The sequence below is a fragment of the Hoplias malabaricus genome, chromosome 2, assembly GCF_029633855.1.
Source record: "Hoplias malabaricus isolate fHopMal1 chromosome 2, fHopMal1.hap1, whole genome shotgun sequence".
Classification (NCBI taxonomy): Eukaryota; Metazoa; Chordata; class Actinopteri; order Characiformes; family Erythrinidae; genus Hoplias; species Hoplias malabaricus.
The window spans coordinates 66,641,610-66,744,109 of NC_089801.1; the positions used below are offsets into that span (position 1 = coordinate 66,641,610).

The 102,500-nt window shown below is 41.0% G+C and overlaps 4 protein-coding genes across 9 annotated transcripts in view; 1 reads left to right on the top strand and 3 right to left on the bottom strand.

Annotated features, from left to right (window-relative positions):
* Nucleotides 1-6,574, bottom strand: part of vps8 (VPS8 subunit of CORVET complex) — a 93,628-nt gene extending 87,054 nt beyond the window's left edge. Inside the window, exons 1-7 of the mRNA XM_066661001.1 lie at nucleotides 6,333-6,574; nucleotides 5,673-5,741; nucleotides 4,917-5,047; nucleotides 4,167-4,263; nucleotides 2,910-2,942; nucleotides 2,756-2,810; nucleotides 193-317 (exon numbers count right to left, since the gene is read on the bottom strand). Coding sequence (XP_066517098.1) covers nucleotides 193-317; nucleotides 2,756-2,810; nucleotides 2,910-2,942; nucleotides 4,167-4,263; nucleotides 4,917-5,047; nucleotides 5,673-5,741; nucleotides 6,333-6,404 — 582 coding nt within the window. The 5' untranslated portion in view covers nucleotides 6,405-6,574. The remainder of the gene's footprint in view (nucleotides 1-192; nucleotides 318-2,755; nucleotides 2,811-2,909; nucleotides 2,943-4,166; nucleotides 4,264-4,916; nucleotides 5,048-5,672; nucleotides 5,742-6,332) is intronic.
* Nucleotides 6,575-32,616: 26,042 nt separating this feature from the next.
* Nucleotides 32,617-58,706, top strand: marchf4a (membrane-associated ring finger (C3HC4) 4a). 2 transcript variants are annotated; one of them, XM_066661014.1, is made up of 5 exons: nucleotides 32,617-34,415; nucleotides 49,042-49,197; nucleotides 49,508-49,700; nucleotides 53,427-53,579; nucleotides 57,448-58,706. In XM_066661014.1, exons 1-5 carry the CDS (start codon nucleotides 34,029-34,031, stop codon nucleotides 57,930-57,932), a joined length of 1,374 nt encoding a protein of 457 aa, XP_066517111.1. In that variant the 5' UTR covers nucleotides 32,617-34,028; the 3' UTR covers nucleotides 57,933-58,706. The 2 variants fall into 2 exon arrangements, with proteins under 2 accessions (XP_066517111.1, XP_066517112.1); XM_066661015.1 differs by lacking the exon at nucleotides 53,427-53,579 and having other exon boundaries at nucleotides 32,632-34,415; nucleotides 57,448-58,705.
* On the bottom strand, nucleotides 50,105-95,133 carry pcca (propionyl-CoA carboxylase subunit alpha). 4 transcript variants are annotated; one of them, XR_010800392.1, is made up of 25 exons: nucleotides 95,038-95,133; nucleotides 93,556-93,633; nucleotides 90,539-90,586; nucleotides 89,937-90,005; nucleotides 86,997-87,110; nucleotides 86,259-86,312; nucleotides 78,598-78,729; nucleotides 76,667-76,703; nucleotides 76,083-76,161; nucleotides 74,688-74,790; nucleotides 74,392-74,486; nucleotides 73,945-74,095; nucleotides 73,190-73,333; nucleotides 72,911-72,985; nucleotides 70,853-70,921; nucleotides 70,664-70,739; nucleotides 69,966-70,179; nucleotides 68,491-68,593; nucleotides 67,007-67,105; nucleotides 65,845-65,898; nucleotides 63,044-63,184; nucleotides 61,552-61,629; nucleotides 61,207-61,285; nucleotides 56,232-56,390; nucleotides 50,105-50,171 (listed from the first exon to the last, which is right to left on the bottom strand). XR_010800392.1 is itself a non-coding variant. In XM_066661013.1 (24 exons), the coding sequence occupies exons 1-23, from the start codon at nucleotides 95,089-95,091 to the stop codon at nucleotides 61,217-61,219; spliced, it is 2,136 nt and encodes a 711-aa protein (XP_066517110.1). In that variant the 5' UTR covers nucleotides 95,092-95,133; the 3' UTR covers nucleotides 56,212-56,390; nucleotides 61,207-61,216. The 4 variants fall into 4 exon arrangements, 3 of the variants coding, with proteins under 3 accessions (XP_066517110.1, XP_066517109.1, XP_066517108.1); XM_066661013.1 differs by lacking the exon at nucleotides 50,105-50,171 and having other exon boundaries at nucleotides 56,212-56,390; XM_066661012.1 differs by lacking the exons at nucleotides 50,105-50,171; nucleotides 56,232-56,390 and adding an exon at nucleotides 59,518-59,862.
* Nucleotides 95,134-98,265: 3,132 nt separating this feature from the next.
* Nucleotides 98,266-101,919, bottom strand: zic2b (zic family member 2 (odd-paired homolog, Drosophila) b). Of its 2 annotated transcripts, none has more exons than XM_066661244.1 (4): nucleotides 101,771-101,919; nucleotides 100,061-100,887; nucleotides 99,243-99,406; nucleotides 98,266-98,954 (listed from the first exon to the last, which is right to left on the bottom strand). In XM_066661244.1, the coding sequence occupies exons 2-4, from the start codon at nucleotides 100,839-100,841 to the stop codon at nucleotides 98,805-98,807; spliced, it is 1,095 nt and encodes a 364-aa protein (XP_066517341.1). In that variant the 5' UTR covers nucleotides 100,842-100,887; nucleotides 101,771-101,919; the 3' UTR covers nucleotides 98,266-98,804. The 2 variants fall into 2 exon arrangements, with proteins under 2 accessions (XP_066517341.1, XP_066517342.1); XM_066661245.1 differs by lacking the exon at nucleotides 101,771-101,919 and adding an exon at nucleotides 101,078-101,187.
* Between the last annotated feature and the right edge of the window lie 581 nt (nucleotides 101,920-102,500).

Below are 102,500 nucleotides of genomic sequence, written 5' to 3' on the forward strand. Positions count from 1 at the left end.
TCACATTTATAAATGAAGAGACAGTGATGTAATGATATAGGTTGTAATACAGGATATTATATTATTAACATGGATGTATGTAAGCTCATGTAATAGAAATAGAAGGTAGCGTTTTCCAAATTGTGTATGGGTTTGCATTTAAATCAGTTTCAAAAATGTATTTAAAAAATAAATAAATAAAAGTTTGCACACCTGTCCTTTAGCGAAGCCACAAAGCAGTCGTGTGCAGTCATGGTTGATACTGAGCGCTGACACAGCTCCATACTCCGCCCCCGTCGCCGTGGTACCAAGACACAGCCTCAGCGCCTGGTTCTGATCTGAAATGACCATTCAGTCATTCATTCATTATCTGTAACCGCTTATCCAGTTCAGGGTCACGGTGTGAAATGGCCATTTTATCTATAAATGGCTAGGCGCAAGGTTTTCAAAGATTCTCTAGCAAAAATAATTTCACGGGTGACAGTCGCAATGTGTCATCCAAGCACGGAAAGATATGTGACACTTTTTTTCTTTCTTTCTTTTCATACAATAATCATACATCACAGTCAGCCAAGGGAGGTGGAGAAAAAAATATTTAACTGCACCTTCAAGGCCACCTGCTGATCACAGGGAATATCAAAAAGGCCGTAACATGCTCAGCCATAAAGAAATCTATACGTTTAGTTCAACAAAAACAGTCAAATTTACAGTTTCCCCTTGTCTTCAAACATCAGCCAAGACCTGTTAGGTGTCTACAAGGCTAATGTAGCTGAAAGCTAACTGCCAATGCCGACGACTGCGCTGAGGGGTTAGGTAACTTCAAACAGACTTGCTTATATAGATATGTACATTGCATTGCTAAAAACAGTAGCACAATCTACATCTGTACTTTCGTATTAATTTTAAAGATGACCATGTGCTATGACCAAGAGCTAACAGATGTTTGTCATTTGAGAGTTGCCCAATTCTTCTGAAATCACAGTTGTTATTTGGAAATTTGTCCTCGCCTTTACAGAAGTGGTGGCCTCTGTTCTTCTGAGAAGGCTTTAGAGTAGATATTGGAGCATATGCTGTGGGAAGTTGTTGACATTCGGCCTCAAACGTTAGTGCGGCGAGGTCATGATGTTAGATGGCACATAAAATGCATTGGAGGACACATTGCCACTCCAAAAACGATTAAAATAAATGCGTAATCAGGCCAATTCTGACTCAAGTTGCTAAAGTGTTTTATACAGGCTATTATTTTATATGGCATTTAGCAGATACTCATATCCAGATAGACATACTAACGCACTGTGTGTTCAGCGAGAGTCTGTATTCTAGCTAGCACAAATAGGTAAAAGTCTAAAACACCATTGAGCCCTTGAGGGCCAGTGCTGACACAGCGTTGTTCGATATTGGACTTATGCTGTTTTTAATTCACAATTTATTTATTTTTTTTTTTTTGCTGTGTGTTTGCACAAGCTTTTTTTCCCCTTATCTTTAAACACGGCACATTTAAGGTATAGCAATTCCGTTCTTTCCTTTACACTCAAGACTTCCCTTAGTTTTTCTAAAGCCTGCAGCTAAACCTCTCTGTAAGTTAGATACATTAGCCTCGTAGCTCCAGCTAACTTCAGCAAACAAATATGACTTGGCTGACCTTTTGTATTTGGGGAAACTTCCGCAAATTAACTTTTTTTTCTTTGAACTATTTTGTAAAGTGGGAACACATTGGGGTGACAAAAACAAAACATCAGCGCACACAAGCTTAGCAGCCAAAAGACAAGCAGTGACCATGCTACAAATGAAGAAATCCTCTCCACTGCAAAACCATTCTCCTGCAACCTATCACAAGCTCCACAGCCATGCTGCCGCATGCTGCCAGTTCACAGCCCTTTAAAAGGTAATGGAGAAGGTTACTGCGGCTTGTACATTTTAACAACAATGTAACTTTACCTTTTCCTGATTGTTCCACCCAAGACAAGACAGAAAGACAGTCCAACGGCATTTAAAACACAATAGAAAAGTGGAATAAAAAGTTGCAATAACACAGAAATATTGTACATAAATATACTAAAAGGCAGATAGATAAATCAATGAAAAATGGACATAATAGATATTATACAGAAACTGATGTTTAAAACTAAGAACAGCATCAAACAACAGTGACATCAACATCAATTAGTGTTCAGGGTATTTAAGCTAAACAGGAGGGGAGATGATAGAGTGCAGATATAAACACTACAACGTTTCAAGCTAATCTTGTATACCTTAATATTACAATATCGCTTGATCATCTTTAAGTGGACCACACTAACTTTCCACTGTTGAAGAGGTAGAATCAGGTTCATTTTCCATAATTTACAGCTAAAATTTCATGTCTGTGACCAACTTTTCATAATATTTTAACACTGTGTACCTCAATGTTTTGTTTTTCTAAAGTTGTACAATCCACTCTTTGTATTGAAACTCAGCATTGCTGTACAATTAAAACATCTCCATTTTGTGGATTTTTAGTTTAAAGTTTATGATGAATGGACCAATAGATATGCTCCAAAATAACATCGAATAAAATCTTTTTACATTGACTTCCTTGAAAGTTAAGAAGGTTTTTTTTCCTCCTGTAAATTTATTTCATTTTTTGGGAGATACATGTTTTTCATTGGACAGCGACTATGGAAGTGTTCTGTGTTTTACATCATCCATGACACCCTCTGAATATCATGATGTAATTAATTATAAACTCCACAAATAACAAGAAAAGGAAATATTGAATATATTTCAAGACACTTACCAAACACAAGGGCCAAGCCATGAGACGTTCCTACGGCAATGACATTAGACACAGTCTACAAACACAACCAGCATATTCATACACTTTAGTAGACTTTAGCAGATAAATATAACTTAATAACTATATTGTAATTGAACCCAACACAAATTCTTACAATGGCTGTGGGTAAACCTGCATCCACTTTGTCCTAGAAAGAGAAGAAAATCAAGGACATTCCGATGAACACACACACACTGTATTAGATATAAATAAAAAAATAAATAAATAAATATCTGACTGAATATTTAGACACAGACCTAAAAGAATAAACAACACATAGTGATCCCTCACCTATCCGCGAAAAATCCACAAAGTAGGGATGCTATATTTATTTTATTATTTACACGTTATTTTAGTAGTTGTACACTATAAAGTACACTATTTTAAAAGCAGAGAGGGGTAGCTGAGTGCGGACTGGGGTACAGAGCAGCATTCTCTGGTTGGTCGCTTTCCATTAGTCAACCAATCGTGTGTTGTTTACAATATCACATCGGCAAGTAGCGCTTCAAGCGATCCTATATTAATTATATATTAATTATATACATTAATATTTATTGAAAACCCGTGAAACAGCGAATCCACGAAAAGTGAACCGCGAAGTAGCGAGGGACCACTGTAAACAGGTACTGGAAACAGCAGTCTGCAAATTCTTCCTTAAGGGAAATATAATAATAATAAAATGATTGACAGCTTCATTTATTTCCATAAACTGCCCACTGACTTCCGTTATTGCTGTGTTTTTTTTACATAAACATTCATTCATTCATTCATTATCTGTAACCGCTTATCTAATTCAGGGTCATGGTGGGTCCAGAGCCTACCTGGAATCATTGGGCGCAAGGCGGGAAATACACCCTGGAGGGGGCGCCAGTCCTTCACAGGGCAACACAGACACACACACATTCACTCACACACTCACACCTACGGACACTTTTTTGAGTCGCCAATCCACCTACCAACGTGTGTTTTTGGACTGCGGGAGGAAACCGGAGCACCCGGAGGAAACCCACGCGGACACAGGGAGAACACACAAACTCCTCACAGACAGTCACCCGGAGTGGGAGTCGATCCCACAACATCCATGTCCCTGGAGCTGTGTGACTGCGACACTACCTGCTGCGCCACCGTGCCGCCCTTTTACATAAACAGGTTTTTCCATTTTTTCTGAAGCATTTAGAAATGTGCTAATATTACTGCCATTATTATTATTATTATTATTATTATTATTATTATTTCTCTGTATGGGTTCTCTTTAGGGTTATTCAGGCTGACTAAGCACCTGATGTAGATTTGAGTGAAATATTCTACGACAGCATGAACTTAGAGTGCAGTGTGAGAGTGCAACTCAGTACAAGAAAAGAATGATACTCACTGCAGCCGAAACGATCTGAGCCGAGATGCCTTTCAGCACACTGTGTCTTAAAACTGATCCGTGGACTGTAGCATTAGTCTCCACAGCTTTCCTCCTTCTACAGAACCACACACACACACACACACACACACATTCTATATTTGCTTTGCATTTCCACCCATGTTTTCAACAACTGACATCAAAACAAATTTAAAATGTGACACAAGATCATCTCTAACTCTAATAGCTTTATCTTTAATCTAATATGTATCATCATTCTAAACCTAATTTTGGATTGTTATCATGCCTACTGGCCTCTGACGGTGTTAAAGTAGTTGTTAAAGAGCGATTTGCTGGATTAAAGACTCCCCTTGACCTAACTACTACAGACAAAGGCTTGGGAATGAAGACGCGGCAGAGAGATTTAATATTTGAATACTGCATTAAAGAACAAAACACACATTAAAGCTTGTTTTAGGCTGAACGGCCCCGGAGAGCCCTACAACTCTAAACGTCAGTAACACAGGGCTCTTGCTGTAGCATAATGTTACTTAGTAACAAATACTTGGTGCTGCCCTCGGTTTCAGACACAGCAGCTATGCTCCACATGGGCTTGATTCCCAGCTCAGGCAGCAACACCATGATATACAAACAACGCTGCATTAGTCTACCACTGTATCATGGTTATAGCATTAAACTTACTCTGGATAAGGGTGTTGCAAAAGTGTAAATTCAAGATAGAAACTGATGTGCGCATGTGTGTGTGGTCACCTTTTCAGGTGTGCTCGGTCTCCACTGTCAGAGCTGGCGAGAGAGGAGGTTTCGCAGGAATGAGCATCAATGTTTTCTGTGTTCAGCAGACAGGTGTCCTCCAGGATGAAGGGCTCTTCCTCATCCTCAGGCTACACAAACAAACAATAAATAAATAAACAAACAAACAGCAACTCTGAGTGAAGAAACAACAGCAATGAGGAACAAAAACCCGTAACACACATGTTCTTCAATCCCAGTTCTTCATTCCTTGCCACGCTAGAGCCCAACTGAATTTACTCCAACTTGAGTCTACCTTAAAATAACCTGCTTTTCATAAAGATTCGAGTCCGTGTGTGTGTGTGTGTGTGTCTGATGAGGGTAAAGTGACAGAGTTAGCCACTCTTAACCTTGCATTCCCTCTTCATCTAAAAGTAGCCAGTCAACCAACACACGTTTAGGGTCTAAAGGCTTTGGTTCTTTAGTCTACTGCAACCAGAAGGTTACTAAAGCTGACATGACATGGAAGCTTACGTACACTAAAACTCAAAGACTGTGGTATAATTCAGCCATGTCTTAATGCAATGCCAAACTGCGGTGTCTAAGTTGTTAGTTACATTAGCCTTGTAACACCAGTGTAAAACCGAATAGTCAAATATGTCTTAGTTGTCTGTCAACATTTGGAAAGTTCATTCAATAGATTCAGTGCAATAAATCTGAATCCAGTTCAAGCTATTAACAGTTAGCTAGCTACTAGCAGCAGAGGCACAAACTCACCTCATTCAGAATGCTCTCTAGGGTTGGGGGCGTGTCCACTTGAGGGATGTCAAACTCCTTGTCATCAATCTGTGATAAAAACAAAAATAATAATAATAACAAAAAAATAAAAAGACTTACATTACCACCCATAATGGAAATGTGGCTTTAGTCTTTCCTATGTTCTGTTCACAAAACAGCTTAGATAAACATACCCAGCACACAACACAAAGAAACAGCAGCACACACCAGCCCTCAAACATCTACATCTACTACCAGAATCACATCTTCTACCTGTGGCATAGGCATGAATAAATACAGAGATGATATAAAGTTTTACAGACACTGTGGGATATTTTGGGGAAAGAAATGTGTCTGTTGAATCTCTGAGAAAAAGAGACAAAGCTGAAGCTCTGAGAAAACCACAAAGAAATGACTGCCAATGTTTTCAATGTTCTTAGATACCAAAAGAGTTTAAATGCTCCATCCATCATTTAAGGCATATTTAAGGTGGAAAGGGTAATTAGGACTAGGACAGAGGAAGAAAAAACTGTTTATGTTCTGCTAAACGAGCTGTTGCCCCTGATACGGATAAACAACGTCCCCAGAATCTGTCTGAACAAACTGACAACACGAATAAATATGAATTAACACGAAGAACACAAATAAAGCAGCACTCACCGCTTCTATTTCCATTAAATTGACCTGCGAGGACGCAGACACCAGACTGCGTGTGTCCGGAGACTCGGACATTATTAAACACAGCCGCAGCCGCTCTGACGACGAATAAAACTACATTAAAACCATACACAACGACAAAGTAAGAGCTAACTGCAAAACAACAAACAGCAAAACGACAACAGCGTCCCCTCGGCGCCGCGGAGGCTCTGCGTTAACAGGAAGAGGCGGAGCCTGTCGCCCGACATCACTACAGCACTTCCTCTGAGAAACCTGCTCACAGACATTTAAAGTCCCCTCCGGCCACTGACTTCAGCCTTTAAAACTCGCCTTATCAGTATCACAGAGCTGGGAGTTAATTCCGAGGAACCGAATCTCTACATGCCTTAAAGTATCTTTAATATAATTCTACACTTTTGCAGTTCACACACCTGTCTCCACACACCTCCACTGTTCCCCTGCAGCTGGAAAGCCCTGCCCTGTAAATTGTGACAGGGATTGGTTGTTTATGATTATGACATCAGAAACCCTGGTTGTCTAAATCTGTCTATTTGATACAGTCTTTCCAACACTGCAGCTTTAAAGCGGAAATGCACACCCATGATATAGACTGCTTTCATTGAAGCTATATCTTCTGGGTTATACAACACACAGACATGTTAACAAGGTTAAAGTCTTGATATTCAGTGGAGTGGTCTTAAATATAAAACTTGTCTTTAGTATAGAAGAATAAATCAATAAAAATGAAACAATTTAATCAAAAAAATGTAATTTAAAACACAAATATGTATTTAATATATAATAACAAATTAAAAAATCACAAACTATTATAGAACAATTATGCAAAATGTAGCACAATAATAAGCTAATGTGGACCATTTAAAATATAGCAATATAATAATAATAACAATAATAATAATTGTAGAATACATTACAATTAAATACTATATATTATCATGTATATTATTATATATATAATAATTAGCTTATAATATATATACAAATACAAATATAAAAGATGTGATGCAATTATATAAACCATTTAATACAGAAGAATTTAAATGAAATAAAATAAAAATAAAATGATGTAGAATGATGTAGAAATCACAATATATTGCAGTTTAGCCGTCTAATGACAAATATCAAAATGTTATAAATGCATGTTGGAAAAAACACCTACTGACACATAAAGGGAAATTTCAAAATAGCCATTAATCAAAATGTATAGCCTTAGGGTGAAAAATGAAACAAAAAATAGAACATAGGGTATGATGCTAAAAATGTACTGAATATTGCCAACAACATGTTCTGAGTGTTTCATGAGAAATGTTATCAGTGCAATGCCTTTAATAGGGATGAAAATAATTGCTCTTGGGCAATGGGAAATGTGCAGAGATTTGCTGCCCCCACGTGTGTAGTATAAGAACTAAATCAGTGAACTAAGTGTTTACCAGTAGCGTTTTCATTCAGAAAAAAATACAGATGTATGACTCATTGCACTTGGGGATGTATTCAGAGGGCAGTTTACATGCAGTACATGCACAGTAATGACAATGCACTTAACTCATCATTGAGAAAAGAAAATAACAAAACCTGAGGTCATGAAGGAGAGCTCTGTATCATTTCAGTCACACATACAAGAAGAGTATAAAAATATAATGCAGTCCCTATAAATGAAGCAAAATGGCATTAATGAGTGCGCTCCAATTTCACACTGATTTTCAGGGTTATGGTGAAAAGGGAGATATCTGATTTTATTTTAAATGACCATTAAACACATTGCCCTGCCTTGCCTTGCTTCTCCCTGATCCATGCGCTTTCGCTTTGTTTGGATCTACTCCTCCCTTGCCCCACCCATGTCATGCATTGCACCTGTGAGTGTGCAGTTGTCTTAGTATCTGGATGTTCCTGGGGTACCTAGTTCTTCTGTTTGTATTTTTATACCCTCTGTGTTTGCCTTGTCTTTTGCCCCTTAATAATATGATAATAACTTTTCCAGTTTGTGTTCCTGCTCCTTTGTTCTTTTTGTTAGAATACAAACATACCCATTACAAAAAAAAAAAAAAAAAAAATCAAAATAGAATATAATTCATGCAAAAGTTATAAGAAGCGCTTCAGTATGGTTTGTGTTTTGGATGTGCCATGGCTAATTAAAACAAGTCATTTGCATATTATCACTCAAACTGAGGTAAATGAGATTGGGAATTTGAATTATTACCTTTTTGATAAACTGTAAACATTTATTCAGTTCAGGGTCACGGTGGGTCCGGAGCCTACCCGGAATCACAGGGCGCAAGGCGGGAACACACCCTGGAGGGAACACACTCACATATTCACTCACACACTTACACTTATGGACACTTTTGAGTCACCAATCCACTTACCAACATGTGTTTTTGGACCATGGGAGGAAACCGGAGCACCCGGAGGAAACCCACTCAGACACAGGGAGAACACACCAAACCATATATATATATATCCAGTTAGAGCTACATGTTAATCAACTGAAAGAAAATAACTGTTGCTTAATATATTTTATTCATTTGGAAATGATGTACTATACATTGGAATTAAGTCAGTTCTAGTCACTTTAGAATACGCACATTGCTGCCATTTCCCATTTACTTTGACTAGAGCATTTGTAGCTTTTCATTAGAAAGCCTTTTACACCCACAGCTTTTGTCAATGTTTGTTTTATTCCATGACTCAAAAAGCAGATGTTCAATCATAATAACATCAAGCATCTCCAAGGTCCAGGATCTGCCACAGCATTTAAAATCAAACACATTTTAAAGAAACACTGTCTCTGAACAGAAAGCAGAGCATGGAGCCTAATGAGGAATCGTGGACCCTGGCGTGTCATTATGAGGATGCTCTCTCAGCTCAACATTTTATTAGCATCTAACAAAACCTGGAAAAGGCTCTCAGTGATGATTAGTGTAAAAGGATGTCGACTACCATAGGTCTCTTTTAACCTATTCATGTCCAAATAATGTTATTATTTTGGATATCAAGGACAGACCAGCTACAAGCTAAATCCACATCCACTGATAGCCTAGCATTCTCCATTCTCTCAGCTCCACTGACCAAATACCTGGACTTTATGGTGCTACAATTACAGACTGTAGTCCATCTGTTGCTCTGTGTACATTGTTAGCTTATTTCGCACTGTTCTTCAATAGTCAGGACCCTTCAATGGTCAAGACCACCACAGAGCAGGTAGGTATGATTTGGCTGGTGGACCTTTCTGCAGTGACTCTGACATGGTGGTGGGTTGTTAGCGTGTGTGTTGCAATGTTAGGAGTGGATCAGATACAGCAGTGGTGCTGGAGTTTTTAAACACTCTTTAAACAATGTTTGTAAGATATGCTGGTCAGGGAAGCTGAGATCTTGTGGTAGAGTGGTTCTTCTAATTCTCAGCTCTTAGTGCTAACCAGTGTAAGCCTGTGCTAACTACCATTAAAGAGCCGTGAATTTAGTTTTCTACTCCACGTATATTGAGCTTTCAAACAATATTTTGTTAGCAGCAGTTGAAAAGAATCATTTGGATTCACATATCTCAGGGGAAGCAAGTGCTAGCATTTACCCTCTTAGCCTAGAAACCAAATTTAACTGAAGAGAACTAGCATATGAGAACTGGGGAGACCTCACAATGGCTAATAAATTGGCAGAATATTTGAGGTAAAAACATTGGTACAATAAAACAATAAACTCTTTAAAATACATGAGGTCAGTCATGGTGATGCATTGTGTGTCTGCCATGGCAGAATTGCAGTGGCCCCAGCCGTTGTTTAATGAGCTGACCTTGTCGCTAACTTCTTGAGGAGAAATGTGGCAGAGCTAGCAGCTAAATGTCACCCTTGTCATCGGGGTGTTGTGAAAGAAAAGAGCATTTGCAGCAGTTGCTGTGTTGATACAGTGCTTGCATGGCTGCCATTTTACCTTGACTCCCTTTGTGCACTTGGCCGTGGGTGTATGAAAAACGCCTGTCAAACAGATGTCGCGCCGCTTCCTGACAAGGCACTTGGGCTGCCATTTTACCTTGACTGCATAGAGTTTTTCTTGTAGTTGAGGAAGGAGGGACACATCAAATAGAAAATAATAAAGGAGACATGAGCAAGACTAAATGGTCTTCTATATGAGTCATTTACTATGAACTTGAGGCACCTCTGCGTATTCATCATTGTAATGCATTATTTCCCTCCTCTTGTCTGAAACAAGGACAGCTTGCTGCTTTGTGGCAGAAGTGGCCAGGATGTGGAATAGACTTCACAGCTTCGGAGATGGACGTGCTTCTGCTAGCAGATGGATGCTCAGACACAGCCCGACCACTTGGCTTTAGAGGAGAATGGAGAATGGCCAAAGACAGCATGGCATTTTCAGCTCAGGACTGGAAGATGCCCCCTGACACTGATCTAGAACCAGCCTGCTCCTGCCAGAATCCTGTAGTCATGGAGCAGCATCTGTTGACATTGTGGGGTTAGTATAACGGCTGGAGTTCTAGGTCAGGGGCTATTTGTTTTTTTTAGGTGCATACACATCAGCAAGGGCATCAAGTATAAAAATCATTGAAACTTTATCCCAGAATTTGGTTTCCACTGCACAGACACCTCTGAGATTGGTTTGGGATGATTAGAGAAGCACGGCAGTTGGAATTAAATCCTGGAGTGAAGGTTTAATTATATGTTTTCACTTTTACCACCTCTGGGCACCTCCCTGAATTTCTGGTTGCTGAAAGTATGTATATACTGTATGACCTCATTCTATATGTGCCATCATGCCCATATGATCTGGGCGTAACCAAATTTTATATGGGAACAGTTAATACATTTTTCCAGTTTTGATGCTTTAAAGTCTGTCGTCAAAAAAAATATTTCAGCCACCTGTCAACGACTCTCTGAATTATGAGGTTATTAAGCAGTTGAAATATGAATGTTGTGACATGCAAGTTAAGACTAGGTTATGTGAGGTCAAATGTGATTCAAAGAATTCGAAGATTAGAATTCGAGCCAGAGAAGCTGATCTGTGATCAGCATGAGGCAATTTCTACCTGCCGCCAGCTGGCAGCCTACAAAACAGCACACCATGTGGCAATAAAGACCCATTTATCCACAAAGCACCCAATGAGACAAGCATGTAGATGTGTTAACACTACAGATTACTGCACACAATATGGATTCCGTTTAATCACAGTTGAACATTAGGTGCAACCATCCAGGAATGCGCTGGGGTATGTTGTGTCTGCTGACCACAGTTTGCTGAAGATGAGAGTAGATGTGGAAAAAATGTGTATGTGTCATTCCAAAGGTTGCAGTCTGACCACAGTTTGAAAGTGATAATTGATTATAAAAAAATAGAATAATGTTTACACTCAATTCAGGTTATTTTCATTGTCATTCATTGTCTGTAAGCGCTTATCCAGTTCAGGGTTGTGGTGGGTCGGGAGCCTATTCGGAATCACTGGGCGCAAGGCAGGAACACACCCTGGAGGGGGCGCCAGTCCTTCACAGGGCAACACACACTCACACCTATGGACATTTTTGAGTTGCCAATCCACCTAAACAATGTGTGTTTTTGGGCCATGGGAGGAAACCCATATGGACACAGGGAGAACACACTAAACTCTTCACTGACAGTCACCCAGAGCGGGACTTGAACCCCCAAATCCCTGGAGCTGTGTGACTGCGACACTACCTGCTGCGCCACTGTGACACACTAGGCTATTTTCAGTTGTACATATTTTATAGCTAATATTTCACTACTGTTAAAACAGCTTCTTAAATCACAGACAAAGATTTGGTGTATTTGTTTTTAATAATTCAGAGATGTGCCAAAACATTCCAACTATAGCCTAGTGACAATTTGCAATCAAACACTGCAGTGTTCACAAGTAAAGGACCTCCTCTTCTTCCGTCTCCCTGTAGACTGAAGGGTGGCTCATGACGGCTACCTTGGTTGAGTGGACAGGATGTATGAAGCACCATTCGTTGGACCAGCTGACCCAAGGTACTAGTGTCAGTGTGAGGATAATGGTCCACAAGACAAAGATGACCAAGAAGCTCAACATGTTGTGGATGACTTCGTCTGACAGTTTGTAGAGGAGTCGTTCGTATAGGTAGGACAGGTCTTAGAGAGGAATGACAGTGCTGCCAGGTCTGCCAGCAGGCTTGGATCACCAAATTGATTTTGTAATGGTCAGTATAGTTCTAAACATTGTACGCCAACAGTATTTCTGTAGGCTACTCTGATGAAAAATAACAATAAATCTGGCTTTTGGTGCAGGCTAATGATATCACCACTGTATTAATTGTGGATATTATAAACAAGCATTTGAACAATGCTAAAATATGTGATTGTATTTACTGGATTTAAATAAATAGCCAAATAAATCCATGATGTATTAAAAATCCTATTCTCCTCCTGATTATGACTCCCTCATCATCTGACTTTATGGGAATTGACTGTTCTGAAGCTGCCACGTTTTTATCCCCACCCAGCTTTTGTCCAAGCCAAAGATACAGAATTTGAACCAGTGTGAGAAGTATCATTTTTTTTTAAATGTGACGCTGCTCATTTTTTTCTTATCTAATATTTGAAACTTCAGAAGAAAACAAAACGCTGTGTGCTCCATGAAAAGATTTTAAAATACAAACACTTCCCATTTTTTGTCATATTTCCCACCCTTACTGTGATCGTAAACACATAAAAAGAAGTTGAAAACCTCTTTAAATTCTTGAAGCCCATATGTGAGACAACATTTCAGTTTCCTCACTGTTATAACTCTCATAACTCCACTACAGCTTCATTTGCTGAAATAATATATTTTTATTTATTATTATTTTCATTTTTTAATGCATTTTCTTTGACCACTTAATTCTGATCAGGTGTCTGTCACCGAATCACTCACCCAGTCACTCACCCAGTCACTCACAACTGTCGGCAGTCTCACACACTCACCCAGTCACTCACACCTGTGGGAAGTCTCACACATTCACACCTGTGGGCAGTCTCACACACTCACCCAGTCACTTAGACCTGTCTGCAATCTTACACACTCACCCAGTGACTCACACCTGTGGGCAGTCTCACACACTCACACCTGTAGACAATCTCACACACTCACACCTGTGGGCAATCCTACACACTCACACCTGTAGACAATCTCACACACTCACACCTGTGGGCAATCCTACACACTCACACCTGTAGACAATCTCACACACTCACACCTGTGGGCAATCCTACACACTCACCCAGTCATTCACACCTGTGGGCAGTCTCACACATTCACACCTGTGGGCAGTCTCACACATTCACACCTGTGGGCAATCTCACACACTCACACCTGTGGGCAATCTTACACACTCACCCAGTCACACACACCTGTGGGCAGTCTCACACACTCACACCTGTAGACAATCTCACACTCTCACACCTGTGGGCAATCCTACACACTCACCCAGTCATTCACACCTGTGGGCAGTCTCACACACTCACCCAGTCACACACACCTGTGGGCAGTCTCACACACTCACCCAGTCACACACACCTGTGGGCAGTCTCACACACTCACCCAGTCACTCACACCTGTGGGCAATATCACACACTCACACAGTCACTCACACCTGTGGGCGGTCTCACACACTCACCCAGTCACTCACACCTGTGGGGAATATCACACACTCACCCAGTCACTCACACCTGTGGGCAATATCACACACTCACCCAGTCACTCACACCTGTGGGCAATCTCACACACTCACCCAGTCACTCACACCTGTGGGCAATATCACACACTCACCCAGTCACACACACCTGTGGGCGGTCTCACACACTCACCCAGTCACTCACACCTGTGGGCAATATCACACACTCACCCAGTCACTCACACCTGTGGGCGGTCTCACACACTCACCCAGTCACACACACCTGTGGACAGTCTCACACACTCACACCTGTGGGCGGTCTCACACACTCACCCAGTCACTTAGACCTGTGGGCAATCTCACACACTCACACCTGTGGGCAATCCTACACACTCACCCAGTCACTCACACCTGTGGGCGGTCTCACACACTCACCCAGTCACTCACACCTGTGGGCAGTCTCACACACTCACCCAGTCACACACACACACATGGTAGGTTTATAACTGCAATGTCTATTTCAAACCCAGGCACTCATCCATCTCCATCCAACACGAGCTGTAGCAACTGCCTCACAGGTCAGTCATCTGTGGCAAGGTACACTATATGGTCAATAGTTAGTGGACAACTCCTCCAATATTTACATTTACATTTATTTACATTTATGCATTTGGCAGACGCTTTTATCCAAAGCGACTTACAAATTATACAAAATACCTTACATTGAGTGCAATAAGCCAGGAAGTAATAAGTCTATTAAAGAAAGACATTCAGTGCAAAAGACACTCTCGGAATAGCTGGGTTTTCAATGATTTCTTGAATGCAGAGAGGGTTTCTGTTGCTCTGATAGTGCTTGGAAGCTCGTTCCACCAGCGTGGTACCAGAGATGAGAATAGCCTCGACTGACCTGTACGGGGGGTTGGTCGTGTTAGTAGGCGCTCCTTTGAGAAACGGAGAGGGCGGGCGCTAACGTATGGTTTTAAGAGTCTATTGAGGTAGATAGGAGCAGAACCAGTGAATACTCTGAAGGCCATCATTAGTGATTTAAATTTGATGCGAGCAGCTAAGGGTAGCCAATGCAGCTCAACTAATAGGGGCGTGACATGTGCTCTTTTTGGTTGGATCATCTGTAGCGGTCTCACAGCACAGGCCGGAAGACCTGTCAGGAGATCTATTTCTTCTGAATAAACCAGTTTGTCACCCCTTTGCTGCAGTAATGGCTTTTACATTTCTAAGGACGTTTAATACCAGATGCTGGACATTTTCTATGAGCATTTGATTGTATTCAGCAAGAAGAAATTAAGTGAGGTCAATTCATGATCAGAGCAGGGGAGTGCATTAAATGCTGAGGAATAAAGCGAACCAACACTAAACAAATCAAGACTCAACTCTTCTTGAGTATACTGCTGTTCCTCAGTGTTGATATCACTCACTATTTTTATGCACAGTCACTAAAATGTGAGGAAAAAGGTCATGTGACTGAGATTGATAGGAACAAAGCTACAGCTTTTTGCACGTATGTCTCGCTGTGGCCTGTTGGAAGGCAGAGTTAGATATCCCACAGGCCTTGCCCTCCCGTACATTCACCCATGAGCAGGTTAATCATGTGTGGCACTTGACATACCCATACAATATTGTTCAGGTGGAGAGCCTCAGAACAGCAAGGGTCTCATAAGAACATATAAACCAAGATTTTAGTTCCTCTGCAAGCTTAAACACCTACAGCCATTTGTATTCAAATGTATTAGTACAGTAATCTGTTCCCATGGTTACCTGGAGGCATTCTGTGCCAGACACTGGTAAAACAGTATTTTAGATTTTAAAAGTTTATTTTTTTCAAAAGAACTCTTGTGGGACTTGAACCCACAACCTATGAATCCCAAATAAAATCCCAAATATTTTGTAAATTAATTTCCAGACAAGGCGGTATGGTGGCACAGCATGTAGTGTCGCAGTCACACAGCTCCAGGGACCTGGAGATTGTGGGATCAAGTCCCGCTCCGGGTGACTGTCTGTGAGGAGTGTGGTGTGTTCTCCCTGTGTCTGCGTAGGTTTCCTCCGGGTGACTGTCTGTGAGGTGTGTGGTGTGTTCTCCCTGTGTCTGCGTGGGTTTCCTCCGGGTGACTGTCTGTGAGGAGTGTGGTGTGTTCTCCCCGTGTCTGCGTGGGTTTCCTCCGGGTGACTGTCTGTGAGGAGTGTGGTGTGTTCTCCCCGTGTCTGCGTGGGTTTCGTCCGGGTGACTGTCTGTGAGGAGTGTGGTGTGTTCTCCCCGTGTCTGTGTGGGTTTCCTCCGTGTGACTGTCTGTGAGGAGTGTGGTGTGTTCTCCCTGTGTCTGCGTGGGTTTCCTCCGTGTGACTGTCTGTGAGGAGTGTGGTGTGTTCTCCCTGCGTCTGCGCGGGTTTCCTCCGGGTGACTGTCTGTGAGAAGTGTGGTGTGTTCTCCCTGTGTCTGCGTGGGTTTCCTCCGGGTGACTGTCTGTGAGGAGTGTGGTGTGTTCTCCCTGTGTCTGCGTGGGTTTCCTCCGGGTGACTGTCTGTGAGGAGTATGGTGTGTTCTCTCCGTGTCTGCGTGGGTTTCCTCCGGGTGACTGTCTGTGAGGAGTGTGGTGTGTTCTCCCCGTGTCTGCGTGGGTTTCCTCCGGGTGACTGTCTGTGAGGAGTGTGGTGTGTTCTCCCTGTGTCTGCGTGGGTTTCCTCTGGGTGACTGTCTGTGAGGAGTGTGGTGTGTTCTCCCTGTGTCTGCTTGGGTTTCCTCCGGGTGACTGTCTGTGAGAAGTTTGGTGTGTTCTCCCTGTGTCCGCATGGGTTTCCTCCGGGTGCTTCGGTTTCCTCCCACAGTCCAAAAACACATGTTGGTAGGTGGATTGGTGACTCAAAAGTGTCCATAGATGTGAATGTGTGTGAGTGAATGTGTGTGTGTCAGTGTGTGTTGCCCTGTGAAGGACTGGCACCCCCTTCAGGGTGTGTTCCCACCTCGTGCCCAGTGATTCCCCCAATGACCGACAGCGACCCTGAACTGAATAAGCGCTTTCAGACTGAATAATTTCCAGAGAAAAAGATCTGTGGAGTAGAACTTTGTTCACTAGAGTCACAGAGAAAATAATGAATAAATGGCATCAGATCCTCACAGAAATGTTCCAACGTTTAGTCTAAAGATTCCCCAGAGGAGTAGAGGCTGATATGAATAAAGAGCAGAGAACTGACAGAGGGGGGAGAGATAGAGAGACACAGAGAATGACAGGGGCATTAAATTAGCTGTGCTGATTGGACGGACAGGCGGCTATAAATACAGATTTGAACAGACGTTGGGCGTGGGAGAGCCACTGGCTGTGAATGAGAAAAGGCCAAACACAGCGCTCCTCCAGACTCCCAGACAACAGCAAAGACAGACACAATGCGCTTAATCGGCTCGGCATCATCATCTCATCATTCCGTCACTCGTGTTTTTAAATGAAGGCAATTAATGATCATTTAAGGAATGTCTTCATTTTATGGGGTTGTAAAATAGACAGATGGAGGTACGGATGGATGGATAGATATTGTTCTCAACAGCAGACACAAGCCCACAGTTCCCTAGAATGTCAATGTATGCTTTCTGGCGTTAAACAATCCAGTCCAAACCGTGAAAAACAGCCTCAGCCCATTATTCCACCTCCACCAAAAACTTAGCAGTTGGCAGGCAGGGCTTTCCTGCCATCTGCCAAACTTAGATTCATCTGTCAGAATGCCATATGTATGTATGAGTGTGTGTGTGTGTGTGTGTGTGTGTGTGTGTGTGTGTGTGTGTGTGTGTTTAAAAGTAAAAACAACCTGCTCTTAATTACAGCAACAAAGACATTTATTAACACACTTGGTCTGAGAAGAAATTTGGAATATATAATGAATGTGGAAAACGCTACAGTAATTTTAGAGGTATGCAGAGAGATGTTTCATTTAGAAAACGTGTGTGTTTTATATCACATTATGAATACAAATACATAAATGCCATGTAGATGAGAGAAAATGAAAAAGAATAATCACCTGCTGAAGTGAAGGAAGGAAAGAAAGGAAATGTACCATTCGCGCAATCTCTTGCAAAACTGATAATTAATCACAGGGTGAAATAAAACAGGGATGAACATGCTTGTGCCGCTAATTGGCATGTCTCTGGAGAGGCAGAGAGAGCGAGAGAGAGCGAGAGAGAGATGGGGGCGGGAGGAGGATGAAGAGGATCATAATTATTCCAGTCTTCATGCCAAATGTCTTTTGTGATTTCTCTTTCTCACTAGGGACATTTTCAGTGGTGAAACACATCTGCCTCAGTCTCTGTCAGCTCTGATAATTGACTGCAAACTCTTAAACAATCATTTGTACGTACAGGCTTTACACTAGATTCTGGAAGTTGAAGTATTAATAATGGAAGGTTAATGCAGGGGTCACAAGCACCACTCCAACTCATCCCAAAGGTAAAGGATAGAGCTCCGTCGCTCCAGAGAACACAGGATTTATGCTGCTCTAGCTGTCACTTGATATTGGGCATGGTGACCTTAAGTGTAGCTACTCCAGACAATCCCTTTCTTTTATTAATGCTTTTCTGTGGAGCTGGGATTGTTCAAGCTGGGTATGAGCAAATGGCAAACTATGTAAAATATGTATTCCAAATTAAAAAATGAAAATATCACTCATAAAGAAGTGCTACGATTGTTTTTAAAACAAGATTTTCTGGTCTAAAACTAAGCAATCGCCCTTCTATTAATGCAACTTGAAAGTGGACTTATATAAATATAAATAAGTGCACTGTATAATTTCTCACTTGTTGGCTAATTCTTAAAATGATATTTTCCTTTACAAAAAGCTAATCCCTGATGCTACCTAGCATCACATATTCATTAGCCTCTAGATCCAGGGGTAAGTAATCAGGATTTGTTCAGTGTCATAGACTTTCCTAATGTTTGTGTGATTTGCAGTCCTGTAGTGGGAGAACACTGATAAGCAAATACACAAAAACAATACTGAAGGGGATGCTATGCTTCACTGCAATATTGCTAACAGGACAAACACGCTAGGTGCACTGTATAATTTCTCACTTATTGGCTAATTCTTAAAATGATATTTTCCTTTACAAAAAAGCTAATCCCTGATGCTACCTAGCATCACATATTCATTAGCCTCTAGATCCAGGGGTAAGTAATCAGGATTTGTTCAGTGTCATAGACTTTCCTAATGTTTGTGTGATTTGCAGTCCTGTAGTGGGAGAACACAGAGAAACAAATACACAAAAACAACATTGAAGGGGATGCTATGCTACATTACATTATTATTGCTAACAGGACAAACACGCTAGGTTTAGAACAGAATGCTTCTTTAAAGTAACTACATTTACTAAATATCACGATACAGTGCTGTAGTCGGACCATTTATTATTCAAGGAGAAGTGCTAAAAGACATGTTTACATTTCTTCGTTTAGCAGATGCTCTACTCCATAGCGACTAAAGCATGAAGAAAACAGATGGCACAATGATACAAACACACCCAGGAGAACCACACCTCAAATACAACAGCTTTTACAAGAATCCAAATGTAACTTATGCTTTAAATAAAGAACCAAAACCACGTATAATGACAGCATACACTGGAAAGGTATAATCACTTTCTTATGGGACAATATCCAGATATTCGTCATAAAATCAATATGTTCCATTTTTTACATTTCATTTTTTCAAATATTTCAAATATTAAAATTATTTTACATTGGTAGCATCTCTGGGAGCATTCAGAAATCATCTGCCAGTGTGGAGGGATAAGTTCAGAAACTTTTTTACATTTTTAAAAAAATGTAATAAAAAATCAAATCAGGGATTGATTCATTCTCTTGAACCTTTCTTTAACTGATCAAACCACAAAGAAAATGTTCCAGTTTCACTCACAAACTTGAATTGAAATTGACATTCAATTCAATTGGCAGTAAATTTACAGCAAATGCAATGTTTTTTTTTAAAGATTAAAATGTTATTTATGAAAAATATTATGCTGCACTGCATATAAATATGTATAACTGTAATACAGGATAAAAATCTTTAGTTATCCTTATTTAAAAACCTAAAGTGACCACCTGAAACTGTCTGAAACCATCTGTTTACAACACGTAGGTGTGATGCTGGTTGTGCTGTAAATATGTTAAAATCATTTACTCTCACTCAATGTTTGCAGCCCTGCGGGTGTTTAAATGTGATCTGGGAGAGACCCTCACTTCTGCTGCTACAGATCAAACATTTGACACACTCCTCCTCGGGGAAGGTGTGAAGTGCAAACTTCGTTGCCTAAGCCCTTCCTATACTTTAAGTGTTAGTATATCATAACTTTCTATTCTGTAATTGGTTGTTCATTTGTGATGTTTTTATTATTTTAAGAATAAGAAACAATCATAATCTGATTGGCTGTACAAAGAATATACGTGTGTTTGTTTTTGTGACATAGCGGGTTCCACGTGGCCTGTTTCGCAAACTTATTTTTATTTAAATTGATAATCTTGGTCCTAAAATCTGATTGGATGAGCTGGGTTCAAAGCCATTGTTTAAAAAATAAATAGATTAATTTAAAAAACATGATTTGCGCACACCTATGACTCACCACATCTGAATTCCATTTAAAATAAAGTTAAGCCAATTCTACTTCCTGCAATTATTCCTTTAAAGTCAGAGTCCCTTCAGAAAAAGAAAAATTCTATAATTTTCTACTCAACTAAGAAATACAAAACATACTTTGTTTCATGGAATGGCTATGCCACATTAATATAGGTAAACCTTTGCCCACATGTTGCCTAGCAACAGTGCTCACTGTTAATGGACTACATTGTGTGGTGGAAGAATAGTTTACTTTGTAGGTATTTTGTAAACAAATACATCTATGAGTTGAATATTGGTGTGTTTTATAATACTTTATAATGACCCGTTTTATTAAAACAATAAGCCAAGAGAGGATAAGCATGACAATTTCATCATGGGGAGTTTGTGTCAAAAGCTCTGCAAAAGCAAAATAAACCTGTAAGCAATATTCTTAGAATTACAAAAAGAATGTATATGTTGTAAATGCAAAACAGAAAAGAAAATAACAAAAGCATATTTTTAAAAGATACTTCACTACCTTATTACTCTTTGCAGTTATCTGATACTTATTTTCGTTTATATTTTTCATTTTTGCATTTTTCAACAAAGGGAGAAATTCCATCCTTGTGATAAAATCATTGGACCACATGGCCTCGCATGGCTTATCTCTTTAATTTATGAGCTGTATAGACTTGGGGAGGACTGTAAGATTTAAAAATTGTAACGTTGTTTTCATGCTGCATCAAGAAAATTATTTTTTTTATGTTGTTCCTTCAAACAGTAAGGAGCCCATAGGGCTATGTTCCATGTGCATACAGCCACATAAACTTTAGGCCAAGGCATGATGATGGATAAATATTCTGGATCACACATGTCACTCCAGATGATCTTTAATGGATGCCGCTCCATCACTGCAGAGAACTAGAGAGAACACTGTTCCACAGCACAGTTCTCACTCTAATCCACCTAGTCACACTTGGCATTGGGCATGGTGAGAGTTTTCTCATATTCAGCTGTTCCAGAGCATAATAGTCTATTAAGCAATGCTTAAACGAGGGCACAAAATAGAATCCCTGTCTCAGCAGCGTGGTTCTCATGTTAAATACAGGGTGGGCCATTTATATGGATACACCTTCATAAAATGGGAATGGTTGGTGATATTAACTTCCTGTTTGTGGCACATTAGTATATGGGAGGGGGAGATTTTTCAAGGTGGGTGGTGACCATGGTGGCCATTTTGAAGTTGGCCATCAAACTTATTGGGAATTTCACAAGGAAAACAATGGTTTTAACGTAACTTTATTCTTTCATGAGTTATTTTCAAGTTTCTGACCACTTATAAAATGTGTTCAAACTGTCCATTGTGTTGGATTGTCAATGCAACCCTCTTCTCCCACTCTTCACACAGTGATAACAACAAAATGGATCCAAAATGGCCGACTTCAAAATGGCCACCATGGTCACCACCCATCTTGAAAAATACTAATGTGCCACAAACAGGAAGTTAATATTATCAACCATTCCCATTTTATTAAGGTGTATCCATATAAATCAGACAATTGCTCCAAAAACACACTTTGGTAGCTGGATCGTCGACTCAAAAGTATCCTTAGGTGTGAGTGAATGTGTGAGTGTGTGTGTTGCCCTGTGAAGGACTGGCGCCCCCTCCAGGGTGTATTCCTGCTTTGCGCCCAATGATTCCAGGTAGGCTCTGGACCCATCGCTACCCTGAACTGGATAAGCGCTTACAGATAGTGAATGAATGAATATCAGACAATTACACTGCATAGTGCTATTCTTAAAGGCATTCTCCTGCCAAAATGAACAACATCTGATAATAAATAATAATATGGGTATTCACCTCTCACAGCTGTGATGCTGTAGACTCCAAAGTGTAATGTCCTAAGTTAAATATTAGGAAATGATATTTAGATTGCCAAAATGTTTACATTCTTAAAACAAAATCTTTTTTTCCACTTTCATTGCTGTTTTTTTAATCTTAATATGACTGCCATAAAATGGCTGCTGCTCTGTACATTGTGTCCCAAAATCTTACTCATACCAAAACTATTTATACTTCATAATAGTGTGTATAATTTAAAGTAGTTACTGAAACTAATTCCTAAGATGAGTCACTGCATAATAAGGCTGTGGTTTAAAGGGTTTTATTATAGCGCATGTTTTAGAAGAGTTTTTAAAAGGCTTATTTTATGTCCCTCTCCTCTCTTGCAGTGTATTTCAGTGCTATTGAATGTGGTATTAGTGAGGTTAGATCAGACATGCATATTAGATCAGACGTCCTGCTGGGAGCCACTGGGTTCTTTGGAGCAAGGATAAAGCAGACTCTGACATTTCTCCACTGCTGTCCGCAAGCAGTGGCTTCATCTTCATCTTTATCTTAATCGTAATCTCCAGCAGCAAGAGCTGAGCTTCTCTCTCACTCACTCTGTATACTGTTTATTCTGAGCCATTCTCTGCAGCTCTGCTACAGAGTTACTGCGTAAATGACCCTCTTTCTGACTTCGGTGTTATTCAGTAAGGAAGGGATATTAAGTCCAAATCAAAGATGAATGAGTGGGTGACCATTTTCATAGACGGCTCTGCTCCATAGGTTCTACACAGCAAAATGAAATGGGTTCCACTATCGTTAACGAGTCCAAGAACTGTTTATTGATAATTGACTTTATTGATATTGATATTTTAATGAATGAATGTTTGAACGGATCTGATTCACAAGTGTAGAATACATTAATATTAATAGGCACCCCTTCCAATACTTACACATATTGAAACCTCTGGGTGCCCTGGTTTCCTCCCACAGCACAAACAAACGCTGGTAGGTTAATTGCTGTTGTGGTTGTGAAATGGACTGCAGATTGGTCCAGGTTGGTTCTACCTTTTGCCAGTGATCACTGCATTTGGGACACAGTAACTCTGACCTGAATTAAGTGGTTATGGAGAATGAATAACATTTTTTATGTCAAGTAATACTTTCCAAACTCTTTATATATTACTTCCCTTCTGTGTCTTTAAAGCGGGAGAAGTCATTCCACTGGAAATTTTATTTTCTGTAAGGGATTATCCTTCTTTCCCCTATATAGGTCTACTGCTGCTATAAATCCATGTACAGAGCTATGCATTAGAGCATACACACACACACACACACACACACACACACACACACACACACACACGCAGAGAGAGAGAGAGAGTCTGGCCAGATCCAAATCTGGTTCTCTAGCCTGCCTATTATTATATCTATGTGAAAGAGTTATTGTGCTCATTACTATATTCCCCTGAGTCTCAGCAACAGATCTAACACTTCATCACTGAATTTACACTCAGTTACACACATTAAAGACTATTCCGGATACTGTTCTCACAGCAAAACAAACTCCCCCATTTTTATTAATTTCGAAGCTCAGCATCTTTTAAGGTGGAAGAGAATGTTTGAATCAGAAACTGACTGTAGCTTATTCGTGATGGAATTTTAATTTCTTTGTAAATTTGTCTGAATTATCACAGAAACCCATTTGTAATAAAAGATGTTTAGTTTTGTAGCATTTTGGTCTGTCTTCTCACAGCCAAAATAAGTCTACTAAAATAAGTTACGTTGGGACTGACAAAGAAAAACCTTCAGCTATTATGGATAAAGACCCTTAGTTTTTTCCCCTATTTACTGAGCCAGGGCTGCATTCAAACACTGGATCTTTTTCCAGCAGGCAAACAAACGATTCTAAGGGCCTGGCACTGACAGGGTGCCCTTTGAGGCCTATTTTAATAGCATTATTTTAATAGTATTGTCTTGCGTAGGTTTTTGAAATAAAACATATCATTTCATCTGTTAAAATAAGCAAATAAAACATGGTCATGATTTGCTATAACATTATCTCATTATTTATTATATTGTCATTTCACACCTCTCTCTTTTTACTGAATGGTACAGTCTGAGCCCAGCAGAGCGGGAAACGTGAATGTGTATGCTCCGGGAATGCTCAGTTTAGCTGTACCGCTACACAGGTACACACTTGTGCCATCACTAAGCAGGACTGATATTGGTGGTGAGGTGACGTCGAGTCATCAAAATTTGATACGTAAATTTCATATTAACCTGGTTGGATTATCAAGGTTAACAATTTACAATAAGCAGAGTGTCATTTTATTTAAATACTCCTCCTTTACTCCACAGGAGATCAGATGAATGTTATGTAGAAGTTCTGAACAGAACTCTGTGCGATAAACTACAAGGCTAATAACTAGCCTACATGATGCTAGCGCTAATAACATAATAACATGACACAGTGATGCATGCAAGTTCTCTTTTATGTTAACATTTTAAGGTCTTTTCAGTCTAATTCAGACAAACTCAAATAAATATTGCTAGGTAGTTGATCACATACAGCATACCTTATAGTAAATTAACATATGCTGCATGTAAGTAAGTGGCATCCAGATATAAAATCGATAGTAGTGTTCAGAGTCAGTATATCCAATATCCAACTGACTCCAGACGCTGTTTCTTGGTCGTGGCTGAGAGAAAGTGAAAGCCTGAACCAATCTGAACCAAGACCCATACTTACTTTGTGTCCTTATTTACTGAGCCAGGACTGCGTACAACGTCTGACCTTTTTCCTAGTGTGAAAACAGACTAGAGAGCTAGCAAACAGTGGAGAATCATTCTCTGAACTTTGTAAACAATGTATTGGATTAAAATCTGCATCGACTTTAATGAGGAATATTTAATTTGAAATTATTTACTATCTTATGCCAAAGAGAAAGTTAGCAGACAGCTATAAGCAGGATTACAGTTTTGTTTTTGTCAAAGGCTGGGTTATGAGTGTGTATGTCTAGACTGCAGTTGTGAGAGAATCCACGTTGCCATGAAAATGAACCTCCAGTTTGTTCTACACTGCGCCTGACAGTAAACGTGAACTGCTGACGCAACGTTCTGCTGCTGGTGACAGAAATATCCACTTCTGCTACATTGAAAGAAATGGAAAATTGTCGTCATCTGTCAGTCTGAATGAGATTTCTGTCACTGCACTGTAAAGCTCAGCAACAGTAGCAGGGAAAGAAGGCAACTGGTTGGATCACAGATTCGAGCAATGCTAGCATGCTAGGTGAATAAACACGGAAGCGCAAGGTGAGGTTTTCTTGCCCAGTGACAGTTTGAAGTGTGCCAGCGGCGGCTGACTGTGACGATGACTATTCCACACTGTCCCTTTCTGCTTGGACGCCTTTCAGAGACTCGTCTCCATCTCGGTGTGTCTCGTTATTTCTGCTTCACTCTCTTGCGTCTCTCTGTGGCTTAGATTCGCTGGAATAGGAATGAAGCCTCCGCCGCCTCTCAGAACATATGTGAAATCGCTCATTAGCATAGGGTTATTGGTCATGGTGAGGAAATCCTGTAAAATGGTGTGGCTTATGTGTGTCTGCGCCACAGAGAGAGGAAGAGATTAAATGATTTAAGAGGATTTCTCGGGGAAATCGCGATTCTCCTCGCAGAACATGCTACGTAGCAACACCATTAATGAACTTGTGGAAAAGTTCGAAGGGCAAATTGAGAAGGAGGTAACAGTTTAGCGCAGGATGATAGTAAACTAAACATAGCTTGTTGTCTACATCATTAATGAATACTACAGTTTTCCTCGAGCTAATCTCTGTCCCCTGCAAACATTGCAAAATATTTGGAGCTCACCAGCAGCTTCTTTATTTGATATTCTTTTGTGCATTTTCTATAAAGTTGTGTGACAGCTTTACATTTCTTCAGACCCATAGTGAAGTTGCGTTCTTGCCGTGAGGGATGGACACAACAGCTGGAGAGACTGGGTTATACTTTTATGGTCTGAGATGAGAAAGGAGCTTGATTTTCTCCTGTTTCCCAAACAAATTAATCCAATTTCTCTTTCTCTTTCTCTCTCTCTCTCTCTCTCTCTTTCTCTCTCTCTCTCTCTCTCTCTCTCTCTCTAATAAAATGGGAATGGTTGGTGATATTAACTTCCTGTTTGTGGCACATTAGTATATGGGAGGAGGGAAACTTTTCAAGATGGGTGGTGATCATGGCGGCCATTTTGAAGTCGGCCATTTTGGATCCAACTTTAGTTTTTTCAATTGGAAGAGGGTCATGTGACACATCAAACTTATTGGGAATTTCACAAGAAAAACAATGGTGTGCTTGGTTTTAACGTAACTTTATTCTTTCATGAGTTATTTACAAGTTTCTGACCTCTTATAAAATGTGTTCAAAGTGCTGCCCATTGTGTTGGATTGTCAATGCAACCCTCTTCTCCCACTCTTCACACACTGATAGCAACACAGCAGGAGAAATGCTAGCACAGGCTTCCAGTATCTGTAGTTTCAGGTGCGGCACATCACATATCTTCACAGCATAGACAATTGCCTTCAGATGACCCCAAAAATAAAAGTCTATGGGGGTGAGATCTATATATATATATTTACTTGTTTTATATTTAGCCTTTTCTTGTGCAATATTTCAAAAATATTTCCATGTAATAAACACTCAGTTTTACTGGAAAATGCACAGATAAACTGTGGTTCCTGGCTGTAGCTAAGGACTACCACACAGCTCCAGGTTCCTGGGTTCGTGGGTTCAAAACCTGCCTCATGCCACTGTTTTTGAGGAGTTTGGTGTGTTCTCTCTGTGTCTGTATGGTTATTCTCTGCATTGGTTTTCTACAGTTTCCTCTCACAGATGAGGGTAAGTGTATTGGCTGTGTGAAAGTGTCCGCAGGTGTGTTTGTGTGTGTGTGTGTCTGGGTGAATGTTTAAAATTGTCCACAGGTGTGAGTGTATGAGTGACTGGGTGTAGGATGCCGTACGATGGACTTTTGCCCTGTCCAGGGCTTTGCACACTGAGTCCATGTAGAGTATGGATATCTGCATCACACTGACCAGGATTTCAGATTACAGAAGATAAATAAACATATATCTAGAAAAGAAAAGTACATAAGTATCAGAATGAGAAGGGAATCTAAAACCCAAACTCAAAAATATACTGAGAAACATTACAGCATACGTTCACTGGTTTTCAATTTGCAGCTGAAACCGGAAGATCGACAAACCTGTGCAATTTGCTTTAATAAATCTCCTACCCTCCTCCAAATGTTACATAGTGTCGTTTCTACAGTGCAGAGCCCAGACTAGCAACAACAGAGACTCTATTCTCCTGATTACAGGTCTGTGAAGCATCACAGTTATTTTAAAGCTGGAATTTCAAAGTAAAAATATTACAGGGTGTTCCTTTAAACCTTTTCAAGTGACACTGAATCTTTCACGTAGTATGTTTGTAAAACCCCAAAACTCTGTGAGAGTTGTTTTCCTGGCCTGGGTTCTCATGTTAAGGAGAAAAAGGCGAAGTGGCCGAGCTGAATTTTCTCTCTCACGTCATTGACTGGAGTGACTCACAGCCACTGAAAGATAGAGGCCAGTCTGTCAGGCAGCGTTAGCGTTAGCGTCCAGGGCAGACACACGTCTCCTCCACTTCCTGTGTGCTCTGCTCTTCCCCAGCAGCGCTTCTGTACGATTACTGCGGTCAGTGTGGCTTTGCTCGATGAGAGCGAGACATCACAGCCCTGATTCTGAAACTTTAACACTAACCTCACCTCAGCATGAGTTTCACAGATCTGCTATGATTGCCCTGTCACCTCACCACACACTGACCAGCACCAAGAAAAGCTTCCTGCTTCAAAACTGACAGTCAACACTTCAATCACTGACCCGATTCCCCAGAACCTGTATAACACACCTCTCCTCTGGTCTGAAAATGGTGTGGTGTGGTGGGGGGGAATGAATAAATAGAAATGAATGTTTGACAGAGCTGAAAAAGATATATAAAGGTGACACAGCTCCAGGGACCTGGAGGTTGTGGGTTCGAGTCCCGCTCCGGGTGACTGTCTGTGAGGAGTTTGGTGTGTTCTCTCCGTGTCCGCGTGGGTTTCCTCCTGTGGTCCAAAAACACACGTTGGTAGATGAACTGGCGACTCAAAAGTGTCCCTAGGTGTGAGTGAATGTTTGAGTGTGTATCACCCTGCGAAGGACTGGCGCCCCCTCCAGGGTGTGTTTCAGGCTCCAGACACACCATGACCCTGAACTGGATAAGGGTTACAGACAACGAATGAATGAATAATTGACAAAGGGTTTGGGAATCCTGTAGCTAGACCATGATCCGGAAATGAAAGAAAGGTTGAAATGGAAGACCATGGAAAAATAGCCGAAAGTGGAAGAAAGAATGAAAGCAGGCCAAGATCAACAGATGTTAGAACAAGGCCTCCTACACCCCACCTAATGGAGCAGAGGGTGATGAGACAATGAGCCGAAGACTAAAGCAAAGACACATGAGGTGAAGAAGGTCAATGTTTTGTCATGGCCTTCACAGTCTTCAGAGGTGAATATAATAGAACATCTGTGACATGACAAACAATCCTAGTGTCCAGATCAATGGACAGATGGATAGATAGATGGACAGACAGTCTCATACACCACAGGTGCTACTATGCCACAATGTCGGTATCAGTACTGTCCTCCGAATGGCGACAGCAGCTCAGCAGTGGTGCGGCGAGGGTCAGTTTTCCTGATGGACGGTAGGTGTAGATGAAGCTGATAAATCCTTCAGAAACAGACAGGACATGGTGAGTGTAATGTAAACCTACACAGTGCACCCACTGTTGGGAGGTCTTTCTGGTCAAAAGGGCTCTTATTGTTGTCAGTGTTTGGAAATGAATGTGGATTAGTTCTGGGTCTATGGGGCTCTTCCTGTTCAAAGCGAGGGGAGCTTAGTCTGGTTAAAGTGGAAATAACTGCCTGGAAGCTGCTCTAAAAGCTCACAGAAACAGACTTTCCTTAAGGACGATGACTGGACTCAGTCCTGGAACATTTTAACAAGTGGATGTTTACTTTTACACAAGCGAAGCCCCTTGCCTGGACATAGCTGAATTCACAGAACAGAAGGGGTGTCTACATACTTTTGGACATGTAGTGTATGGAACTAGAACACACACATACATGTCCCACAGGAGTCTGGGAACAACGATGGTGATGGAAGGGAACTCCTCGCTCTCTATTTTTAGGTGGATTTGTTCCTGGGTTCAGTGGGTTTAAGAGAGAGAGAGAGAGAGAGAGAGAGAGAGAGAGAGAGAGAGTGTGCGTGTGGTGTTCAAGGCCATATAGCTGCATTGATTAATTATTGAATGAGGAAAGTACAACATTTATGTGAACATGGATGGGAGGATGAAGCCTATCCAAGAATACCAGAGCAACATGAATAAAATCTAACATATAAATAAATATAATAACACTCTTCATATTGTTTTTTGTAGCTAATGTACATTTATAAAGTGCATCAGTCTGTAAATGTGAGAAAAGTGCCCTTTTAGTTACAACCTCGAAATGTCAGCGAGAATATTAGTGACTGAGTGAGTGAGTGGCTGAGTGAGTGACTTAGTGAGTGAGTGACTGAGTGACTGAGTGAGTGAGTGAGTGAGTGAGTGAGTGAGTGACTTAGTGATTGAGTGAGTGAGTGACTGAGTGACTGAGTGAGTGACTTAGTGAGTGAGTGAGTGACTGACTGACTGACTGAGTGATTGAGTGAGTGACTTAGTGATTGAGTGACTGAGTGAGTGACTGAGTGATTGAGTGAGTGAGTGAGTGACTGAGTGAGTGAGTGAGTGATTGAGTGACTTAGTGATTGAGTGAGTGAGTGACTGAGTGAGTGACTTAGTGAGTGAGTGAGTGAGTGACTGAGTGACTGACTGAGTGAGTGAGTGATTGAGTGAGTGACTTAGTGATTGAGTGACTGAGTGAGTGACTGAGTGATTGAGTGAGTGAGTGACTTAGTGATTGAGTGAGTGAGTTAGTGACTGAGTGAGTGACTGACTGAGTGAGTGATTGAGTGAGTGAGTGAGTGAGTGAGAGACTTAGTGAGTGAGTGAGTGAGTGAGTGACTGACTGAGTGATTGAGTGAGTGAGTGACTTAGTGATTGAGTGACTGAGTGAGTGAATGATTTAGTGAGGGAGTGAGTGAGTGGCTTAGTGAGTGAGTGACTTAGTGATTGAGTGAGTGAGTGACTGAGTGAGTGACTTAGTGAGTGAGTGAGTGAGTGAGTGACTTAGTGATTGAGTGACTGAGTGATTGAGTGAGTGACTTAGTGATTGAGTGAGTGAGTTAGTGATTGAGTGAGTGACTTAGTGAGTGAGTGACTGACTGACTGAGTGAGTGATTGAGTGAGTGAGTGAGTGAGAGACTTAGTGAGTGAGTGAGTGACTTAGTGATTGAGTGACTGAGTGAGTGAATGATTTAGTGAGGGAGTGAGGGAGTGACTTAGTGAGTGAGTGACTGACTGACTGAGTGAGTGACTTAGTGATTGAGTGACTTAGTGAGTGAGTGAGTGAGTGACTTAGTGATTGAGGGAGTGAGTGACTGAGTGAGTGAGTGAGTGAGTGAGTGTGTGGCTTAGTGATTGAGTGAGTGAGTGACTTAGTGATTGAGTGATTGTGTGAGTGAGTGAGTGACTGAGTGAGTGAGTGAGTATTAATATTGGTAAGAGAGAGAAAGAACTGGGTGAGTGAATGATTTAGTGAGGGAGTGAGTGAGTGGCTTAGTGAGTGAGTGACTTAGTGATTGAGTGAGTGAGTGACTGAGTGAGTGACTTAGTGAGTGAGTGAGTGAGTGAGTGACTTAGTGATTGAGTGACTGAGTGATTGAGTGAGTGACTTAGTGATTGAGTGAGTGAGTTAGTGATTGAGTGAGTGACTTAGTGAGTGAGTGACTGACTGACTGAGTGAGTGATTGAGTGAGTGAGTGAGTGAGAGACTTAGTGAGTGAGTGAGTGACTTAGTGATTGAGTGACTGAGTGAGTGAATGATTTAGTGAGGGAGTGAGGGAGTGACTTAGTGAGTGAGTGACTGACTGACTGAGTGAGTGACTTAGTGATTGAGTGACTTAGTGAGTGAGTGAGTGAGTGACTTAGTGATTGAGGGAGTGAGTGACTGAGTGAGTGAGTGAGTGAGTGAGTGTGTGGCTTAGTGATTGAGTGAGTGAGTGACTTAGTGATTGAGTGATTGTGTGAGTGAGTGAGTGACTGAGTGAGTGAGTGAGTATTAATATTGGTAAGAGAGAGAAAGAACTGGGTGAGTAAATGTGAGGAAAATAGAGAGAGAGAGAGAGAGAGAGAGAGAGAGAGAATAGAGACACAGATGTAGATAAACTAATACACACACAGAGAGAGAGACAGAGAAAGAGAGAGAGAGAGAGAGAGAGAGAGAGAGAGAGAGAATAGAGACACAGATGTAGATAAACTAATACACACACAGAGAGAGAGACAGAGAAAGAGAGAGAGAGAGAGAGAGAGAGAGAGAGAGAGAGAATATAGACACAGAGGTAGATAAACTAATAAAGAGAGAGAAAGAAAGATAGAGAGAGAGAATATAGACACAGAGGTAGATAAACTAATAAAGAGAGAGAGAGAGAGAGAGAGAGGGAGAGAGAGAGAGAGAGAATACAGACACAGTGGTAGATTAATAAAGAGAGAGAGAGAGAGAGAATACAGACACAGAGGTAGATAAACTAATACACAGAGCGAGAGAATGAACAGAGAGATATACTAATACAGTTTGTTTGGGGAGAGTGAGAGAGAGAGAGAGAGAGAAAGAGAGAGAGAGAGGAGCTGTCCCGGGTTTGGTGCTGAAACCGCAGTCGCTCTGATCGTTTCCCGGATGTTTTTTTCTTGGCGAATGGCAGGTCCACCGTGAAAAAAAAAAAAACGAAAAACGACGGGCAACGCGTGGCGGACAGCGGTTCTTTTCTCCTCCTCCTCTTCTCCTCTTCTTTTTCGGCTCACAGTCGTTTCGCCGTATTTCACACCGATAATCCCGCTGAAGAAGGGCAGGGCTCTTGGATTGGAACAGGATTTTTTTCCCTTGAGCGCGTGCATGGCACGATTTTGGGAGTGATGCTCGCTATGCTACGATGGGCGCGCGTGTTATAGCTTACAGGACGTAAAGGAGAACAGGATCCTTGGACATCATCAACAAAACATCTTCCATCTCTCGTGAGCCTTCGACACCCTGTACACCGCGGCTGGGAATGGACGGAGCTGGTGCAGGCTGCCCCTTACAGCTTCTACAAAATCTACTCTTCATTTTCTTGTTGAGCGTAATTTAAAGGCATCATTTCCAGGGAGGTCGGGTTGGGGTGGGGGGGCTACAATCTTCAGAATAGTTATAACTGGACCATGCATCCCCTCGAGTAATCCGGATAATGATTAACCTGTAGGCACTGGATTTCTGGGGTGGTCCTGTTTCTGTTATTTTCCCCCAGAAGCTATGCTAAAGGTTTGCCTGTTTCTTTCCTCTGGATGCATGCCATCGGATCCCCCTCAGAGAAGGTCCTGTTCCAGCCCCCCAATATTCAAGCCAAAGTTACGCCCTTGCTGTTGAGGAATCTGATGTACAGTTTAGCTCGGCGATCTCCATTGCACAATGCTCCCCACTGGATCTCAGAATGGATCACCAGACAAAGCAGCAGATCTCTACGATTCTACCTTTCTACCGTGGACACTGTAGGATTGATAAGCAATGAAGTGGATGTAGCGTTATTAACGGGGGGCAATTAGTGTAACACACACACACACACACATACACACACACAAAAACACACACCCGGCTTGAACGAAAACGTGTAAACGTAGTTATTCAGAGCCCAGGCTCTCGTCCAATAGCAGCGCTGGAATGGTGCCACGCGCCGTCAGAGCCATTTGAAAGTAAACGACCTTTCCATTTTAAAACTAATGTTTTTGTAACGGTCGCAGCAAGCGTATCTCTGCCAGTGTCCTCAGTGGAGACGTGTTTCAGCTTTTCTCCTTCTCCACCTCGACCTACAACTTTTAGCACAAACCCTTTATGTTCCTGAACGTTTCTAAACGTATTTTTAAAAACGTTTTTCGTTTCTACGTTCTTCAAAAGACAGACCCGGCCGTTTTTAAGGCTTCGTCTGATGCGCGAATATGCCATAACCGTGACTTCAGTTCTTAGGTTTGTCTAAACGTTATTGATGTTTATTTAACATTTTCTTAATGTATTTGAAATGTTCGTCAACCCTACAAAGTTTGATGCTGACGTTTAGGCTTCTTCTGGTCCTCCAAGACCCACACTTCTTCCATTTTAGTTGAAAGGTTTAATACCTGTATTAACGTTCACTGAACGCTACTAAGTCTTAGAAAGGTTTTATAGGCCTCTTCTGATTAATCAAGACCCACATTCCTTCAGTTTAAATCTTACTTCCTGTAAAACATTAATCTAACTTTAACGAAATCCTAAGTTAGTGGGCCCTTTTTCACCCCTCCAATCACCCACCTCCATCACCTATGAGTCCAGTTAGTGCCCAGCAATCCAGGTCTTAGCAGGGGCTATTTTGCTCTTGTCGTCCACTCCGTTGGTCAGTAAAAGTGGGCACATGTTGCTGGCCGTCGGCGTCACTGCTGTGCGCTGCTGGGCATTGCTGAGTGGGACACCGATGCTGCGCCGCCAGGGCAAGCAGAAGGGCCGCCGTTGCGTCTTGCTCAGTGAACTGAAGGCTCTGTTGCTCAGGCCTCCGCCGCCCTCAGCCATGAACGATCAGCAGGGGGCAGCAAGCGGTGAGGGCAGCACAGAGTGGAGCCAGACCACCGGGGCAACGGAAGAGACAGCAGGGGAAGCAGCAGGGGAGACAGGGGGCAGCTCTACAGAGGAATGCTCCAGCGAGAAACTGGACAAACTGGGAGAGAGAGTGTCCCTCAGCAGCTGCACCGACAGTGGAGCCAGGACTCCCCTCTGCAGGATCTGCTTCCAGGGACCTGAGCAGGTAAGGACCCAATGGTGAGGGGCTAATGATGTTTTTTCAGAAGGTGAGATGAAGTACAGTTGCAGATATTATCTGTGGGACATATTTGACAATTGCATTCAGCTGTATGCACAAAAACAGTAGGACATATGAAAAACATAGCCCACAAAGTTTGGTGAATTGGACTTTTTGGATATTATCAGCAAACAAGGTCCGATCTAGGGCAAGTGTTATTTGCTAATATCATTTACATTAGAACTTAATAGGCCTAAGTAAAGTGAAATACTGTTGGCAAATTTTATAAATCACTTCTGGAAAATATTAGGCAATAGGCAAAGAGGAACACTTTCTGAGAGTTAGTTAGTATTTACAAAACCAAATAAAGTTTTTATTTACCAAATAAAGTCAGAAGTCACAAGACATCCAATATGGCGGCTTTCAAGATGGCTGCAATGTACCAGATATTGCCTAAAAGTTAGACCCCTCACCCATTACTTGCTGGAGTATTCAGGGTCTAACTTTTAGGCAATATCTGGTACATTGCAGCCATCTTGAAAGCCGCCATGTTGGATCAAGGGCATGTTTTTCCAATGTGAAGCATATTAAAGAAATAAAATGGTGTCCTGCGACTTTTGGCTTGCCCTGTATAAAGTAAATTGGGCTAATTTTTGGCAAGCAATAGTAGCAAAAGAAGTCTAAAACTCTTTGTTTATTGTTAGCTTATAGACTAATATCAAGTACAGTAAGAGTGTTTTGGGAAATTACATATTTCATAAAATAATCTGAGGTAAATTGGGACAAGTGTTAGCTAATATGCAACTGGCACTCCAGGCACTGGGGTGGCTGCCCCCGTCTCTGGGTGTGTGTTTGCCCACTGACCCTAGTGTTTTAGAGGGAGATTGAAAAGTAGGGTGTGGGTGTTACTTTTATTCCAAGTAAGTAACAACTGGTCCATTCATCATGAAGTTTTTACACAATGTGTCACTCAATTGTTGTAGTAAAATAAAAATCAACATTTTTTGGTCATATTTAGCAGCTGTAGTGAGACCCAAATGCTGTTTACCAGAAAGAAGGCCAACCAGGTCATGCTTGGTGTATTTTGTCAACAGGGTAATGTATATGAAATGGGATACAAATATCATCTTTTTAGAATATCTAGCAAGATTAGATTAAGTGGACCACATTTTGGAGAATAAAGCAGGACAAATTTTGGCTAAGAACCTGTAACAACTATAGATCATCTCAAAGATATTAGCTCTTGAGAACTCTCACAGCCTAGTGTTGTGGAGGATAGTTTATTGGGCACGGTGATCTCAGACTGAGGTGTAGGTACTCCCGAGTTTCCTATTCTGTGGATATCGATTGTTTGGTTCAGTAAAACCACTCCCCACAACTGGAGTGACTGGCTATTGACTGTGCATCTTAAAAGTGGAAGCAGCTTTCCTCATTTTCTCTCTCAAACTACTCCCTCCAGCTCAAATCTGCCCGTAAGGGGGGAGGACGAGGAGGAGGATGAGATCCTCTTTGAGCAGATGCAGCACTCTGTGGGAAAAACAACATATTTCAGCATAGAAATGAGCTGGAAATGTGCATGGGAGGCACCCGTTTAAATGAAACTAATAGCACTTGATCTGGTTTTGATGGACCATTCAGACGTTTGCCAAAGTGTTCCACTCCACCTTACTCATTAATCTTCAGCAATAATACATGAGAAGGAGTGCTACACCATGAGATATTGGCAGAAGCATGCTGCGGTCATAGGCACAAGGCAGAAGGCAGGTTTTAAGGTCAGTCAGAACTGGCACACTGCCACTTAGCTGTTGGCTGCTTCATTGATTGCAATGGGAACGTTCTGGTTTTGTCTATCACTTGCTGTTTTGTGGACTAAATCTTGTGGCTGTTTGTTTTAAAAGATTGCTTTTGCTACACAAGACGCCATTCTCTCCAATTATTCCATTACATCTTATGAAAGACACATTACACTGACACCTGGTGGTTGGCTGTATCAGATTCTGTATTAAACCAGTTTTAAAAATGGCCACCCCCATGTCAGGAACCCACTCTATGAGCGTAAACTGATTTATTCAGGGACTACAAAGCAGTTTGATTCCTCATCTCACGTGAGATGCACTTTGTGAATACAGTGTGATACTTCTTTTACCTTTTTGGAAAAAATGAATGGTTTCTCCTTTAACGAGACGTACAGAGAGCCATTATGGAGAGGTACTGGCACTGACACTGCGAGATTAGAAGCATCGGTATTATAATATCCATGATGGCACGTAGACCTGCTATTCTCCTTCTCACTTACAAAGGGTTCAAATGTATACATCACTTTCACATAAAAATACATCTAGAAAAATGTCTTATTTACTCATGCCTTTCAGTTTTTTTTTTTGACACAACCATTTTTATTCATGTGGACAAGATGAACATGATTGAGTCCCTTCAGTGTACTATGTGATGGACTATCTCTTTCTCTCTTTCTCTCTCTCTCTCTCTCTCTCTCTCTCTCTCTCTCTGTGCCCCCTTTGCTCCTGATGTGAATTACTCTGCCTCAGTGATTTTATGAGAATGATATTTGTCCATAAGCAGAGCAGGCTAGCTGATCCCATTACTTAAAGGTTAACTCAGTGGCCTTCCAGGTGTGTGTGTGTGTGTAATGATAGCACCTTTAACTATCACACTACCAGAGAAAGCTCTGCCTCAGTGCTTATATATGATTGATACGCTGGTTAGGGCAATACATAGTAGCATATGTGTGCCTATGTGTGTGTGTGTGTTATGTTACTGATCAATTGCTCTCCTCGTATTATATAAGGCTTGCAGTCTAAACCAAGCAGTTACAGCAAGTAAACTACTGCATGTTGATAGCTAAATAGTCTAAATGACATTAATAGTTTGTGTAGAAAATGCAGTGTCATTTGCTTTCCAGTTAAAATGGCCATTTTGCTCATATTTCAGCATCAATAAACAGCAGAAAACAGGTATTTAATCATATTTAATCTTGGATGTTTATTACAGCAGCCTTTTTAAGAGAGAAGCTTGCTTTCATTTTCCATAGAATTCTGCGGGTATATTATTTTCACACCTCAATGTTTACGTTATCTACACTCACTGAAGGGGGTTGTGATTAGGGTCACACTGCTTCAAATATCTGATAAGTGAAATAAAACCTCTCATAACTACAGAGTCTGGACCCTCAGTTTCTCATGCTGAGGTCAGGGCCTTGCCCCTTTACAAGGGAATACACTTTCATTACTTGGAGCATCTGCCTGCCTCTCTCTCTCTCTCTCTCTCTCTCTCTGAGTGTGTGAAGTGTTGTGGTGTGGCTGGCTGGCAGCTGATGGATGGCTCTCTGTCTGTAATGAGAGCTGTGCAGGAAGCAGATGGGGCTGTGAGGAGACTCTCTGGCTGAGGTGTGTGTGTGTTGTGTTGAGCTTTGAGTCACTGTGTTTTCTGTATCTGTATCTGCATCTCTCTCTCTCTCTCTCTCTCTCTCGCTCTTTTTTCTCCCCCCACTCCCATGAAAAGGCATCAATCAGTGCCAAATATTTCAAACAGGGCCAGTTTTATAAACTGCTCACCAGCCCCTAAACTCAAATAAAAACATGGAATGTCACACTTGTGTCTTGTGCGCGAAGAACGCAGGACATATTACAAGCCTGAGAAAATAATAAATGGTTTTTACTTTCCCTCACCCTTCCTCACTCACCTCTCACCCTCAGGACCATAAAGAAGAAAAATATACTGCAGACCAGATCCGGTCTTGATTTAATCAGAGAAAAAAAATGAGTGGGGGAGTAGTTAGAGCGAGAGAGAGAGAGAGAGAGAGAATGAAAGAGAAGCCTGAAATGTTCTGAACATTTTTTTAAAACCCTTGCATGTAGAATCCAATCACGTTTGAGTAATTTCAATCCCACCCTGTTGATTAATTAGCCCACCATGCCACTGAACATAATACACACCCTCTGACAGAACATGCCTAGCACAAGTTATTAGCCCTAGAGCTAACACCATGAAACAGAATTTTAAACCTTATCATCTGGTACAGACTCACAGCAGAGACACTGGACAAAGGGAAGGAAAGAACACTAATGAACTGAAGCTAGTTCAAAGGTCATTTAGAATGACTCTGTGCTGCATGATGCTAATCAACCACCTTCTACTAGCTTTAATTCACATATTAGCAATTTTAGCATTTCTAGTTGTTGATTGTTTTCATGTTTTTAAGTGTTGTAAATGCGCCTAATTTTTAAAGCAAATACTTGAGGGTATACTATATAACCTTTGGAGGAGGGCAGGAATTTTTAAGTAGAACAGATTGGCCGGAAGCTAAATTTAAATTAGACTAGCTTGAAGCTAGCTTGTAAAGCTAAATGAAGCTAGCTTAAAGAAGTAAGCTAGGTTTTAGAACATTTTAACCCACAGTGAAGCTAAATGATATATGAGGCTATGTTTTCTTTATGTGAAGTGATTTAACCTGCAGCTAGGTTAAAACTGAACTGTTTAATCTGTAATTTGGTGGAATTAGATTCAGCTAAATCCAGGCAGAATTAACCAGATTTCTTAAAATCTAAAGCTTTAGGTTTAAATGCAGCTGTCTAAGCTCCAGCGAGTTTAAGTAAGCAGTGCTATACCAATCTGAAAGAGGCGTTGTATAAGTGTTGATTTTTCAAGCATTTTTATTACAATTTACAGGCAACAGAGTCATATTCCCTCAGGAGAAGAAGAAAGAGTATTTCAAACCCTGATCTCTTGTCTTGTTTGAGTGAATCATAGCTATGCACTCATGACTCAAACTTCCTCGATGGGTATTAGAGCTGTTAGTATTTGACTTTACATTAAGCAGCTGCAGGAACAGTCTCCCTGGAGAAGCCTGGGGTTAAGTGCATTGCTCAAGGGGCAGTATTATCTGTGGGGGTAGGGATCCAAGTCATAATCTCCTGAGTCATGGGCAGGTTTTCTGACAGATAAAACTGATATGTCATCGCCACACTTCCAGCATGACTGTTTATATTTACACAATATTTATCATGGATAATTTGGGTATAGGGGCAGCACGGTGGCGCAGCAGGTAGTGTCGCAGTCACACAGCTCCAGAGACCTGGAGGTTGTGGGTTTGATTCCTGCTCCTTTGGTTCTCCCTGTGTCTGCATGGGTTTCCTCTGGGTGACTGTCTGTGAGGAGTGTGGTGTGTTCTCCCTGTGTCTGCGTGGGTTTCCTCCGGGTGACTGTCTGTGAGGAGTGTGGTGTGTTCTCCCTGTGTCTGCGTGGGTTTCCTCCGGGTGACTGTCTGTGAGGAGTGTGGTGTGTTCTCCCTGTGTCTGCGTGGGTTTCCTCCAGGTGACTGTCTGTGAGGAGTGTGGTGTGTTCTCCCTGTGTCCGCATGGGTTTCCTCCGGGTGATTGTCTGTGAGGAGTGTGGTGTGTTCTCCCTGTGTCCGCGTGGGTTTCCTCAGAGTGACTGTCTGTGAGGAGTTGATGTGTTCTCCCTGTGTCTGCGTGGGTTTCCTCCGGGTGACTGTCTGTGAGGAGTTGGTGTGTTCTCCCTGTGTCTGCGTGGGTTTCCTCCAGGTGCTCCGGTTTCCACCCACAGTCTAAAAACACACGTTGGTAGGTGGATTGGCGACTCAAAAGTGTCCATAGGTGTGAATGAATGTGTGAGTGTTGCCCTGTGAAGGACTGGCGCCCCCTCCAGGGTGTATTCCCGCCTTGCGCCCAATGATTCCAGGTAGACTCTGGACCCACCGTGACACTGAACTGGATAAACGCTTACAGATAATGAATGAATAATCTGAGTATAGGAGCTGCCTGAAAGAAACTGTCCAATCGTAAATTTACACCATTTTCCTCCTGATCCTAAACTTTAAAGGAAACTTATACTCTGTGCTACCTGCAGTCACTCGCTTCAGAATGCATTAAATTTGAAAGTAACTGTTAATGTAGTTGCTCATGGAGAGTGTGATCATTCTACGTTTTTTTTATCTTTATAAAAGGACAAAATAGGCTAAATACTGGCGTTACGATGACTACTGTTACATTATTTGTGTCCATAGTAAATATGACTTACAGTGTAAGAAACCAGAGAATATGTTTATAAGAGATTACTAAACAACTTGGGGCAAGTTGGTTATGATTTACGTCTGTAAGCATTTAACACAGTGATGAAGAAAAAAAAAACTGCCTTGACCAATAGACATCTATTGGATGAAGTAGAAAATTGCAAATCTGAGCCTCATTGAAAGCCATAAAGGACGGGAAAAAAACCTAATATGTACAGCATATGCTTTATATCATTATTCTCTCTCTGTCTCTGTTGCAAAGCAGCATTTTTCCATTCTCTTCCCGCCATAGTCAATGCCTCGCTCACTCTCCTTCACTTTTTCTTTTCTGTCACTCTCTTTTGCTCAGCCAGGACAGGAAGGCCACTCTTACTTTAGAGGAGTGTATCTCGCTTGCACTGGAGCATGAAAGGTCTTCGTCGCCTCCCTCTCCCTTTCCCTAACTCTTTCACTCTTGCTCTGAATCCCAATTCAGCTTGCGGCTGTGCTCTGACTCTCCAGGTCGAGCCAGAGTCCTGTCACTTAATCTCCCTCGCTCTCTCCCTCTCTCTCTCTCTCTCTCTATGGCTGGATATATATTTAATGTCAGATTGTCCACAGCCCTGAATGCTAAAGGTGCCTCCAGCCACTGTCGACTGGCCAGTGTAGGACACGCAGCTAAAGGCCAACGCAAAGTTAGAGAAGGACACTGATGCTCTCAGACACTGTCACAAAGCCTCCAAGCCAACTTTATTTATTTATTTATATTTAAATGTAAGAACAACTGAGAATCAATTTCACTGTAAAGCAGATGGAGCTTTTCAATAAGGGAATTTGAATGTTGCAATTAAAAAAGTTGGTTAATTGATTTATCTATTGTATTATAAACAATATACCACGGGAGTCCAGGTTTCACTGTGATTCATTCATTCATTCATTCATTCATTGCCTGTAAGCGCTTATCCAATTCAGGGTCGCGGTGGGTCCAGAGCCTACCTGGAATCATTGGGCGCAAGGTGGGAATACACCCTGGAGGGGGCGCCAGTCCTTCACAGGACAACACACACACTCACACATTCACTCAGACACTCACACCTACGGACACTTTTGAGTCGCTAATCCACCTACCAACGTGTGTTTTGCACCACCGTGCCACCCCACTGTGATTCAGCTGAGTTTATTTCTATGATAAACTTTCACAACATAGTAATGCTCCACTGACCTGTGATAGAAAGAATAGATCCTCTGTCTTTGCTACTCCAGGCTCGACAGAAACTGCATGACGGCCCATCCATGTGTCTGTTGTCATGAACACATTGCCCTTCATGTTGTTATTTTATAGTCACTACATGTGGCACAGACAGCTGGTGTTTTCTCCGTAGTAAAATACAGCCAGCCCAATGAGCCAATGAATGTTGGTTAAACGTTGGTATAAGGCACCGTCATACAACCCTGAGACAGGTCAGAATGCTGCTAATCGCCCAACGCCAGAACCCGACTTCACTAACGCTGTTGTGGCTCAGTGACGTCAAGGTCTCACAACAACTTTAAAGCATCTAGTGAACAGTCTTCAGAGTCCTCAGAACGATGCCTTTGTCTAAAAGGTGCCTTCGATAGCTATGAATTGTACAAATCCAGTCTTCCGGTGACTTATGGTTTATGGATGAAGTTTGGAATTTCATAACGCGCTAAAGAAAGATCAAAGCAGAATATAACGTAATATATCGCAGACAGTTGCAGACTCTGCTGAGAGGTTTACAGTGTGTTCTCACTGCAGAGAAACAGTCTGTTATGTTGTTGTATTGCATTGGCTGTGTTTTTAAAGACTGATATATGGAGACTAATGAGTGCTTTCATGTGCTGTTGTGCTGGTGTGAATGCTTTCGGTCTGTCCTTGCTGTGTGTGTGTGTGTTTCCTTGCAGTCAATCACTGGTTACACACTGCACTAAAAGCCTCTCATTCAGCCTTTATACACACTAACTGCATCACTGCTGCTGCTGCTGTTCAGTGTGTGTGTGTTTGCTTTAATGGCATAGGACATGGCTGACCTGCATTAATTATGACGTTTCTTATGAGGTTTTATGATTCATAGACTCTATGTTTCTCTCTTTCAACTCCCTCTGGACTTTCTTTCCCTTTAGATTTTGATACTTTTTCATTTTTCCTCCATTTCCTTTCTCTCTAGTCTCTTCATTTTTCTCTATATCCGGCCTGTTGTGCCGGTCCTGGCTGCAGAGAAGCAAAAAGATCCATATGTCTGAAATGATTGGCTGAACTGTGTTTTAAAGACCTGATTATTCTTGCCCAGGACTCATCACAGTGCAGCAAATAAGCAGATGATTCCTTTACAGTAGCTTTAAAGGCACAATGTAAAAAAAACAACAACAAAAAAAACCCACCCTGTTAAATTCTAAAGGGCTAAAGAGAGGGTAGTAAGTGGACAAATAAAAATGGATTATGGCTGTCTATGGAAAATAAAGCCACACAAACATTGTAAGTGGAGCTGAGGGAATGCAGGCAGAATGTTAAATCTGGGCTCTTTATTGTCGTGTGCCGGACAGCACACTGCTGGGCTGATAGACTTTGCTGATTCACTCAGTTCACTCAATTAGATGAAGTGGCCTCATCTCCTGCTCAAATGAGGCGCTTAGCTGTGTCATCTGCTCCATCAAACAGAGTGTGATGAGCTTTACAAGTTTTTGTAAGTTTTACAAGTGCTCACATCATGATTACATCTCTTACATTAGTGATTATGGGTGAATCAGATGCATCTAATTACTACAGTAAATCAAGTAAATCTCAAGCAATGCAATTACTCAGCTTTGATGATGTGATTCAGATTCAGTTCAATAATTTAGCCTTATTTTTCCCAAATGTGTCATGCTGTATATACTACTACTACTACTAATAATAATACCAATAGGTAGTGTCACAGTCACACAGCTCCAGGGACCTGGGGGTTGTGGGTTCGACTCCAGCTCCAGGTGACTGTCTGTGAGGAGTATGGTGTGTTCTCTCTGTGTCCGCGTGGGTCTCCTCTGGGTGACTGTCTGTGAGGAGTGTGGTGTGTTCTCCCTGTGTCTGCGTGGGTCTCCTCTGGGTGACTGTCTGTGAGGAGTGTGGTGTGTTCTCTCTGTGTCTGCGTGGGTCTCCTCCAGGTGACTGTCTGTGAGGAGTGTGGTGTGTTCTCCCCGTGTCCGCGTGGGTTTCCTCCGGGTGACTGTCTGTGAGGAGTGTGGTGTGTTCTCCCCGTGTCCGCGTGGGTTTCCTCCGGGTGACTGTCTGTGAGGAGTGTGGTGTGTTCTCCCCGTGTCCGCGTGGGTTTCCTCTGGGTGACTGTCTGTGAGGAGTGTGGTGTGTTCTCCCTGTGTCCGCGTGGGTCTCCTCTGGGTGACTGTCTGTGAGGAATGTTGTGTGTTCTCCCTGTGTCTGTGTGGGTTTCCTCCAGGTGACTGTCTGTGAGGAGTGTGGTGTGTTCTCCCTGTGCCCGCGTGGGTCTCCTCTGGGTGCTCCGGTTTCCTCCCACGCTCCAAAAGCACACGTTGGTAGGTAGATTGGGGACTCAAAAGTGTCCATATGTGTGAGTGAATGTGTGTTGCCCTGTGGAGGACTTGCGCCCCCTCCAGGTTGTGTTCCTGCTTTGCACCCAATGAGTCAGCGTAGGCTCCGGACCCACCGTATAAACGCTTACAGATAATGAAGACCAATAGTAATAATGTAGTTTAACTACTTAATAAGTGGGAAAACATCTGCCCATTCATTTAGGAGTGCGGCACAATATAGAGCAGAGTAATGTTTTAAAGGCACATTAGTGCATTTTTATTTTTAAATGAGGAAAATAGCAAATAGAAGAAATACAGGCATGTTCCCTGTAATATTGTCAATGTAATTAAAATTACTGAAGGAAATCACATTCACTCAATGTGATCAGTTCAGAGGGTTCTTTATAAAGCAGCAGTGGGAGAAAGGGGAGATTTCACAAAATCAAATGTAATCTGTACAGAGCAAGGTCTAGTTTCAGATTAAAGCCTTCATGCTGTAATCCTATTAAAGGAAGAATGTTCCTGGAAGATCTGCGGCCTCTATCACATGTGGAAACACACACACACACACAAATACTAAAGTGCGCTCTCTCTCTCTCTCTCTCTCACATACACAAACACACACACACACACTAAAGTGCTTTCTCTCTCTCACACACACACACACTGTGTTCCATTGAAGGGTGTAATACTGTACCTGAGAAATCATTTTCCTAAATTTAAACATAACTTTAGCCACTAAAAGGTGACATTCGGGCCATTTCAGTTTTGAATGGTGTTCAGAACGCCATCCTTTAGATTTAGCTCGGTGTAATTTGGTTATAACACTGTAGAGATCATTTTAAAGAGAAGTAGAAAAGAAAAAATACTATATTAAACATAAACTCAATTAAAAACTCTACCTCCAAAATCATCTTAAAGTAAAAATGTGCTCATGTATTTTTAAGAGCATAGATACAACTCCACTGCTGGTAAATAGCATGTTATTTATGCTAGGAACAGCAAAATATTCTTGTTTTACTGTCACAATGAGGACATAGGTCATCACAAAGTGATAAATACAGGAAGACACACACACACACAGAGAGGCAGAGATTCCCTTAGACATTGTGTGTCTGTCAACCTAGAGCCTCATAAAAAGCTCTAATCCTCTCAAAGAGAGATGAGTTGGCAGTACTCTCACACACACACACACACAATGCCTATGTGGTCATTGGGGTCTGTGTGTGTCATCTCTATTCCGCAGCACCATACACTCATCACCACCCTGTTACAGCTTGATAAAAATGTAATCTACAGAGAAAACATTTCCCAAAAAATCCTGACATATTCACAAAATCTGAGACAATTGCTACTGCTGACGTTGCTGTTTTAATATTTAAAGATCAGCGGTGACCTTATGACCTCATTTGGACCTCAATGCTAAAATGAAAAATGACAGGATTTTCATGAGTGGTACTGTAGAAGATTATAGAGGGGAAATAGAAACATTAATTCTAGATTAAATCTAGATTTTATTCAGTACTGAACATGCTATACAAGAACGCATTTGTGGGCGGGGCATGATTAATTTTTTCGGTACTATTTTACTTTTAGGCAAATTTGTATGAATCTGACGTATTCAAGGTGCAGCAGGTAGTGTCACAGTCACACAGCTCCAGGGTCCTGCAGGTTGTGGGTTCGAGTCTCACTCCGGGTGACTGTCTGAGGAGTTTGGTGTGTTCTCCCTGTGTCTGCATGGGTTTCCTCCGTGTGCTCTGGTTTCCTCCCACGGTCCAAAAACACGTTGGTAGGTGGATTGGCGACTCAAAAAAAAGTATCCATAGGTGTGTGTCGCCCTGTGAAGGACTGGCGCCCCCTCCAGGGTGTATTCCCACCTCGCGCCCAGTGATTCCGGGTAGGCTCCGACCCCACCGCGACCCTGAACTGGATAAGGGTTACAGACAATGAATGAATGGATGAGGAAAGATTCATAGATAACTGTCTAATGTAATATATAATTCTAATGTAGAGCTAAAAACCCTAAAAAATCTAGAAGATATCAAAAAATAAATGTATGTTTTTATTTTTTATGAGTTGTATCACTGTATCATGTTTTCCCGCCTTATGCCCAGTGCTTCCGAGGAGGCTCCAGACCTACAACAAACCTGAACTGGATGGGGGGGGGGGTTAGACAGTGAATTAATGGATAAATTAATGAATTTACGTAATTGCTTTGATTTAAAATTGTATATGAATATGAAATCCTGTGTGAATGTTTGTTTTGAAGAAGAACGCCCAGATCAGCATATATTCCAGGTATGGAAAAAAAGCCTGTGTAACACTAATAAAAAATAGATATGCTCCACTGAACATTGCCATCTTTTGTATAAAGCTCTCTTTAAGTTCAGTTTAGTTCAAGTAAAGCCAGGGTGCGCAGCTGCTGTCCATCAAGGCCTGATCTCCAAAACCAACCGGCCTTGAGAAGTCTAGACCTGGAGAGTCTAGACACTACTGTAACTGTATAATAGAGGTAGTTTTATTTTACTTTAAAGAAAATGTAGTGGCAGACGCCCTTTTTTAATCTAAGGTCAGTTTCCTAGCTCTATTACAATAGCGAAGGCCTATTTTGTCCTGCATAGTTTGGCCAAAAACCAAAGAAAAGTAATGGTTCAAGTATACCAAAAATGTCATTGCATTTTTCACCAGGGTTAGTGTGGGTGTTAGGTTAAAATTCCAAACTTCTGAGCAGTGGTGTATGGTCAGACATGTCTGAATGGATGGAAATTCAAAGGATTGTTCAAAAAAATGAACTCCGTTTATCACTTAGCAGGTAGTGTCGCAGTCACACAGCTCCAGGGACCTCGAGGTTGTGGGTTCGAGTCACACTCTGGGTGACTGTCTGTGAGGTGTATTTTCCCTGTGTCCGCATGGGTTTCCTCCCACGGTCCAAAAGACACGTTGGTAGGTGGGACTGGTGACCCAAAAGTGTCCGTAGGTGTGAGTGTGTGAGTGAGGGTGTCTCCCTGTGAAGGACTGGCACCCCCTCCAGGGTGTGTTCCCGCCTTGAGCCCAGTGATTCCAGGTAGGCTCCGGATCCAGCGCGACCCTGAACTGGATAAGGGTTACAGACAATGAATGAACGAACTTACTGCAGATATAGTCATTCAGCCATGTGTTTTGTGTTCAAATGTTGCTTCATTAGTTACCGCTGAGGCTAATGTGGCTAATTAACAAATACTCGTCCTTTCGTGCAGTTGTCCTTTCGTGAAAGATATCTTTGTAGTGAAGGGCGTGGAAAAATAACAACGGCTGACTATAAATATAAACACTTCACAGTGTAGCTGAACCATGAGGGCAGCCATTTTAGACGTGTTCATTTTTATTGTTCACTGTTAATGACTGTTCCACAATCCACAAGGACATGGCAAGGTGTGACTTTGATGAAACCTGTGCTTCGTGCAGGTTGAGAGGTGATTATGGGATGTATTTGTGGAAAAGTAAGAGGTTCTTCATAGCTCTAGTGCTAAAGGACAAAAAGAAATCTTGATATGATTTGGGTGATAATCTCCCATTGGAAAAAGTGGAAAATCTGAAGAAAAATGTAGTAAATGTAATATTTTGTAGGACTATGATAGAGAACAATGAAGAATGCTATGAAACTGGTCTGAGATCAGTGTAAAAACAGGCTGTCACTCAGGCTCTACTCTGGTAAGTACACAACCAGCTACCAGACTGCCAAAGCATGACAGATGGTATTGTCTGATCATTATACTGCGATTGTGTGTGTAGATGAAGGCGGCGTTGGACCAAATGAGTGCGCCGCTGCCATTGTCTCTGGTTACTATTCAATAAGGAATGTGTTTAATTAGAAGCAAGGCTTTGCCATAACGAGAGATGGTGTTCTCATTATGAAGGCAGTGGCAGACGGATGTACAGTCATTCAGCAAATTGGCTAAAAAGGCTACGTGTAAACATGTGCATTCTTTCGAAAGAGTGTTTTATATTTGAGTGTGTGTGTATATATGTGTATGTGCCACCCACACAGAGTTGACTAAGGGTACTTTCAAGCTGTGCAGTATTGTATTAAAGCCCGGAATATGACTAGCTGGGAATAGCAGAGATTTTTGTAGGTCTTTAAATGCTGCTTTATGTTGCATGGGGAGAACTCATTCAGAACACTGAGGGTTTATTTGACAATATAGTTCTCAATATAGTCAAATTTTTTACTGCTATATATATATATATATATATATATATATATATAAATAAAATATACAATTGCTTATATGCCTACCTTAGATCTATGGGATGGTCATTCCCCACACGTGTAAACTATATTTTCTGACCTCTTTCTTGACTGCAAATATTCATCCATTGAAGAGCTCCTGCTGGTGTGAGTTGAAGGGGAAAGGACCACCATACGATCACCACAGACCTGATATAAATATATCCATTCAACAAATAGGCCTGCATTCAAAAACTGATCACAGAAATAAGGTTAGATGATGAGCCCCATTGTAGCTCCATTTCAACAATGTATTGGGTTCATGGTGGAATGCGGTTGTGTGCAGAAAAAGAAACTGTAAACAAATATCCATCTGAATGCTGCAATGTTTCTGACAAAATGGCCAATAAGTATAAATACATGGCAGGTATCATAAACTCACAGATTATTGTACTGACATATCCTATACACTACATTTGCCTTGCATTGGAAGATTCTCTCTCACCTCCCACAGATAGTGTTGCACTGTTCTTGAAATGGAATCATAGTCTAGCACCTGCTTCACTGGCTGCTGCTGTTATAACTGCATGCCTGGGCCTCAGTTGTAAATCACTTTGGAAGAGCTAAGCTATATTATCCATGCTGCACAAAATGAAATAAAATGTAAAAATATAAATAAACTATGTAGAATTACTTGGAAAACAATTATTCTTAGAAGGAAATGATGCTTTCTCCAGTAAAGTTACTATTTTTTAGGTTCTGTTCTGAAGATTTAGGAGTAAATATACCTTTAAGAGTCATCATTCAACTCACTGATAGCAGTATGTGTATTTTTCTTGTGCTGGGTCCTGCAGGGGGAGCTGCTGAGTCCATGTCGCTGCAGTGGTTCGGTACGCTGCACTCATGAGCCCTGTCTTATTAAGTGGATCAGTGAAAGAGGCTCTTGGAGCTGCGAACTGTGCTACTACAAGTACCAGGTCATCGCTATCAGCACCAAAAACCCACTTCAGGTGGGTGTTTACAATTCTTGTCATACTGACTCAACTTACTGCTGTCTCTTCAATTTCAATCTCTTCAGATTTATAAGGAGTGTTTACATACTTTTGGTGACTTATCCACGACACCTAAAGAGACGTATTTTTTACATTTCTTTTAGCTTTGAATAAAATTATAGCACATGAATCATACATAGCGCCTGAGATATTTCTTTAAGTAGACTGATGTTTGCAGCAGTGGCCATATTCTCTCTCAACTCTGTTTGTTTGTTTATGGCTATTGTTGCCTGTGTGTGTTCTGTGTTTTTTTCTCCCCACCATGCAGTGGCAGGCCATCTCATTGACGGTGATTGAGAAGGTGCAGATAGCAGCAGCAGTCCTTGGCTCCCTCTTCCTCATCGCCAGCATCTCGTGGCTGGTGTGGTCTTCGCTGAGTCCTTCAGCCAAGTGGCAGCGGCAGGATCTGCTCTTCCAAATCTGCTATGCCATGTATGGCTTCATGGACCTGGTGTGCATCGGTAAGACAAAGAGGGGGTTCAGTCTAACAGGAGGCCATCTTGTTTGCTTTCTTTATGTTTTTCTGATTGTTGTCCTCTTGAAACATGTTTTTAAATCCAGTGAATATTTCTCATACACCGGTTGTATTGCAATACAAGCGTAGAAGAAGCAGTGTTCCCCACATTGTGTTGAACTGTCTGTGAAAGCTAGTGGAAAGGTCCACAGCAAAAAAAAAATTATCTAGCACAGATATGTTTCTTATACCTAGTTCTTCCCTGTGATCTACTAAAAGCAAAACCCTCTCTGGTGCGAATATGGAGGTGAACCTGTGAGAGAAGTCAGATGTCAGGTGGAAGCTAGTTCCTGCTAAGAACTATGGGAGCCTGTCTATGAAATACAAATGGCTACATACCAGAGAGTTAGCAGACTAGCCCCTCTTCTGGTGTACTGAGAGTTTTTCTATTTCTGGAGCAGCCCATGATGTATGAGACCTGCAGGGAAGAAGGAGGAGATACAGACTAAGCACAGGAACAGTGATGGTCACGTTAAGCTAAGACACAGCAGCAGAGAAACAGCACACATGCTGCTAATGCTAATCCAAGGCTGTGTCTGAGAGGACGAGACTGTGGGCGTTATTGAAAGGATTAATTCTTGGCTCCAGTAACAACAGTATATTTATTTATACAAGCTGGCAGACGCACTCACATAGGCATTTTAGGGCACAACATGAGCTAACTAGTCTAGACATTCTGTCATGATAAAATATAAGGTAACTAGCGAGCAATATTTATGAAAGTGATTGTTTTATATTTTAAGTTTTTGTAAAAATCTAATTGCTTTGAAGTCCCTGAATTAATCAGTTTGAGCTCCATAGAGCGAATCCCCCACATGGGAGCAGTCGTGTTTAAAATTGGTTTAGTACAGAAATTATGACTTTTCCAGGCCGCTAAGAGACAGTTTAATTGCTGTTTTATAACATGAAGAAAAATAATTAAAGAAAATTAGCGATTTCTTCTTTTAAAGTTTACAGAAATATTCAGCCTTCTGGAGGTGTCGTGGGCTTAATTCAGTGAAACACTGATGAGGGGAGGTGCCTACCTAATGACCACTGGAAAGAGCTAGTGATGCAGTGGGTGGTTGGAGTACTCATGGGTTGGGCTCAATCAGCAGCCTTAGGGTGTAGCGGTAGGATTGGAACAATAGAAATTATGTGGCTGCTGGTAGGAAGATTGTGGGGTGGGCCCTATGTATAGCTCTAACGGATTGGCATAGGATATTTTACATCTTATCTTGTGAATGATTCTAATTCTGCTGGTAGATATTGTATTAGCAATTGTAGATAGTGTTAACAAGTGAATGTTAATAAAGTTGGAGTGTAACTTGTCAAATTTATTTTTACCTTAGGAGCAGTTAGATAAAGTAACGACGGATGGGTACTTTCCAGCCAAATACTTTCACTTCTACTCAGGTGTGTTAGTGAGTAAAGGAAACTACATTCTCAGTTCCTTAGGGGACTCGAGTCATTTTTCAATTTTGGCATTGTATTATCCATCAGCACATTGACGTGAGTATGGATTTAGGTGAAATGTGTAGAACTCCTCAGTTCCAGCCCTGTTCATTTTGTACGTGCAGAGGGTTTTCATATTTGAAGTTAACGTTATTAAAAACAAGAGATAGATTATTGCTGGCATATACACAGATGAGATGCTAAGTCTTATAAAAGCTGCCTTTTCTTTGATGTATTTAAATCTTAGAGTAACCGTGTTTATCTGAGTCTTGTTCAACTAATTTAGTGGCGTTACTTAAGGCAAAAACTGATCTGAGAAGAACTGAGAGAGAGAGAGCATGAGAGAAAGGGCATAAGAGAGAGCATGGGAGAGAGAGCACGAGAGAGAGAGAGAGAATATGACAGACAGACTGGGGGTAAGCTGGTCTTCTTATGATGTTGGTCTAATCATAATCTGCCCAGTGAGTCTCCATGAAACCACACAGCCTTCCAAAATCTGAGTGTAATTGAGGCCACACACACACACACACAAGAACAACAAATGTAATTTTCTCTCTCATTCATCCTTCCTCTGTATCACTCTCTCAAGCTTTACCTCTAATTAAATGATATAACTGTGCATCATTTAAGTTGGAGCTGATAAGTGTGGATCTGTTTCTCTGCATGTTGTGTGTGAGAGAGAAAGAGAATAATGTGAAAGAAGAAAATCAAAAGGAAAAAAGGGGGTAAGAGAATACACAATAGAAAAATACAGAAAGACAGTCGTGAGATGCGTGAGACAGATTCAAATAAAGGAGGAAACAAAGATGAGCACTGCACAGATTGAGTGAGTGGGAGGGAAATGAGGAGACAGAGGAAACTAAGGAAAGAAACAGAACAACAGTAAGCCACAGAGATAGTGACAGAAAAGCAAGAGGGATACAGAATGACATTAAAAAGAGAAGGAGAGAGAGAGAGAGACGAGTTGATTGTGAATATGGAGATTTGTCTAGTAATCAGTGTGATATAAAGCTGGTAGAAAAGGTGAAGTGCAGCCTGTATGTCTTTGGAGCTTTTCATCTGACAGCTGTGGAAAATATGAGCTTTTGACTCGAGCCTTATTCTGTGTCATTGTCTCACAGCTGGCCTCTAAAAACAGACAAGAAATATGACGAGCTTTGGGAGGCTGTCACACACACACACACAGAGGGGAACTCTGCCTCCATTACAGTGACAGACAGGTTCAAATAGAGAATGGAGGAGCTATTGGGTTTAAAGTGGAGTCTGTTAGACCCTCCTTTGCCAGATTACAGGGAATAATGAGAGTGCGTGTCCTGTGAAAGTGGCAGTGTGCTGAGGGTGTTAGAGAGGGAACGGCTGGCTGAACAATAGCAGTGTCTGGATTGTTTCAGTGGCTAATCTTGCAGAAGCGTTTCTGTGTGTGTGTGTGTGTATACTAGCGTGTGCATGCAAGATCAATGGCCAAGTCTTTGAGCCTTTCTTGGTGTATATATATATTACTGAGACTTGATGAATAGGGGAGGAAGAGAGAGAGAGAGAGAGAGAGAGAGAGAGAGAGAGAGAGAGAGAGAGAGAGAGAGAGAGAGAGAGAGAGAGAGAGATTAAGCTAGAGCAGGTGTTCCTCCTTTTTCAAAGTGCAATCCTTTTTGGGGTTAAAAATATTTCACGCTCCCTTGAGCTAGAGGATGAAAGAGGTAGAGAGAGAGAGAGAGAGAGAGAGAGAGAGAGAGAAAAGCACAAAACCTCTTAATTTCTGAATAAGGATTCTGTATTCTAAAGAAATAAATCTGTCAAATTTTCACCTTTTCCCCTCAAAGTTGTTGATCATTCTGCAGTTAGTTTTGCTTCTGGCACCAGAACTAAAAGGTTAATGTAGTAAAGAAGTCAGTAACTGTAGCAACTAACATTTGACTACTTCAAGTGTTGATATAACTCTCCCCTGAGAGCGTTCGGAACATTATTCTTTGTCCTTGTGGTTGACTACTGGCTTTTGATATTCAGCTTTTTATTTTAACCAAAAGTATTCAAAAAGAATAGGGAAGAATTATACAAAACTTCAGTTCCAACACAAAAATGGTTCCACTGAAAGTTCCCTGCTTCTATCAAGGTTGTTTTTATAGCTATAATGGTACTTCTATTAGATTCTTTAAAGGAACTCTAAGTAGGATGTTGTCTATTTATAGGTAGGATTTGTCTATATATCCTGGGCTCCACCTATAGTTGCAATTCATTTTTACAGCCCTGATCATACATCAAGGGGGATCCTGTGGAAGTTACATAGTGCAGTCGCAAGTCATTAAGAACATGTCCTTATTTACCATGTCAGCCAAGCAGGCAGCAGTGAGCAGTGAGCCTGGAGTAGTAACGACGCATTATATTCTCCATAATACAGGTCAGTGGAGCATCACAATGATTTTGGAGAGGACATTTTAGGTAAAAATACTACCTAGTGTTCCTTTAAGTGACAGTAGTGACAGAATATTTACTGGAGTATGTGTTTAGGCTACTAATGGGTTGCGAAATATCTGCAAACTTGTTTGAGCTGTGGCAACTTATGTGGTGTCTGAATATATGGCACTTGTCTAAACAGACGACAAAAATTCAAAATGGCTGCCACTGCTATGTTTAGGTGGGCATTGTTCTTTTCAACATTTTCACAGACATGTTTGTGCTGTATTAACCTCATATGACTTTAAATGTTTTGAGAGAGTTTAAGGCCATTTGAGGCCGTCCAATAACAGCTATACTGGCCTCGATCTGTGTGGGTACCCCCGTCACATAGCAACATGCTAACCAACACAGACCTCTGCTAGACATAACAGTGTTGGGCAGTCAGCAGTCCCTCCGGGAGAGTTTAGCTCCAATAATTACAGCAGCTGAAAAGAAAAGTTACTTAAGTGATCGGAACTGACAGTGACCAAAAATTTTGAGAAATATTTGAAAAATGTCATTAGCTTCTAATAATTATTGGTGTAATTCAGGAATGGCGTTTGTGAATGTCGATGTTCATTTAAAAACAGGCAGAAAAGGAAGCTACCTCAGGTAAGCTTTAAAATCTGCTGAGACTGCACACTGCTAAATATAGAGAGATTTTCATATTCTGGGCCTAATTATGGCCTAAAATTATCATTTTAATGTCATTAGCGATGAGCCCAATTCATGTGGGTGACTGGGGTTCAGAGTAAGAAGTTGTGTAGCGTCTGCAGAGGAGTGAGAAATGACCCACTGATCAAAATTCAAGCAAAGCCTTCAGAGCTTCTTCCAGTCAGCCCCATTTTCCCAGCTCTAGGGGAAGAAATGTGTTTAAATCAATACACAGCTCACATTCTACAGCAGTAATGAGAAGATCTGCAGTCTGAGAGAGAGAAACAAAAAGGAAAGCGGGAAAAGAGAGCTAGCGAGAAGGAGATTAACTGATGAGGAGGCTTTTCTGTGGTGTGTTTAGAGCGAGTGCAAAAGGCAGAAAAGGAGAAAGCTGGAGGGAATGAGAGAAAGCTAGATACAATTTTTGGGTAGAAAGCTACCCCTGTAGTGTTAGAGGGAGAAATAAATGAGGTTAGCTAACCTTCCCTGCTCAGATCACATCAGGATTAGCATTAGCAGTACAATGTCTGCGATGTTTGCCACTGTCTCCAGTGTTTAGCGTTGATTTACAGCACTGACTGAAATCCAGTCTAGAAATAGGCTTGGTTTTTTACCATTTCAACTGAAGCTAGCAATTTTCACACTCCACTGCAAGCAAAAATAGCACACAGCATGAGTTAGAATCAAGAGGAGTATAAGGGAATAGAGTCAGGGGCTGTGGGAAAAGGGACTAGGATAGACGGATGAAATCAATAGAGGAGTGCGGAGGAGACAGTGGCAGAATGCAGTGTGTGTGTGTGTGTGTGTAGGCCTGCTGTGAAATACAAGGAGAGTAAACTGGGAAATTAAGTCTGTGTGTGTGTGTGTGTGTGTGTGTGTGTGTGTGTGTGGATGCAAAGCTAACCAGCGTTTCAGTCGAGGAATCCTTTATGAGAGAAAAAAAAGCTGCCATTTTTTTCCCCCAAGGAGAGACTACCTTTTAGTTTTTCTAAGGATTCTGCAGGGATATTTATACTACTGTTAGGTCAAAAGCACTGGTTGTATTTTCTTCTTCTCACAATCCAAGTTAATCTGAATGCATACACTGTTCTGTTTGTGAATAGGGAAGAATGGTCTAGATCTCACTGGAGATCAGTGAGTATCTTCGAGAAAACGGTGAAATGGGAGAATAATGTACAGAAATGTTCTGTTACAGTACACCAACCAGACGTTTGGGTTTGTTGGTATTTGTCGGACAAATCCGTGTCAGTGGTAACAAATGCATGTCCAGAAAGCATAATTTTATTCTATCTTAAGTAGATTTTTAGGGGAGGCACGGTGGCGCAGCAGGTAGTGTCGCAGTCACAGCTCCAGGGACCTGGGGGTTGTGAGTACAATCTCCGCTCCGGGTGACTGTCTGTGAGGATTGTGGTGTGTTCTCCCTGTGTCTGTGTGGGTTTCCTCTGGGTGACCGTCTGTGAGGAGTTAGTGTGTTCTCCCTGTGTCTGTGTGGGTTTCCTCCGGGTGCTCCGGTTTCCTCCCACAATCCAAAAAACACATGTTGGTAGGTGGATTGGCAACTCAAAAGTGTCCTTAGGTGTGAGTGTTTCCCTGTGAAGGACTGGCACCCCCTCCAGTGTCTGTTATCGCCTTGCGCCCAATGATTCCAGGTAGACTCTGGACCCACCTCGACCCTGAACTGGATAAGCGCTTACAGATCATGTATGAAAGAATGAAGTAGATTTTTAAATTGCCCTTTTTCATCTTCAGGACTTATTTTGTTCTACACAGTCCTGCAATGATAGATTACAAATATTCATCTCTCCTGGAGAATCACTGTTGTATCTATAAATGTAAATTTATATTGTTTGTAGCTTTAGTGATCAATAATGTACCTCTACAGTGCCTGAGAGTATAGAGCACACACAGAGACTTCCACAGACTGTGTGAATGCAGTATCAGTGTACTGAGCAAAACTTACCTCCTCAAAAACTTTCAAGGTCTAGCAAAGAGCTCCAGGATTTTCTAGCTCCTCAGCGGTTTTCAAGATGTCAGAGTTCAGAGACACAGCTTAGCTCTGAGCACTCAAACACCCAGAGGGCACAGCGGGCACCGTTGGCCTTCAGCTTATCTCATAAAACTATAAAGAAGAACAAGGCTTGTTTAAAGCAGAAGTATGTATGTGTGTGTGTGTGTGTGTGTATGTGCGTGGAGTTTTTTTTTACCCCACAAGTGCGGTAAAACCTTTAAACTAAACTAGACTTGTCAGGTTATTTTGCTGGTACAATTTAACATAGAATTTGTAAACTGCGTCACCGATTATATCACATGCCTTACTGCTCAGTTCTGATATTTTTGCTCAGATATTTCAGATTTAAACTATACACGTCTCTAGTGTGAATACTCCAAACACACGGATGATCTTGGTGAATCATAAGCAAAACAACAGGAACTTATCTCAAAGAATGTTTGTTTTAAATAGCTCTTTGCTGGGGAAAAACAGCAAATGTCCTTCTGCAACTTCAAGTTAGTCACTGCATCTTTGCTGTATACACAGTGAAAACCTGCAGTACAGGGTGGGCCATTTATGTGGATACACCTTAATAAAATGAAAATGGTTGGTGAAATTAACTTCCTGTTTTCAGGCACATTACCGGCCGCATTCATGGCCGACTTCAAAATGGCCGCCATGGTCACCACCCATCTTGAAAAGTTTTCCCCCTCCCATATACTAATGTTCCACAAACATCACCAACCATTCCCATTGTATTAAGGTGCATCCAAATAAATGACCCACCCTGTATATTCCAGTCTGGCTGTTCACATAAAGGCTGTATGACTACAAATAAAACATGTAACAAATTTAGGACAATAAAAAGGATTCCATGTTTGGTCTAAAAGGATTGGATGTGTGTCCACACAGCTCTGAAATCATCAGATCCATGTCACTTTGAGGAAAACATTTCATTTCAGTTCATCTTGGCAATCTGAACACAGTCAGTGTAGCTAGTGTTTACATATTGTGTTCATATACTTGACATGCCCTTATTGGATACAATACATTATGGATTAATTTGATCTCATAGTAAAATATTCACCATACACTGATTTTGATTGCCTTTGACATGAATCAGAGGAAAAAAACTCATAAGGGCAGCAAGCAAAGATGTTTGACGTCCCTCTCTTTGTCCCCACAGCTCTGATTGTGCACGAGGGTCCGTCCGTGTTCCGCATCTTCAACCGCTGGCAGGCGGTCAACCAGCAGTGGAAGGTGCTAAACTACGACAAGCTGAAGGACACCGAGGACCCTCAGAAGGGTGGAGCCAGCAGCACCCTGCGCTCATTGGCCCTTCCCCTGAATCACAGAGTTGGGAACTCGCCGCCCAACGGCTCTGGCCCTTCCCCGTCCACCTCATCCCTCATGGCAGTAACCACAGCCACCGCGACCCCCGGCACCGCCATCCCGCTGGCACTGGTCACCACGGAAACCGAGGAGTCGTCGGAGGCAGAGAACGGGCCGGTGAGCCTGGCCGAACATCACTGTGCATACAACCTGCTCCAGCTGCTCAGTCAACACCTGCGTCCACAGGAGCCCCGCCCCCCAGCTCCCACTGCCACAGGACAAGCCGCCCAGGCTGGAAATAATAACCGCGAGCTGGTCATGAGGGTCACGACTGTCTGAGGATCACCCACAGCCTGTTTAAATACGGAGTGCTATTGCTAGCAGAGATATTTTCTAGCAGAAATCGATGGTTCCGTAGGCAGCGAAGTTCAACATGGGTTCCTTTCATTTTACTCGGCATTTACCAAAAGATGTTGAAAATAAAAGAAGTAGTAGATTTTTCGCAAGTGGATGACAGAGTGGGAGTGACAGTGGTTTAATTGAGTTTTTGGTAGATGTAAAAATGCAGAACTCAAGGCTGTGCATTTTGTACCTAAACTGAACGAAGCAAGGGGGTCATTGGGTCAAGTTTAGATTAAGCACTTGCATGTGTGTGGGCAGTTCATTAGGGCTGGAGTTAGTACAAGGCCACTCAAGTGAAGAGCTGTTAAGCACAAAACTAATAATGCAAGTAGAAGCAGTTCACATGTACACAGCATTACATTGAATACCAGGTCGACAACAGTCAAGGTTTGATATGAAAAGACCATGAAGTACGTACACAGAACTGAACTGAAAGTCTAAACCTAAGTTTACATCACAACTTACCGGGCTGCTTTCAGACGAATCAGTAACACTGTAATGGCCACCTGGCCCTAAGCACAGACTCGTTTACTGACCAACCGACCAGGGATCTCACCCTGGGAAGGACCTGTAGCCATTTTAACCCAGTGAAGCTACCCAACCAACGTGGCCCAATCCGAGCGGTCTTGTTTAACAGACGACTTTTGTTTACATTTGTTAAAATATGTGAAAAAAAAATAACACATTGCTGCATTAAAAAAAAGAAAAAAAGTGCAATGTAAAGATTGAAACTCTCGTTTCTCTTGGGGACTGTGGGGAGGGAATGATGGATGGAGGGCAGGCAAAGTGGTGACATCATTTCCAGTGGAGGACTGGATGGTCTGCTACTGTAGATCAATCCAAAGCAATCAATCACTTACATGCATTCCACTTTCAGCGATTGGTTATTGAGAGCACATGCAGGCACTCCGCCAATACGTCTGTCTCGGACTCATACACAATTCAAAGAAAGTGCTTTAAACAACAGCTCAAACTAAAAACTAATTCATGCAGTGGGGTTGGGCCCTACTAATTGTTTTAAAAGACAACCTTAGTGTCTTTCAGCTTAGCCTCGGTTCTCCTCCACAAGTCTGGATTCTGGGTTAACGTCCGCTGGTGTAATGTGGATCATGAACCGGTACCTCCAGACGCTGTGAGACACTGGGCTGGTTTTGTAGGTTTTTAGTCGTACTTGATGTCAGAGCACAGGACTTAAACACCCAGCTTTTGCACTTTCATAGGGGTCTTATTCTTCTATATGAGATTATGCCATAAATGAACAACAAACTGGAAATTCAGCCACTAATACATTTTGTCATTAAAATGCGTCTGTATTTTCTAGCAAATTGTTATCTAGAAAATAAAGTCTGAAACATAAACATCAGATAAACGAGGCCAGGTGTCAAAGTGCCTCACGGCTATGCTGAAAAACCCAAAAAGTTTCATTCAGATGCCACGCACGTCTTGGCAGATAAACTACATTTGGGCAAAAGGCTAATTTGGTTTTCTTGGACAAACTGTTCCTTCGGTTCTGAGAAACATCAGAGAAAACTTTCAGCTCTTTCCCAGGTGTTGTTTATTATTTATTACAAAATGATTTTTTAAAACATTTACAATCAGAACAGGGCTTCACAGTACATGGTGTAGTTCTGTGATTACGGCAAGAGAAAGAAGTTCAGTATCTGAGGTTTGATCCTCGGGTCCAGACTTCACCCAAAATCATCTTCATTCACATTTTTGAAGAAAACACACTGGAGTTCTGGAAATTTCTTGGACACGTCTTTTTCAACTTGAGATCATCCAAGCTTTGAGATCATAAGGTTACAATACTTTTGTGTACATGAGTTTATAGATCTCCACGTTTCTGCGACATCAAACTGTCTCAACCCTTTAAGAAATCATAAAAATGATCCTGTGATTAAATGAAATCATCGGTGATCAGCAGACGAAGTGAACCAGGTTCATTTCTTATAAAAATGTAAATCCTTTTACGAACAGTTAGTGAAGATCTGATGTGTAACATGAATACTTCCTACTGATTTTACCTTCTGCAAGTGACCACTGCAAACCAAGTTATAAGCTAGGCGTGGGCGTGGACACAGATGGACATCGGTCATTTTGGATGGAGTCACTACTTGTATCTTGTCATTTCAAACATAGTCTGACATTGCTGTAGAAAGCTGTAACAGTTCTAATGAAATGAGACGTCCACAACTCTGCAATGATAGGCCAACAGAAGGATAACAGACAAGTGCTTTTACGCTATGGGTAATTGAAAAAACTTTTTACAAGCCCCACCCACACACGCCGGGCAGTTACTGGGTGAGACTAGCTTTTACTGATTGTTGATAATATCTCATTCACCTCAAGGAAAAACTGTCCTTCACTTTTTGTCCCAATGCCTACATTCAGAGAGTGCTAAGTTAGCATTAGCATTGGGGCAGTTACTGATGTCTCCAGCCTGCTTCACTTGATGAGCTTTGTCACTGAGCTTTTTCAACTGGACAAAGGAATTATTGTAGATTTGTGGTTCTACAACATTCAGTTCAATGTGAACACCAAACAAAGTATAGTTTCTCATAAAAAAAAAACCCTGTTCAACTATGAAGCGGTTTGTGGGTGGAGTATGGATAAGTAAATTATGGAGAAGAACCTGCTGTAGTTGTGCATTTCCTAATGATAAGCCTTAATTCTCACTTTTCATTTGTGGTGTAAGTAGTCCTCATTCAAAGATCCAATAACAAAGAAAGAAATAATAGTTGCTGTTGTGACAAAGCATCATATCTCCGTTAAAAAAAACGTTATAGAGGAAAAAAAAGTTAACGGAACGTGTTTTAATCTCAAGTAACCTTTGAACACAAACTAGGTCTCCAATCATGATGAACTCATTATATATTGTAAAGAGCAGCGAGTGGTTTCAAAATTTATGAAGAAAAATACGATAAAAATGGAGACGCAAGGTTTTTTTCCTGATAGAAACGTAATGCTGGACTGGTCAGTTCTGTCTTTCCTCGACTAAACCATCCCCAGCAAAGGCACAGAAGTGACCTTCCTTTTAAATTTTCTTTGTTGATTCAGAAAGCCCCTGAAGATGCTTAACTTGACCTTCACCAGGAAGAAGAAAGACTGAAACACTGAAGAAAGGAAAGAAAAGTGATGGGGAGTGCTGGCTTCTAGTGTGTTTTTCTGCAAGTTAAATACCAGGGTAGACAGAATACAGTACTGCTCTCACTCTCTCTCCATTATTCCAACTCCACCAGAAGATCTCCCTCTCCCACCGTCTCACCGGGTTTACAGTGTACACTTTTAACCTGAGGAGAACACACACACACAGATGGGATACATTTTAGATTTAACAAAAAAAACATTGATGTGATAGATTACATTAGGAGAATCACACTGGAGGAACACAGTAAGGTCTGGGGAAGAAAACTCTATTTTGTTGTTTCTTTCCCTCAAATTCCTGCTTCCCTCTCCCTCTGAAGTGCTTCATGTTTTTTATGCCACAGTGATTAATTGAGAGAAGTGGAAGTGAGGAAGATGATGTAACAAATAATGTGTGTGTGAGAGATATCACCTTGGCGGTTTTTACAGCGGCCATACTGTTCTGCATCTTCATGGCCTCAATCACACAAATCTCCTGCCCCTCTGCCACCTACAACACATCATTAAACATCAAATAAACACACATCCTGTCACACACGGTTTGCTCTTTGACACAAAACCACCAAAAAGGCACCAATATCGGAATAATTACAAACAACAATAATATAATAAGCAATGGTTTCATGTTCGCATTCCTTCTCCAAATCTCTCTTCAAGGAGAGACCCAACATCAGTTTTAGAGTTCGTCCAGTGCCATGTTTGGCTCAAATCAGCACTAAATCAAGTTCATTTCGTCACTGTACTGTACTGTGTATAAAAACACATCTAGTTTGACTGGTGTGACTGAATATGGAATGTATGGGTGGGAGGATGGATGGAGTGTGTGTGTGTGTGAGAGAGGGTGGGGGGTTGTGTGTGTGTAGTGAGTGCAGCTTTGATGATTTTTGATGATTACTCTCCAGCAGAGAACTCCACAGGCCACACTCAATCAAATAAAGGCCAGCATTACATTTACCTCATCAATCAAGTTTCTACTGGCTGTGGATTAACAGAACTCTACTGTTCAGAGACTGGAAATATACACAGTGTGTGTGTGTGTGTGTATTTTACTTATGTATTAAATGGCTGTCACAATACAGTGCATCATGCTGAGCCAAGGCTCTAGAGTTGATGAGCACTAACAAAGTAAACAAGACCTATCATTGTACAGACTTAAATATATATATATATATATCAATGTAATTATTAATAAATTAAAAAAGAGGAGTAGGTGTTTCCATATCTACTGAGAACGTTGCATAAAATAATATCCATAAATATTCAACGCAAAACTGAAGAGATGAGAAAATGAAGTCTCCAATAAACTAAAATATTAAATACAACATGTAAAATGCCTTTTAATCTTGTGTGTGTGTGTATCTATGTGTGTGTGGGGGGGGGTGGATCAGCAAGAAACCTCTTAGCACATGTGCTGGCTGCCTTCGAGAGAGAGCAGTATTACTGGAAGAGCGCACACGCTGGCTGTAATACTGTAATGTTTTAAGTGGAGCCAGTGAGTCTGAGTCTAACGTGTGTATATACGACATATTTCCTCTCTGAATCAGCAATTTTTCAATCTACTTTGACTGACACACACACACACACACACACACACACACACACACACACACACACACACACACACACACAGAGAGAGAGAGAACATACATTATGAATACAAACAGCAAACACACACAACCATTACGTCAGAGGGAACCACTGCGAGTTAAACATCATTACGCTGATGGTGCACTTCACTGGAGAGCAGTAGAGATCATGGAGCTTAAGCTTTCACGTTCTATTAGTGGTGCTGTTCTAAAAGCTTCTGTGTCCAAACACATCCAGACTCCTCCTCTAATGGGTGAGTGATTCCTGTGCTGCAGAATGTATTGAGTGAACAGGTGTGATTTTGTGCTGTTTCTCACCATATCTCCAGCTTTGATGGACACAGCCACCACTGTCCCGGGCATCGGAGACCTCAGGATGCTGCTGGTGTCTTCAGGAATCTTCTCTGGCATGTGTTTACTGAGAGACGCTGCCAGTTCTGTCAGCACACGCACCTTAAACTGAACATAAAAAAAATAAAATATTATGTTACAAGACACAATGCATATTTTTTGTTATGAAACAGTCATTACAGTGACACCTAGAGGCCTGGGTGTGTAATAGATTCTGTACTAAATCTGTTCTAAGGATGGGGACCTTATGGAAAGATATGAGAATGAATGTGAGAGAGAGAGAGAGAGAGAGAGAGAGAGAGAGAGAGAGAGAGAGAGAGAAATATTTTGCCTGTGTATTTTTCTTCTCTGCCTCCAGAGGGCAGTGTGGCTCCCACCATAATAACACAAACATACACACCTCCTACTTATTTCCTCTTTCAGCCCATCTGAGAGATGAGACCCTTTTAACAAAGCTCAGTCTAATTCAATTAGTCCAGGCCTGGTCCTTCCCACAGAGAGAGAAAGTGGTTGAATGAAAAGCAGTCTCTCAGTCCCTCTCTCGGCCCACAGTTCTGAGTACAGCTGTTAATGGAGAAGCTTTAACTTATAACAGGCTGCACATGGCATTAACCCTAACCCTATCTACACTAACGACATAAGAGAGAGAGAGAGAGAGAGAGAGAGAGAGGGGGGGGGGGGGGCGGGAGAGAGAGAGGGGGGGGGGGGCGGGAGGGAGAGAGGCTGACAATGAAAGAACAGAGGTGAAAAAAATCAGAGAAACGATAATGAATAATAAATCAAAAAAAGCATGGCACTAACAGAACTGAGCTGACAGATGGAAGACAGAGACAAAAAGATAGACAGGAATAGACAGTGACGGATAGAGCCTGAGGTCCTAGCTCAAGAACAACAGTTAAAGGAACACTGGGTAAGGGTTGGCCTTTCTGCTCCTGCTCTCTCTCTGTTGTTGTAGAGTGTAATTCTCTTACTGAATACTCTCTAGTGTTGCTTTAAACCTCACACTTCTTTGAGAGTTGTCACAGCTTTTGAAGATTCAAGTGTTAATGGATGCCACTCAGTTGTGTGGGATTTAATAACCTTCTACATAATGTCATTCCCACAAATCTGTGGTCAATATGTAGCTGAGAGTCGGTGGTCAGAGGTCACAAAATGAACTTTCCCATTAATCACATCTCCTGGGAAGGATCTGAACAGTGGAAATGCCCACTTTCCAGGAATTTAGTTAAGGAAAACCTCACATTGTCCTGAACTACAGGTAGCAGGAGGTCCCAGGGCTCTAATGACCCCCCAATGACCACTTTGTCACAGTAACTGGAGCACAGCCCTCAGACAGAAGCTGTTTTCCGAACATACACTTGATCCCACATCTTTAACCTCGCCCTACACTGTCAGATGATTTGTCACAGTGGGTGTATCTTTTGCTGTCATTGTGGTACCCTCATGGGTACATAATTGTACCTTAATTTATTATAATTGTAGATTTTAAAATTGTGTTGGTTTCAGCTCCAGGACTTTTATTATGTCATTTTATATGACACTATTCTATAATGAAATATTACAAACATTTCTCTCTTCTTCTGGAGAAGATAATGTAATGTACCTTTAAGGAACAAAACTGGACTTTTAAACACTGTTGCACCTTTAAAAGTACATTTAAACAGTTTGTACCTTTAGTGATCAATAAATGTACCTCTACCATACCTTTATTTCCTAAGTGTGCGCTGCACTGCTCAGTGGGAAAAGGATATTCATCAACCATGAACTTGTGATGTATCAGAAAATACCCTCTCTTTATCTTGTTTTGTCTCTAATCAGTGGATAAGCATCCATAAATTCATACAATGGTCAGAGTGGGCCCCGTGGGGGGAAATGGGTGAAACCCCAAAAACCATTAAGGACTCAGCAGGCTCCCTCCGTCTCACAGGGGCTAGCAGCCTCAGCTCTAGTGACCTGAAGCACAGAATAGCCGGAAACCACTCCTGAGGCAGCCCTAAGCACGTCGACTCGAGAGCCACTAATAGCTATCAGCGTGTTTGAAGCGTGGGCATCATGCTGAGACGCGCGTGGATCCTCCATCCTCTTCCTGTGCAGTGTTTTTAGCACTGCTTGTTTGCTTGTGCTTTAGGTGGGTTCAAATGTTGTGGGTGAGAACGAGGCCACATGGGTAACCAGAAAGTGATTTGTGGAGGTAAAACGGTCATCTGGACTGTGTGAAAACATGCCGTTCTTGAGTGAATGAGGGATATGTTTTCTCATGTACCCCATGCAGAGTGCACCATTGGTATTGTTTTACTCACCGGGGCATGTATCCTGCCCTCATAAACACAGACAGACTGTAGGTGTCCATGAGTGAAAACTCAGAGTCAAGTCTCATGTCCAAGGATATAGTTCAAGTCAAGTCCTAAGTCTCTGAGGCACTAGGCTGAGTGAAGTCTTAAAAAGCCAAAGATATTCTTAATGCGTCAGTCTGCCCAGAGACGTCCAGGACAATACATCATTTCAAACAGTAAACACTCAGGGCAGCCACAGGAGAAACCAAGCTGCTGCTGATAGAAAACTTAATCAAACCCACACAGTCTGACAGGTCTTTGTCTCCTGAGTTATTATTTATGAACAGCAGACTCCTGAAGGACCTCTGAAGGACAAGGAGTAGTATGAATAGCCCTCAGTTTATATTTGATATTCCCATACTTGGGCTGAAGCAGTAAGGCAGATTTGGGGTGAATCAAGGTCAGGTTATGGTTAAATGATGAGGCTGAACTTACCGAAGTGCCCAGATACTGCAGAGTGATTTCCCCAGAAGAGTTACGGGACAGACACTGAGACATAAGAAGAACAAGCAGCTAGTTACAAAACTGTGATTTTAAATTATTGTACTGCAGGTGCTGGCAATATGGCATTATTTATATTACTAGGATTAGGCTGCAGCAAAATGTTCTGAGCATAGCATGAACATTGCCAGTACTTCAAGGTGAGGTTCATGATTCAAAATACACTTTTTAATGAAATTCAGAGGATATATTTCTTCACCATTTGCTAGCTGGACCCCAGTATATACCCGGTCTATAGGTGGGTACTATTGACTAATTAATGCCATTTCAGATTACTTAAGGTGGAACTGACTACATTCGGGAGATCACTAACAGCATTAAAGTAAACATAGACCGTAAGTGCTACAAATCAAAACAACTCTATTTACAAATTAGTTTCTGTGGTAATTCACACAAACAACTTAATATACGCTGGGCTTCTGAATGTAAACAAACCAGAGAGAACAGCAGTTGCCCAGAGTCAGTTTATAGCACAGACAAGAGGTTTAAGAGATCATGTTCACTTTAATCAAACAGGCACTGGATGTTAAAAGGGTAGTTTCCACATGTAAAGAAAAGACGTTTCGTGCGACTCTAGCTGCCCCTTCTAACACTGGAAAAACTCATCAGCAACCCCGTTGCCTATTATCAAGCCTGGGCAAGAATTTCCACACTCCTCCACTGCTAACATTGCTCACATTTTAATGTTCAGGACACGAGCACGGTTAAATCAACAAACTGTGGCTTTGTGTTTTGAATAAAGACGCTTTTCCACAGCACAATGGGTTTCATGATAGTCAAATTAACCTGACTTTTGGGGTCAAACATGCTCAGGAATGGTACAAACTACAGCCCAAAATACTGGATTCAGACGAGTATAAAATGCCCACAGCATTTAAGTATAAAGATTCTGATTCAATTTCAGCCACTACTGCTCTTACTACAGGTGAGAGCATGCTTATCTGGGTTGTCTTGTTTACAGCTGTAATAGATGGCTGTGGTTGCCTGAGAATTATGTTAAATATTATTTCCCAAAAGGTTAATTATAGTGTGCGCTACCTGTCCTTATCTTGCAGCCCTTTTATACCTTGAATCGTGAGAGTGCATGCTCGCTCACCTGCAGAACTCTGTGGTTTCCGTTAATGGTGAGGGGCAAAAGTGCAGAAGCTAGGTTCCACTCTCCAGACACCACCACCTTCTCCCCATCAATCTCCACCTAAATAAATACAAACAGAAACACACAGGGAGAAAGGGGTCAGCACATGACAGAAAAATGAAATTCAGTATCAATCTGTCATCAGTGGCAAGAATGTGTGTTACTAAGTATTCTCACAGGTGCTTCATTCTGTGAGTGTGTGAGAACGAGAGAGAGACAGAGAGAAAACAGAGGAATGACAGACATCTGGTGTAAGTAGCTGTAGCAGTCCACCTGATGCCTTTAAGGAAAACCAAAACTGGGGTTTAAACCCAATCCCGGCCCATCTGTACCACACACACACACATCAAAAACTCTTTCAACCTCAGAGCCACTTGTGTAAACAGCAATACAGACCACTGCCTGTCAGTGAGCATCTAAAGCTTCCAGGACCCCCAACCCCTAGGACCTCAAAGAGGGCAGGGGTCTATTTCTGAAGAGGCTTCCTGGGGCAAAAAACACAGCTTGTCTGCATCAAACGTCTCAGAGAAACGGGCAGATAGAACACCAGCTCCTCCTGATCTTATAATACCATTCAGACGTTTGGAATAACCACTCAGAGTCAACAGTCTTGTGTTTGGAGAAGCAGTTAAAAAGGCAACACAAGTACAAAATCAAACTTTGGAATCTCCAGAGAAAAGTCTGGAAATATTAATTGAGTCTTCAATTGTTTCTTTGGCCAAATCACAATTCCAAAGTTCAGAACACCATTCAGATGTTTGGAATTAATGCTTTTATATGAAAATGAATGGAGGATTCTTATAAATGCACAAACTCATTCTGACATTCTAGTCCTTTGCAACTTACACTAGTCCTATACTTTAACAACTGTACACTTTTAGCAAAGCATAAAAACAAATAAATAAAAGACTGCACATGCCCAGACTGATGAAGAGAGTTGTAGACTCATTTCAAATATACATATACATTTTTTAAATTTTGCTGGATGCTTATTTCTGATGGCTGTAACAACAGAGGTGCAAGCCACACCTGTGAGAAACGACAGAGCTCTACAGAAAACAGACCTTTCAAATGGTTTTAATTCTGCTGCTGATCTGAGATCAGTGTTGGCCTTTAAACCTTCTTTAATTTGATTACATGGGCAATGGGGAGCTGGTCCCAAATCATACGAGAAACCCCGAGGGCCTATACATCCCTCAGTGGCATTCCACAGGTGTGCAACAGACAGGAACCGAGGGACAGCAGAGAAAATATTCACTTACACAGTGAATATTTTTGAAATATTGTGTAAATCAATAACAATATGGAAACATTAATAAGGTGAGCAATGAACTTGTAAAGAAAATTTAGTTATTTTCCTGGATCAATTGACACATTGGTGGGGTTGGACTCATATTTAAAAATCCTGTAGGTGATAAAAGTCTGAATTGTTAAGGGTCACTCACTGTGTAGTTACTTCCAGAGCGGGACACACCCAGCCTGTGAACTCCTTTATCCAGCTCCACGCACAACTCCCATCGTCTCGGCTCCAGAGGAACACTAGCCACCCTGGAGGGGAAAAAACAAAACAAAACAAAACATCCACAAATCACATACAAAACAAAGAACATCCACACTAGTGGAAAACAATTAAGTACACTGAGAAAATACATATTACCCATGGGCACTAGTGCTCTAAGCTTTAGATCCACTGTTCTCAATTATAATAAAACCAATTCACTTGCTGATGGATATATTTAAATAATTATAATAGGTACTTTCCAATTAGTATGTTTTGGTCACAGTGGATTGCCAGAGCCCTCAGTAGATTATCTACAGACGTTCAAACTTTAAATACCTACTTACTTTTTTTAAATAACAACTAATCAACTGATATATTTTTATCTGCAGATTCATCCTCTGTTCTGATTTACTGCCCTCAGCTTTTGTGCTGAGGTCTTTGTTCAAGGAGGCCACCCCTGTGAGATACAGTGCAAGTCGACATGTACCCATCCTCCAGTACAAGTGAGGCCTGTGCCAGTCATCATCAGGATGTAGAATAACTGGCTCATTCATTTCCATACCGTGACATGTCATCAAACTGTGGCCTATACCAGATCTGAACCTCCTGTTTTATCTTCTGATAAAAAACTCATAAGGTGTGGCTACTCTTTAAACAATCACAGATTAACAGCATTAACAGATGGAGGAGGGTGGAGATTTCACTTGTTTATCTCAATAACAAAAGTGACATGCAAAAGCAGTTTCAAAAACACTGTTTCTCTCCTGACTAATCCTTCCTCCACAACTTCCTGCTTAAAGAACTGCATTCCTGCTGATTCTGGACACATGTGGCTCTACAACACTGATTCTCTCTCTCTCTCTCTCTCTCTCACACACAGATTGATTGACAGCTCCTCTGTTACCAGAGCTAGAGAAAATCAATTAGTAGGAAGAGAGTTCTCCACTATGGTGGGCTGAATTCACTACAAAGAACACACACACACACCCTTAGAAAACTAGCAAAAAGAAAGTGAGGAAACCAAAGGGAGATGAGTAAAGATGCTTGAACAGATGGCTTGTTTGGAACCTTTGGCCCATGTGTTACTTTTACATGTTGTGCACTTTTACTACTGCCTTGGCATTTTGTGATTTTAGAATAAAACACGACTGCTCTTCATTAACTTATTGGACTATATGTTCTATTGTCAGCTGCATGTAAATAAACATTTGCTAGATTTTGAGTAAAGAAATTTACTAAAACCTTTACTTCTTCTGAAGTTATAGCCTAGACTCTCTAGTTTTTATTTACTGAGAGCCACAGCAGCCATTCTGCAGTTTCATCAGGCTCATCACTTGCTCTCCACAGGATCTGATCCTCTAGGCTCTTGCCCACTGTAGTTGACTTTACAGGAGTAAGGAGTTGTTCTCCTTCACTGACCTTTGTTGTCCCACAAACTTCTGAGATCGGAGCTGAACGGCCACGTAGAGCGAAGCCGCCGCTGCCAGGAGCTCCCGCCGCTCCCCTTCTACAAAGATGTGACCTTTGAACCCTTCAGGGTAAACCTCGGGGAGGAAGTTAGTGCTGATGTCACCAGAGATGAAACGAGGGTGAACGATGATCTCTCTCAGAAGAGGAATGTTATGGGTGACACCTGACATAGAGGAAAAGAGAGAGAGATACATGCGACATACACACGACCAAATGTGGTTGCAGGTAAATCATGGATCCCTAACTGATGTCAGAGTCATCCGTAACTGGAACCTCACGAGAGAATAACTGTGCTCTTTCTCTGTGTGTGAGATAGGCCTACACCTCCCCCATGACTCAGCATGATGCTAGTCTGTGCAGACGTCTGTTAGTTGACTTAACAGATTTGGCTGTTTAGTGTGGAGTTCCAATGTCCTTGCAATTGTGGTAGCAACTCTGAAGATGCAGCAGTAGCTAAATTTGTGTTTCCGGAAGTTAATGCCACTCTACACCCTTTCAAATTTTTTGTAGGCAAAACTATAAAGCACTTTTTTAAAACTTCAGATATGTCACTTCATGCTACCAGCCCCAAAACACGTTGATTAGTGTACGCTTCCTGCTTCTATACACACATGTAACTTTGAAAATATGTATGAGTCCACCATTACCTCTAATTACATAGTTGTCCAGAGCATCTTCCATTTTTTTCAGTGCCTCAGCTCGTGTGGCCCCATAGGTCACCAACTGTATCAGACAATAATTTACTGATTAATCATCTCATCCACCAAACAAAGTCCTCAAGAGAGGTAGATTTATGGCCTCCACTCTCAAAACAACTATGTATCATTTCTGCTTACTTTAGAGATCATGGGGTCATAGTAGATGCTGATGTCACTTCCCTCTTGAATGCCACTGTCCACTCTCACCTGCAGAAGAAACAAATTAGATCACATTCAATTCATTTTTCTTAGTATTTTGTTTTTTCTTGCTATTTCTGTTCTACACTCGTTTCTCTAAAAAAAGAAACCAAAAAAGCTCAAACGTTTCAACACAATGGATCGTCACATTCAGTCAGGCCAATAACACCAACACCAACGTTCACTCTAGAGAAAGTCAGCATAATCCATATTCGCCATGTTATAGTTTGACTGTCTGTATGCCGGCCTCATCTCTGAGACATCACTTGTAATCTCCACACTCCAGTTGACCAATAACATTAAAAAAAGTAGAATAAAGTCATGAAAAGTGGGTCAGCATGATGCAACACCAAATCAAAGGCAACAGAGAAGCAAAAGGATGAGGGATCAGTTTAATTTCACTTTTCCATCAAAGTTCAGTTTGAGTTCAGCCAATGACCTGAATTTCAACTCAGTCGTCACTGTGTGACAGATTATTTAACAGATTTTTAAAAATAACCTAATCTTTTACTTTAATTATAACTTAACTGGACTGACCGAATTAATCTAAAATCATATTACAACACTGTGAGCAGACGTGTCAGATGTGCTTTACGTTATTTTCCTCCCAGAGACAGTTTTAGATAGAAAACCAACCTTTACCAACTCATTGTTTTTCTTTAGAATTTAAATGACTGTTGCTGTGCCTTTAAGAATGGATTATGTAAATGAGCTCAGTTTTGACTGGCTAATGTATAAATGCATATATGTAAAGGAGTTGTTTATTTGTGACCAGGCAGAAGCTACGTTTCCATATTTGGAGAGTGAGCACCACACTATGAGCTTTTTAATAAACATAGAGCAAATGTGTGTGTATTTAAAACCATTCATCTGTAAATGTTTCTGGGATACTGATGTTTTAAAAGCAAGTGAGGCCTTAAAAACCTGACTACTGATACCTGAAATTCTCAGTTACACCATGTACTGTGCCAATGACTGAAGATACTAAGTAAGTAGGAAGTGATCAGCGTGAATTCCTTCAGGTTTTTCACATTACGTTATGGGGTCCCCTAATATTAAGGATATGTTTTTGTTTCTATTTTAGTTTAATAACAAAAGCAACAAAGAGAAAATAAAGACAATAGTAGGTTTTAAAGTTGCTCTATTCTGGGTAAGGAAGAAACATGCATCCATAATAAGCCTCTACTTTAAATGGCCAGGAAAACACTATTATAACTGGTGGTACAATGTTGTGATCTATTGATCCTGGATATAAACGGCAGAGGATGAGTGTAAATATCCTTAAATATGTTTGCTTTCTTTACAAAGATGAAAAGCTTCACTATAATAGGATCACCATTTTACTTCCTCTTCCTGTTTTACTGCTGACATCTTTCCCTTTGTCAGAAGCATCTGTCTCACACACAGTCAAAACAAACATTCTGATACTTAAGAAACACTAATACGGTGTATTTGTTTTTAAAGGTATATGCACACATGATCACACGATGGCCTTCGCTATAGGATCTATTTTATGTTTATTCTTGCGGCAGGAAAGCTGTAAAAAAAAGAAACAGCACCCCGCCCCACCCCCACCAACACTACTTCAAAGCACATCTGAGAACCCAGTGTCCTGATAAAACACACCAGCTCAGGACACAACACACACACACACTCAGAAGTTTAAAATCACTTTGAAACAATGCTGCTGATATTATTACAATAACTAGGCTGCATATGACTAGAACATTATGCTATTACTAAATAAAATTATGGGTTAAATATTATTGGAAAACAATCATTAAATGAAACTTTGCATGTGTCCAGAAAGATGAACAAAGCTGTAGATGATCTTAGCTATGGTTCACTTTAAAATAAATATATATTATTTAAAAAAAAAAAACACATTTAAAAGATTAACGCTTTGAATACTAAAGAAAAAACTGGACTTGTGGTAAAAGGTAAAAGCTACCAGTAACCCATTTAATACATGCTTTTTCCCTTTCCCTGATTACTCACTCCAGGCAGGTGTACAGGTTCTTCATACTGAGAGAGGCGACCAATGGAGGGAAGACCAAATGACTTGTAGGGGTCCTGAGAAAGCAAAAGAATAAAGAAAGAGAGAAGAATATAAATAAAAACACAACACGAGAGAGAAGAAACACTATGCCACCAATAAATTACAAAACGCAACAGTAAAGTGCTTAACTTTCCTTACGTAAATCAACTGTGTTCTCTAATATGACAGAACACCAACAGATACCTTTGGGATGACCCAAGGTGCATTTATTTGTTTACCTCAGCATATACTCTGCTCTCTATAGCCCACCCATTGATGGGAATGTCTTCCTGCTTGTACTGGAGGTGGTAACCCTTGGCAACGCGGATCATCTGCTGCACCAGGTCCAGCCCTGTGATACACTCTGTGATAGGGTGCTCCACCTGAGAGAGAACACACACACACACATATATATATATAGACAATATGGACTAGTATTATTTATTTTTTTTATTTTTTTGGGGGGGGGGTGTTACCAGTTTTAAGTTTGAAAACTAAGTTTGAAAATCTCAGAATAGTTTTTGTAATAATCTGTGATGTTCAAACTAAAATACAAATAGTAGAACTTAAATTTAATACATTTATTTCTCCTAAGGGGGGGGGGGGGGGGGGGTAGAAACACGCTACAGTGCCATTGAGCAGGAAGTTTTGAATGTGGAACAGCTCACAGATGTTCTAGAAATTCTCAGTGCAAAGAAACACCAGCATTGTTTCAGCTTGGCTTTTTTCCTCATGCTTCCCCAACATTCCGGGGAAACTTCCGCCCATGGTCGTGAGGTAATTGTGGGTGGGGCAGGTCCAGATATATTCACTGACATCACAAAACGTCATTTTGCACAAAACGATGCCCAGAGATTTCTTTCACAGGTTACTCATTAAAAAGACAATAAAATCATCAGCAAACTATGAAAAAAACAAGTTGCTACATTTCAAACAGCCTTTGTAAGCACGCAGGAACACACATGTTTACAAATACACACACACAGTCACAGACCTGTAAGCGGGTATTCATCTCCAGAAAGTAGAAATTTTTCTTGGAGTCGACAAGAAACTCGACAGTTCCAGCTGAGGAATATTTAACAGCTTTAGCCAACGACACGGCCTGTTCTCCCATTGCTCGCCGAGTCTGAGGATCTAAAAACATGCTGAACACATGGATAAACAAATTATAAATCTGTCAAACTAAACAAACAATCAAATAAGTTCTGCAATAATACTAAGGTCATTAAAGGTTCAATGCCAGCCTTTTTGTGCTCTTATATACAATGCATTCGTTTTCAAACCCTTTCACTTTTTTAAACATTTGATGTTGCTGCCTTGTGCTGATTTAATTTTTTCTTTATAATAAATGAGCAAGCATTTCTAAAATTCTGTTTTCACTTTCTCATTATCGGGTATTGAGTGCCGACATGTGGAAAACATGAAGAAAAAAGACACACACCTTGGTGCCTCCTCCACCACCTTTTGGTTTCGTCTCTGGATGGAACACTCCCTCTCGTTCAGCCACAGAGCATTTCCATGTTTATCAGCTAAAACCTAAACATACAAAACCACTTAAAAATTAATGTAACACACTGCAAAATTAATTCCCATAATGCAACTCCTGGTCCTGCTACAAGCTGTAATCCCAAGAAGAACACAAAACTGTAGAGTACAACAATGTTTCAGTGTTGCTTTACTATAACTTATAAACCTTTTGGTTTAATTACATTGTGTAGTTGAGTATAAGTGGATCACCTGGATCTCTATGTGTCTGGGGTTGTCAATGTATTTCTCAATAAGCAGCCGATCATCCCCGAAACTGGACGCTGCCTCCTGGGAGGAGAAACGAAAGCCTTCCCTAAAGGGACAAAACAAAACTTTGCAAGTAGTTCAATCAAATGTGCATCATTTTCAACATGTGGAATCTGGCACTGTATTTAATAGCTTGGAATCAGTGCAGAGGTCACACACACAAGCCTTTTTGACCTTACATAGCAGTTTTTTGAGGTTATAGATAGAATTCCTGAGTAAGAGTTCAGTGCTGTGTAATGGGTGCAGATAATATATTTTTATGTGCATATGTGAACTGTGTTTATGATTGATTTTAGTACTGTAAGAAGGTATTAATGGTGGCTAAACATTTAAAAAACAAAACATGTTTGTGCTTAACAACTACAGTAGTGTAACATGGTTCCATTTGGTGTCTGTTTACTTTCTTTTAGCATGAAGTGGTAGCAATAATGAATTTAGTTTAATAACTGTATTGACGCAAAAAGGAACACTAACACCATTACACAATGATGCAGAGGGAAAAAGACGACAACAAATGGAGCACTGAGTGCATGAGCGCTCTCAGGACCATCTGTGCGTTCCGATTTGTCAGTCCCTCAAAGGGCCTGCTCTGATCGGTCAGTTTGGAGTGGAGCTTGTAAAGTGAAGTGTGGGGGAATTGTTGACATGGTGTCAATAACAAAGCTTCGCTCTTATCAGATAAAATCTCTTTCGTCTGCTCCTGCTCCAACACTTTCTTGGCTCAATTTGTGATGAAACCAATTACATCTCAAACAAAGGCACCACTTCACAGCTGAGATAAGGACAGCAATTAGAAGCAGCCTCTTTCACTGAGCATTTATCTACAAGAAAGAGACCAGAGATACACAATCTGATTAGAGATCAAAGGGATACTGTGAAAAATATCTCCATTTTTTTTTTTTTATTATTACTATACTTTTTAGTCTACCCCATTTTCTCTCCGATTTAGTCACAGCCAATTCTACCCATTAGCTGAGACACCTTCTAACACAATGTCACCAACACAGAAGGATGGGCTGAATAATAGGGACAAGCACCAGCACATGTCAAAAAAACGAGTGCAGCCAACTTCCATTTCTTTTCAAACTACTGTGAACACACAGAGTTGGGGCTGTGTTCACTGGTATAGCAGATCTGAATGTGTAGTAGGTCCAATGGCTAACTAGCCACCCCACTCAGTAAGAGAAAGGCCAAGGGATATCTCCATAACTTAAAAACTAGTCTCCCTCATTCTGTGCCATTTTGGTTATACAAGTGTTTGTCCCAAAAGCAACAATATACAACTAAAACGTCTTTTAAAACATTCTAACAACAAAGATACACAAACACACATCTCACCTGGTCTCCTCGTCATTCCAGGCGATCCTCATGCCTTTCCCTCCACCACCAGCTGAAGCTTTAATCATAACTGGGTATCCTGTAATAGACAGACATTGAATATTAATTTCAATGTTTATGTCTGATTCTAGGGCGCACTGTATCAGGATCGTACAGATACCAGCACACAGCAGCTGCATATGAGCCTAACTTGAGCCTGTTCAAAGCCAAGTGTCACCTAGGGGGGTATAAATTTCCCCGGAATTGAGCTGTGGAGCAGTGGAACTGTGTTCTCTGGAGCGATGATGGAGATCCTTCCAGTATTGTTAGGAATGAGTTGGTGCTTGTGATCTACAATTAATCATCCAAGATCTGTACCTGAACTCACTTATGTTTCTATGACTGAAGGCAATCAAATCCCCACAACAATATTCCATCTAGTGAAGCCTTCTTAGAAGACTACTGTCTGTGGCTACAGGGACAATCCCCTGTTGATCACATCTGCTTCCAGAAGAAACACTGAATACCACTTGTAGTAAAGCAGGACAACACTGAACAGTTACAACGGCGGTGGATTTGATTTCAGCAGATTTACTGTAACTCACCGATTTGTTGTGCAATCTTCACAGCATCATCTGCATCCTACAAATACATAACAACACCAAACAGTTTATCATTACAACAGCAACATATACAAATGTCCACATGTGTGTAAACAGTCTGAAAGATTCAAATTCAGCTATAATTCAGCGACTGAGGTTTCACAGAAAATTCAATAAATTCTGTTCTCCACCTCCACCATGTTTTGATATGAAGGAACAAACTGACTTCAGATATGTTAGAAAGGGGAAAAAAGACAATCCAAGAAAGAAAAAGAAAAAACACTGAAAGAAACACAAAGAGGAAAGAATAAAAAATATTTTCTGAAGATTAAAGGATAGAGAAAGTAAATGCATAGGTAAATAAATAAAGAACCAAAGAGAGGTGGCTTATGCAGGTGCTGGACAGATCCAGCAGAGGGCTCTGTGAGCTGTATCTGTTGTCAGTGAGAGGAGCTAGTGATGGCTGGTTGGTGTTGGCCGAGTGGTAAACAGTGATGTGATTCTGATACTGGAATCTGTTCTGTAGTTTTCAGAGACACTGTTCAACCCAAGTGCATTAACACCTGAGCTCACTGTATTATTATTCTTATTATTAAAAATCAAACCAAACACTACCAACTTAATCAGAGCCAGGAGAGAATAGAGGCAGCGCAGGTAAAAGCCCAGATAAACGAGTGGTGTTTTAGCAGGAGTGTGTGAGAGTGATAGTGATCTAGGGGACGGTGTAGTGGTTGTTAAATGCACTCTGTCTTATGCTAATATCTCTCCCATCTTTGCTTTTGTCTGCAGCCCCTGAGAAACACTGCTCCACTTTATAGAGCCAATAAGACCAGGAAGTGTCAAAACAGCCACGACTGGGGTAATTAAAACACATTTACACACACACGGGGAGGGGGGTGTTGGGGGAAGGAATTAAGATGAGAAATAGAAAATATATTTTCCTGAGACACAGAAAAAAAAAAAAAAAAGAAGAAAAGAAATCAATAAAATATTTTTTTATGGAGGTAAATGGAGAGAAGAAAAAATAATCTTGAAAGAAAGAAAAGGTAGTAGAAGGAAAAACAAAAGAAATAAAGAATTGAGAGAAGAAATAAGGAGAGACAAATAGAAGGAAAAATAACCAAAAAATATAAACTAAAGAATGAAAAGCAATTATAAACCCAAAATAAGTTTAAGGAGGGAAACATAGGAAAAATAAACAAGGAAAGTTAAGGTGAAAGAAATAAGGGACAGCAGAGAAACATAAGAGAGTAAAAAAGGGAGGGAGAGAGGGAAAGAGCCCTGACTTAAAAGAGTAAAAGAGTGAGTGGGTTGTGTGTTCTTCCGTGTGGCGGCGTGGTCTTTAGTAATAGACTGTACATCACACGCTGCAGATACGGTCTGGGATGGAGGCGAGTGTCAGGGGTGTGTAAGTGCTGTTTGGAGCTGGATGTTTCGACACTACTGTAATGGCTCTCCAGCTGTGTCCATGCTGGGACTGTGTACTCTCACACTGGGGGTTTGTTACTGAGAGCCAAGTACAGCCGAATAAAAGTGTGTGAAACTAATTAGACGTGTTAAGAATGTTATAACACAGACACCCTCTCTCCAAACTGTGTGGACATGAAGTTGATTATCTGTGGTTACAGCCTCGGTTCCTCTGGGAAGGCTTTGCTGGAACATTGCTATGAGAATTTGATTGCATTCAGCCATGTTAACACAGGTGAGGTCAGGTACTGATGATGGATGATTCACTCTGAATCATAAATAACACTCAGGGGATGAACTTCCACTGCTCCACAACTGTCCACTGGGGAGTTTATACCCTTCTAACAGATGCCTGACGCCAAGACACATGTGCAGCTGCTCCTGAGCAGACATGCTTTTCTCTAGAGGATATACACACTGTATGGGAAGCTGAACCCACTAAAAAAGGCACCAACTACTTCTCTAACCTTGACCACTCCATCGAAGCCGGGAATAGTGTTGACTTTAGCTGCTTTGGCGATGAGTTTACTCTCAATTTTATCCCCCATTGCCTGGATAGCGTGAGTATCAGGACCAATGAAGGTGACCCCCGCAGCTGCCTGTTAGAAAAAAAAAAAAAAAAAACACCAATAAATAGCAGTCAAGCATGTGCAGACATCAGCATATAATTGCAGTCCAATGAAAAGTATACAGGGGTTGGATAATGAAACTGAAACACCTGTCGTTTTAGTGTGGGAGGTTTTGTGGCTAAATTGGAGCAGCCTGGTGGCCAATCTTCATTAATTGCACATTGCACCAGTAAGACCATGTGCATCCAATGGTTCAAACATTGTGTCCTGAAGGCGGTGCCGTGTATCAGGACAACAATGCACCAATACACACAGCAAGACTGGTGAAAGATTGGTTTGATGAACATGAAAGTGAAGTTGAACATCTCCCATGGCCTGCACAGTCACCAGATCTAAATATTATTGAGCCACTTTGGGGTGTTTTGGAGGAGCGAGTCAGGAAACGTTTTCCTCCACCAGCATCACGTAGTGACCTGACCACTATCCTGCAAGAAGAATGGCTTAAAATCCCTCTGACCACTGTGCAGGACTTGTATATGTCATTCCCAAGACGAACTGACGCTGTATTGGCCACAAAAGGAGGCCCAACACCACACTAATAAATTATTGTGGTCTAAAACCAGGTGTTTCAGTTTCATTGTCCAACCCCTGTATATCTCCCAAAATAGGTATGTTACAGGAGAATAAATAAATAAATCCACAAAAATGGAGATACATGTTTTTAATTGGACTGCGATGATATATATACACAAACATATAAAGACACCTAGTTAGATCAAAAGTTTTGTTGATTGATTTAGTGACAGTACAGTGTAATAAGACTTAGTTTAAAGTCATTTTGGATCATTTTTGGATAATTTGGACCCCCACTGGGTTTCCAAAACAAACTAAATGCCCCTCACTAATGGACTTCTGTGTGGTTTAGACTTTGTAGTGTGGGTGAAACACAGTTTGCTTCAGGTGATGCCTGGGGATATAAACGTCCCAATAAAAACCCATAAAAGCCTGCACTAAACAGGGCCCGGGAAGAAGAGGGTTCCCCTCTGTATTTTTTTACCCCTCTTTCTCACGCAAGGGAATCAATTCCTGGCTAATATACTACAAATAGAAACCCTGAGGCGAGCATCAGGTCAGAGCAGTCTGTAATTAGGAGGAAGATTTGACCCCACAGCCCCTCCAAAACAATACTATTAGTGACAGAGAGAGAGAGAAATGTAGTATGAAATAAAAAGAAAAGAAAAATCAGGCCTTACATGTGTGAAGCTTTTCTACTATTTTTATATAAATGTTAGAAAAATAAAAACAGAAGTAGAGGAATGTATGCCTTTAATTAATTAAATATAAAATTAACAGTTTAAAAATTAGTAATAAACAAATTAACATTACACCAAATATAAATATATAATAAATAAGTCATTACAAGACAACCTTTAACACCAATAATACTTTTGTAAAATAAATCATGTTTATAACTAATAAATCACAATAGTGAAGAGACATAACTGTGTGTGTTACTTTTGGAGTGTTACTTGGTGCTTGTGAGGGTTATGATGGTGGAGAATTGTCTAAGGGCTCTTTCTGTGGGATATGACTAATCAAATCCATTAAAACACCTTTATCAATTCAGTTGTCACTCACACACATTCACTTCCCCTGCTCATTTCACACTTCCAATCTGTGAGTGGAATAAGGTCTTAACTGCACCCAAATATCCAACAGGCCTCTAAAACTAAAGTAAAGTGTAAAGGAACTCATATGTATAAAGGCATGAGTGTGTGAGTGAAGGACAATAGGGAAAAGTGAGAGATGAATTAAAGAAATCCAAGTCAGTCCAACTCACCACCCGTCTAGTAACTATCCATACACAAAAAAAAACTTTACTCTTTAAACTTTAAGTTCTGACAGAATGAATTATGCACTTAAATGATTTAAAGCCCTTTCTTTTCTGCTCAGCTGTAGTGGAATAACCACAGAAAGGGGTCCAGCATAAAAATGCTTAAAAACGAAATTTACAAGAAGCACATCCATGGTATCAGATGTAACATACCAACAGAAATGGTTGGGGTATTGTCCTGAAATTAGTTGAAGCATTTGAATACAATTATTCACAGCAAGTAACGATGCATGCCTTTTCAAAATGTGTTAATATTATAATCAAATTAGACGTAGCATATACCACAGAACTGGATGCCAAATAAAATGAATTTAGGTGTAGTGTAAACTGGGATATCATTATAACTTTGGAAAATATGTACAGAATATCAATGGAAATGGCCTCATTAACCCATGGAATTAGGTGTGTACTAACACGAAAATCGTAATGCAACCATGGAATTAATCATAGCATAAGTATGAAATTAAACGTTTCCTGACCATAGAAACAGGTACAGCCAAGAAACGTGACCACTGAGTTAAACGACAGGAGGGAGGGGACTGTAACTATGGAAATGGAATTAGGTGTAGCGTAACCAAGGAAACGAAGCGTAACAGAAGCTTGTTAAATTTGAAAAAACTGTAACCTTGGAAAAATGGTGTGGCCAATTGTTCCCCATATTAGTGTTGTAGTTGTACTCCAATCGCATGACCTTACTCATACACACACACACACACACACACACACACACACACTCTCCCTTACTTTTCAATCTCCCCCCAAAACCCCACTTCAACTCTCAAGTCAATCTCCTCTCCTCTATTCAAAAGCAATGTCCTTTTGCCATGGTAAAGAAGCCACAGAAGTAATCCTAACAGATCTTTCTAGGCCCGAGGCATTTTGTGCCAGTCGTTTGTGCTATATAAAAGTGTATTAACTGTCAGGCAGAGGGGGCTTCCATTCACAATGAGGGGGTCATTCACCTTGTATTCATATGTGAGTGTGTGTGGTGTGTGCGCGCCTGTGTGTAGGGGGGAGGATCACCATTCAACTGCTAATGTAATGACATCTTCATTTCCACACAAACACAGAAGGCAGGGCCGGCCCACTCGTGTGTGTGTGTGCGTGTGTGCGTGTGTGTGTGTTGCAGAGTAAAGCCATCACTTCAGAAGCTTTGCTATAAATTACGGGTGCAGATCTCTTCTGATTCAATTTAAGTAAATCAGTTTAATTCAGCTACATTATGACATCATTCAGTCTATTAAGATTCGATTATGATCCCTAAACTCAAAGCACCATGAAACTTGAAAATGATTAAAAGGATACTTTAAGATTCTTTAAGAAAATCGTCTTGATTCAGTGATAGTTTCTATTTTCTATATACTATAGATTCTATAGTATCTGTTAAATGAATCATCAAATCTTATTTCAATGAAATTACCTAATCGCGAATCTTTCAAATTGTATTAGCGCTCTATGTCTTGGTAAAAATCTGATTTATTTCTTTAAAAAACAAAATAGTAATAATAATATCAGTCTATATTTTAAAAACTGTCAAACACTAATTTCAGATATTCCAGGATGTATCAAGTTTCTTATTCTCCATTACAGATTCACAAAAATAAAATCCATGCAGATGTTTTTTCTATAAATCAAATTTGATCTATCAGTCAGTCAATCAGTCAGACTTGCCAGGTAACTCTGCGTCTGCTCTACACGCCGACCAAGTACAGCTATCTCCACTGATATGCTGTCAAACACGCCAACCGAGTGTTGCTGCTCTCTCAGCTGTACTCAGGCTTAATCCATTCAGGTTCATTCTGTATCGTTTTGTGTTCCATTTGCTCTGTTTGTGTTTTTCACTCCCTCCCAATAGCTGGGTGAACAGCTGGACAGCTAACCAACTCCTTTACTAATGGCTCCTAAGTTTTAGCTCACCAGTCTCTTCAACTCGGAGAGGAGGCGTGGTTATGGTAGGCTTGTGATTGGTCAGGGTAATAGTGACATAAGCATTACCCAGTTTTAGAACTGCCCATTCTACATCAAAAGGAGAGCAGTACTGCTCATTTTTGAGGGGAGATTTATCATATTTCTGTGTTTTTTATTTAAACTGTGCTGAACATTTCACATAACACCCAAGTTCAGAATTAGAAAATAGAAAAAAAAAAAATAAATACATTCTAAATGGGTTTCCAGGGGCTTTAACGATTAAAATTGTTTCTAAAAGAGAGCAAATGTCAGCAGCTGGTGCTGGAGAAACAAAACATTTTGAAAATAAGCGAAAGAAGGCTCTAGAAATATAGCTGGCCAGCTAACATCAGCTTGAGCCTCAGTATGATTTTCCAACAAATGGAGGCCCAAAACACAAGTATTTAGAATACCAGTGAGCAAAAAGTCAAGTGGTGTCTACTAATTTTGTCTGTTTTCAGCTTCATTCATCTCTTTTAACATAAGCTCAGTACTAACCTCCCGCCCCCCCCCCACGTTTTCAGAGTGTGACATCAGCAGTCAGTAAGCTCCCACAGTGCCCCCTGCCTGTAGCTCACTTCAATAAATATAAATTGACTCTTTGGCCTTGTACTGAAAGACGAGGTATAGAAATTATACACTTACACACACACACACACGTGTTAAACACCGCCCTCATTTTTAAATACTACGGTACATGGTATTACTGTTATACCGCACAACCCTAATCACAATAACATTTATCACAATAAAAGCAACATGTCCTTATACTGCCCACTATTTCTACTGTGTGTATCAGTGTGAGGCCAGGGTTGCTGGGCCAACATCCTCCCTGCACCTGTGTGTGTAGAGCCTGATTTAGATCAAAAGGAGTTTTCCAAGGAACCCTGCTTACTGTCATCACACTCACAAACATTCCTATTGGCTGCTCAAAGAAATACCACACACACACACACACACTCTAGCACTTTCTCTTTACGTGTTTTTATTTCTACACAAAGAAACACAAAAACATCTACTTGTATGAAAACCAGAAAACAGAGACATGTTAAAAAGAGAGAAGCCGAAAAAGGGAGTATGAGATAAGTACATGGAGAGACGATATATACAAGAGCAAGGGGGAAGAAATAAAGAGAATATGCAAAAGAGGAGAAATAAGAAAACATAAGTCAAAGAAGATAGATAGAGAAAGAAAAAACAAGAGAAAGAGAGAGATGGATAGAGAGAAGCCATGTGTAGATGTCACATTCTGTTCCCTCCCTTCATCTCACTGCAGAGAAGTGTCCCGCAGCGCCCTGTGTGTGTGTGTGGTGTGTGCACATCCCGCAGTGAGAGAGTTGAGAGGGAGAACAGAGAAATCCTCTTGGGATCAAAAGATCGCTCAGAGAATTTGGAAAGACTTTTTATATTTATATATATATAAAAAAGTATTAGCATTTTTTTGGAAAGCATGATGAAGTGTGCTGTTCCAGATAGAGTGTGAATCGGAGCAGGGCAGATAAAGATATCAGGTGGGTGCGGGGGTGGGCGGGGGTTGCCATGGTTGCTGTGGTAACGGCCCGGCTCGGCTGGAGGTCTCTCCTTATGGTTCCACCAGCTCTCGTCTCACGCTTCTGAGTCAAACAAGCTTCAGCTCAACAGCACAGCTCAAAGAACCCAGTATTTATGTTTGTTGTAATAAGTTAACCTCAGCATAATCAGTCATAAAATAGTGCCACATAGTCATTTAACCTCTATTAACCCTTAACAGTAGCAGGTGTCTATGGATAAGCCATAAGAAGCTTTTTTTATGGCTAAATTCAAATTAAAAGCTTTACACAGGAAGCCTGTGTGTGACTCTGGATGACCAGTTATCATTTTCAGACCATATTGTGAACCAGACTCCTGTACAACATCCGCCAGATTCAACTCGCTCACTCAGGAGACCACCCAGCTGCTTGTCCAGTCCCTTGTCTTCCCAAAACTTGACCACTTTCTCCTGGACGATCTTTCTCTCCAAACATATCAGGCCTGCGCAACTGATCCAGAAATCAGCAGCATGAGATCTTCCCATGTTCAGTCTTGTCACTCCACTGCACTCCTTTCACTGGCTTCCTGCATCAGACTGAAAAGTTTGATGCAAGCCCCTCCCTGCCTAATGACAGTGGCCAATAGCCATTCTGTACCTTGAGCACTTGGAGCTTCAGGTACAGCCCACCGTGCGCCGAGACACATGAAAGACAGGTGTCAAGATTCTATTCTGTCCTGGCACCCAGATGGTGGAATGAACCCCTCAGTGGCCTTCACTGTCCAAACTGCAGAAAATCCTCTTGAAATCCTCAAAGAAAGGCCCATCTCTTTCTAAACTACTTAAGTCAGCACTAAGTATTTGTTGAAACACGTTGTATTTGCGCTTGTACTTAACTTTATACTGTATTTAACTCTTTTTCGACACCGTAGGTCAGAACACACAGGTATTTTCTGGTATTTTCAACACAGCACTCTGGTAGTGTCTGAGCTCAAGGGTATACAGAGTGTACTCCATTTGTACAAGCTGGAAAACCAATTCCAACCAAACACAAGTCACTCTGGATAAGGGTCTCTGCTCAGATGGAACGTGTTTACCTTGATTAATCACATTCTTAAGTGACCTGTATCTGTCTGTAATGGGAACAAATCAGTCCCTGAACTGTTTATGTGGCTCTGTCCACCTCTGATCCAAATGGATCTCTAAGCCCGGTGTAGTGGACAGTGTAGGTCCTTAAATAACAGCTTCTACAATCAAGAACTGCACAAAATGTCTAACACAAGTACATTTATATTCAGCTATCACCAGAATAGCTTCTTTTCCAACATTAAACTCATTATTTTGAGGCAGAAGCTGTAGTTTGATCACCCGTTGTCGTGGACTATGTAAGACGCACACAGCCATTTGAGACACAGCCTGCCCAGTTCTGGTTGATGACATCAGCATTAAGCAATCTGATCTAGGACCACATATGAAAGTGATTTAAAATTTGATTTAAATGATTTAACATTTAAAATGACCAGACAGAAGCAGAGCGTAGATAAGATATTTAAAGATGTGTGATTTACAGTACTTGTAATGTAGGGTTGGGCTAAAAAAAATGTCATTAAATGTGGGGTGTTTTGAAGCTAACTGGTACACAAGGGAAATGTACTGCTATTTTACCATTAGCAAAAACTCATCACATGTTTCGGTCTGCTGGTGAGGTAGGAGAAACATTTGCGATGTATATAAAGATCAAACTTTCTCTGACCACAAATGTAAGGAAAATCTAGGTTCCTGTATGATGCACCATTTCTCAGCACACTAAACGTCTGAGTAACTTTGTTCACAACTCGCTGACTGAATCTGACAAAAGTGAAAGTTGGTGGAACATATATTTGAAGCAGAATCCTAAAATAAAGTTTCTCAAAAAGATATAATGGAGTAAAAGAATAATATCTCTGACCTTTCGGCCTTTCTGCTTTTATTTGGTTTGCAAATAATCTTCTCACCTAAGAGCACACCTTTAATTAAATTACTACAGGGGGCCCTGAGCTGTTAATTACAAAAACACATTGTGTGTGTGTTAGCAGATCAGCACGCAAGGGGGTCCTCCTGACCCCAACTGTAAAACAAAGTCATTTAAATATTCATTTCCCAATCCCTCACTCTTCCATTCCTTCATTGAGTCATTTTCAGCTTTCTTCACATAATAGTTTGCAGACTCACCAGCCTCCGGGCAAACTCCTTATTCTCAGAGAGGAAGCCGTATCCAGGATGAACCTAGAAAGAGAGAAAAAGAAACAATTCAAAAGGATGCTCCATTTTCCAGAACTTTGGAACCAAGCTTAAGCACATACGCTTCATTAAGGTCACTAGAGAAATTATTCCGTTCTCATTTAAGCACCCTACTCACATAGAGGGCGTAAATATTCATGCATTAACATTATGAATTAAATTAATATATTGTAAATATAAGTTAACTAATTTCAAATGTAAACAGCAAAAATAACTTGCTTGCTGTTAGTCAAAATTGTCATGAATAAACACAGTTATCCAGGTAGCCATGTTTTATTTGACTTTCTTCTATTATTTTTGTCTTAAATTATCCACTAGAAAGGACTTTGGGAAATGACTTCTAAAGTGGAGCTACACAGATTAATATTGTATTAATATGAAGGTGTAAATACCTCTTATCACACATTAATGACACCCCTAGGGACCTACAAGATTGTTTTTTTTTTTTCTATTTAATTGTTTAGAAACATTACACTGCTGTTCCTTTAAAACGCTACATGACACCTTCATAAGCAAAACACTTTCATACAAAAACATACATAAAATACTTGTGCCAACATCCTACAGTTATCACTTTTTCTAGAGTTATAATGAGTATAGAAGCCTTTACGGTGCCGGATGAAATATAGCCTATATAGAGATGTTTATAGGTTAGGCCTATGCCCTCACAGCCTCAGCTCCCGTGTGTCGGATGGCCTCCATGATGGCGTCCATGTTGAGGTAGCTCTTGCTGGTGGGAGCGGGGCCTACACACACCGCCTCGTCTGCCATCTTCACATGAACCTTAGGCAAACACAAACACAGACTTTAAAACAGTGTAGTGTATTAATGATACCATGTCCAGCTTCAGTGAAGCGGTTGTTTACAGCATTGTTCAGACAGCCAATTAGCAGTCCAAAACTGGCCGGTACCATAAAGGTACAGAATTTGGACCCCCAGCCCTAGTAACACCTCAGTAGAAATGTGTTTAACTAATGAGGTGAAAGACATCACCCAGAGGAAACATTAACACTGACAACTGCATCAACAGCAGAGTGTCAGAACACACTCAAAACCAGCTGCTGCCCTCTATACACACACACACACTTCACTTAACACACACATGCTACACAGAGGAGACGTGTGACACACTGTTCTCAGTGTGTGATGTGGGTCTGGGTCAAGAGCAAAGAGCTCCAGAGATAGCTAAGGTCAGAGATGATCAAACTGGACTGCAATGATACACACTTTAATGTATTCTGCTCTAAAACACACACATCAGTGTCCATGTTCTCACTCCAGTGAAGTGGTCATGGTGATAGAGCTGGACACATGCTTGTATAAACATACTGTGAATTCTTTCGGATTTCTTGGTCAGCACACGCACACCAACGTAACTGGAGCGTAGCACCGTCTCCAACACACAATCTGAAGTTCTCACAATTCTGGATCTGAAAATCAATTTAGCACTACTTCCTTCCACCAGTTCTCACCAGTTCGTATTAATGACTTTTGGTGTAAAGGACCTGATGGTTATACCATTTACTCACTGCTTCCAACTACAGTAGGTTCTTTTCTATTCTTTATATTTTCCTCACAAGCCCAGAGGTCCAAACAGAAGTAACAGTCACAAAGTCCCTCTAAGATGAAGCCACTTGTGGACCCCCAGCCATCTGTGAGGTCACTGGTTTTACAGAGTGTTTAAGCAGGTCATGTGTGCTCTGTCTGGCTCCTCTCTCACCAACAGGGCTCCAGTCCCTCAGACCATTTGTCTCTGGAGCCCAATAAACTCCCAATGTGTGTGGCAGCGTGGGAAGAGTTAACCCACAGCAGCGAGTTGAGCTGAGCAACTATCAGGTCAGATTCTGACTAGTGAGTACATACTTACAAATGAACACTATAACACAGACAAAAGCATACTATACTATAAACGTGTCATGGAGGTCGTCGTATGCAGTGCTCAGAGATGCTGTTTGAGAACATAAGAATGTTATTACCCGTCATGGTGATGACAGATGAGTGTTTAAAGAAATGACGTCTCAGGTCAGAGGCTCATTTATTGCTTCATGTGTTCATGACAGCAATCAATATGACATCTGTCAACTGTAATCAGTCGTGACAACTCACAAGAGATCGGCTATGTCATCGCTATCATGCTAGCAATGAAAATGTTATTGAATAATTACAGCATGGGAAAACTAGGAAAATGGCTACCTTTGCTTATTCACCAAATTACTGGTATCTATGCTTCTTAAAAAATGATCAGGAGCTATTACACAAATGACATGCAATTTCTATAGTTCTGAGAAGCACTCCAACATATGGACCGTTAGACTTAAGCTGTCTTGGATTGAGGATTATCAGGAGTAATTTTACTACTCTGGGGTAACTACTCTTGAAAACACCTATCAAAATACAGTGTTGTAACAATAAACCCATTAGGATTGAATGTACCTCCATCTCCATGTGTTTAGTTAACAATAATAATAATAACAAAAATAAAACTAATAAATGTATCTGACCACTCGTTCATTAAATCAAATCAGCTGATATTGATGGAGTTGAACTGGAGAGCATCATCAGGAACTAAACCTAACTATTCTTTTAACAACATTTAACAGCTTAGAGAAAGAAAATCCTGCTACCTTTTATCATATTTATGTTTGTCTGTCTTTATTGTCATGTTGAATATTATTCTTACAGGTAAAAACACACTTAATTCCCAAACAAATCATTTAAAAAAAGATGCAAGGAAGGAAGGGGGATGAGCAGTTAATATTAACTAATATTAACTCATCAACCTCTACACTTCTGAATGTGGATCTGCACTTCCATTCCTCACTGAATACTTAAAGTTTAATAACTAAGTAACAAGCCTGGTGTTAAGATGCTACCCCCCCCCCCCACAAGAACCCACCCCCCAAAAAAGATCAACCCTAAAGCCCAGCAAATATGGACTAAACTTCTCTCATATGCGTACAGGCAGCTCTCCTGCTGTTCCGTTAAAGAGAATCTACACTCAGAAGCTCTTTAGGAGCTTCTAATCAAATGCACAACATCCCCCACTCGTCCCCTCCCCCAGTTTGGACTTCAGCAGCAGGGGTCCTGGTGTGAAAGACCCTCTCCATGCATATGGAAGAGGGGGATGAGTGACAGCCATCACATACGGGGGTAGAAAACTGACCCCTGCGAATAGAAGGGGGTGGGACAGTGGTGTCCTTCTTAACTTATAACAACTTAAACCTAGTTAGACCACCCGCCACACTTAACACTTTTACACAGGCCTGCCATACTCAAGCTTCAAAACCCGAGGTCGTGATTACTCAGTAAATCAACAGTTAGTGTGATGGTAGATCAGGACTCTACATTTGTACTCTTTTTTTTTTTTTTTTTTATATTTTTTCACTGAAGTCTCTTTAGGATATATTACCTCATTTTTCCCCCAACAAAACATTATACATATCTATTTTTTATTTAACTATTAAAACCTGTGTATTGAAACTAAGCACACATTACAGCCGTGGTGATAGGAAACTATATAATCTATTATACCAACCCTACTTCAGAGATTGGAACAGTAAGATCAGTAATTTGTAGGTAACTTGCCCCATGAGGCTAAAACCCACTCACCGAACTGGCGTCCACATCACTGTGCACAGCAACAGTCTTGATTCCCATCTTCTTACATGTTTTAATCACCTGAGGGCAAGCAGACAAGTTATTATAAGCTTTAGAATAATATAAAAGTGGGCCTTAGCCCTTTAAAGCTGAGTTGGATTCAGGTAAGCCTCACAAGAGCTAAACGACGTCAACTAGTTTGAGTGTAATATGGCTAACACTACCATTATCAATGCAGTGGAATCATAATTAACTAATGAATCACACGTTTTCAAGTGACGATCATCATTCAGAATGATGAACCTGCCATCAAATCCCCACAGCAAAGTTCCCACATGTAGAATAAGGTATTTTTGGAAAGAGTAAAGGCAAACACTGTAGTAAAATCAGGAAACGCTCTATTCTTTCCCTTAATTGCAGAACAAACTTAGAATGAAGTAATGTTTACAAATTCTGAAGGGTAGAACACACGTGTAATTCACTAGACTCTTGAGATATGTCGTTATTATACCTAAATATTATTTTTAAGGCTAAAGTTACTTTGGGATGGGCTCCTGGCTGACACTCACACCTGCAACTGACCAAGGAGGAGGAAAGAGGCAAAGCCCACTTACCCTGCAGGCGATCTCTCCTCTGTTAGCAATGAGGATCTTATCAAAGGTCTGTGGAAAGAGAAAGAGAACAGGGAATGAATATCACATTTGTTTTGACAACAGCTCATTTGCCCTCCCTGTGTCTCTCTGGAAAAACTTTCTCTTCTCTATTAAATGAAAACAAGGACTGATAAAATAGTTTAATATGGATGCTGCTGTTAACAGTTATCCATTTTCATGAAAAAAGAATTTCAGAAAGTGTTGGAAACCACAAACTAGTCCATTTGATATTAGTTAACTGCTTTATAATGTTCTGAGACAAGTGTGTAAGGATTTAAGCATTCAGTTAGCATGATGCTAACTAGCAGGTTATAAGCTTCCTTTATTCATTAGCTACAGCAGCACTGTAGCCACAGAAATATATGATACTGAAATATAAGAGACATGTATTCAAAAAGATTGATACTAAATATTTTTATCCAAATAATTATACTAGCTTTTAATTAACAATAAATTATTCATAGTTTTGATTTAGCTTTCATGTAGACATTCACGTTCTCATTACAAACCCTAAAGGCCACTATAATCAAAGCTTCTTCAGTCACTGACAATACTAAATGTACCAGAATTTATTTAACATCCAAACATTCATATCACTTTAAAATCAAACTGCTCACAGCTACAAAACTGTATGCGAGATCTTCTTAAACAAGTCATTTAAAATTGTATATACTATATGTATATTATAATGTTTGATATGTGCCTCTATATTTGTAACTGAATATTATTCTCCCATATTATTCCCAATCTTGCCACAATTCTTCCTGTACTTTTCTCTTCATCTACTCTACAGATACCATAATGGCCCTTATTCATCAAAACACTGTAAAAGTGAGGGCAAATTTGTAATGATTAATGACATAAGAACTGTTCGTCTGATTTATGAAACAAGTAGAGACTGGAGCGCTGTTGTGGAATGAAATCAACTGACAGTAACAGGCTTCATTTCCATATCATCTACAGATCATGAAGATGTTTAAACAGTGAGCAATGGGATTTTGAGGCTTGTGAGACAAAAGATGTGCTGTTAAGCAGATTTGAGTGGGAGCAGTTAGGACAAAAAATTTGTAGTGTTAAATATATACAAAAAAAAATGGAAATCAAGAATTTTGTTAAACTGTTAATCTCACATTAATAAGCACTTAGTACCAGCCATGTATTTGGTCACAAAGATATGCCAAAGCTGAAATTGATGTACAGGAGGTCCTTGTGTTACGTCAGTCCCGAGTTACGATGTTTCATGGTTACGACATGGAATCTCCCATTTACTGTATAAAGCCTTGTTTCGACTTAAGTGGTTTTGCGTCGTAAAGCGTACTTCATGTTTGGTGTGTGCGGCCGAAGAATACACGGTTACGTGGCTCGGGACCGAGGAGGATAGGTGTTAGGATAGGATAAGTGTTTACAGTATGTTATTTACGTACACTATGTATGAAAATCAGTTTACGGCATGATGTAGGAACAGATCAACGTCGTAAGTCAAGGACCCCCTGTACATGGAAACCCTTTTATAATCATGATAAATAAGGGCCAATGTCCCTATGTTAATCAACATACAATGTAAATTCACTTACAAATAAAAATACACAAAATATCGCTAACAGGATAAACTAATGTCCTGTGTGCTGTATCCCACTGTGCGACGGAAATCACAAAGCAACCCCAAACTGTGAAGAAAGCATGGGTAAAGCGTTTAATCATAAACCATGCATCCATGTGAACGAAAAACTACCTCTGAACTCGGCTTCCTGTCGCTTTCAGATCAAAACACACACAATATTTACCTCAAAGCACATTCTCCCCATTTACTTAAACTGAGTGAGGGAGTGTTACTCTATCCCAGCAACCTCCCAGCAATACACACATACACAGCCTCTGGGCACTAGCAGTTCGTTTGAAGGAGGTAGATCAAAGCTATGAGGATGCTGGCATGTTGTTTGTACTGGCGACTGGGCAGCTGAAAGTTTTTCATTTCAGAAACAAAGTGTGTCAAATATATATATGTGAGAGATTTTACAAACAGAGTCATAGAGAAAGATACTTTAATGACAATTAAACAATATTAGCTTTTCTATCATTAATATACCCAGGGACATTTCTGCATATTATTTGGATTTAAAAGATAAAAATCTGATCCCAGATGAGCCATAAAGTCTAGCCCACGTGAACCCAGTCTAGACGAGCTGTAACCTATGGTCACGTCTAGCCGTTCAATAGTCTCAGCCTAAGAGACTGAGCTGACATGAAAGTAGAACATATGCTATCTTTTATACCTTAAGACGGCCACAACTGATTTTCATTTCACAGCTATAAAGGGAGATGTCCTCGTGTCAATGCTGATATTGTTCACAGCTGAATTATGACAATTGCATGAAACTATAGGTCATACGACAATTAAGGCCTGTGCATATTTATTTAACTGCCCAAGTAGGGTATTCTTGGCCACATTAAGAAACAAAATTAAAAAAAGTCTCACTTGTGAGACTAACCCATATGAACTGCCCCCCGACAAGCTAAGGTTTGGATCCATATTAACAGATGCCTGAACAACTGTGAAGTCTATCAGTATAAACTAATCCCAGATAAACTATAAAGCCTGAGGCTCCTGAGTGGATCTGTATTGAAACTGCTGGCCCTATCATAGGGAGATCACTGGTTGGATTGGCTCAACCATCCGAACCGGGGAGACCAAGAGAGCACAACAGGGCTGTGCTGTATCAATATTCTGCCAGCTGCATTCTGACTGGATATTTGTAGATCTGCATATATACCTTTCCATGTATCATCTTTTTTTGGCTCTGGTATTGGTCCAACGTTATACACGTCACGCCAAAATAGCAGACTTATGACTGGACTTTTTTTTTCCGTGCTAAGTAAATATCTTTTCCTGCTGTAGTAGGCGATTTTTGGCCATGTTAAGTTGAGACTAATCCCAGACTAACTGTAGTCTGGCCTGTCCTAGGTCAACATGTACTTACCTTCTCATTGGAATCATACACAGTGGAGTACTGAGCGTGGCAGCTTATGATGTAGCACCTTGGCCGCAGGGAGGCATGCTAAAACAGAAACAGTACGTTTAATAAGAACAACCCCTGATCATAATTTTTCAAATATAGCATCAATAATGAAGCTTTAACGAGAAATACAAATTCCAGATCTCATACAAAAATTTATATTAAAGAGAACAACAATACAGGCATCAGACATAACCTCTCATTATTTCTTACTAAGAATTTTTGAAACCAGAACAGATTATAAATTCAATACAGGCTTGTGGTATGTTTTATCGACTGCAAAATTAAAGTATTGTTCTGTTTTCCAGCGTTACATGGAGTGAAATATGTGGATTGCATACATCTGACTAACAGGGCATTCTCACCTGACTGAATGTATAGCAGCTGAAGGGGAAAATTCCTGTATTGTTCTACTCAAATCTAAGCTCTAAACTTGGAATTACAAGGGAAAACCTTTCAATTGGTCTCTAAAGTAAGCCTATTTAGAGAATGTTTATTGCTTATCTCGTTACTGTGGCACCTATTAAGTAGTGGGCTATATTAGGCGGCAAGTGACCAGTCAGTTCTTGATGCTGGAAGCAAGAAAAGTCTAGCCCACCTGGTCTGATCCCACTGCAGAGCTACGGTGTCACAAAAAATCTGACAAAGTCAGTGTTGGCTCTGATAGAAGTTGTGTATGTCAAGTTGCTGCATACTGGGCTGTGTGCCCATGCCAACTTTTTTGAATGAGCCTGTCACTGGGTTCACCTGTTGTCCTAACAACTGCATACAGAAAATACCAAACATGACGAGTTTTGAAAATGCTCTGACAACATTATTATAACTTTAAGATTTGTAAAAGTGGCTCAGGTCCTAGACAGACCATTTCTCTTGCTTCCAATACTCCAAATTCATGGACTGACTGAACTGCTGTGCACTTGTTGTCTATTACACAGTGAAGAAGAGCAATAAGAATTTGACTCCTAACACTGCCGTAGCACGTGTCTGTAAACTTATAAATAAAGACTGTATTTAAACACTTAACGCTCTTTAAAGGGGTGATATCGTTTGCTAGAATGGTTGCTTGTCTCTGCAGTGGACAGTCTTCGGCTGCTTCAGTGCTGAGTTAAACCCCAGCTGTTATGACATTGACACAGCGGGCTGTCAGACTGTCAATAAATCCCAGGGCCTGTATTCATCCAACTACGGCGTTTGTCCGCTCACAGTCACCCGCAGCTCATTCTCGGTCTCTCAGCACATTGACAGAATGAACCTAAAGCGGGTTGAACACTTCAATAACTCCACCACTGAGAAACACAGAGGAGGCTAGATGGCTAACCCCGTTAGCTTCAAACTTGCTTCTGCAACATTATCCATCTTCCCGCTCTTTGTTTCTGTATGAAAGCCCTGAGTAAACCTGGCAGTCGCTTAAGCGAACCCACCGCCGCGTCCAAACCCAGCGCTCACCTTCAAAGCGCGGAAAACTCTCTGAAAGGTTGGAGTGACTCTGTACGCCGCCATGTTCCCGCCGCCAGCGCCGACGCTGCACAGAGGTTGTAGTGACGTAACCAAAAAGAACGACTGTGGGTTCCTTTCAGCCAATCAGAGCGCTTATATTTTTGAGGCGTTTCCCTGTCGACTAATCATAACGCTGGATTCTTTAAAGTCTAGAGTCTCCAAGTAAATTCGAGCTTCCACGACGTCCTGCCTTTAAAGGGAAAGGCCACCATTTTTACTGAATGTTCTGACAAAATGTAAGTCCTTCTGAGTGGATGACGTAAAATGTTTGGCTTTAGAGAAATTTACTAAATCATTTTTGATCCCTTGCAGAGAACATATATCAGCCATATCTATGTTTTAGTAGCACTGTTTGCTTGTCCATTTTTCGCAATAAAAATTAACAATTTTTCAGGATTAGCTTGCTTTTAAATGAAAACATACTAACACAATAAATGCTTTAATGAATGATTGTTGTAAACCCAAGACACCAAACAATGCCATTTCAGGCACAAATATATACACACACACACACACACACACACACACACCTGGTTTAACTTATTAGTATGGTGTAGGGCCTCCTTTTGCGGCCAATACAGCGTCAATTCGTCTTGGGAATGGCGTATACAAGTCCTGCACAGTGGTCAGAGGGATTTTTAAGCCATTCTTCTTGCAGGATAGTGGCCAGGTCACTACGTGATGCTGGTGGAGGAAAACGTTTCCTGACTCGCTCCTCCAAAACACCCCAAAGTGGCTCAATAATATTTAGATCTGGTGACTGTGCAGGCCATGGGAGATGTTCAACTTCACTTTCATGTTCATCAAACCACTCTTTCACCAGTCTTGCTGTGTGTATTGGTGCATTGTCGTCCTGATACACGGCACCGCCTTCAGGACACAATGTTTGAACCATTGGATGCACATAGTCCTCCAGAATGGTTCGGTAGTCCTTGGCAGTGATCTAGCACAAGTATTGGGCCAAGGGAATGCCATGATATGGCAGCCCAAACCATCACTGATCCACCCCCATGCTTCACTCTGGGCATGCAACAGTCTGGGTGGTACGCTTCTTTGGGGCTTCTCCACACCGTAACTCTCCCGGATGTGGGGAAAACAGTAAAGGTGGACTCATCAGAGAACAATACATGTTTCACATTGTCAAAAGCCCAAGGTTTGCGCTCCTTGCACCATTGAAACCGACGTTTGGCATTGGCTTGAGTGACCAAAGGTTTGACTATAGCAGCCCGGCCATGTATATTGACCCTGTGGAGCTTCCGATGGACCAATTTGGTGGACACATATATTTTGCAAGTGCTCAGTTCAGTTGTTTATAGTGATAGTGATAGTGATGGGAACCAGACATTGCACACGTCTTATTGACACATACTGATGCTATTTAAAAGCCCATCTGGTTTAATTCAGTGTTTAAACTTGTTAACATCTCTATATGTGAAGATCATGAATTTAAAAAAAGCACTCAGTGCTTTTTAAATGCAGGAAAGTGTGGAGGGGTGGGTGGAGATACACGCAGGCACTAATTGCATATTCATAGATTGGACCGCAAGGGAGTAAAACTATATATAAGACATTTTTAAGGCTTGGGGATTTTTTTAAAATAAGGACATCTAGAAATATAATAGTTAATATCATTGATTACCAGAGTGGGATTTTAAATTCAATTATTAGAGTACACAGACTGTCATCTGTTTTCTTAAATATTTCTAATAAACTCTCTCTCAAAAAAAAAGGGATGTTAGACATTATGGTAGACATAATCACTAAAGACAGAACCATGTTTTTAAAGTGATAAGATTGATCATTATTTAATTGTAATCAGCTTTACACATAAGTCAGATTTATGTGGTCTGGTCCTTTTAGAGAAGTGTCATAAAATGACCAGCAAAATGTTGATGTGCTTTTGCTGAAATCATAATAGTAAAAAGTCAGTAAGAAGGATATAAAACCTGCCCACAGAAAACAATAATAAGTGCATGTAACACCACCCAAAGTAACACCTCATAAGGATGTACATTTCACTCACATTTTTGAGTCTTTTTCCTTCATTTCCTTTCCTAACATAAAGCCATATCATGTTAGGAACAACAGAAGGAATGTAATATCAGAGTTCTCTCCCACTGTCAGTGTATCCCAGGCTTATGTGAATTTCCCCACTGTGGGACTAATAAAGGATCATCTTATCTTATGTCAGAGAAAGAAAACTGGATGTTGCTCTGGCAAAGGATGGCGCAAACTGAACAGATTTTGCTTGTTTCTGTTTGTATTGGTTCCAGAAATTGCACATCCATTAAAGTAATATAATGAATGAATGAATGAATTTCTCTAGCATTAAGTTGTTTTTCATATCTCTACGGCACGGTGCTATATCACTTCGCCTATTTAGTGCCTCTTAATTCTGTGTGCTCCAGTATTCAGATATTCAAATATTCAGGAATTCAGATATTCCTGTTTTTAAATAGCTACATTTGTGCTACGTTCATTGTGACCTGCAATTCCTATCACCACCAATGTAAAGAAACTTGGAGTATGTACATTTATTTACAGACACCAAGGGTATTTAGATTGTAAATAATATTTTAAAACGGTTGCATTGTTACAAAAGAATGGTATTTAAAATCGACACAATGCAACGCTTTACTGTTGGATAATCATCCAAATGTTACTGTGTAGAACCAGCAATTTTCAACCAAAAATTGAATATAAACTGAGTTATTGATGAGTGGGGTAAGATCCTGAGAAGTGGGTGTTTGCTGACAATTAAGTCATGTATTTTATAACATAACGGCTAATTCCAAAACATTTAATTCAGCTGAAAGAATTAATCTGATATTATTCTAGAAATAACATTCAGTGCTCATCAGTGTTATTAAATCTACGATAAAACAGAGGTTATTATAATTATTTTTCACTGTTTAATCTTTGAAGAAAAGTTTTTGCATTAACAGTAAGCCTGCATTTCCACAATAAAAGTCTTTAGTCATGTAATTTCTTGCCTCTCTCTTGAATATTCAGAATGACAATGAGTAAGTAGAACCATTAGAAACACTGAAGTTATAATGTATACGATTTAAAGAATTAAACAAAACGTTTTAAAGATTTGTTTTGTTTATAAGACTTTTATTATTTATTTATTTTTCACAAGCGTTTACACCTTAAAACTAGGAAACATTTTATAACAAAACACATTAGCATGACATCACTGTACATTTTTTTTTTGGATCAGAAAAAAGTAACATAAATATATTTTATTTATTAACTTCCACAGAACATTAGCACGACATCTGCAAAACATTGGTAATTGTTACCAAACCTTATATAATACAAGTCCCATTGTGATTTTATTTATTCTTTCTCTAATAAGAAACAAGTGTCCGTTTTCACTTCAAGTCCATTTTGGCACATTCTCTGTACAATAAGAGTCCTGAGAAGATTCAGCAGGTCCTGTAACCATTTCTTACCACAAGATTCTGATTTTGTTTTTGCTTATGTTTTACAACAAGACACAGACACAGTGCACATACATCCATCGTGTGTTAGAGAAAAACTCACATTTATTCCTTCATAATGTAAAAAAAAACAAAAACAAAACAAAAACAACCTTCATTACATTTTGTAAACAGAGACTTGTTGACTCTGCTGGCTCCAGTGCAGTGGTGATGGTTGAATCTTCATGGGGTGGAGGGTATGTACAGGACTTTTGGCTCTTTGTAACTCCTCTAAACATACCACTCGCTGAAGTTAGTGGGGGGCTCTGGAGAGAGTCCATCATGAGCCTCTGAGCCTGGAGAAACCACACTGGACGAGTCATACCCCGAACTTCCCCCGGGAGAACAGTCCTCCTTCTGTGGACTCTGCTCGTCGTGAACCTGAAGCCAGAAAAGACAGAGGGCAAATTATTTTTAGAGTATTAGACGTGAATAAACGAACACAACTAAATAACGTAAATAGTTTTATTTTAAGACATTAGTTAAAAATATAGGAGGCTTAATGTAACTAAAGAACTCATACTACATTTACTTAAGGTTTTTTATATTTCCCTCTGAAGTTGATTGATCCCTTTGTGACTTCACAAAATGCATCTAATTTGCAGCTTGTCTTTGATATGGACTGTGTGGACTGGTGTGTGGGGTGAATTAAGTACAAGATGCTCTCACCTTCATGTGTTTCCTCAGAGAGCTGGGGTGGGTGTAAGACTTGTCGCAGAGTTTGCAGAGGTACGGTTTGTCCGCAGTGTGGACGTGCATGTGCTTCTTGCGGTCACTGCTGTTGGCAAAGCGCCGGTCACAGCCACTGAACTCGCACAAGAAAGGCTTCTCTCCTGGAAAACGAATAAACACACGTAAATTAATTAATTAATTCCTCCTCCAGAAAGTTCACACCCAGAAACTTAAAGGTGGGGTATTTGTTTCTAAGTCCTGGCACAGGGGGGATATTTTCTTACATAGGGCTCCTGGTGCTTTTTCTTTTTTTTTTTTGGCTGAGTAACAGTATGTGCCACTTCAAACAAGCAACAAATCTGGGTTAACTTTGATTCCACCCAAAACACAGTCCCTCTTCGCCTGAGCCAAATCTGCACCCAACAAACTGCCCTCAATAAAGAGCAATTCACACTCACTCCGCATTAAACCTGCATCTCCTTTAACACTGGAAATGTTCTATTAACACACGTTCTCACATGTTCCCACGACTGGAAACACTTCCACACATTGGCCACTTTATCAGAAACACTCACAGGGTCACTGTAGAATATAATGGTACAATTACAGACAAGTGCACCATTCACAGGAATATAGGGACACACACACTGCTATAGAAGGGCTACTTTCTCGCACCAACGAGGAGATCATCAATTTAAAGGTTTCTAATAAAGTGTCCAGAGTGTTGACATTATCTGTCGCTCTAAGAGTGTCTGTGGATAACAGTGTATTGGAGACTCCACTATTTTCAGATAGAGACAGATAGATAAACTCACCCGTGTGCGTTCTCTTGTGTATTTTCAGGTTCTCGGAGCGCGCGAACACTTTGCCGCACGCGGGGAATGGGCAGGCGAAGGGCTTCTCGCCGGTGTGCACGCGCATGTGGTTCACCAGTTTGTACTTGGCCTTGAACGGCTTGCCGCGGCGCTCGCACTCTCGCCACCGGCACACGTGCTGCTCCGAGCAGGAGCCCGCCACATGCTCGGCGGAGACGTGCGCCACCAGCGCGTGCACGGAGCCGAAGGTCCGGGCGCAGGCGCGCTCCCTCTCGCGCTCGCCCTCGCTCTCCGTCCACCAGCACGCTAGCTCGAGCTCGGGCTCCCGCTCGGCGCACCGTTGACGCACGTAACGGAGGAACGGGTGCGTGTGATGCGTGCTCACGTTCCCGTGCGCGTTCACGTTGGCGTGCGCATTCACGTTGAGCCCGTACTGGCCGTAGGGGTCGGCGGCGCGCGCGAAGACGTTGAGCGCGTGGAGGTGATGCTGTGGCTGCTGCTGCTGGTGGGGAAGCTGCTGCTGCTGTGTCGGCGCTGGCTCGTGGAAACCCGCGAAAAGCGCGTGCCCCACGGCGCCCTCCGTTTGCGCGTGCCCGTGGCCAAACACGGCGTGCTGCTGCTGGTGATGATGATGATGAGGGTGGGCGCCGAAATGCGCGCGCGCGCCAAGCAGCCCGTAGCCGTGGGCGCGCTCCAGCTCGCGTTCGTGCGGCGAGAACGCGCCCGCGTTTATGGACGAGCCCAAAGCGGAGAACTGGTGATGAGAAGAGTCCAGTAACATGGTGAGGGGCGCAGGGGGGATACCAATAAAAACACAGAAATAGGCCCTGAACAGGGGGGAGAGGAAGAATGTAAAGGGAAAGTTACAAAAAAAAAAAAATAATAATAATCAAAGCAAAATTTAAAAACGGAGAAAAAAAGAAGCAAATGGCCAAAAAAAGATCAAAGCAAAGATCCCAAAAGAAAACGCTGAAGCAAATTAAAATTAAACAGATAAAAAAAGTATTAAAATAAAACCGTGGTCTCGCGCTCGGAGGCGAGGGTCTTGTTAAAGTATTGGACACTCAGAGGAGAGTCTCGCTCGCGTGCGCGGTTCACAGTCGGTCATCTCGAGACTGGAACTGAGGTAAATCCGTGTTTAACGCAGAGACACAGAGAGGCTCCGTTTATCTGCGGCTCCCCCCGCGCACCCCTCTTTCATTCCCGGACCCCCGCCGGGCCACAGCTGCCCTCTGATTGGCTGTAGCTAAAACACTAATCCCCTGCCGCAGCCAATCAAAGCGCAGGACGCCGTGAGTAGGAACTGAGCCTCATTGACCAGGACGGAGTTTTACACCAAAGATAGAGGGAGAGAGATTCATAATTTGGTGGAAATATAATAAATAAATCCGTTCCGAGTAGATTTATGTGAAATTATGAGTTTTACAGTTGTGGTGAAAGTAACCAGACGTCGGAAAAGTTTAATTTCTCACTTCACAGAACATAATTAATTTAAAACACAAGAGTTGCCGAGACACGGATTTACAGCAGTTCTGAGAAAATGTTTTGGTCTGAGACAACAGCATTTCCTTTTGAAGAGTTAAGGCGACTCTAGAGAGTAAATAATGTGTGTGATTTTGTGTTTTAGACGTAAACGTAGTGGACAACGCTGGCCCATATCAAGCCTAATCAACAGAAGGACAAGTAAGAGACGACTCACACTCTACTCACCACTAACCCCGAAAAACGTAGTTGTTGAACACACCCCTGAATACCGCCAACAGTGTAAAGAAGTACGGTTCTCTGCGGTGGACAATTTCACATAACCACTCCACATTTACACCTCAAGCTTTTTGTTTGGTTTATTTTGTTAGAACCTATAATGTCCAGATGATTGTTGAAAACAAAATAAAAATATAATTTGGGGGACTGACTGAAAATGTGTGAAGATATTTTGTCTATTCCACAGCAGCTGTACCTTTACTTTGACACAGTGCGTCAGATCAGCTTCCTGCTCTTACTCTAAACAAAGCTTCAGTTCAGTTTTCTCACAAAGTGTAACGGGAATTAATATTCAACAAGAAATATATATTACATTTTTGTTTTGTTTCTTAGGTTTCTGGTTTTCTGATGACATTTTCACACCTAGTGAATTTAATTATTTCATATTGCTATTTGTTAATCTGTTCGTTCATCCATCCACTCATCCACCAATCCGTTCATCTATTACGTCATTTATTACTTACTTAATTCATTAATTAGTCAATTCGTCCATTCATTGGTTCCCGCCCATTTCCCCGGTAAGCCCCGCCCCCTGCCCTGGAATTGGTTGTGGGGGCTGACTTATGAAATATAAACAACTAATCTGAGGTAAAGTCAGGCCTCACTAACACCCAGAGACTGACAGATTTAGCTTTAGCTTCTGTTTCTTTCTCTAAAACCAAACAAAGTGATCAGTCCG

Excerpts from the sequence above, each read along its gene's own strand:
- zic2b (XM_066661244.1), bottom strand. The coding sequence starts at position 100,841 with ATGTTACTGGACTCTTCTCATCACCAGTTCTCCGCTTTGGGCTCGTCC. Across the intron at positions 99,407-100,060 it reads ACACAAGAGAACGCACACGG|GAGAGAAGCCTTTCTTGTGC; the intron begins GTGAGTTTATCT and ends TTCGTTTTCCAG. Across the intron at positions 98,955-99,242 it reads CTCTGAGGAAACACATGAAG|GTTCACGACGAGCAGAGTCC; the intron begins GTGAGAGCATCT and ends TTCTGGCTTCAG.
- pcca (XM_066661013.1), bottom strand. The coding sequence starts at position 95,091 with ATGGCGGCGTACAGAGTCACTCCAACCTTTCAGAGAGTTTTCCGCGCT. Across the intron at positions 76,704-78,597 it reads GCTTCGATGGAGTGGTCAAG|GATGCAGATGATGCTGTGAA; the intron begins GTTAGAGAAGTA and ends ATGTATTTGTAG. Across the intron at positions 70,740-70,852 it reads ATGACCCCATGATCTCTAAA|TTGGTGACCTATGGGGCCAC; the intron begins GTAAGCAGAAAT and ends TGTCTGATACAG.
- marchf4a (XM_066661014.1), top strand. The coding sequence starts at position 34,029 with ATGTTGCTGGCCGTCGGCGTCACTGCTGTGCGCTGCTGGGCATTGCTG. Across the intron at positions 34,416-49,041 it reads GCTTCCAGGGACCTGAGCAG|GGGGAGCTGCTGAGTCCATG; the intron begins GTAAGGACCCAA and ends TGGGTCCTGCAG. Across the intron at positions 49,198-49,507 it reads GCACCAAAAACCCACTTCAG|TGGCAGGCCATCTCATTGAC; the intron begins GTGGGTGTTTAC and ends CCCACCATGCAG.